Here is a 132,804-nt window from a genome sequence, read left to right as displayed (position 1 = left end):
ACCACGGAGCCCGGCAGGGGCCCGGGAGAAGGGGCCTGGCTGGGAGGGGCGGGCGCGGGCGGAGCCAGGGCCGCGGGCCCGGGGGGCAGCTGAGCGCTGGGGGGAGCCGGGCTGGGGCAGAAGGGCAGGGCCGGGGGGCCGCCCTGGGCAGGGGTCCTGGGGAAGGGCACGGCCCCAGGGTGCGCGGCCAGGCCCGCGGGGGGCAGCTGCTCCTGCCCGGGGAGCTGGTAGAGCTGGGGCGGCAGCGGAGCCTGCCCCGGGGCCCCCGGAGCGGGGAAGGGCTGCTGGGGAAACTGGGCCGGGGGCGCCAGGGGGACGCGGGGGGGCTGCTGGAAGGGCAGAGGGGCCTGGGCTCGGCCCGGGGGCAGGAAGGGACCCGGGGGGAACTGCTGGGGACCCTGGGCGAAGGCGGGCGGGGGCTGTGCCTGGGGGAAGGGGGCTTGTGCCGGTGTCCCGAAGGGCTGAACCCCTCCCGCAGCGTAGGGGAAGGGTCCCGGGGCCCCCCCCGGGCGCTGGGGGGGCAGGAAGGGGCCCGGGGGTCCCCGGGGGGGCACGGAGCAGCTGGAGATGGGGGCCTGGACGCTGTCCACCGTGGTGGTGGCCGGGCGCGTTCCCGGGGGCTCGTGGCCCCCCAGCCCCGGCTGAGCCCCCCCGGGCGCTGCCCCCGGTACGGGCGGCCGGAGAGGTCCAGGGGCCGCCCCGGGCCGGCCCAGGCCGTAGGCGGGGGTGGGCAGGGGTCCGTGCTGGGGGGACGAGCGCGGGGGCGGCACGTGGGGACCCCCCCCGAACCCCGGCTGGCGCATCAGGGGCGCGGCCGGGAAGAGCTGGGGGGCGGCGGAGCTGGGGACAGGCCCGGCCGGGGCCGAGGGCTGCAGGAGCTGCCCCGGGACCCCCCCGGGGGCAGGGAAGGGGACGGCGGCGGGCCCGGGCAGGCGGTAGTGCCCCGGGAAGGGGGGCGCGGGGGCCAGGGGGGGCAGCGGGGCGCTGGCCACCCCCCCTGGCAGCAGGTAGGGCTCGGGGGGTCGCAGCCCCCCGGGCAGGGCGGCCAGCGCGGGGGGGGGGCAGCTGGCCCAGGGGCCCGGGCAGCAGCTCTGGGGGGAGGCTCCGCAGCTCCTCGGGCAGCTCCGACAGCACCAGGGAGCCCAACTCGGCGGGCTCGGGACCCCCGGCCTCGTCCGGCGGCTTCTTCTGCAGGGGGGGCTTGGGGGCCGTGGGCCGGGGGGGCGGCTGCTTCTTCAGCTCCCTGGGGGCACAGGGGGTCAGTGCTGTCACCCCCCACTGCCCCACGGGCACCGGGAGCCCTGCCCCAGCTCCCAAAGGCCCTCCTCACCCCCGGGGGTCTCACCCACCTCTCGAGCAGCTGCTGCCGGTGAGCCTCGCTGGCCTGGCACGCTGCCCGCGCCCGCTCCAGCAGCTTGGCCGCCTTCCCCTCCAGGTCCGTGTAGAAATCCTTCCCCTCCTGAGACTTCTTCATCAGGTCCTCGTACGCCTCGTAGGAGGCCACCAGGGTCTGCACGGTCGTGTTCCACCTGGGCCGGGGACACGGAGGGGCTCGGTGGCTCCCAGCTCCAGGCACCCTCCCGTTCCCCATGGGATGGGCACAGAGCCCCAGCAGCCCCAGCAGCGGGGCAGGGCAGAGCCGGTGCCGGCCCCACGGCTGCCCCAGGGGGTGAGGGCTGTTCCCAGGCCCTCCTCACTCACTTGTGCTCCACCTCGGCCAGGGCCTTGCGCACGGCCGCGTATTTGACGTTGGCGTCGGTCAGGGCCTTGAGCACGTTCTCCTGGGCAGCCAAGTTCTGCTCCAGGTACACCTTGAGCTGGTCGTACTTCTTCAGCTGCTCCTCAAAGAGCTTCTGCAGGGACACGGGAGGGTCGGCGGGGCTCTGGGCCGGGGCGGCCCCAGCGGGGTCCCCACGCCCACCTTCATCTCAGAGCGGTCGGTGGTGACCAGCGAGGTGGTGATGTCGTCCTTCTGGATCATCTCCCGCAGCTGCTGCTCCAGGGACATCCGCTGGTCCCGCATCTCCTGCACCTTGGCCAGGATCCGCTTCAGGTTCTGCAGCACCTGTTTGTCGTCTGGGGCGGGGGGTCAGGGCTGAGGAACCCCGGGGAACCCACGGGGGGATCTGCAGAGCCAGGCCTTGCCTGGGACCCCCCTGTCCCCTCTGTCCCCAGCCAGGAGCCACTCTGCACATTCCCTTGGGGACAAACCCCCACCCCACCGACAGAGACACAGCCAGGGGACACACAGGGACCCCCAGGGGGGCACAGAGAGGGACAGCCCTGCCTCCCCCCAGCCCAGGGACACTGCCAGTCCCCCGGGGGGGGCACAGAGAGGGACAGCCCTGCCTCCCCCAGCCAGGGGGGGACACAAGGGGTACAGCCCTGCCTCCCCCAGCCCAGGGGGGGACACAAGGGGTACAGCCCTGCCTCCCCCAGCTGGGGGGGGACACAAGGGGTACAGCCCTGCCTCCCCCAGCCAGGGGGGGCACTGCCAGTCCCCTGTGGGGATACAAGGGGTACAGCCCTGCCTCCCCCGGCCCCCCGTGGCAGACTCACCTTCAGAGAGGCTGGGGGTGGGCAGCGCAGCCCGGACCTGCTCCAGGGGGCCGCCGAGCAGGCGCAGGTTGCCCAGGTGCAGGTTCATGGCGCGGTGCAGCTCGGTGTTGGTGAAGCTCGCCTTCTCGTGCAGCTCCAGGTACTTGGAGCACTCCTTGCTCACCTCAGCCAGCCCCGGGGGGGACCCTGGCGCCGGCGGGACCCTCCCCAGCAGCTCCTGCAGCTTCCGCTCCTGCGCCTCGTCCTCCTCCAGCAGGTCCCGGATCTCCTTCAGCGACGCCTCCACGTCGGTGAAGACCCCCGAGAGCACTGGGGGGACACGGGGGGGGCTGCTGGGGGTGGGTCCAGGCAGGGACACGGCGGCTCCAGGAGTCACCCCGGCTGTGACAGCCCCAGGCAGGTACAGGGTGGCTCCAGGCGTTGGGATGCTGAGCTCCTGGGCACCCTCGGGGTCATCCCCCCTCCCTCCCATCCAACAGGGAAAACGCTTTGGGATTCAGGACTTAGTGCCAGTACAGACCAGCCACATGAGAGAACATTCCCAACATCTCAGGCAGGGAACAATGCTGGCCCCCTGGTCCCCCAGCCCCGGGCAGGGAGCAGGCCCAGCCCCCCCAGGTCCCCCAACCCCCCCAGCCCTCACCCTGCATGGACTGGACGAGGTTGCGGACGGTGTCGGGGCGCACGCTGAGCGCGGCGCATTTCTCCATCAGCACGGGCGGGATGTGCTCGTACATGTCCAGGTTGTCCACGGTGTCGGGGTCCAGCTGCATGGAGTCCATGAACTGGCTGTGGGACACAGAGGGGCCCCTGAGGGGTGGCACTGTCCCCCCTCACAGAGGCTCGGGAGCACCAGGACCCCATGGGGCAGCAGGGCCGGGCCCCTCACGTACTCCAGCACTTCATTCTTGGCTTCGATCTTGGCCATCACGTCCCGCAGCAGCTTGGCCTTTTCCTCGCTGGGACAGGACAGAACAGAACACGGTGTGAGTGCAGAGAAATCCTCACCAGGAACCACATCCCCTGCTCCATCCATCCATCCATGGATCCCATCCATCCATCCATGGATCCCATCCATCCATCCATGGATTCCATCCATCATCCATCCATCATCCATCATCCATCCATCATCCATCATCCATCATCCATCCATCCATCATCCATCCATCATCCATCATCCATCCATCATCCATCTATCCATCATCCATCCATCAATCATCCATCCATCATCCATCCATCCATCATCCATCCATCATCCATCCATCATCCATCCATCCATCATCCATCCATCCATCCATCATCCATCCATCATCCATCATCCATCCATCCATCATCCATCATCCATCATCCATCCATCATCCATCATCCATCCATCCATCCATCATCCATCCATCATCCGTCCATCATCCATCATCCATCATCCATCATCCGTCCATCATCCGTCCATCATCCATCATCCATCCATTCATCATCCATTCATCATCCATCCATCATCCATCCATCATCCATCCATCATCCATCATCCATCCATCATCCATCATCCATCCATCATCCATCCATCATCCATCCTCCATCCATCCATCCATCCATCATCCATCCATCATCCATCATCCATCCATCATCCATCCATCATCCATCCATCATCCATCATCCATCCATCCATCCATCATCCATCCATCATCCGTCCATCATCCATCATCCATCATCCATCATCCATCCATCATCCGTCCATCATCCATCATCCATCCATCCATCCATCCATCCATCATCCATCCATCATCCATCCATCATCCATCCATCATCCATCCTCCATCCATCATCCATCCATCCATCCATCATCCATCATCCATCCATCATCCATCCATCATCCATCCATCCATCCATCATCCATCCATCATCCATCCATCATCCATCCATCATCCATCCATCCATCCATCCATCATCCATCATCCATCCATCATCCATCATCCATCCATCCATCATCCATCATCCATCCATCATCCATCATCCATGGATTCCATCCCATCCCATCCCACCCTGCTCTGGCTGTTTCTGGACACACCTGTAGAGGGACGATGCCTCGTGGGCAGCCATGGGCACCAGCTTGGCAAAGATGTCCGGGCCGGTGACCGCGGGGTCCGTGGGGTTGACGGGCAGAGCCTTCACCAAGGGGGCACCTGAGGGACACAGCCCAGGCTGGGATCACTCCTGAACATCTGCTCCTGCCAGTCCCAGTGGATCCCTGTCCCTGAACATCTGCTCCTGCCAATCCCAGTGGATCCCTGTCCCTGAACATCTGCTCCTGCCAATCCCAGTGGATCCCTGTCCCCAAACATCTGCTCCTGCCAGTCCCAGTGGATCCCTGTCCCCAAACAGCTGCTCCTGCCAGTCCCAGTGGATCCCTGTCCCCTGAACAGCCACTCCCACTCAGTCCCAGTGGATCCCTGTCCCCAAACATCTGCTCCTGCCAGTCCCAGTGGATCCCTGTCCCCGAATGGCTGCTCCTGCCAATCCCAGTGGATCCCTGTCCCCAAACAGCTGCTCCTGCCAATCCCAGTGGATCCCTGTCCCTGAACAGCCCCTCCCACTCAATCCCAGTGGATCCCTGTCCCCAGGGCCCAAAGCCCCCTGACCTTTGACAGACTGCAGCGTGTCCAGCGCGGGCACGGCCTCGTGGTAGATGAAGTCATTGTCCTTTTTGGCCGAGTTGTACCTGGGAACAGGAGGTGGTGCTGGCAGAGAAGGGGCAGGTGACATTCCCGGCTCCCTGAGCTCGCTCCCACCGGGCTCAGCCCCGCTGGGATTGCTCCAGCAATTCCCACAGCAGCCATCCACACCCAGGGCCCGGGGCAGCGCCGGGCTCTGCCCGTCAGGACCCCGGGAACGCTCCCCACGCTCCATGTCCATGTCCACCAACATTCCCAACCCCTGGAAAAGGACAGAGACACCCTGGGGCGCCCCACAGACTCACTTGCCACCGATGACATCCATGGTGAACCTCAGAGCCTCCTGCACGGCTTCGGGCTGGCCCTGTGGGATGGAGAGGGGAATCAATCCCTCCCTCCTCCCCTGCAGCCCCCAGCCCAGCTGGGAGGGGAAGCCCCCAGCCCCGGGGGGCAGGAACGCACCTTTGCCAGCTTGATGGCTTCGTTCAGCTTGTCCAGAGCGCTCTGGAAGTAGATGACCTGCGGGAGAGCGGGAATTGGGCTCGGGGAACACCAGCCCCCGAGGGCCAGAGCTCCCCACGGCTTTCCCACAGCACCCAGCCCCTGACACAGGACATGGCTGTGGATTCCCAACCTCTCCCAGGACCACAATCCTCAGGTTGGAGCGGATGAACTGGGATCACACAGCCCCACTTACCCTTTCCCCAAACTTCTGCTGCTCCTCAGCCTGTTTCCCCATGTGCAGCTGGAAGAAAACCGGGATCAGAGCTCTGTAACTCCAGGGAGAGCTTTGAGAGGGGCAGGAAAACCCCCGGGAGCGGCCAGAGCTGGCAGGAGCATCCCGAGGTGGGCTGGGGGCACAGGGAGAGCCCCCCAGCCCCAGTTCCCCCCACTCACGTGGGCCACAGCAGCGAAATAATAGATTTTCATTTGAACCAGTTTCTTCCAGTCCTTCTGGATCTTGCCCAGCAGCGAGGCCGTCTCCGAGTTCTCCAGCGCCCGGCAGGCCTCCTTGTAGTAATCCACCACCTATGGAGAGGGACAGGGGAGAAAGCTGGAATTCTGCATCCCAGGGGAGCCAGAGGAAGAGGAATGGCTGGGGGGAGCTCAGGGATGAGTTTGGGACCAGAGCCAAGGACTGTCACCAGCCCAGGCTGCTCCCAGCCCCGTCCAGCCCGGCCTTGGGCACTTCCAGGGATCCAGGGGCAGCCACAGCTGCTCTGGGAATTCCATCCCAGTCCCTCTCCCACCTCACAGCCAGGAATCCCTTCCAATACTCCCCCCATCTCCCCTGGCAGTGACAGCCATTCCCTGTGCCCTGTCACTCCAGCCCCTTGCCCAAAGTCCCTCTCCAGCTCCGGATGCCGGGGCAGGGGGAGCAGGGCCGTGCTGGGAGCAGCTCCTGGAGCTCACCTGGGCACTGATCCGGGCCACCAGGAAGCTCTTCCTGTTATCCAGCATGGACTTCTCCAGGAGACACTCCTGTGCCTGGCCCTGCCGGGGACAGAGCAATGTTCAGTGTCCCCAGCCCTTGGGACAGCCCAGACCCCACAAGGAACCCCTGGGGGACACTGGGGTCCCTGGATGCCCAGGGAACACCAGCCCCACGCTGTCCCCATCCCTACCAGCATGAGGTTGATGTTGAGGCTGAGGATCTGGTGGCTCATGTCCACGCTGTAGGAATGAGGGAAGTGATCCCGCAGGTAGGTGAAGGCACCGGCAGCACACTGGAAGTGGGTGCAGGAAACCTTCATGCCCTGAGGGGACGGAATCCTTGGGCTTGGAAAAGTTTCCCAAACCATGGGAATCCATTTCTGATGGTGCCACATCCACAGGGCTTTTAAATCCCTCCAGGTATGGGGACTCCACCCTGTCCTGGGCAGCTGGGCCAGGCCTGGAGAGGCTTTTTGGGGAAGGAATATTCACAATTTCCAACTGAGCCTCCCCTGGCCCAGCCTGAGGCCATTTCCTCTCCTCCTGTCCCTGTTTCCTGGCAGCAGAGCCCGACCCCCCCAGCTGTCCCCTCCTGTCCCCAAGGCTCCTCCTGGGTCCCCTCAGCCCCTCCTGGTGCTCCAGCCCCTCAATGTCCTGCACCTGGAGACCCCAAACCTGCTCCAGGTTCCCCACAGTGCCCAGCACAGCGACAGGGACAGGGACAGGCCCTGCCACACGCAGCTGGCACTGCCCAGGTGCCTCCTGTGCCCCGGGGACAGCGCTGGCACGGCGGGGCCGTTACCTCCTCGGACACTCGCTTGTCCATGGCTCCCAGCATGGAATGCAGAGCTCCTGTGGGGACAGGTGGGGGTCAGGACACCCTGAGAGCCCCTGGGAAAGGGGGCTGGGGCCAGGAGCCCCGGAGCTGAGGGAATGCAGAGCTCACCCAGGTTGTAGAGGACACAGGCCTGCTCGTACTTGATGTCCTCGTGTGTCACCGCCTTGCCCGAGAAGATCTCGGTCCTGGGGAAGGGGGCACGGGACAGGGAGCAAACAGGGATTCTCCCAGGAGGAATCACTGGGAGCCCCATTCCCTGAGGGTTCCCGGGACCCCATTCCCCAGAGATCCCCTGGGATCCCCCTGTGCCACCCTGGGCAGGACCCCATTCCCAGGGGGGTGCTGGAGCAGCTCCTCCACAGGGAATGGGGACGGCCACATCCTGGATCCCCATCCCAGATCCCATCCCAGATCCCATCCCAGGTCCCAGATGCCATCCCAGATCCCATCCAACACCCCAGGTCCCAGATCCCAATCGCTCACCAGGTGACGGGCACGGCCGCGTCCTGCCCATCCCAGATCCCACACCCCAGATCCCATCCCAGATCCCAGATCCCATCCCAGATCCCAGATGCCATCCCAGACCCCAGATCCCAGATCCCATCCCAGATCCCAGTTGCTCACCAGGTGACGGGCACGGCCGCGTCCTGCCCGTTTCCCATGGGGATGCGGCTCTGCAGGAAGTGCAGCTGCCCCAGGTACTTGCGCAAGGTGCTGCAGCCCTCGAAATCCCTGGGAACGCTGACGGCGCTCTGGGAACGGGACAGGAACGGGACAGGAGCAGGGGCAGGAAGGGGACAGGAACGGGACAGGAACAGGGACAGGAGCAGGGAGAGGAGCAGGGACAGGAGCAGGGACAGGAATGGGACAGGAATGGGACAGGAATGGGACAGGAGCAGGGACAGGAGCAGGGAGAGGCTCTGGGGACACGTCCTGGAGCTGTGCTGTGGGGGAGGCCGAGCCAGCAGCACCCCAGGCTCCCGCCAAGCCCCGGAGCAGCAGTGATCCCCCAAAAACGAGCCGGGGAAAGCGAGGCTCTGCAGCCCCAGCACAGCCCCCAGCACCAGGAGAACTGCGGGGATTGGGGGGTCCTGGGAACATTCCCTGCCCTCCTGCCTCTGGAGAAACCCCAGTGCTGGGCTGGGGTGTGTGAACCCCCTCTCTGGGCCTGCTGGGACCCCCCAGGCTTTGGGGTCCCTGGGGAGTTGTCCCTGCTCCCCCAGGCAGCAGCTCCCGGCTCCTGGATCACCGGGATCAGCCCAGGGCCGCTCCGTGGGGCACGGGACAGGGAGGGGAGCAGCTGAGGCACAGCCCCGGCCCGGGGGGGGGGGGGGCAGAGCCAGCCCAGAGCCCCCCAGGGCGGCCCCGAGGGTCCCCTCACCTGCCGGAGCAGCTCCAGCTTCCGCAGCTCCTCGTTGTAGCTCTCGGGGTTCTCGCCATAGTTCTTCAACACAAACTGGGGAGGCACAGGGTGAGCGGCCCCGAGAGCTGGGGGGATCCCACGGGGGAGAATCCCAATCCCACCCACGGGCAGCGGGGATCAGAGTGGGGTCACTGGGATTGGGGTGGGGTCAGTGGGGGCGGGGTGGGATCACAGTGGGATTGGTGAGATCAGGGTGGGATTGGTGAGATCAGGGTGGGGTCAGTGGGATCAGGGTGGGATCAGGGTGGGGTCAGTGGGATCAGGGTGGGGTCAGTAGGATCAGGGTGGGGTCAGTGGGATCAGGCTGGAATCCCGGTGGGATCAGGGTGGGATCAGTGGAATCACAGTGGGATCAGGGTGGGGTCAGTGGGGTCAGGCTGGAATCCCGGTGGGATCCCGGTGTGATCAGGGAACGGCTGAGTCGGGACAGGGAGCTGCGGGCAGGGAGAAGGGGCCAAGGGGCACCGCCTGAACCCCCAGAACCGCGGGGGGAGCCAGGCCGGCCCTGAGGAGCCCCCGAACCCTGGCCAGCCCTCAATCCCGGGGCACGGGCTGGAGCTTGTTTGGCGCTGCTAATTAAGCGACTAATTAACCAGGTCCCCGCGGGGCTGGCAGGGAGCCCTCGGGAAGGGGTCCCGTCCCCATCCAAACCCCCCAGCTCCGATTCCCGACCGCCGTTCCCCCTTCCCGGGATCCCCGAAGGCGCCCGGACCTCCCCGTGTCCCTCCCGGACCCCAAACCCCGCCCGGGCCCCGCCGGCCCTGCCCCGGCCCCGGCCGCACCTTCTTGACGGCGGCGTTGAAGGCGAACTCGCCGGCCTCCTTCAGGTCGAGCCAGATCATGGGCATGCGGGGCACGGCCTCCATCCCGGCCCGATCCCGGCCCGATCCCGGCCCGATCCCGGCCCGATCCCGGCCCGATCCCGGCCCGATCCCGGCCCGATCCCGGCCCGATCCCGGCCCGCCGGAACCGCGCGCGGGGGCTCACGGGACACCGAGTCCGCGCGACACTTCCTGCTCCGTTCCCATGGCAACGCCCCGCCCATAAAAGGGCTCGTGTGGCCACGCCCACTCGGAGCCGGACATGCGCAGTTGTCATGGGGCTCCTCGGCCGCTGATTGGAGGAGACGGCTGTTGTCATGGCTAAGCCCCGCCCCGGAAGTAGAGTGGTTGCTATGGCAACCGGCCATGCCCGGCCCCTCCCCAGCCCTCTCAAGGCCGCCCTATCGGGGTGCCGTTAATTAATTAACCCGTTAATTACCCATTTACCCAGCCCCCGCGGCCCCCTCAGTGTCCTGTTGTGTATTGAGGGCTCCAGGACGCCTCGGTGGTCTCAGGGACACCTCGCTCTCCCCACAGGGCTGCTCCAACAACGTGGATCAATCGGAGTAACAGGAATTTTATCCTACTAAATGCCATTAAAGTATTTAACCTGTTAATGTAATTATCTGCTCCATTAATTGATCCGTTAATCATTTGAGCCGGTAACAGAACTTTGATGGGTTCTGGTGTAGGAGCAGCTCCTCAGCCGCTTCCAAGATCCCGCAGGAGCACAGGAGATCCAGCTGGGAATCACATCCCTGCTCCCAGATCCAACTGGGAATCACATCCCTGCTCCCAGATCCAACTGGGAATCACATCCAACCCCCCAGATCCAGCTGGGAATCACATCCAACCCCCCCAGATCCAGCTGGGAATCACATCCAACCCCCCAGATCCAGCTGGGAATCACATCCCTGCTCCCAGATCCAGCTGGGAATCACATCCAACCCCCCAGATCCAGCTGGGAATCACATCCCTGCTCCCAGATCCAACTGGGAATCACATCCCTGCTCCCAGATCCAACTGGGAATCACATCCAACCCCCCAGATCCAGCTGGGAATCACATCCCTGCTCCCAGATCCAACTGGGAATCACATCCAACCCCCCCAGATCCAGCTGGGAATCACATCCAACCCCCCAGATCCAGCTGGGAATCACATCCAACCCCCCAGATCCAACTGGGAATCACATCCAACCCCCCAGATCCAGCTGGGAATCACATCCAACCTCCAGATCCAACTGGGAATCACATCCCTGCTCCCAGATCCAACTGGGAATCACATCCAACCCCCCAGATCCAGCTGGGAATCACATCCCTGCTCCCAGATCCAACTGGGAATCACATCCCTGCTCCCAGATCCAACTGGGAATCACATCCCTGCTCCCAGATCCAGCTGGGAATCACATCCCTGCTCCCAGATCCAACTGGGAATCACATCCAACCCCCCAGATCCAGCTGGGAATCACATCCCTGCTCCCAGATCCAACTGGGAATCACATCCCTGCTCCCAGATCCAACTGGGAATCACATCCCTGCTCCCAGATCCAACTGGGAATCACATCCCTGCTCCCAGATCCAACTGGGAATCACATCCCTGCTCCCAGATCCAACTGGGAATCACATCCCTGCTCCCAGATCCAGCTGGGAATCACATCCCTGCTCCCAGATCCAGCTGGGAATCACATCCAACCCCCCAGATCCAACTGGGAATCACATCCAACCCCCCAGATCCAGCTGGGAATCACATCCCTGCTCCCAGATCCAACTGGGAATCACATCCCTGCTCCCAGATCCAACTGGGAATCACATCCCTGCTCCCAGATCCAGCTGGGAATCACATCCCTGCTCCCAGATCCAACTGGGAATCACATCCCTGCTCCCAGATCCAGCTGGGAATCACATCCAACCCCCCAGATCCAACTGGGAATCACATCCAACCCCCCAGATCCAACTGGGAATCACATCCAACCTCCAGATCCAGCTGGGAATCACATCCCTGCTCCCAGATCCAGCTGGGAATCACATCCCTGCTCCCAGATCCAGCTGGGAATCACATCCCTGCTCCCAGATCCAACTGGGAATCACATCCAACCCCCCAGATCCAGCTGGGAATCACATCCCTGCTCCCAGATCCAACTGGGAATCACATCCCTGCTCCCAGATCCAGCTGGGAATCACATCCAACCCCCCAGATCCAACTGGGAATCACATCCCTGCTCCCAGATCCAACTGGGAATCACATCCCTGCTCCCAGATCCAGCTGGGAATCACATCCCTGCTCCCAGATCCAACTGGGAATCACATCCAACCTCCAGATCCAGCTGGGAATCACATCCCTGCTCCCAGATCCAGCTGGGAATCACATCCCTGCTCCCAGATCCAGCCGGGAATCACATCCCTGCTCCCAGATCCAGCTGGGAATCACATCCCTGCTCCCAGATCCAGCTGGGAATCACATCCCTGCTCCCAGATCCAACTGGGAATCACATCCCTGCTCCCAGAGCCGGATGTTTCCCACTGGGAATCTCATCCCTGCTCCCCCTGTCCCAGTTTATCAATCCCCAGACGGACACCGGGACACAGGACATGAGCACAGGGACACGGGGACACCAGGATTTGGGACATTGGGACACCAGGATTTGGGACATTGGGACACCAGGATTTGGGACATGGGGACACCAGGATTTGGGACATTGGGACACCAGGATTTGGGACATTGGGACACCAGGATTTGGGACATTGTGACCCTGCTCCAGCACCTGGAGCTTCTCCTTCCCCTCCCACCCAATCCCTGCTTTTATCCCTTTTACCAGAAAAAGATAAATCTCTGGAATCAAAGCGTGGAAAAACCACAGGTTCATGTTTAATTCAGACTTTGCTGTCTCTGAATCCTTGTTTTTCCACATGGAATCTGCTCCAGCTCCTCCTTCCATCCTGGATAAATCAATCCCTGTGGGATAACGGCCCAGGAAGGGTGGGACGGGCAGGTGACAGCAGCACACGCCCTGTGCTGGCATTAATTAACCAGAACCAGGTTAATTACGGTGACGAGAGCGCCGCAGCCACTTCCTCTGTCCTGCTGCTTCCCTGAATCGCTGTGGATCAGCAGGGAGGGAGCCTGGAATGGGAAGGGCAGGAATGTCACCCTGTGCCACTCAAGGGCAGCAATGTCACACTGTCCCCCTCCAGGGCAGGAATGCCACCCTGTCCTCCTCCAGGGCAGGAATGTCATCCTGTCCCCCTCCTCAAGGGCAGCAATGTCACCCTGTCCCCCTCCTCCAGGGCAGGAATGTCCCCCTGTCCCCCTCCAGGGCAGGAATGTCCCCCTGTCCCCCTCCAGGGCAGGAATGTCCCCCTGTCCCCCTCAAGGGCAGGAATGTCCCCCTGTCCCCCTCCTCAAGGGCAGCAATGTCACCCTGTCCCCCTCAAGGGCAGCAATGTCACCCTGTCCCCCTCCTCCAGGACAGGAATGTCCCCCTGTCCCCCTCCCCACACCCTCCCGGGCCCGGGGATGTGCGAGGGTTCCATAACCGCCCCTGGGGAATCACCGGGAGCGGCCTCAAACGGCCCTGGGGTGCTGTGGCAGCGCTGCAGGAATGGCAGGGGTCACGGCAGGCCCCGCCATGCTGGAGCCTGCGGGGGGACATGGGGACACAGGGGACAAGGGGACAGCTGGGGACACGGGGACACAGGGGACAAGGGGACAGCTGGGGACACGGGGATCCCGGGATCTGAGGGGACTCGGGATGTGCTGGCAGGGGGGTGGCACCCCAGGAATGGCAGGGGACAGCCCAGGAGTGACAGGGGACAGCCCAGGTGTGACAGGGGACAGCCCAGGTGTGACAGGGGACAGCCCAGGAATGGCAGGGGACAGCCCAGGAGTGACAGCCCAGGGTGACAGGGGACAGCCCAGGGTGACAAGGGACAGCCCAGGGTGACAGCCCATGGTGACAAGGGACAGACCAGGAATGGCAGGGGACAGCCCATGGTGACAAGGGACAGCCCAGGAATGGCAGGGGACAGCCCATGGTGACAAGGGACAGACCAGGAATGGCAGGGGACAGCCCAGGAATGGCAGGGGACAGCCCATGGTGACAGGGGACAGCCCATGGTGACAGGGGACAGCCCATGGTGACAGGGGACAGCCCAGGAATGGCAGGGGACAGCCCAGGGTGACAGGGGACAGCCCAGGAGTGACAGCCCAGGGTGACAGGGGACAGCCCAGGAATGACAGGGGACAGCCCAGGGTGACAGGGGACAGCCCAGGGTGACAGGGGACAGCCCAGGGTGACAGGGGACAGCCCAGGAACACCAGAGGACAGCCCAGGGGTGACAAGGAACAGCCCAGGAGTGACAGGGGACAGACCAGGAATGGCAGGGGACAGCCCATGGTGACAAGGGACAGCCCAGGAGTGACAGCCCAGGCTCCCCAGAGCAGATCCCGACACTCCCGGGCTCACCCCAGCCCTCACACCCTCACTGGGTCCCGAGGAGCCGCCGAGCCTCACCCGGTGCTGACAAACGAACCCTGCCGGGCCGGAGCTCCGCGTCTCACGGCATTTCCAGCACTAATTAACCAAAACTGGGTTAATTACGGCGGCAGCTCCCTTCAGTCCACTTCCTTCTCCCCGGCGGCTTCTGGAACCCGTCTGGATCCTCCTCTGGAGCGGAGCCTGGAACGGGAAGGGGCGGGAGAGTCACGGGCCGTGCCCGGAGCTCCGGGGGTCCCGCAGTGCCCCCCGTGTCCCCCCCAGCCCGGGATGTCCGGGGGGTCTATGACCGCCCCCGGGAAGCGCCGGGAGCGGCCTCAAACGGCCCCGGGGTGCTCTGGCAGCGCTGCAGGAATGGCAGGGGTCACGGCAGGCCCCGCCATGCTGGAGCCTGCGGCGGGAACGGCGCCCGAGGGAGCCTCCATCCGCCGGGACTGCCCGGGACAGCCCCGGCAGCTCTTCCCAGGACGCACCGCGCGGACCCGGGAGCCATCGGAGGTCCCGCGGGGGCGGCACCGGGCGCGGATGGCGGCGGATGCCCACGAGCCGCCATCCCGCCCTCACCGGCGGCCGCGGCGGCCATGGCGAAGAGAGCGGCGCCTCGCGGTGACGTCACAGAGCTGCGCGGCGGGGGGAGAGGGAGGGGTGGTCTGACGCTGCGGTCGCATTTATGACATCACAATAGGGGCGTGGCTACGGGGGCGTGTCTCCACTGTGATGGGCGTGGCTGTGGGGTGGGCGTGGCCTGCGGTGTGGCCGGTTTGGCGCAGGCGCACTGCGCTCCTCTCCCCCCGGCGGCGGGACCATGACGTCACGGGAAGGCGCCGCCCAAGATGGCGGCGGGGCCGAGCCGCGGGCGCTGAGGCGGCGCCGGGAGCGGGAGCGGGACCGGGACCGGGAGCGGGATCAGGACCGGGAGGCGGGGCTGGAGCGGGAACAGGGCGGGCCATGGCCGCCGCCGCCGCCGCCGCAGCGCGCTGAGGCCCCGCCGCTGCCCCGGGCCGGGATGCCCCGGGGGGGGCCCGGGCCGCCGCCGCAGCCATGGAGGAGGAGGGCAAGAAGGGCAAGAAGGTGAGAGCGGGGCCCGGGGACAGCGCTGCCGGTGCCCGGTGCCCCATCCCCGCCCGGGGCTGCTCCCGAGCCCCTTCCCGGGCGGTCCCGGTCTCCCCTCCCCCGGGACCGGCCCCGATCCCCCCAAACCCCGCGCGGTGCATGAGGGCTTGTGGAAGGGTATTAATTGATGGGGTTATTAATTACGGAGCGATTCATTGATGAGCTCGCTAACTTGTTTAAATTATTACTGCTGCACGTTAATTTAATTCACCCCCCTATTAATTTATGCGCTATTATATTATTATTGGTTAGGTTATTATTACGCGTTATATTAATTTATGTGTTTATCGTGTTTCCGGGGCACACAGCAGCGCTGATTCCCCTTCCAGCCCCTCGCTGTGTCCCTGGCCAGGCTCAGCCCGAGCTGCCCCGCACGCCTGGGGCAGGAGGATGGGATTGATCCCGGAATTCCGGGGGAAATCGGGGATTTCGGGAGTCCCTGGGCTCCCGGGGGGCCCGGAGCTGGCAGCAGGTTCCTGCTGGATGATTCCAGAATGGGGAAAAGCGAGGGGATGTTCTGGGATTGCCCTGCAGGTTTCCCAGGCAGTCAGATGTGGGAATTGCAGGGAATTGCAGGCGGTGCTGGCAGGAGGGAGTTCTGGATCATCCTGCTCTGGGGAGGAATCGGCTCCCGCTGCTCCAGGGGCTTCTGTCTCACCTGGGCCATCCTTTCCTGGAACATTCTGGATCCTTCCCTGCTCCCTGCCCCAGGGACACGCTGGGCTGGGCCCCTGAGCCTCTTCTCCCACCTGGATCAGCACACTTGGGATCCCTGTGAGCCCTGATCCCTGTGAGCTCTGACATCCCTGGGATCCCAGTGATCCCTCTGCAATCCCTGACATCCCTGTGATCCCTGCTATCCCTGCTATCCCAGTGATCCCTCCCATCCCAGTGATCCCAGGGATCCTGGCTGCTGCCCTTTCCCAGGGCTGATCCCGGTGTTCCAGTCCCCCCGTGGCCACTCCTGTCCTGCTCCCGATGGATCACGGGGCAGGGGCTCGGCTGTGGCCCCTCCTCAGCGGATCCATCACCTCCTGGAGCAGGTTTTCCATCCTTTGGGTGGCTCGTTATCCTTGGAGCTGCTGCCTGTGGATCACCTTGGTAATCCAATAATAAACTTGGATCATTTGGCTGTGCAGATGGGAAGATCCATCTTTGTCTTCCTCAGATGTTCCAGCTGCGGGGGAAACTCTTGTTCCTGCTTTTCCCCCTCTGTGGATCATTCCAGCAGCATTCTGAACCCAGTTCCCCCAGTCCTCATCCAAAGGGAGCTCAGGACAGCTTGGCTTGGGATAAGGAGGAAAATCCAGGCTCGGGGCCGAGTCCAGCTTGGGATAAAATCTGAACTGGTTTCAACTGGAGCCCCGGAATTCCTTGCAGGAGCTGATGTTCCCTGGATCTCCCTTGTGGCTATCCCAGTGGGAATGTGGAGCTGTGCTGGGGTGGAATCCCATTTCCCACAGGTTTTGTGAGGCAGGATGGATCCACCTGGAATTCCATTGGGCTCTTTATTCCCAGGAGGAAGTGTGGCTGGGGGGGAATTTTCTGGGAATGGTTTCCCTGCTGGTCTGGCTCCACCATCCATGTGATGAGTGCCAGTGCTCCAAAGCCTGCAGGGAAATTCCCTGAGGGAATTCTCGGTGTAACCAGCTGTTAGCATGGAATTCCCAGCTTTTCCGGTTCGGGCATGCCTTGGTGCCTCTTCCAGCAGCTGCTCCAGCATTTCCCTGCCGTGCTGAAGGGAATATCCATCACTGAGTATTGCTGAGCTGGGGGGAAACTCTCCTTGAAATTCCTTTGTTATCCTGAATATCCAGCCCCGTGCCCTGGGCTGATGCCAGCGTGGGCAGGAGGGGAGCAGGGAACGGGGAACGGGGATGGGAGCAGGGGAACGGGAGCAGGGAACAGGAGCACAGAATGGGAGCACAGAACAGGAATGGGAGCAGGGGATGGGAACAGGAGCAGGGGATGGGAGCAGGGGAACGGGAGCGGGGGAACGGGAGCGGGGATGGGAGCAGGGGAGGGGAACGGGAGTGGGGAACGGGAGCAGGGAATGGGGAACAGGGAACGGGAGCAGGGGAACGGGAGCGGGGGAATGGGAGCACGGAACGGGAGCAGGGGATGGGAACAGGGGAACGGGAGCACGGAACGGGAGCAGGGGAACGGGAGCAAGGGAACAGGAGCAGGGGAACGGGAGCAGGGAACGGGAGCGGGGAATGAACGGGAGCACGGAATGAACGGGAGCGCAGAATGAACGGGAGCGCAGAATGAACGGGAGCACGGAATGAACGGGAGCACGGAATGAACGGGCTGGTGCCGCCGTGGTTCCGTCCCCAGCTCGTTCTGTCACGTGGGACGGAGGAAGCCGTGGCCGTGGCACTTCCTGGCCCCGAGCAGCTCCATTCCAGCACCCCCAAAGCGCTCTGGGGGTTCCCTGCTCCCCCCAGAGCTCCCCTCGGCTCCCCCCGGAGCCCCTCTCCCGCTGGGAACCCCATGGAGGACGAGGTGGGTGCTGGGGTTTGGGGTGCCCCAAAAGCAGAAGCTGTTTTGGGGCTGCGTCACAGCCGGAGGCGCCTCCGGCCGGGGCTCAGAGCCCCCGGGAGCACGGAATCGTCCCAGCCCTGCGGATGCAGCCACATCCCTGAGGGAAAGGGGGTTCTGTGGACTGGGGTGGATCTGGATCCTGCCTGGTGGAGGGGGAATTGTGTGTGGGTATGAGCTGGGTCCCAGTGGCACATCCCTGCATTGCTCTGCTCCGCATTCCCGAGGGATTCCTGCGGAATTGCATCCTCAGGCATTGGCAGGGAAGGTTTTGGATGGGACATCCCAAAGTTGGAGAGCCCCCAAATCTCTGTTCTTGGGAAGCAGATCTGTTCAGGATTTCCTTCTCTCCAGAGCTCCCTTGGCAGAATTATGGAATATCTTGATCGAGGATGATGATCCTGGATGCTCCATGTAGGGATGCTTCCCAGAAATCCACACTGCTGCTCCTGGGGCAGGGCTGTGGAGCTGTTTCCTCTCTGTCCCGTCAGATCCCTTCATTCTGCTCTCCCTGATCCAAGGGATGTCCCCAACATCCTTGTGATTCCTCGTGAGCTGGCAATTCCCGTTGTCCCAGGAGCTTTTCCTTGCTTTATATTTCATTAATTCACCATTGGAAGGATGTTCTCTGTCCCTTTGGACCCCACATTCCTTTCCCTCGCCCCTGAGGATCAGGAAAGCCGGGATGTGGTTGTCCTGAGGGCTGGGGAGCTGAGGCCAGCAGGGACACATGGATTTGTCTGCTCCACTTCCTCTGGTAAAGCTGGAATTGGAGCAGTCTGGGGATGTTCCCAGTCATTCACGGAGCTCGGTGTGATCCATGTGCCATTCCCGTGCCAAAGGACAGCTGGGAGCCCCTGTGTTGGCTCCAGTGCCAAACCTGGCGCTTCAGGGCTGAAATTCCCCATTTGTCCCAGGGAAATCCATTTTCTGGGTCATTTTCTCACTGTTGGGGGTCTCCTTGGAACATTCCTGCCTGGTTTTTGGCATTCCTCCTTGAGTTTTCCCAGCAGATCCTCAGGGAGGTGCAAAACCATGGAGAACCCCTCTGGATCCGCCGTTCACTTGGAATATATTGTGGTACACAGGGGCTGTATTTCTCTTCCCTGGAAGGTTGAACGTGGTGACTTTGGGGAGAAAACCCCACATTTTATTAATGGGAGCACCCAGCCCTTGTGTTGTATCCCAGGAAAAGGGATTTGTTTGGAAAGCCGTGGATATGGAGCTCCAAACCCGGGGTGGGGCTGAGGCTGGAGGGGCTGCCAGACCCCCCGGTGCCGGTGCCAAGCCCCCTCCTCACCCCCATCCCCGCGCTCCTGTCGCCCTCCCCAGCCCGGAATCGTGTCCCCGTTCAAGCGAGTGTTCCTGAAGGGGGAGAAGGGCCGGGATAAGAAGGCTCAGGAGAAGGTGACGGAGCGGCGGCCGCTGCACACGGTGCTGGTGGCGCTTCCCGAGCGCGTGGAGCCCGACCTGCTGCTCCACGACTACATCGAGAAGGAAGTCAAGGTACCCACGAGGGCCCTGCTCATCGGGAATTCCTTCCTCACGTCCCAGTGGGAACCCATTCCCCTCCTCCAGAGCTCCTCTCCGGCTCTCCCAAAGCCCCTTAGGGGCTGGAAGGGGCTCTGAGGTTTCTGTGGAGCTTTTTCCCATTCCCATCTCTCACCCATCTCCAGTTTTCCTCGGGGCGTCTCCGTGACTCGTTCTGCCGTGTCCAGGGTGGTGTCTGTGCTGTGCTAACGCTTTGGCTCTTCTCTCCCAGTATTTAGGGCAGCTCACCTCCATCCCAGGGTACCTGAACCCCTCCAGCCGCACCGAGATCCTGCACTTGATCGACAACGCCAAGGTGAACGCACGGCTGTGCCAGGGCTCCCAGCAGGCAAAACCCGGGGCTCCCAGCAGGCAAAACCTGGGGCTCCCAGCAGGCAAAACCTGGGGCTCCCAGCAGGCAGAACCTGGGGCTCCCAGCAGGCAGAACCTGGGGCTCCCAGCAGGCAAAACCTGGGGCTCCCAGCAGGCAGAACCCGGGGCTCCCAGGAGGCAAAACCCGGGGCTCCCAGCAGGCAAAACCCGGGGCTCCCAGCAGGCAAAACCCGGGGCTCCCAGCAGGCAAAACCCGGGGCTCCCAGCAGGCAAAACCTGGGGCTCCCAGCAGGCAAAACCCGGGGCTCCCAGCAGGCAAAACCCGGGGCTCCCAGCAGGCAAAGCCTGGGGCTCCCAGCAGGCAAAGCCTGGGGCTCCCAGCAGGCAAAGCCTGGGGCTCCCAGAGCTTCCCCAGGGCTGGGGCCTCTGCTCCATCCTGCTGCTCTCCCTGGGTGGAGGGAAAGCGTTTCCCAAAGGGAAAACACCCCTGGCCAGGGCGGCGAGGGGCTGGAGTGGGATTCCCAGAGAAGGCCCAGGTTGGGTGGGTGGGGAGCAGCCCGGGGTGGTGGGAGGTGTCTCTGCCCACAGCATGGAGCTGGATGATCCTAAAGCTCCTTCCAACCACAACCATCCCATGACTGAATCCATGGGAACTCCGGTGTTCCAGAGAGCCCACCAGCTCCCGGGGCAGCTGACCCCGGAGCACGACGCCGTCATCAGCCTCTCCGCCTACAACGTCAAACTGGTGTGGAGGGACGGCGAGGACCTGATCCTCAGGGTGCCCATCCACGACATCGCCTCCGTGTCCTACATCCGCGACGACTCCGCGCACCTGGTGGTGCTCAAGACAGGTGAGCTGTGCCCAGCGAGTTGGGATTGTCCCCCTGGGACTGGGCATGGAGCCTCCTGGCACATGGAAGGTGTCCCTGGTCATGGCAGGGGATGGGGCTGGGTGCTGTTGGAGGTCTCTCCACCCCAAAGCATTCCATGAGGGTTCCATGACACCGCGCTCCCTGTCCTGTGCGAGTCACCCCTGTGTGGTTTGGGAACAGGGAGCTGGGAAGGGCTGAGCCAGGGATTCACCTGATTACAAACCCCATGGATAGCCTGTGGGATAAAGGGATAAATGCCTCGGGGGCTGGAAATCCGGCGGTGGAATTCTGAGCTGTGAAAAGAGCCGGACAGCCGTCCAAACCAGCTCCAAACTGGAGGCTTTCCATCTTCCTCACCTGCAGGACTCCTTCCCCTCACCTCTCCTCTCCCCTCAGCTCAGGATCCCGGCATCTCGCCGAGCCAGAGCCTGTGTGCCGAGGGCTCCAAGGCGCTGACGTCGGGCTCGCTGTCGGAGAGCGCGGGGGGACCCCTGGAGTCCTGCTGCCTGGTGGTGCTGGCCACGGAGAACAAGGTACAGGGAAACCCTGGGAAACCCTGGCACCCCCTGGGCCCGGGCTCAGAGCCACGGGCATTGCTGGGAGCTGTTTGCCTCTCGGATCATGGTGGTGGTGGAGTCACAAACTCCACAGCGGCCGAGTCCTGGGGTGTGTCTGCATCCATCCCTGCTCTCACACCTCGTGGGATGCAGATTTAAGGCTGCCAGGTGTGGCTGGAGCACCTGGAGAAGGAATCCTGGTCCCTGTCCCAACCCTGGGACACAGGAGGGTGTCTAGGAAGTGTTTCCCTTGGTCCCTGTCACCCAGAGCCTTCTGCAGCAGCAGCACACGATCCACGAGGACAATCCCACAATGAGCTTTTGCTGATCGGGGTGTTTTCTGTGCTGACCTGGGAATTTGTTTCATCCAGTGTCTGCATCCAGGGATTCCAGTCTCAGCCTCTCTGATCTCCACTGAGGGTGGAGTTTCACTCCCCTCATTCCCAGCTCTGACATTACCTGGGGCCCTGCACCCTGTGGGATGGGCCAGAATCCTCATCCTCACGGAGGAGCCTCGGCACAGAACGTGGGGGGCTCCGGGGTCACTGCTGGATCGTCCCAGCTCCAGCTGTGTGGGGATGGTGGGGGGCTGAGGGAGCCAGCAGCTCTCCTGCTGGGATCTGCCCCAGCTCCCTGCTCCTTCCCAGGTGGGTGCCGAGGAGCTGTGCTCCCTGCTCAGCCAAGTCTTCCAGATCGTTTACACCGAGTCCACCATCGACTTCCTGGACCGCGCCATCTTCGACGGCGCCTCGACGCCCACGCGGCACCTGTCCCTGCACAGCGGTGCGTGTGTCCTGCTGCCCCTCACAGGCAATGTCCCCAGCCCAGCCAGCCCCCAGCACCGCCACGGCCACCCCTGGCCGTGTCCCCAGTGCCACATCCACAGGGACAGGCACTCCACCCCTCCCTGGGCATCCAGTGTCCTTTCCATGAGGGAATCTGTCTGAGATCCAGCCTGAGCCTCCCCCGCGCAGCCTGAGGCCGCTCCCTCTCACCTGGTCCCTCATTCCTGGCCTCTTCCCTTCCAGCCCACTCAGGAATCACTCTGTGTCTCTCTCTCCTGGCTTGGGAAGACACCGAGTTTGTGCCTCTCACGTTCCAGCTCCCAAATCTTTTCCTTCCAGATGACTCTTCCACCAAAGTGGACGTGAAGGAGCCCTTCGAGGCGGACGCCAGCACTTTGTGAGTGATCCCCAGCCCCCGGAGCCGGGATTAACCCGGATCTGCTGCCATCAGCACATCGGGGAGCTCAGCTGAGCCCTGGGGGGTTGGCACAGATCCTGGATCCTGGATTGCTCTGCCCTCAGCATTCCAGGGAATCACATCCACAGCGAGCAGTCCCCGCGCCAGCACGGTGCTGGCTCAGCAGCTGGAGCCCAGCTGGAGCTGGGAGAGGGGTTTTCCCCCAGAACTGGTTATTTGTGAAACTCCCCCCTCCTGGGGCGCTGGGAGCACGGACAGCGTTTGTGGGGTGAAACCCTAACACACAAACCACTGGCTAATGTGGGGGAATTGGGAGCCTTGTGGGAAATTTCACATCTAATCCCAGAGTGTGGGGGTTTTTCCCTGCATTGTTCCCAAGGAGGAAGGAGCCAGAGGGATAATTCCCCACACTTCATTGTCACCGTAACCAAAGCAGTGCTCGGTTCCCGGGGAGTCTTGGGGTGCCCTCAGGAGCTGGGGGCTTCCAGAACCTTGGGAGGCACCCTGAGGGTCAGAGTGCAGCCCCCCAGAGCCCAGCAGAGCCCCCAGGGGCGCGGGGGGCTCAGGGTGTGCGCTGTCAGTTCCTTTGCAGACACGCTGGAGGCGGGGGACGCGTCCCCGTCCTCCTCGGCGCGCCCGTCCCCGCACGTGACCACGGCCAGCGAGAGCGAGCTCAGCACCACGGCCACCGAGCTGCTCCAGGACTACATGATGACAGTGAGCTTTGGGATCAGCTGAGGGCTGGGAGGGAGCAGCTCCTCCTTCCCAGCCACACTGGGCTCGGGGGCCCTGACCCTGGGCTCGTGTCACGGAATCGTGGCATGGTTGGGGTGGGAAGGGGCTGTAAGGATGATCCAGGCCCAACCCCTGCCATGCCAGGGACACCTTCTGCTACCCCAGGCTGCTCTGAGCCCCCTCCAGCCTGGCCTGGGGCACTTCCAGGGATCCAGGGACAGCCAAAGCCTCTCTGGGAAATCCATTCCAGTCACTCACTACCCTCCCAGCCAGGAATTTCTTCCCTGTATCCCATCTAAATCGCCATTTTTCCACTGGGAGCCATTCCCTGTGTCCTGTCCCTCCATCCCTTGTCCCCAGTCCCTCTCCAGCTCTCCTGGAGCCCCTTCAGGCCCTGCAAGGGGCTCTGAGCTCTCCCTGGAGCTTCTCCTCTCCAGGGGAACATTCCCAGCTCTCCCAGCCTGGCTCCAGCCCTGGAGCAGCTCCAGAGCCTCCTCTGGGCTCTGCTTCTCCCGCAGGACCATCCCTCCCTTTTCCCTTTCCCGGAGTCCGAGTCCCCTCGTGCCCCAGGCCTCCACAAATCACAGTCCCAGCGCCCCCCACAGCTCACCCCTGATTTCCCATGGGCTTCCTGCCCATTCCAGCCCCATTCCCAAGCTCCCAGCCCCGTTCCCGAGCAGTCACAGTTCCCATTACCAAGCCCATTCCAGCCCCATTCCCAAGCTCCCCTGGCCATTCCAGCCCCACTCCCCAGCTCCCCGGGCCCTTCCAGCCCCATTCCCAAGCTCCCCTGCCCCTTCCAGCCCCATTCCCCAGCTCCCCTGGCCATTCCAGCCCCGTTCCCCAGCTCCCCTGGCCATTCCAGCCCCGTTCCCCAGCAGTCACGGTTCCCGTGTGTCCCCGCAGCTCCGCACCAAGCTGTCCTCGCAGGAGATCCAGCAGTTTGCCATGCTGCTGCACGAGTACCGCAACGGGGCCTCCATCCACGAGTTCTGCATCAACCTCAAGCAGCTCTATGGGGACAGCAGGAAATTCCTGCTGCTGGGTGAGTGCTGGGGCGGCTCTGCAGCTCCCAGAGCCGAGGGGTGAAGGGCTGGGGGCACAACAGGGAGCTTGGGGTGCCACCACCAGAGGGGAAACGTCCCAATCCATCGCTCCTCTGGAGATTCCTCCTTCCTGAGGGCAGCTGGTGCATCCAGCCCAGCTCAGCCCACAGCTCCAGGCTCTCCTCGGAGCTGTTCCCTGCCTGTGAAGCACCTGGCAACTTCCTGCAGATCCGGGCAACCTAATCCAGACCTGAGACTGTCCCAAAGCTGGGAACCTCCTCCAGAGCCAGGGAATTTAATCCAGACCTGGAAATCTCCAGGCCAGGGATATTCAAACAACCTGGCCTGTAACACTCTAGGAAACACAAACTCCTCCCAGGACAGGAGCAGTGTCTGAGTGCACCTGGGAGCTCTCACCTGGCTTCTGCTGCCCAGGAAACAGGAGTTTAAACCCCCCCAGGACAGGAGCAGTGTCTGAATTCACCTGGGGGCTCTCACCTGGCCTCTGCTGCCCAGGAAACGGGAGTTTAAAGCCCCCCAGGACAGGAGCAGTGTCTGAATTCACCTGGGGGCTCTCACCTGGCCTCTGCTGCCCAGGAAACGGGAGTTTAAACCCCCCAGGACAGGAACAGCGTGTCCCACGTGGGGCCCTGGGGACACTGAGAGGACAGGACAGATGTCCCCGATGGGACAAATGATTGGGATAAGCTCAGCAAAGCCCAGCGAGATCCTGGGTGAGGAATGAGATTGTTTGGAGCTCAGCAGATCCCTCTCGAGCCACGTTTTGCCCCCAGCCCCGGTGGCTGCCGGTCCCAGGTGTGACCGGTCCCAGGTGTGACCAGGCGGGACCCCGGTGTCCCCACCCCTCAGGGGGGCTCCCAGGCGCTCACCGTGCCGTGTCCCTGCTCCAGGCCTGCGTCCCTTCATCCCCGAGAAGGACAGCCAGCACTTCGAGAACTTCCTGGAGACCATCGGGGTGAAGGACGGCCGCGGCATCATCACCGACAGCTTCGGCCGCTACCGGCGCTCGCTGGGCGCCGCCTCCGCCTCCAACGGCACCGGCGCCGCCGGCAGCTCCGACGAGCAGTCGGTGCCCTCGGAGGAGGACGAGTGGGACCGCATGATCTCCCACATCAGCAGCGACATCGAGGCCCTGGGCTGCAGCCTGGACCGGGACTCGTCCTGAGGGAGCCCCGGAATCGCGGCCGCTCCCGCCCGGAGCTCGGGGGGACCCCGGGACACGGCGTCACCCCGGGGGGAGCGTGGGGCTGCCCCCCGTGGGGACACGGAGCGTGGAGCTGATCCCAGGGTGATGCCCTGGGATGTGGAGCTGCCCCAGAGGGAGCCCAGAACAGGGAGCTGCCCTCGGGGGGATGGCAGGACACGGAGCTGCTGCCCCTGGAGCTGCCCTCGGAGAGGACACGGAACACGGAGCCACCCCTGGAGCTGCCCAGGAACACCGAGCTGTGCCCTCACAGAGATCCTGGGACATGGAACCACCCCTGGAGCTGCCTGAGAACACCGAGCTGTGCCCTCACAGAGATCCTGGGACACAGAGCCACCCCTGGAGCTGCCTGAGAACAGCGAGCCGTGCCCTCACAGAGATCCTGGGACATGGAACCACCCCTGGAGCTGCCCAGGAGCACCGAGCTGTGCCCCCATGGAGATCCTGGGACATGGAGCCACCCCTGGAGCTGCCCAGGAGCCCAGAGCTGTGCCCCCATGGAGATCCTGGGACATGGAGCCACCCCTGGAGCTGCCCAGGAGCCCAGAGCTGTGCCCCCATGGAGATCCTGGGACATGGAGCCACCCCTGGAGCTGCCCAGGAACACCGAGCTGTGCCCTCACGGAGATCCTGGGACATGGAGCCACCCCTGGGAGCGATCCCAGCCCCGTGCTCTGGGATCTGGGGGCTCCAGCAGGATGTCTGCACTGCCCCAGCCTCACCCACAGCTCCAGGGGCTCCAGCTGGGACCTGGGGGACACACACCTGGATTTTGGGGACAGATCTGCTCCTGAGGGCTGTCCTGAGTGTTGGGATCTATTCCCAAGGGGCTGGATCTGCTCTCCCCACCCCCAGTTTACAGTTTGCACAGCGGGTCCCCCAGAACTGCCCCCCACTCCCCAAATGAAGTTTTGCCACAATGTGAATTTTCTCACCTGAACATTCCTGAACATTCCAGCTCCCACAGTCTGGGATTCCCCACAGTCACTGCTCCCCAGGTGGGCCTGGGAGGGCCCTGGTTACCCCACAGCCACACCTGGGGGGGCTCTGTGTCCTCCCCCCAGCCACAGCCAGGTGCTGACTCAGCACTTTGTGGTTCCAGCACATTCCAGAGGCCCCAAATCCCTCCCCCCAGTGCCTGTAACCCCTCTGCAGCCATGGGGTGTCCCCCCCTTCTCCCAGGGCTGTCCCAGCCCCTCCTCCCTCTGGAATTGGGGTGTCCTGGGAGCTGAGGCACCTCTGGGGACTCACCTGGGGGGACACAGCACCAGAGACCCCTGAGTCACACCCGGCATTTGGGGAGTCCCTCCCTCCCCTTGGAGCTCAGGGGCTTCATCCCCATCCCAGGTCTCTGCCACCCCCCAAATCTGATGGGGAGGGGGTTCCCCTGGCCCCCAGTGCTGCTGGGGGCACCTTGGGGCGCTGCTGCTCCCCCAAATCCTGCCCTTCCTCCGCTGCCCCCACCCCCCCAAAACCAGGCCTGGGAGGCGAGCTGCGATCCAAGGGGTGCAGGAGGCCTTTATTGAGCAGTCCAGGGGGCCAGGAGGAGGATTTGGGGGGCAGGAGGGAGGATCTGGGGGGGCTCTGTGCATCTATACAGGGGGCCAGGGCTCCCCTGGCCGCTACATGGTCAGTTCCTGCGGGAGAGAGCAGAGAGTCAGGGATTGTGGGGTCACCCCAATTCCTGGGGGGAAACTGGGGGGGTCAGAGCCCCAATTCCTGGGGGGAAATGGGGGGGGTCAGAGCCCAAATTCCTGGGGGAAACTGGGGGGGTCAGAGCCCAAATTCCCCCTGGAAAAGAGGGGAGACAGCCCCAATTCCCCCTGGGAAAGGGGGGTCACAGCCCCAATTCCCCTGGAAAAGGGGGATCACAGCCCCAATTCCCCTGGAAAAGGGGGCTCACAGCCCCAATTCCCCTGGAAAAGGGGGATCACAGCCCCAATTCCCCTGGAAAAGGGGGAGCACAGCCCCAATTCCCCTGGAAAAGGGGGGGTCACAGCCCCAATTCCTTCTGAGAAAGGGGGATCACAGCCCCAATTCCCCCTGGAAAAGGGGGATCACAGCCCCAATTCCCCTGGAAAAGGGAGGCTCACAGCCCCAATTCCCCCTGGAAAAGGGGGATCACAGCCCCAATTCCCCTGGAAAAGGGAGGCTCACAGCCCCAATTCCCCTGGAAAAGGGGGGGTCACAGCCCCAATTCCTTCTGAGAAAGGGGGATCACAGCCCCAATTCCCCTGGAAAAGGGGGATCACAGCCCCAATTCCCCTGGAAAAGGGGGATCACAGCCCCAATTCCCCTGGAAAAGGGGGATCACAGCCCCAATTCCCCCTGGAAAAGGGGGATCACAGCCCCAATTCCCCTGGAAAAGGGGGATCACAGCCCCAATTCCCCCTGGAAAAGGGGGAGCATAGCCCCAATTCCCCTGGAAAAGGGGGAGCACAGCCCCAATTCCCCTGGAAAAGGGGGGTCACAGCCCCCCACTCACCATGATGGCGTTGACGATGTCGTTGTTGTTGTGCCGCAGGGCGCGCACGGCTTTGGGACGGGACACGTTGGCCTGGGCCATGACCAGCTCGATGTCCCTCACCTCCAGCCCCGTCTCGTCCACCTGGGTGGGGGGCACAGCGCTGTGGGACCCCCCCGGGGCGCGCACCCAGCCCCGAACCACGCCAGAGATTCCCCCCTGCCCCAAGCTCCGGCCATCCCCAGCTCAGCATCCCCCCCGGGGGTCCCCAGAGCCCCCCAGCCCTCACCTCCTCCTCCTCCTCGCTCTCCTCCTTGATGGCCAGGGCGGGCGCGGCGTCGCTCACCAGCGCCGAGTGCTCCAGGGGCACCTTGAACTTCTCGGCCGCCGCTTTGTGCACTTGCTGGGACAGGTCCTCGATCTGCAGAGAACTCGGGGGTCACCGTGGGGCCCCCCGGGCCAGGAGCCGCCCCCCACAGCCCCCCGAGCCCACCTTGGCCTCCCCGAAGACGATGTAGATGTCGGAGGCGGGGCTCTTGAAGACGTCGGGTTTGGAGATGACGAAGAGGATGTTCTTGGATTTGCGGATGGTGATGCGGGTGACGCCGTGGATCTGCCGCAGCCCCAGCTTGGACATGGCCTGGGGGGGCACAGACTGGGGGTCACACAGCCCCCCACAGCCCCCCAGAGCCCGCAGAGACGGGGGTGCCGTCCTCAGCCCAGCCCCATCCCAGAGCGAGCACCCGCCCCTCCCCAAACCCTGGGACAGGGACCCCAACCCTGAGGGGCTCCCCCAGGGACCCCCCTCACCTTCCGGGCCTTCTTCTCGCTGCGGCTCTGCTTGGCTTTGCTGAGCGGTTCCTCTCCGGGGCCCAGGCCGTGGGGCACCTGCCGAGAGCCGGGGTCAGCGGGGTCCCCACAGCCGGGGGGTCCCCGCCATCCCCGACCCCCCAAAACCCCACCTGGGGCTGGGCGGGGGGCAGCTCTGAGCCCTCGGGCTCCTCCAGCTCCGGGATGGACTCGTCGTTGCTCTCGGACTCGTTCCCGGACCCTGCGCAAAGGGGGGGAGGTGAGAGGGGCTCCCCGGACCCCCCAAAGGCGGGGGCACCCCACGGGACCCCCCCTCACCTCGGTGGTTGGGCTGGCAGCGCTGGGGGGCCGGGGGAGGCTGGGGGGTCTCAGCCTCGCTGGACGAGCTCGACTCCGACTGCAGAGACCCCCGGGGGGGGGCGCGGCCGCCCCCAGCCCCCGGAGCCCCCGCCCGGCCCCGCGGCTCCGGCTCCTTCTGCGGGCAGGGCTGGGGGGCTGGCAGAGCAGGGGGGCTGAGCTGGGGGGTCCCCAAAGCTCCTCTGGGGGCTCAACCCCCCCTGCTCACCCCCATCGCCCACCCTGGGACCCCCCAAAGCTCCCCCGGGTGCCCACCCTGGTCCCTACACCCCACGGCAAAGGGGGGGGGGGCTGAGCTGCTGGTGCCCCCCCAAACCCCCCCCCCCGCGTGGCTGCACCCACCCAGGGACCCCCCAAAGTGCCCCCACGGGCGGTGCCCACCCCAGCCCCACAGCCGGGGGGGTCTGGGGGCTCTCTTACCTTCCAGGTGCTTCCTGGAGAGGGGCAGCCCCGGGGGGGGCTCCTGGCTGGGGGGGCGCCGGGGGGGGCTGGGAGGAGGCACTTGGCTGAGTTTGGGGGGTGCAGGGCAGGGGGGCTCAGGGGGAGACCCCGGCTGAGCCCCCGCAGCCTCCTCTTCCTCCTGCTGCTCGGGGGGGCCCGCGGGGGGGCTCGGGGGGACTTTGGCATCGGTGCCCGCCGCAGCGTGGCCGGGGGGCTCGGGGCCCGGCCGGGGGGCGGGGGGCTCCCGCAGGGCGGGGGGAGGGTCCCCCGGAGCCCCCCGGAGCGGGGCGGCGGCGCCCGGCCCCGAAAAGGCACCGGGTGGTGGGAGCAGCTCGGGGGGGGGCCGGGGGGGTCCCCACAAACACCTCCCGCTCCGAGGCCGTGAAGCGCGGCGAGGGGGGCGCGGGGGCCGCATCCTCATCCTCCTCCTCTTCATCCTCTCCTTCCTCCTCCTCGGGCTCTCCGGCGCTGCCCTCGGGGGCGGCCACCGGCGGCTCCGGGGACAAAGCCTCGGGCGGGGCGGTGGCCGCGTCCCCCCCGCGCTCAGGGATGTCCCCAGGGGGCTGCGGCAGGGGACACGGCGGGACAGCCGGGGACTCGCGGGGTGAGGCCACCAGCGCCACGGGGGACACGGCCCGGGGAGGGGGACACGGGGCTGGGACAGCGGCCGGGGGGCCGGGGGTCACCGGGGGGGTGGCCACGGTGTCCATCGGGCCGGGGGTCGCCGCGTCAGTGGTCACGGTGGCGGTCTCATCCCGCGGGGGTGGTGTCACCGATGTCACCGCTTCGGGGTCCGTGGGGTCCGGCACGCTCGGGGTCACTGGGGCAGCGGCCGTGGTGTCCAGCGGGGCAGGGGTCACCGATGTCACCGTGTCCGTGGCCACAGGGGTCCTCTCATCCGGGGGGGGCGGTGTCACTGATGGCACCGGGCTGGTGGCCATGGTGGCCATCAGGGTGGGCATCACTGATGTCACCAAGTCAACGGCCGCAGCTTCCTTCAGGGTGGACGTCACCGGTGTCACCAGGACAGCGTCCACAGCTTCCATCTTGGCCATCAGGCTGGGTGTCACCAGGTCAGTGGCTGTCACAGCCAGCTCATCTGGGGGGCTGGGTGTCACCAGGCTGGTGGCCATGGTGTCCTGCTCATCTGGGGAGCTCGGTGTCACTGGTGTCACCAGGCTGGTGGCCACGGTGTCCTGCTCATCTGGTGGGCTGGGTGTCACCAGTGGGGTTGGTGTCACCAGGCTGGTGGCCACGGTGTCCTGCTCTTCTGACAGGCTGGGTGTCACCGGTGTCACCACCTCAGTGGCTGCAGCATCTGAAGGGCTGGGTGTCACCAGTGCCACCAGGCTGGTGGCTGCGCTGTCCATCACGCTGGGTGTCACCAGATCGGCATCTGCAGTGTCCGGCCCATCCGGAGGGGTTGGTGTCCCTGCTGTCCCCAGGCTGGTGGCCACAGTGTCCGGCTCAGCAGGAGGGCTGGCTGTCCCCAGGCTGGCTGTCCCCGGGCTGGCTGTCCCCAGGCTGGTGGCCGCAGTGTCCGGCTCAGCAGGAGGGCTGGCTGTCCCCGGGCTGGCTGTCCCCGGGCTGGTGGCCACAGTGTCCATCTCGTCCGGTGGCGTTGGTATCACTGGTGTCACCAGGTCAGTGTCCACGGGCTCCATCAGGCTGGGTGTCACCGGTGTCACCCCATCGCTGGCCACAGTGTCCATCCCATCCAGGGGGGTCGGTGTCACCGATGTCCCCAGGTCGGTGGCTGCAGGGTCCAGCTCTCCGTGGCCATCGGCGCTCGCCGCTGTCCCGGTGCTGAGCTCAAGGTCATTGTCCCCATCGCTGTCACCCCCGGGGCCGTTCTGGGGGTCCCCACTGGCCCCCCCCAGCTGGTGGCTCTGGGGGTCCCCGGCACAGAGCGCGGGGGGCCGGGGGACAGGGCCGGTCGCTGCCAGTTCTGGGCAAGGTCCCTGTCCCAGCGCCGCTCCAGAACTTTCTGTCGCTGCCGCCTCCTCGGGGGGCTCCGGCGGTGGCCACGTCCCCGCGGTGGTGACAAAGGCGTCCCCATCCAGCTCCGCGTCCCCTGCAGGGGGGGCCGGGGGTGTCCCCGGGGAGCCGGGAGCCCCGTGGTGACCGGCGGGGTGACACGGGGACCCGGCCCGGAGGTGGAGCTCCACACCCGCAGGGCCGGGGGGCGCCGGGGGGGTCCCCGGGGGTGTCCCCGGGGGGGTCCCCGTGTCCCCCGCGTGCCGCTCGGTGCCGTACAGCCGCTCGTCCTCGTCCCCGTCGTAGGCGGCCGAGTCCGAGGAGGCGTCGGTGTCGTCGCGGAAGGCGAAGGCCTCGTCCCCCCCCTCGGGGATGGAGCTCTCGGACAGCGAGCGCAGGAAGGACGCCGAGGTGCTGCCTTCCTCCTCCTCCTCCTCCTCCTCGGCGGGGGCCCGGGGCGAGATCTCCACGGCCTCGGCCTGGAAGAGGAGGCTGCCGCGGAACGGGAGCAGCGCCGCCGGGATCAGCCCCGAGCCTTCATCCTCATCCTCCTCCTCTGGCGTCTGCCCGTCCTCATCATCCTCATCCTCCTCATCATCCGCGCAGCCCGGCGGGGCGAAGGCACCGTCCTCATCCTCCTCCTCCTCCTCCTCGGGGGACAGCGGCGGGAATGCCGGCGGCTCCCCCAGCCCGGGGGGCAGCGCCAGGGGCCCCCCCAGACCTTCGGCCTCAGCCTCGCCCAGAGCCTCGGCCTCGGCGGGCAGGTTGGGGGAGCAGGACGGGGAGGTGCTGGCGGTGCCCGAGGAGCCCCAGCTGCCGCCCTCCGCCGTCATGTAGGAGCCCGAGGGGGACGTGGGGGGCGAGCACAGCCCCTCGCTGTCCCCGTCCGTCGGGTCCTCGGGGGGCGGCCGCGCCCCCCCCGCCCGCACCGGCGTGGAGGGGGCGGTGAAGAAGAGCTCGGGGTCGAGCGCGGGGGGGCGGCCCGGGGGCGGCTCCTTGGGGGGCGCGGGGAAGGGACAAGGCACCGGGGGTCCCCCCCGCGGCTCGGGGGGCGGGCAGCGCGTCTCCTCCCCCATCACGATGCGGGTGTCCAGCGGCTCCGCGGCCGGGGGCGGCCGGCACGGGGAACCGGGGGGGGCGGCGGCGGCGGGGCCGGGCTCACAGCTCGCCCCCTCGGGCGGGGGACGAGCCTCATCCTTGGCCGGCATCGGCGGGGGGGCTGCGGAGAGAGGGGACAGCCCTGAGTGTCCCCACCGGGGAGAGGGGACAGCCCCGAGTGTCCCCACCGGGGAGAGGGGACAGCCCCGAGGGTCCCCACCGGGGAGAGGGGACAGCCCCGAGGGTCCCCACCGGGGAGAGGGGACAGCCCCGAGGGTCCCCACCGGGGAGAGGGGACAGCCCCGAGGGTCCCCACCGGGGAGAGGGGACAGCCCCGAGTGTCCCCACCGGGGAGAGGGGACAGCCCCGAGTGTCCCCACCGGGGAGAGGGGACAGCCCCGAGTGGCACAGCCCCCCCGGGGCACCGTGGGGAGAGGGGACACCGCGAGTGGCACCCCGTCCTGCAGGGTCACCCTGTGGGGGTGGGAGGGGGGACACCCCGGGCACTGCCGGGGGGGAGGGGGGCTGGTGCCACCCCCGCCCATCCAGGGCTGCGAGAACAGGGTGACCCCCCCACTCCGAGCACCCACAGGTTTGGGGACACTGTGGGGACAGCAGCAGCCCCCCCACCCCAAACCCCTCTCTGAGGGGAGCACCAGGCTGCAGCCGCATCAAGGCGGGACCCCCACCCAGAGCCCCCCTCCATGGGCTGGGGGCCGGGGGACGCGCCCCCCTCCCCGTGCTGGCTTTGGGGGTGCTCAGCCCCGCGCTGCCCCCCCCACCCCAAAACCCCCCCCGGCCCCCCATCACCTGCGCCCCCCCCCCCCTCACCTGCGGTCCCCGGGTTCGGCTCCATGGGACCCGCGGTCGCCCCCGGCCCCTCCTGCACCGACCCCCCCCTCCCCCCCCCCGGTGTTATAAAGGGGTGGGGGCGGGGCCGGCGCGGGGGGAGCCGGGAGGGGGCGGGGCCTCGCGGGGGTATTTGCGGGGCAGGTACCGCTCCCCCCCCCCCCCCCCCCCGTCTGAAATGGTTCAGTCCAGCACAGCCCCCCCGCCACGTGCTGGGGACCCCTGAAAGGCTCATTGGGGGGGGGGGGTCCTGTTCCCCTCCCCCCCCCGGTGCCGTTTGGGGGGGGGGGGGGGGTCACTGCTCCATAATGGGGGAGGGGCTGCAGGGACCCCCTTAATTCAGCGCGTCCCTGCCCGGCCGTGCCCCCCCCACAGCTCGGGGGCTGTTCTGGGGTCCCCTCGGTGCACCCCGGAGGGAACGGCCTGACCCCCCCCGCACAAACCTCACCCCCCTTCCGGGGGACCCCGGGCTCAGCCCTGGAGGGACACTGAGGCACGGGGGGGGGGGGGGGTGGCACTGCGGTGTGTCCCTCTCCCCGTCCCCGCTGTCGCCAGCCCCGCGGGAAGGTGCGGATGACCCCGGGGAGCTCTCCCGGTTGTCCCCAGCCCCCCCCGGCACGTGACAGTGCCTCCCCGGGGACACCGGAGTGGGGTGACCTTGGGCTGTGCCTCAGTTTCCCCCCCCGGAATGGCGGGACGGTGCTGGGGGGGCGCGAGGCTGAGCCCCCCAGTCCCACCGGCCCCTCCCAGTCCGGGGGGCACAGCCCGGTGCCGGCCCCCGCTGGGGTCCTGCGGCTCAGGGTGGTGACCCCGCAGCGAGGTCCCCAAAGCCCCCCGCGCCCCGCCGGGGGGGCCGGCCCGGAGCCCCCCGCTTGTGCAGGCCCGGCCGGGCCGCGTCCTCCCGCTCCATCCTCATCCTCCGGGCCCGTCATTCCCACTCTGTCCCTCGTTTCCATCCTCATCCTCACCCCCCGGCTCTGTCCCTCAGCCCCGGCTCCCTCCTCACCCCTCCTGCCCTGTCGTCCATCCTCATCCTCGGGCTGCATCACCGCGCCTCTGTCCTTCATCCCCCACCTCGATCCACCTTCCCTCCGCTCCATCCTCATCCTCCCGTCCTGCACCCTCCCCGCTCCGTCCTTCATCCCCCTGCTCCATCCTCATCCCTCCATCGCTCCCCTTTCATCTCTCCGTCTCCCTCCTGACGGCTCCAGCTCCGTCCTTCATCCCTCCGGCCCCATCCTCCCGCTCCATCCTCATCCTCCCGCTCCGTCCTTTCCGCTCCGTCCTTCATCCTTCCGGCTCCGTCCTTCATCCCCCCGCTCCATCCTCATCCCCCCGCTCCATCCTCATCCCCCCGCTCCATCCTCACCGCTCCCGTTCTGCGGCTCCATCCCCCCATCCCTGCGCTTCCATTCTTCGCGCTCCCTCCTCATCCTCGCTGTCCCCGCGGCCTCACCTGCCTCCGCTCCCTCCGGCATCCCGTTCTCCTTCTCCGCTCCGCCCCCCCCGGCGGATTTCAGGGATTCTCCGTGCTGGGCGCTGCCCGCGGCCCCCCCCGGCCCCGCGGTGCCCCCCGGTCCCGCTGGGCTCGGCTGCGGCGGCGGCTCCGGAGCATCCGCGGGGCTGGGGCGGGGGCGGGGGGGCCCGGCTGATGTCAGCGGGAATCGCGTCCCGCCCGGCCCCGGCTCTGTCGCGATAGAGGGATCGTGCCGGGGGGCGGGGGGGGGCCCGGGCCCACCCAGCGCTTGCATCAGCTCCGGGGGGGGGCGCGAGGGCGGGGCCCGGCCTCAGTTTCCCCCCACTTTGTCTCTTCAGAAAGGGGGACGAGCGTCCCGCGGTGTCCTGGGGGGGGAATTGGGGAGGGGGGCACAGGGCGGAGCCCCCCCCCCCCAAAATCGCCTGGGCGGGTGTGGTGACAGCGGTGGGGGAGGGGAGGAGCCGCGTGTCCCCCCCGTGTCCCCCCGGGGTGCGGATGAGGGCGGGCATTGTCCCCCCCGGGCTGGCGGTGCCAGGCGCGGCCCCGAGCGGTGACTCAGCAGCTCCCGGGCCACCGTGTCCCCCCCGCCACCGCCGTGTCCCCCCCGGCACCGCCGTGTCCCCCCACCCGGCACCGCCGTGTCCCCCCCCCGGCACCGCCGTGTCCCCCCCGCCACCGCCGTGTCCCCTGCCCGGAGGGTCCCGGGGCCACCGACCCGTCCCCAGAGCCCTTCCCGGCCCCACCGCGTCACCCCAGGGCTGTCCCCAGCCCCCCCTGTCCCCCCCGGCCGGGAGGTGACACCCCCAAAGCGCGGGGTCCCCGGTGCCCCCTCCCCCCCCGGCGCTGTCCCCTGTCCCCGCCCTGCCCGGGGACAATCCCGGGATAATCGGGAATAAACGGGCTCCTGATCCCGATCCCGGCTCAGACCGGCGGGCACGGCCTGGGGGACACGGGGGGCGCGGGCACAGCCACGTGCCACCAACGCGGATGGCACTGACCCCACTGCCACCCACCCACGGCACTGCCCGGCCCCGATGTCACCTGGCCCCCATGTCACCCAGCCCAGATGTCACCCATTCCCGATGTCACCTGGCCCCGATGTCACCTGGCCCCCATGTCACCCAGCCCAGATGTCCCCCATTCCCAATGTCACCCAGCCCTGATGTCACCCATTCTTTATGTCACCCATTCCTAATGTCACCTGGCCCCAATGTCACCCATCCTTGATGTCACCCATTCCCAATATCACCCAGTGCCGATGTCACCCAGCCCCGATGTCACCAAACCCCAATGCCAACCGCCACTGATGCCACTTGGCTGCCATGTCTCCTGGCACCAGTGTCACTGAGCCACCCACTCCCAACGGCACCTGGCCATGATGCCCCTATGTCACCTGGATGTCACCTGGTGCCGATGACACCAGGCACTGATGTCCCCCATTCCCAATGTCCCCCATTCCCGATGTCACCCAGCCCTGATGTCACCCAGCTCCAAATGCACCTGGCACTGATGGCAACTGTCCCCAATGTCACGTGTCTCCAATGCCAGCCATCCCCATTGTCCCCAAAGTCCCCTGTGGCACCCATCCCCAATGTCATGTCCCAAAGGACATCTGTCCCCAGTGTCACCCATCCCCGATGCCACCTGTCCCCAGTGCCACCAGGCCCAGCCACTGTCCCTGTACAGCTTTGGGTTTATTTGAGCCGTTTGTGCCACGGAGCAGCAAGGCTGGAGCCACGTGGGGACATCGGGGACCTCACTGCGGTGACAGGGCCACCCGGGCACGGTGACCCCGTGATGTGACCACCTCGCTGCGGTGACGTGGCCACCTGGGCACGGTGACCTGGTGATGTGACCACCTCGCCACGGTGACATGGCCACCCAGGCACGGTGACATGGCCACCCAGGCACGGTGACAGGGTGATGTGACCACCTCACTGTGGTGACACGGCCACCTGAGCATGGTGACATGGCCACCCAGGCACAGTGACAGGGCCACCCGGGCACGGTGACCCGTTCACATTGGCACAGGGACGTGGCACCTGCCTGAGGCGAGGCCACGCGGGCGGCTCAGGCGGCCGTGTCGGTGGCCGTGTCACCTGCAGTGTCACTGGCCAGGGCCTTGGCCACCTTGTCCTTGAGGTAGGCCACGCGCTGCCGCTCCAGCTTCAGCTCCAGGAACTCGTAGTGGGGCACCTGCAGGGACACGGGGACGTGGCAGCACCCCGGGGTCCCAGCTGTGTCCCCTCCTGTCCCCACGGCACCAGTCCGGGGTCCCAGTGCCCGGCCGGGCGTGCCGGTGACACCGCCAGGGGCTGGCAGTGACACCAGGGGCTGGCGGTGACACCAGGGGCTGGCAGTGACACCAGGGGCTGGTGGTGACACCAGGGGCTGGCGGTGACACCAGGGGCTGGTGGTGACCAGGGGGTGACACGTGGCTGTCACACTCCCCCCGGGCTATAATTACCCGCAGGGGTTAATCCTGGCTGACCCCACGGGATCAGCTCGTCTGTGTCACCTCCCTGTCACCCCTGTCCCCCCCCTGTCCCCCCCTGGCACCTGGCAGGTGGCCCCGGGGGGATCACGGTGGCAAATCCCTGCTGAGCCCCGGGGTGGGGGGAGCTGGCAGCCCCCAGGAGGTGCCGGAGCCTCCATCCCACGGGAGCCAGGGGAGCCCAGGGGAGCCCAGGTGTGCCCAGGTGTGCCCAGGGGACAATGGCACCCAGCTGCTGTCCCCACAGGCACAGGGCCATCCCCTGGGCTGGGCACAGGTGAGGCCACACCTGAGTCCCGGGGACACCTCACAGGATGGGGCTGGGCTCTGATCCCGAGAGGTTCAGGTGGCACTTTGGGAACATTGGGGGAATATGTTTGGGAACATTTTTGGGAACATTTGGGGAATATTTCTCCAGGAAAGGGCTGGGAGGGTTCAAGTGCCACCTGGGGCCAGGGTGAGTGGTGGCCCTGGGGACAGCCAGGGGGGTCTCAGGGGTCCCCAGGAGGTTTCCCAGCCCCAGCCCCACGCTCACCTCGGCCAGCAGGAATCCGGCCGCTCGCAGGTGCCTGCGGGCCATGGAGCCCCGGCCCAGCAGCTCCCGGCCCCGAGAGCTGAACTGCGGCAGCTCCCAGCGCAGCACGGCCACCCTGGGGACAGGGACAGGGACAGGGCACTGGGCACAGCCACCCTGGGGACAGGGACAGGGCACGGCCACCCTGGGGACAGGGCACTGGGCACGGCCCCCCTGGGGACAGGGACAGGGACAGGGCATGGCCACCCTGGGGACAGGGACAGGGCACAGCCACCCTGGGGACAGGGACAGGGACAGGGCACTGGGCACGGCCACCCTGGGGACAGGGACAGGGCACGGCCCCCCTGGGGACAGGGACAGGGCACGGCCACCCTGGGGACAGGGACAGGGCACGGCCACCCTGGGGACAGGGACAGGGCACTGGGCACGGCCCCCCTGGGGACAGGGCATGGCCACCCTGGGGACAGGGACAGGGCACTGGGCACCCCGAGCTCCTCCCATTGCCTCCTGTCCCCTCCTCTTCCTCTCCCTGGCCCTCTCCTCCTCCTCTCCCACAGTGACCTTTTCTATCCCCCCTCCTCATCCCCCCTCGTCCCCCCGATTCCCCTCCTGTCCCCCCAGCCCCACCTCAGGGTCCCCTCCTGTCCCCAGCCCTCCCCCCGGGGTCCCCTCCTGTCCCCACCTCCTGGCCCCTGGTGGCAGTGGCTTTGTCCCCTCGCTGTGGGGCAGATGTGGGGCACTGAAGTCCCTCGGGGGCAGCGCTCTGTGCTCGCTGTCCAGCAGCACCTCGGCGTCTGCGGGGACAGAGGGGACCGAGGGCTCAGAGCCACCCGGGGGCTCCCGGGGACACGAGGGACACGTGTCCGTGTGTCCCTGGGGCCCAGAGCCACCCAGGGCCCCCCTGGGGACACGTGTCCGTGTGTCCCTGGGGCCCAGAGCCACCCAGGGCCCCCCTGGGGACACGTGTCCGTGTGTCCCTGGGGCCCAGAGCCACCCAGGGCCCCCCCTGGGGACACGTGTCCGTGGGGATCTGGCCCCCGGGTCCCACGGGAGGGGACACGGGACACGCCGAGCACGGGGTCACTGTGGCAGCCGGTGGCCGGTCCCCGACACTGAGGGACAGGGACCGAATTTGACTGGGCTGCAAGGGGGTGGCAGGGGGTGACAGGGTGGGTGACAGGGTGGGTGACAGGGTGGGTGACAGGGTGGATGACAGGGAAAGGTGACAGGGTGGGTGACAGGGCTGAGGGGTGACACAGGAAGGTAACGGGGTGGGGGTGCCAGGGCCACCCAGGGTGATGCCAGGGCCAGGGGTAACACTGCAGGTGCCAGGGCCGGGGTGGCACTGCAGGTGACACTCACCGATGTCCCAGCCGTACACCGTGCTCACATCGTACCGGACGAGGTCGTGGCCCCCCAGCGCCCCCGGCAGCGCCTCCCGCAGCCCCCTCTGCAGGGGGGTGGCCTTGTCCCTGTCCCTGTCCCTGTCCCCGTGTCCCCCCAGCGCCTCGGGGGGCAGGAAGGGCCCCTGGTAGCCGGGGGTCTCCAGCCTGGCCGTGGCGTTGATGTGCAGCAGCTTCAGCCGGGAGCTCTGTGCCCGCGGGGAGCTGTCACCTGCAGGATGGGCGGGGCCACACTCAGGGGACACCCAGGGGACACCCAGGGACACCCAGGGGACACCCAGGGGACACCCAGGGGACATTCAGGGACACCCAGGGGACACCCAGGGGACACCCAGGGGACATCCAGGGACACCCAGGGGACACCCAGGGGACACCCAGGGGAACACCCAGGGACACCCAGGGACACCCAGGGGACACCCAGGGGAACACCCAGGGACACCCAGGGGACACCCACGGGACACCCAGGGACACCCAGGGGACACCCACGGGACACCCAGGGACACCCAGGGGACACCCACGGGACATCCAGGGACACCCAGGGGACACCCACGGGACACCCAGGGACACCCAGGGGAACACCCAGGGACACCCAGGTGACACCCAGGAGGGATTTGGGGAATGTTCCCCCTGGAAAGGGCTGTCCAGCCCCGCTGGGTGTGACAGGGATGTGACAGGGATGTGACAGGGATGTGACACCCGGCTCATGCCCTGTCCCCAGGTGAGCTCCCACACCTGAGACCCCCCAGCCCCAGCAGGAATTCCCGGATCCCGTGTCTCCAGTGGGATTGACCCCCCGGGCCCCACGGCAGGGGACACGGGGCTCGTGGCACGGAGGTCACTGTGGCAGCCGCTGGCCGGTCCCCGCCATGGAGGGGCAGGGACCGAATTTGACTGGGCTGCACCTGCCAGCAGCACCTGGGACAGGTAACCCCACCCCACCTCCCCTGGGCTGCACTCCTGCCCAATCCCTGAATCCCTGAAACCCCAAAACCCTGAAACCCTGAATTCCTGAATCCCCAAATCCCTGAATTCCTGAATCCCTGAAACCCTGCAATCCTGAATCCCAGCCCTGAGGCCACAGCTCCTGCCCAGTCCTGGAATCCCTGAATCCCCAAATCCCTGAAACCCTGAATTCCTGAATCCCCAAATTCCTGAATTCCTGAAACCCTTAATCCCCAAATTCCTGAATTCCCAAATCCCTGAATTCCTGAATCCCCAAATCCCTGAATTCCTGAATTCCCAAATCCCCAAATCCCAGCCTCGGGGCCGCACTCCTGCCCAATCCCTGAATCCCTAAATCCCTGAAACCCTGAATTCCCGAAACCCTGAATTCCTGAATCCCTGAATTCATGAAACCCTTAATCCCTGAAACCCTGAATCCCTGAATTCCCAAATTCCTGAAACCCTGAATTCCTGATTCCCCAAATCCCTGAATCCCTGAATTCCCAAATCCCTGAAACCCTGAATTCCTAAAACCCCAAATTCCCAAATCCCTGAATCCCCAAATCCCTGAATCCCAGTCCCGGGGCCACACTCCTGCCCAATCCCTGAATTCCTGAATCCCTGAATCCCCGAGTTCCTGAATCCCCAAATCCCAGTCCCGGGGCCGCGCTCCTGCCCAATCCCTGAATCCCTGAATCCCCAGATCCCCAAATCCCAGTCCCGGGGCCGCGCCCCTGCCCAGTCCCGGCTCCCGGTGCGGGCTGGGCGGTTCCCGCAGTGCGGGCTCACCCTGGAGGCGGCTGTGGAAGTCGGGGGCCAGCACCTGGCGCAGGTGAGTGGCCCGAGGCTGCTGCAGGACACACAGGGACCACACCACGTCCGTCAGCAGGTGCACGTCCAGCTCCTGCTCCCGCCCCTGCAGCCGCTCCCGGACCTGCGCGGGGACAGCGGGGCTGGAGCGGCCACCGAGCGTCCCCCGAGGGTCCCAGGGACCCCCCTGCCCCTGGGAATGTGCCCAGGGGACAGGTGACACCTGCAGGAGGCTCCGGGGCCTCTCCCGGGGCTGAGAGCAGGAGCTGGGAGGGGTTTGGGACACGGGAAATGGGGGATTCGGGGGCATTTGGGGATGGAATCTGCAGCTGTGAGGGGTCTCTGAGGCCCCTCCCCACCCGGAGCACTCGGGAATTCCGCAATTCCAGGGACCTCACCATGGAGAAGAACTCCTGGCTGGAGCTGGGCTGGAAGTCGAGGCGGGCGAAGGACACGAGGATCCCGCAGAGCTGGGTGAGGGACAGGTCCTGCGTGTTCTCCAGGCAGTACTGCGGGAAAAACGGGAATGTGGGGCTGGCCGGAGCAGGGACGGCAGCCAGAGCATGGAAACATCAGCCAGAGGCACCTCCCGGGGGGAAATGGGACAGGGAACCCTGGGGACCCACCCAGGTACCAGGGGAAGCTCTGGGATAACCCAGAGTGGAGGGAAAGAGCAGGGGAGGGACTGGGATGGAACTGGGACAGAACTGGGACAGAACTGGGACAGAACCAGGATAGAACCGGGACAGAACCGGGACAGAACTGGGACAGAACCGGGACAGAACCAGGACAGAACTGGGACAGAACTGGGACAGAACTGGGACAGGACTGGGACAGAAACGGGACAGAACCGGGACAGGACTGGGACAGAACTGGGACAGAACCGGGACAGGACTGGGACAGAACCGGGACAGAACCAGGATAGAACCGGGACAGAACCGGGACAGGACCGGGACAGGACTGGGACAGAACTGGGACAGAACCGGGACAGGACTGGGACAGAACCGGGACAGAACCGGGACAGAACCGGGACAGAACCAGGACAGAACCGGGACAGAACCAGCCCTGGTGGCTGAGGGTCGGCATCGAGCCCAATCCAGCGGAAATGATCCCAAATTCCCACTGGGAATCGGTGCCAGAGCTTGGGCAGGGGAGGGGCCCCAGTGCCACCTGCCCCAGGTGACACCAGCTGGGTGTGACAGGGACCCGTCCTGCCCTGCCCTGCCCTGCTGGGAACGGTGACAACTCCCCCTGCACAGGTGAGCGAACCCTGCCTCCCCCAGGACCAGGTGAGGTTCCCCCATGCCCAGGTGAGGTTTCCCATGCCCAGGTGAGGTTCCCCCATGCCCAGGTGAGGTTCCCCCATGCCCAGGTGAGGTTTCCCATGCCCAGGTGAGATTCCCCCATGCCCAGGTGAGGTTTCCCATGCCCAGGTGAGGTTTCCCATGCCCAGGTGAGGCTCCCCCATGCCCAGGTGAGGTTCCCCATGCCCAGGTGAGGTTCCCCATGCCCAGGTGAGGTTCCCCCATGCCCAGGTGAGGTTCCCCTTGTCCCCAGGGCTCACCTGGGCGATGGCCTCGGCGAGGGGCCGGCTGAGCCAGCGCAGGCTGGCGAAGGAGCGGGCACAGCGCGACACCTGCGCGGGGCTGAGGCTGCCCAGGTGAGGCTGCAGCTCCTGTGCCAGGCGGTGCAGCACCTGCGGCTGCTGGAAGCTCAGTTTACCTGCGCCAAGGGGGGCGGCTCAGAGCTGTGCCGTGTCCCCAGCACAGGTGTGCATGTCCCCTGTCCCCAGCACAGGTGTGCCATGTCCCCTGTCCCCAGCACAGGTGTGCCATGTCCCCAGCACAGGTGTGCCGTGTCCCCAGCACAGGTGACAGCTGTGCCATGTCCCCAGCACAGGTGTGCCATGTCCCCTGTCCCCAGCACCGCTGTGCCGTGTCCCCAGCACAGGTGACAGCTGTGCCGTGTCCCCAGTGCAGGTGACAGCTGTGCTGTGTCCTCAGCACAGGTGACAGCTGTGCCGTGTCCCCAGCACAGGTGACAGCTGTGCCGTGTCCCCAGCGCAGGTGACAGCTGGGGACGGTCACCTGGGCAGGGAAAGGCTCCAGGGACACCTCAGAGCCCTCCCAGTGGCCAAAGGGGCTCCAGGTGAGCCGGGGAGGGACTGGGGACACCCAGAGCCGTGGAATGTTCTGGGTTTGGGTTTTGGATTTGGGACACCTGCAATGGCCTCCTCCATCACCTGGGGCACAGGTGAGCTGCAGAACCCCCCTGCTCCCACCCCAGGACTGGGGGAACTGGGATAACTGGGGGAACTGGGATAACTGGGGTAACTGGGGGAACTGAGATAACGGGGAGAACTGAGATAACTGGGATTACTGGGGTAACTAGGAGAGCTAGGGTAACTGGGATAACGGGGGAACTGGGAGAAGTGGGATAACTGGGGGGATAACTGGGGGGATAACTGGGGGGATAACTGGGATAACTGGGGTTATTGGGGGAACTGGGATAACTGGGAGAACTGGGATAACTGGGGGAACTGGGATAACTGGGGAGAGCTGCTCGGGCTCACCTGGATTCCCTCACCCCACCTGGCTGGAAGAGGAGAGCTTTGGGACCCCAAAGCTCACCTGGCCCCCTGCTGCCTGCCCAGGTGGCCCTCAGGAGCCCCTGGCCAGTCCCCAGCCCCACAGGTGGCCCTCAGGACCCCGTGGCCAGTCCCCAGCCCCACAGGTGGCCCTCAGGAGCCCCTGGCCAGTCCCCAGCCCCACAGGTGGCCCTCAGGACCCCGTGGCCAGCCCCCAGCCCCACAGGTGGCTCCCAGGACCCCATGGCCAGTCCCCAGCCCCACAGGTGGCCCTCAGGAGCCCCTGGCCAGTCCCCAGCCCCACAGGTGGCCCTGGCACTCACTGAAGGCGAAGAGCAGGTCGGTGAGCACGGGCAGGGGCAGCTGGGCGGGTTTCTGCAGCAGGTGGTACGACACCGCCCGCAGCAGCGGCACGCTGCGACGCTGCTGCAGCGCCAGCGCCAGCGCCACGCGGCACAGCTCCTCCGCATCAAACTGCTCCGCCAGCTCCAGCGCCTGGGGACACGGGAGACAGGTGGGGCAGGTGAGACAGGTGACAGGGACAGGTACAGAACTGCTCTGCCAGCTCCAGCGCCTGGGGACAGGGGACAGGGGACACACAGGTGAGACTGGCGAGACTGGGATAGGGACACGTGAGACTGGTGAGACTGGGATAGGGACAGGTGAGACAGGGACAGGGGAGAGACAAGTGAGACAGGTGAGACAAGGACAGGGACAGGGCAGAGACAGGTGAGACAAGTGAGACAGGGACAGGGACAGGAAAGAGACAGGTGAGACAGGTGAGACTGGTGAGACTGGGATAGGGGAGACAGGTGGGACTGGGACAGGGACAGGGGAGACACGGACAGAACAGCTCCACCAGCCCCAGGGCCTGTGACACAGGGGACAGGGGAGACAGGTGGGGCGGGTGAGACAGGGACAGGTGAGACAGGTAAGACAGGGACAGGGACAGCTGAGACAGGGGACAGGTGAGACAAGTGAGACAAGAACAGGTGGGACAGGGACAGGGACAGAACTGCTCTGCCAACTCCAGGGCCTGGGACAGGTGAGACAAGGACAGGCACAGGTGGGACAGGTGAGACAAAGACAGGTGAGACAGAGGACAGGTGAGACAGGGACAGGTAAAACAGGTCAGACAAGTGAGACAGAGCACAGGTGAGACAGGTGACAGAGACAGGTACAGAACTGCTCTGCCAGCTCCAGGGCCTGGGGACAGGGACAGGTGAGACAGGGGACAGGTGAAACAGACATGGGACGGGTGGCAGAGGACAGGCACAGGACAGCTAAGATGGGACAGGCGAGAGAGGGACAGGTGAGACAGGGACAGGTGAGACAGGAACAGGTGAGACAAGGACAGATGAGAGACAGAGAACAGGTGAGACAGGAACAGGTGAGACAAGGACAAGTGAGACAGGAACAGGTGAGACAAGGACAGATGAGACACAGGGGACAGGTGGCAGAGGGCAGACAGAGGACAGGTGGTGCAGGTGACCCCAGGTGGGAGTGCTGAGCCCAGGTGACCCCACCCAGCCCGGGCAGCCCCGGTGTCCCAGGCAGGTGTGAGGTCCCACCTTGTCCTCCAGGCGCTCCATCAGGGCGGGGGACAGGTGTCCCACCTTGGCCATGAGCGTCACCACGCTGCGGGCGCCGTCCAGCTCGGTCCAGCGCAGCTCCAGCTTGCGCAGCACCTCGGGCAGCAGGGGGCTGTCCCCGCCCTGCCCCGCCAGGTGCTCGGCCAGGTGTGCCAGCTGCCGCAGGGGCAGGCGCCGCAGCCGCCACAGCACCTCCTGCTCCACCGAGCGCACCTGCTGCCCGTCTGCAGCCAGCCCCAGCGCATGCAGGCTCCGCAGCAGCTGCACCAGCGCCGTGTTCCACACCTGCGAGATCTGCGGGGACACGTGGGGACAGCTGTGACACAGGTGTGACATGGGACAGGTGAGACACAGGTGTGACACAGGTGTGACACAGCCACCAACGCCGTGTTCCACACCTGAGAGATCTGCGGGGACACGTGGGGACAGGTGTGACACAGCCACCAGCGCCGTGTTCCACACCTGAGAGATCTGAATGGGACAGGTGTGACACAGGTGTGACATGGGACAGGTGAGACACAGGTGTGACACAGCCACCAGCGCCGTGTTCCACACCTGCGAGATCTGCAGGGACAGGTGTGACATGGGACAGGTGTGACACAGGACAGGTGTGACACAGCCACCAGCGCCGTGTTCCACACCTGAGAGATCTGAATGGGACAGGTGGGGACAGGTGTGACACAGGTGTGACACAGCCACCAGCGCCGTGTTCCACACCTGAGAGATCTGCAGGGACAGGTGTGACACAGGTGTGACACAGGTGTGACACAGGTGTGACACAGGTGTGACACAGGTGTGACACAGCCACCAGCGCCGTGTTCCACACCTGAGAGATCTGAATGGGACAGGTGTGACACAGGTGTGACATGGGACAGGTGTGACACAGCCACCAGCGCCGTGTTCCACACCTGAGAGATCTGCAGGGACACGTGGGGACAGGTGTGACACAGGTGTGACACAGGACAGGTGTGACAGAGCCACCAGTGGTGTGTTTCACACCTGAGAGATCTGTGATGGGACAGGTGTGACACAGGACACACTGCAGGGACCCAGCAGTGCCAGCCTGTCACACAGGTGTGACACAGGGGACAGAGCAGTGCCAGCCTGTCACACAGGTGTGACACAGGGGACAGAGCAGTGCCAGCCTGTCACACAGGTGTCACACAGGGGACACAGCAGTGCCAGCCTGTCACACAGGTGTGACACAGGGGACCCAGCAGTGCCAGCCTGTCACACAGGTGTCACACAGGGGACCCAGCAGTGCCAGCCTGTCACACAGGTGTCACACGGGGGACAGAGCAGCGCCAGCCTGTCACACAGGTGTGACACAGGGGACACAGCAGTGCCAGCCTGTCACACAGGTGTCACACAGGGGACCCAGCAGTGCCAGCCTGTCACACAGGTGTGACACAGGGGACCCAGCAGTGCCAGCCTGTCACACAGGTGTGACACAGGGGACCCAGCAGTGCCAGCCTGTCACACAGGTGTCACACGGGGGACAGAGCAGCGCCAGCCTGTCACACAGGTGTGACACAGGGGACACAGCAGTGCCAGCCTGTCACACAGGTGTGACAAAGGACACACCAGGGGACACAGCAGCACCAGCCTGTCACACAGGTGTCACACAGGACAGTGAGCAGAGCACAGCCGGTCTCTGCAGCCCTGTCCCGCGCTCCCTGTGGCACAGCAGGGCCCTGTGGTACCCAGGGTGTCACTGGCCCCACGGTTCCTGTCCCCTCCCCGGTGGCTCCTGTCCCCTCCTGTGCCGTTCCCGTCCCCTCCCCGGTGGCTGCTGTACCCTCCCCTGTTGTACCTGTACCCTCACCTGCCATTCCTGTCCCATCCCTGGTGGTTCCTGTCCCCTCCCTGCTGTTCCTGTCCCCTCCCTGGTGGCTGCTGTCCCCTCCCTGGTGGCTGCTGTCCCCTCACCTGCCATTCCTGTCCCATCCCCTGTGGTTCCCATCCCCTCCCTGGTGGCTCCTGTCCCCTCCTGTGCCGTTCCTGTCCCCTCACCTGTGGCTGCTGTACCCTCCCCAGTGGCTCCTGTCCCCTCACCTGTCATTCCTGTCCCCTCCCCGCCGTTCCCGTGCCATTCCCGGTGTCCCCGTCCCCTCCCCGCCGTTCCCGGTGTCCCCATCCCCTCCCCGCCGTTCCCGGTGTCCCCATCCCCTCCCCGCCGTTCCTGTCCCGTTCCCGTTGGTCCCCGTGCCCTGACCTGTGCATCCACAGCACGCAGCAGCTGCTGGAACCGCGGGTCCCCGCGGATGGTGGCAGTGTCCAGGCGCTGCCGGGAGCTGATCCGTGCCAGCCGGCCGATGGCCAGCGCCGCCAGGTTCCCACCGAGCGCGGGCCCGAGCCGCAGCAGCTCCTGGGGGCTGCCCGCGCCCCGGATCAGCTCCCGCAGCTCCCGCTCGGTAGCGGCCGGGCCCCGGATCAGCTCCCGGGGGCCCTCGGAGCGCGGCGCCGGTGCCGGTAGCGGGGCGGGCCCGGCCGGGGATCGCAGCGGCAGCAGCCGCCGGCAGCAGCGGCCGAACAGGTGAGCGGCCATGGGAGAGTCAGCGCCGCATCCCGGGACACTGCGGGGAACGGGCTGGGATGGACCCAACCGGGACGGGACCGGCATGGACCCAACCGGGACTGACCCAACCGGGACCCAACCGGGACCGACCCAACCGGGACCGACCCAACCGGGACCCAACCGGGACCGACCCAAACCGGCATGGACCCAACCGGGATGGGACCCAACCGGGATGGACCCAGGAGCACCAAGCCCAGAACTCCCCAGACCGAGCCCAGAACCAAGCCCCAAACTCCCCCGGATCGAGCCCCGAGCCCCCGGATCAAGCCCCAAACCGGGATAGACCCGGGAGCACCGAGCCCAGAACCCCCCGGACCGAACCCCAAACCCCCCTGGACCAAACCCCGAACTCCCCCGGACTGAGCCCCTGAACCCCCCCGGACCGAATCTCGAGTCCCCCGGGCCGAGCCCCGGCCCCGCTGTTCCCCCCCCTCCCCGGTACCGGAGCCCCCATCCCCGCCCCGCTCCAGCCCCGCGCTCCGGTTCCCCCCGGGCCCCGCTCACCCCCCGCGTCACAACAGCCCGGCCCCGGTTCCAAACCCGGTCCCGGCCCCGGTCCCAACCCTGCTCCAGGTCCCAGTCCCGATCACAAACCCGTTCCCGTTCCCTCTCCCATTCCCATTCCCGTTCCCTCTCCCGTTCCCGATCCCGGTCCCTCTCCCGTTCCCGTTCCCGGTTCCCTCTCCCGTTCCCGATCCCGTTCCCGTTCCCGGTTCCCAGTCCCGTTCCCGTTCCCGGTTCCCTCTCCCGTTCCCGATCCCGTTCCCGTTCTCGTTCCCGGTCCCTCTCCCGTTCCCGGTCCCTCTCCCGTTCCCGTTCCCGTTCCCGGTCCCATTCCCATTCCCGGTTCCCGTTCCCGATCCTCTCTGACCTCTCCCGCCCCGGCCCCACGCTCGGGCCTCCACCGAGGCGCGCGGTTATGACGTCACTGCTCTGCGCCTGCTGTGTAATGGCCGCTCGCTTGCGTCATCACGCGGCGGCGGCGGCGCCTCCGTGAAGTGGCGGGAACGGGGCCGCCATGATGGGCGGGGCCTCGGCGGGGTGTCACAGAGTGTCCCCAGAGTGTCCCCAGGGTGTCCCCAAAGTGTGCCCAGAGTGTCCCCAAAATGTCACAGAGTGTCCCCCGAGTGTCCCCAGGGTGTCCCCAAGGTGTCCCCGAGGTGTCCCCAGGTGTCCGGTCCCTCCCGTCTCTCTGTGTGGCGCCCTCGAGTGGTGCCGGGGGAAACTGCAGCCACCGCCCCCCGTACCCCCAGTACCCCCCCAGTATCCCCCCTGAGCCCCCCAGTTCATCCCAGTTTATCCCAGTATCCCCCAGTACCCCCAGTACCCCCCCCGAGCCCCCCGGTTCCCGCAGTGCCCCCCGGTGCAGCTCTCGGTTAATTATTGATTAATTATCGGTTATTGTTTATTGGGCTCGATCAGCGGCTCCCCGGTGCCGCCCCGGGCGGGGGGCGCGGGGCTGAGCCCGGGGGGCTCCTCAGCGCCGGGTGAAGTCCCCGCCTGCGGGACGGGAGGGTCGCGGTGTCACCCCGGGACCCCTCCCGCATCCCCGACACCGCACCCGGGACCCCCCCGCACCCCAACCCCACCCCGGGGCACCCAGCCCGCACCCCGCACCGCACCCCCGGCGGGACCCCCGCTCACCGGTTCCGCTCCCCCGCTCCCGTTCCCCGCTCCCGTTCCCGTTCCCCGCTCCCGCTCCCGTTCCCGTTCCCCGTTCATGTTCCCGTTCCCCGTTCATGTTCCCGCTCCCGTTCCCATTCCCCATTCCCATTCCCGGTTCCCATCCCCGGTTCCCGGCTCCCATTCCCGGTTCCCGTTCCCGGTCCCGTACCCCGGCAGGGCTCGCAGCGGCAGTGCGCGATGCGGTGCCCGTTCCCATCCCCCGTTCCCATTCCCCATTCCCATTCCCGGTTCCCGGTCCCGGTTCCGGTACCCCGGCAGGGCTCGCAGCGGCAGTGCGCGATGCAGTCCCCATTCCCATTCCCTATTCCCATTCCCGGTTCCCGTTCCCGGTCCCGTACCCCGGCAGGGCTCGCAGCGGCAGTGCGCGATGCGATCCCGGTTCCCATTCCCCATTCCCATTCCCGGTTCCCATTCCCGGTTCCCGGTTCCGGTACCCCGGCAGGGCTCGCAGCGGCAGTGCGCGATGCAGTCCCCGTTCCCATTCCCCATTCCCATTCCCGGTTCCCGTTCCCGGTTCCGGTACCCCGGCAGGGCTCGCAGCGGCAGTGCGCGATGCGGTCCCCGTTCCCATTCCCCATTCCCCATTCCCGGTTCCCGTTCCCGTTCCCGGTCCCGTACCCCGGCAGGGCTCGCAGCGGCAGTGCGCGATGCAGTCCCCGTTCCCATTCCCCATTCCCATCCCCGGTTCCCGGTTCCCGTTCCCGGTCCCGTACCCCGGCAGGGCTCGCAGCGGCAGTGCGCGATGCGGGGCAGCAGCGCGGGCCGGGGGCGGCCGCGGGGACACGGCAGCAGCAGAGCCCGCACGGGCCGGGCCGGGTCCAGCCGGTAACTGCAGCACTCGCACAGCGCCCGCACGAACGGCTCCTGCGGGGCACGGCGCTCACCGGGGGACACCGACACCCCCCGCGCCCCCAGCCCCCGCCGCAGCGGGGCTCCCACCCGCCCCCGGCCCGTACCTGCGCGCTGACGGCGGTGCGGGAGCGACACGTCCCCGCGCAGTAGGTGACACGGACGCCCCGCAGGACACACGCGCCCTTGGAGATGCTCCGGAGCGCCGTGAGGAGCCGGCACGGCCCGGGGGGCTCCTCTGAACGGCGGGGGGGGGGGTCCCGGGGTGAGCGGGGGGCGGTTCCGGGGCCGCCCCTCCCCGGGGTCCCCGGGAACGGGGTCTCACCTGGCCACTCGTCCCGGCACACGGGGCAGCAGCTCCCGGGCTCCCGCACCGGCTCCGTGCCCTGCGGGGACCCCCAGGCTCAGCCCCTGCCCGCGGGGACCCCCCGCGCCCCCCGGAGCCCCCTCACCTCCGGGCAGGTGAGCGCGGGGCAGGAGGTGGCGCAGGTGACGCGTCCCTCGGAGCAGCGACAGGTCCCGCACCGCTCCTGCCACTCGCTGCCGGCCTGGAGGGGCGCACGGACCCCAAACGCTGCTCAGGGACCCCCACTCACGGCACCGGGGACCCCCACCCCGCTCCCCTGCTCACCGCTCGCAGCTCCCCGCGGTAGCGGCACCCGCAGCCCCCCGCGCTCACGCACTGCCCGGAGCCGTTCCGGTACCGGCCCGGGGCGCAGGCACAGCGCGCCGGGGTCCGGGCGGTACCGAGAGCCGCGGGAGGGCCGAGGGTCCCGAGGGTCCCGGGGGTCCCGGGGGTCCCGGGGGTCGCGGGGGTGCTGGAGGTGTCCGGAGTCACGGGGGTCCCGGGGGTCGCGGGGGTCTCGGAGGATCCGGAGGGTCCGAGGGTCATGGGGGTCCCCCCGCAAGTCCCGGGGGGCTCCGCCAGGTCCTGGCAGCTGCGCTCACAGGCGGGGCCGGGGTCCAGCCACACCTCGCCTGGGGGGCAGCCTGGGGCCACTGGGAATGGCACGGGAACACACCGGGAATGGCACCGGGAACGGCACCGGGAATGGCACCGGCTCCACCCCTACCCCCGGCCCTCCAGCCATCAGCCTCCATCCCTCCCTCCTTTCCTCGCTCCCTCCCCCCGCTTCCATCTCCCATCCCTGCATCCCTCCGTCCCCTTCTCCCGCTCTCCCATCCCTCCATCCGTCCATCCATCCATCCATCCATCCATCCATCATCCATCCATCCATCCATCCATCATCCATCCATCCATCCATCATCCATCCATCATCCATCCATCATCCATCATCCATCCATCATCCATCCATCATCCATCATCCATCCATCATCCATCCATCATCCATCATCCATCATCCATCCATCCATCCATCCATCCATCATCCATCCATCATCCATCCATCCATCCATCCATCATCCATCCATCATCCATCCATCCATCCATCCATCCATCCATCCATCCATCCATCATCCATCCATCATCCATCCATCCATCCATCATCCATCCATCATCCATCCATCCATCCATCCATCATCCATCCATCATCCATCCATCCATCCATCCATCATCCATCATCCATCCATCCATCCATCATCCATCCATCATCCATCCATCATCCATCCATCATCCATCCATCATCCATCATCCATCCATCATCCATCCATCATCCATCATCCATCATCCATCCATCCATCATCCATCCATCCATCCATCCATCATCCATCCATCATCCATCCATCCATCCATCCATCATCCATCCATCCATCCATCCATCATCCATCATCCATCCATCATCATCCATCATCCATCCATCATCCATCATCCATCCATCATCATCCATCATCCATCCATCATCCATCCATCCATCCATCCATCCATCCATCATCCATCATCCATCCATCCATCATCCATCATCCATCCATCATCCATCCATCCATCATCCATCCATCCATCATCCATCCATCATCCATCCATCCATCCATCATCCATCCATCCATCCATCCATCATCCATCCATCATCCATCCATCCATCATCCATCCATCCATCCATCATCCATCCATCCATCCATCCATCCATCCATCCATCATCCATCATCCATCCATCCATCATCCATCATCCATCCATCATCCATCCATCATCCATCCATCATCCATCATCCATCATCCATCCATCATCCATCATCCATCCATCATCATCCATCATCCATCCATCATCCATCCATCCATCATCCATCATCCATCCATCATCCATCCATCATCCATCCATCCATCCATCATCCATCATCCATCCATCATCATCCATCATCCATCCATCATCCATCCATCCATCCATCCATCCATCCATCCATCCATCATCCATCATCCATCCATCCATCATCCATCATCCATCATCCATCCATCCATCATCCATCCATCCATCATCCATCCATCCATCCATCATCCATCCATCATCCATCCATCCATCCATCCACCCATCCCATCCATCCATCCCATCCCTCCCTCCCTCCCTTTCTCCCGTTCCCCGTGTCCAGTTCCCTGTCCCATTCCCCCTGTCCCGCTCCCCGTGTCCCGTGTCCCGTGTCCCGTTCCCCATGTCCCGTTCCTGGTGTCCGCTCCCCCGCGCTGTGCCGCCCCTCACCGGGACACTCCTGGCCGTTACACGCCGACGTCTCCTCCGCGGGGCTCCCCTCGCACCGCGGCCCCGCCCCGGGGCCCTCCCGGCACTGCCGGTGCCGCCTCCGGGTCCCTCCGCCGCAACTGCGGGAGCAGCGGGACCAGGGGGACCAGGGGGACACGGGGGGGGACACGGGGGGGGACACGGGGGGCTCGGGAGAGAGGGGGAACAGAGGGGGCTCGGAGGACAGAGGGGACAGAGGGGACACAGGGGACAGGGGGGACAGGGGGGACAGGGGGGACCAGGGGGACACGGGGACCGCGGGGGTCGCAGGCCCCGGGGAGGGACACGCCAGCACCGGGCAGGTCAAGGTTCCGTTCTCGCAGGTGCTGCAGTGGGGGTGACACGCGTGTCACCGTCACCGCACGCGGGGCTCTGCTGGGTGGCATCGCCACTGTCCCCGTCCCTCCCTGTCCCCGTCCCCATTGTCCCCGTGCCCGTCCCCATTGTCCCCATGCCCGTCCCCATTGTCCCCGTACCCGTCCCCATTGTCCCCGTGCCTGTCCCCCCGCCACCCCCGTGTGGCCATGCCCTGTCCCCTTGTCGCCCCCCGTGTCCCCCAGCGCCGCGTCTGTCCCGGTGTGACGGAGCCCCCCGGCCGTGTCCCCTGGGCGGTGTCACCCACCAGTTGTGACAGCCGATCTGTGTCACGGCCCCCGGGGACACCTCGCGGCTCCCGTTGTCCCCGCCGGGGGTCCCGCAGCGACAGCGGCTCAGGGGGACACAGAGACCGTCCTGGAGCAGCTGCCCGGGGGGACAGCGGCACCCTGGGGACACCGGGGGACACCCGTGGGTGTGGGGGACACGGGGGACACCCGTGGGTGTGGGGGACACCGGGGACACCCGTGGGTGTGGGGGACACCGGGGACACCCGTGGGTGTGGGGGGACACCCCGCGGGTGTTGGGGACACCGCGGACACCCAGCAGTTGTTGGGGACACCGAGGACACCCACCCCGCGGGTGTTGGGGGACACAGGGGACACCGGTGGGTGTTGGGGACACAGGGGACACCGGTGGGTGTTGGGGACACAGGGGACAGTGATGAGTGTTGGGGACACCGGGGACACCCAGCGGGTGTTGGGGACACCGGGGACACCCCGCGGCTGTTGGGGACACCCCGCAGGGACGGGCCAGTACCTGGCTCGCAGGGTCCCTGCAGACACAGCACCTGGCCCCAGGTGTCACCGCAGGTCCGGGGACAGCGCCCGGCGCAGGGACTGCGGGTCCGGCCCCCCCCGCCGCACCGGGGGTCTGGGGGGCACGGGGAGCCCTCAGCACCCCCGGGCGGGAGTCGCGGGGCTCGGGGGGGGTCCCGGGGGGGCGCTCGGGGTTACCGGGACACGCGCTGGAGCTGCAGCTCTCGCTCTGGGTCCGGACCCCTGTGCACGCCCGCCCGGGGGTCTCGGGGTTCAGGGGGTGCCGGTGGCGCAGGCGGGACCCCCCCGCGCAGGGGTCTCCGCAGGGTCCCCAGGACCCCCAGGGGCTCCAGTCACACGGCTCTGGGGGGGCACGGGGGGGGCACCAGGGTCACCGGGACCCTCAGGACCCCCCCTCACCTCCCCGAACTCTCCAGACCACCAGGACCCCCCAATCCCCCCCCGGCCCCCCCATACCGGCCGCACACGGGGTGTCCCAGCACTCGGGTCCCTCGGGGGTGCAGGTGCTGCGGGGGGACACGCTCGCCGTGGGTGGGGGGTCCTCGGACCGCCCCCCCCCGGCCCCCCTGGCCCCCCACTCACCACTGTCGGCACGGCCCGGGGCTCCAGCGCTCGCCCAGCCCCCGCTCGCCCCCCGCCCAGGGGCACACGGGGGGGCACGGGCTCGGCTCGCACCCCCGAACCTGCTCCTGGGGGGGCCCGCAGGCTCCCCCCGAGCCCTCGGGGGGGATGGGGGTCCTGGGGGGGGGGGTCACACGGGACAGCGGGGTGAGCGGCGGGGACCCCGCAGCCCCCCCGTGTCACCTCCCCCCCCGTGGGTTTCGTGTCCCCCCCAGTGCCAGGTGCGTCCCCAGATGTGACCTGTGCCCCCCCAGATGTGACCTGTGCCCTCCCAGATGTGACCTGTGCCCCCCAGATGTGACCTGTGTCCCCCAGATGTGACCTGTGTCCCCCAGATGTGACCTGTGCCCCCCCAGTGCCCCCCCAGCGGGTACCGTGTCCCCTCCCGAGCTCTGTGTCCCCCCCAGTTCGGTGTCCCTCCCCCCCGGGTGTCCCCAAGCTGCCGGGTCCCCCCCGAGTCCCCCCCCCGTGTCCCCCCGTGTGTCCCCCCCTCACCGGTAGCGCTCCTGCCGCCCCCCCCCGCAGGTGACACTGCAGGGTCCCCAGCGGCTCCAGCGGCTCCAGGCGCACGGGGGGGTCCCGGGGGGGGTCCCGGGGGGGGTCCCGGGGGTGGCGGTCGGGGGGGGACAGCCCCCCGGGACACAGCGCAGCCGCCCCCCCGCGCAGGTGCAGTTGTGGCAGCCCCGGGGGTGGGCGCTGCCCCCCGGCACCCAGAGCTGCCCCCCCGAGTCCAGACAGGCGCACAGGGCGGGGGGGACACAGCCCCCGTCCTGCTCCAGGGTCCCTGGGGGTGACAGGGGACATGGGGGACATGGAGGGGACATGGGGACATGGGGACATGGGGGGGACATGGGGACATGGGGACATGGGGGGGACATGGGGACACAGCCCCCGTCCTGCTCCAGGTCCCTGGGGGTGACAGGGGACATGGGGGGACATGGGGACATGGGGACACAGCCCCCGTCCTGCTCCAGGGTCCCTGGGGGTGACAGGGGACATGGGGACATGGGGACATGGAGGGGACATGGGGACACAGCCCCCGTCCTGCTTCAGGGTCCCTGGGGGTGACATGGGAACATGGGGGACATCGGGGGGACATGGGGGGGACATGGGGACATGGGGACACAGCCCCCGTCCTGCTCCAGGGCCGCTGGGGGGGACAAGGGACATGGGGACATGGGGGGACATGGGGACACAGCCCCCGTCCTGCTCCAGGGTCCCTTGGGGGTGACAGGGGTCAGGGGGACATGGGGACATGGGGACATGGGGGGGACAGGGGGAACAGGGGGGGACAAGGGGTGGACAGGGGACAGGGGCACAGGGGGGACACGGGGGACAGGGGACAGAGGGACGGTGGGGGTCAGGGGAACAGGAGGGGACAGGAGGGGACACAGGGTCCCGGCAGTCCCGGGGGTGTCCCCGCGCTGCCCCGGGGTGTCGCGGGCGGTGCCGGGGGCTCACCGGGGGGACAGCGGCAGCCGGGCTCGCAGGGGACCCCCCCCTGACAGGACACCCCCTCCTGCAGGTCCCGGCAGCTCCGCGGGCACCGCGACCCGCAGGGGGACAGGCTCTGCCCGGGGGGGCACCGCGGGCCTGGGGGGCACCGTCAGCACCCCCGCACCCCCGGGACCCCACCCAGCCCCCCCGGGCACCCCCGGGACCCCACCCAGCCCCCCCAGGCACCCCCAGCCTCCCGCAGCTCCCCCAGTGCCCCCCAGTGCCCCCCCCGGCTCCCCCAGTGCTCCCCCAGTGCCCCCCCCCCCAGCTCCCCCAGTTCCCCCCAGTGCCCCCCCCGGCTCCCCCAGTGCTCCCCCAGTTTCCCCAGTTCCCCCCAGTGCCCCCCCCGGCTCCCCCAGTGCTCCCCCAGTTTCCCCAGTTCCCCCCAGTGCCCCCCCCGGCTCCCCCAGTGCTCCCCCAGTTTCCCCAGTTCCCCCCAGTGCCCCCCCCGGCTCCTCCAGTGCTCCCCCAGTTTCCCCAGTTCCCCCCAGTGCCCCCCCCGGCTCCCCCAGTGCTCCCCCAGTTTCCCCAGTTCCCCCCAGTGCCCCCCCCGGCTCCCCCAGTGCTCCCCCAGTTTCCCCAGTTCCCCCCAGTGCCCCCCCCCGGCTCCCCCAGTTTCCCCAGTTTCCCCAGTGCCCCCCGTACCGCAGGGCCGGGGGTTGCAGACCCTCAGCTCGTGCCCCCCCCCGGGGCAGGGGCTGCCCCCGTTTTTGGGGGGGGGTCGGGAGCACGAGCGGCTGCGCACGGAGCGGCCCCCCCCGCACGTGACGTCACAGCGCGACCAGGGACCCCACGGGGACCACGCGCCGTTCACTGGGGGGGGACACGGGGTGACCCCCGGAACCCCTCGGGGTCGCTCTGAGACCCCCAGCGCCCCCCAGCCCCCCTGAGCCCCCCAACCCCCCCTGTTCCCCACAGCCCCCCCCGAGCCCCCAACCCCCCCTGTTCCCCACAGCCCCCCCAAAGCCCCCAACCCCCCTGTTCCCCGCGCCCCCCGCTCACCCCTCCCCACACCGTACCCCCAATCCCCTCTGAGCCCCCCAAAACTCCCCCGGGGCCCGGCTCCACCTCCCTCCCCACCCCCGGTGTCCCCCTGTGCCTCCCCGAACCCCCCGTGCCCCCCGGGATCGCCCCCCGGGATCGCCCCCCGGAGCCCCCCGCACCCCGACACGCCTCCACCCCGCACGGCCGCCGCTGCTCGTGGCCCCCCCGGATTTGGGGGCACCAGGGCTCCCCGGGGCCGGGGGGGGCGAAGGCCCGGAGCCGCCGCTGCTGCCCCCCCCCGCAGGGCCGCGAGCACGACCCCCAGGACCCCCAGGGGCTCCACCGGCACGGGCAGGGGGGCGTCAGGCAGGGGGGTGCTGCGGGGGAACCTCAGCGTTAGGGGCACCCCACAGCCCCCCGCAGTGGGGCAGGGACCCCCCAAATCCCCCCGCAGTGGGGCAGAAACCCCCAAATCCCCCCGCAGTGGGGCAGGGACCCCCCAAATCCCCCCGCAGTGGGGCAGAGACCCCCCAGATCCCCCCGCAGTGGGACAGGGACCCCCAGAGCCCCCCAAACCTCCGTGACTTCCCAGCGGGGCAGCTTGCAGGGACCCCAAAGCCCCCCCAGACCCCCCGGACCTCCCGACCCCCACTGCCCATCCCAGACCCCCCAGACCCCCATACCCTGGCAGTGGGGCAGGCTGCAGGACCCCCATAGCCCCCCATACCCCGGCAATGGGGCAGGCTGCAGGACCCCCATAGCCCCCCATACCGTGGCAGTGGGGCAGGCTGCAGGACCCCAGACCCATAGCCCCCCATACCGTGGCAGTGGGGCAGGTTTCAGGACCCCCATAGCCCCCCATACCCCGGCAATGGGGCAGGCTGCAGGACCCCCATAGCCCCCCATACCGTGGCAGTGGGGCGGGTTTCAGGACCCCCATAGCCCCCCATACCCCGGCAGTGGGGCAGGTTTCAGGACCCCAGACCCATAGCCCCCCATACCGTGGCAGTGGGGCAGGTTGCAGGGTCGGCTCTGGCTGTCGCCCCCCGCCCCACAGTTTCCCCCCGGGCAGTCCCGGCGGCGGCTCCGGCTCGCGGGGGTCTCGGGCCGGGTGCAGGAGCGGCTGCAGGGCCCCCACGGCCCCCACGGGCCCCACGGGACCCCCGGGGACCCCCCAGCATCCTCCTCGTCCCCTGCGGGAAGGGTCCGTCAGTGGGGCAGGGCGGGGAGACCCCCGGGGTGGGCGGCACGGGGGGTGGGGACCCTCACCTGGGGATGTGGGGCTGAGATCGAGTGTGGGGCTGAGATCCGGTGTGGGGCTGAGATCCGGTGTGGGGCTGAGATCCCGTGTGGGGCTGAGATCCGGTGTGGGGCTGAGATCGAGTGTGGGGCCGAGATCGGGCGTGGGGCTGAGATCCCGTGTGGGGCCGGGCTCCGCTGTGGGGGGAGAAACAAGCGGTGAGACCCCCGGGCCCGCCGGGACCCCCACGCGTGGGGCCGGGGGCTGTGGGGCAGGGGGGCTGTGGGGCAGGGGCTGTGGGGCTGTGGGGCCGGGACCCACCGGCGCAGGGGGGGCTCGGGCAGGTCGGGGTCTCCGTGGGGGTCTCCGTGGGGGTCTCCGTGGGGGTCTCCGTGGGGGTCTCGGCGCAGGGGGGGCAGCGCAGGCGGCCCCACAGGCAGGAGCTGGGGGGGAGAGGGGAGTCAGGGGGGGCGCAGGGTGGGGAAGGGTCGCCCCCGGGAGCGCCCCCTCCTCACCAGCGGGCGCAGCCCACGCGGAGGGTCCCGCCCGGCGGCAGCTCCAGGATCGGGGGGTCCCCGGGGGGGGTCCCGGGGGGGTCCCTGGGGGGGGTCCCGGCCGTGCCCCCCCGCAGCAGCGCGGCCGGCACCGAGCACGGGCACTGCTGGGGCTGAGCCGGGGGTGGGGGGCGCCCGGGGGGCACCCCCAGACCCTGAGACCCCAAAACACCCCAACCACAGACCCAGGGACCCCGAAACACCCCAACCACAGACCCAAGGACCCCAAAACACCCCAACCACAGACCCAGGGACCCCCATGAAGCCCCAGCACCCTGGGGGACACCCGTGGGGCACCCACCACCCCATAGCAGCACCCTGGGGACCCCCCGCTGCCCCAGGGGTCGCTCACACACCAGGGGACCCCTCCCCGGGACCCCTCCCACAATCAGGGACCCCCCGACCCAGGGAACCCCCCCTCCCACCCCCGAGACACCCCCACAAACCGGGAACCCCCACCCCGGGACCCCCAACCTCTCTCGGGGCCCCCGCGGATTTGCGGACCCCAAACCCCGAGATTTCCCTGGCCCCCAGCCCCCAGCCCGGGATTTGGGGGGCAGCACCCCGGTTCCGGGGGGTCTCCCGGGGGTCTCACCTGCAGGCAGGAGTGGCGGTGCAGGAGGGTCCCGGGGGGGCAGTGACAGCCCTCCTGGCACCCCCCCGCGCACCCCACGGCCCCCCCAAGGTGGGCGCAGCTCCGGGGACACCCGGAGCCCCCCCCGCACTCGCGGAAGGTCCGGCCGGGGGGGCACCCGGCCTCTGCAGCCCCCCGAGAAAACGCTCAGGACCTGGGGGCACCCGGCCGGCCTGCGCCCCCCAACACCCCTGAACACCCCTGAGCGCCCCCCAACACCCCTGAACACCCCGGGGTACCCAGGGGTACCCGGCCTGTGCCCCCCGACACCCCTGAGCGCCCCCCAACACCCCTGAACACCCGGACTGCACCCCCCAACACCCGGCTCAGTGTCCCGTGGGGCGTGGGGCGGGGATGAGGGGCAGCGCAGTGGGGCACTGTGGGGGTCTGTGGGGCACTGTGGGGGTCTATGGGGCACTGTGGGGGTGGGTCCGTGGGGGTCCGTGGGGGTCTGTGGGGCAGGGCTGTGCTCGGGGGCTCTCAGTGACAGCTCTGGCTCGGGGTCCTTGGGCTCTGTACTGGGGTCTCTGGGTCACATCTCTGGGGAGGGATCTTTGGGCCCGGTGGCTTGGTGAGGGTCCCCCATGTCGCGGTCCCTGTCGTGGTCCCCATGTCACCGTCCCCGTGTCACCGTCCCCGTGTCGCACTCACCGCGACACACGTGGCTGTGGCAGCTCTGGCTCTGCAGGGCCGGGCCCGGGCACGGGGGGGTCCCGCAGCCCCGGCGGCGCCAGCGCTCGCCCCCCCCGCACGGAGCGCTGCAGCCCCCCCAGGGCCCCCACGGCGACCACCGGCCACGGGCGGGGACGGGCGGCTCGGGGGGCTCCGGGACCCACAGCGGCTCCAGGGACCCCGGGACCCGCGGCGATTCTGGGGTCCCCGTGTCCCACGGTGACTCCGGGGTCTCTGTGTCCCACGGTGTCTCGGGGGTCTCTGTGCCCCACAGCGATTCTGGGGTCCCCGAGCCCCACAGCGATTCTGGGGTCTCTGTGCCCCACGGTGACTCCGGGGTCCCCGTGCCCCACGGTGTCTCCGGTGTCTCTGTGCCCCACAACGATTCTGGGGTCTCTGTGCCCCACGGTGGCTCCGGGGTCCCCGTGCCCCATGGTGTCTCTGGGGTCTCTGTGCCCCACGGTGTCTCCGGTGTCCCCATGCCCCACGGTGTCTCCGGTGTCCCTGTCCCCCACGGTGACTCCGGTGTCCCCGTGCCCCACGGTGACTCTGGGGTCTCTGTGCCCCACGGTGACTCTGGGGTCCCCGAGCCCCACAGCGATTCTGGGGTCCCCGAGCCCCACGGTGTCTCCGGGGTCCCCGTGCCCCACGGTGTCTCCGGTGTCTCTGTGCCCCACGGTGACTCTGGGGTCTCTGTGCCCCACAGCGATTCTGGGGTCCCTGTGCCCCACGGTGTCTCCGGTGTCCCCGTGCCCCACGGTGTCTCTGGGGTCCCCATGCCCCACGGTGTCTCTGGGGTCCCCGTGCCCCACGGTGACTCTGGGGTCTCTGTGCCCCACAACGATTCTGGGGTCCCCGTGCCCCACGGTGTCTCTGGTGTCCCTGTCCCCCGCGGTGTCTCGGTGGCTCCCGGTGGCCCCGCGCTCCCGGGCTCTGCGGACAGACGGACACGGAGGCGCTCGGGGGCCGCGGTGGCGCTCGGGGGTCCCAGCCCCGGGGGGCTCGGGGGGCTCCTGGCACCTACCGGGTCCGCAGAGCTCGGGACAGCCCCGAACCTCTCGGGGGGTCCCGGGGCAGGGGGCACCGCCCGCCGCGGCCGAGGGGTTGGTGGGAGACCTGTGGAGAGTGGGATGTGGGGCAGGACCCCCGCTATGGGGCAGATCCCCCCCCGCTATGGGGCAGGACCCCCGCTATGGGGCAGATCCCCCCCCGCTATGGGGCAGCCCCTCACCTGAAGCGCTGCCGGGTCCCGGTGCCGCAGTCACAGCGGGTCCAGGGGGTCCAGCGCGACCACCCGCAGGACTCGGGGGGGCCCCGATTTCCGGGGACCCCAGAGACCCCTGCAGGGACCCCACAGGCGCTGGAGGGAACAGATGCGTCACCCCAAATCCTGGGGAGCCCCTGGGGGACCCCCAATGTTCAGGGGGTCCCATTGCCTGGGGACCCCCAGCGGCGGGGTTGGGGTGTCGCCGGTTTCACGGTGGGATTTGGGGTACAGGGGGGTTTGGGGTACAGGGATGGGTTTTGGGATGCACGGGGATTTGGGGTACAGGGAGATTTGGGGTACAGGGGGGTTTGGGGTGCAGGGGGGATTTGGGATACAGGGGGTTTGGGGTACAGGGATGGGTTTTGGGATGCACGGGGATTTGGGGTACAGGGGGATTTGGGGTACAGGGATGGGGTTTGGGGTGCAGGGGGGATTTGGTGTATAGGGGGGTTTGGGGTACAGGGATGGGTTTTGGGATGCACGGGGATTTGGGGTGCAGGGGGATTTGGGGTGCAGGGGTTTTGGGATGCACGGGGATTTGGGGTACAGGGGGATTTGGGGTACAGGGGGGTTTGGGGTGCAGGGGTTTTGGGGCGCAGGGGGATTTGGGGTACGGGGGTTTTGGGGTACCCGGGTTCCACGCAGCCGCTCCCCTGCAGGACCAGCCCGGGCCGGCACCGGCAGCCTGGGGGCGGGGCAGGTTCAGGGGGGCTTCAGCCCCTCCCAACGCCCCCTAAATCCTCCCCGCCCCCCAGACTGCTCCCCCCCAAGTTCCCCAGCCCACCCTAAATTCCCTCCCACTCCCCAAGACCCCCAAATCCCCCCTAAACCCCCCCAAGCCCCCTCCATGTCCCTCCAGGCTCCCAAACGCCCCCCAAATCCCCCCGTGTCCCCCCCTAACCCTCCCCAATTCACCCCCGAGATCCCCCCGGGACCCTCCCAAGACCCCCCCGTGTCCCCCAAACCCTCCCCACCCCCCCGGACCTTCCTCGCAGCCCCCCGGGCACGAGCTGTTCCCACTCGGGTCCGCACAGGTGGGGGGGCAGGGGGGGACCCCCAGATCCTCGCACCCCCCCGGCGGCACCAGCAGCATCTGGGGGGCGCAGGCTGGGGGAGACACGGGGGGCTCAGGGGGGGGATCGGGGGAGGTTTGGGGGGCTGGGGGAGACACGGGGGGCTCAGGGGGGGATCGGGGGAGTTTGGGGGGCTGGGGGAGACACGGGGGGCTCAGGGGGGATCGGGGGAGTTTGGGGGGCTGGGGGAGACACGGGGGGCTCAGGGGGGATCGGGGGAGGTTTGGGGGCTGGGGGGGATTTGGGATGGCGGGGGGGGGGTCAGGGATGGGGGGGTCGGGGGGACTTAGGGGATTTTAGGGGGTTTGGGGGCTGGGGGGGTCCAGGGACGGAGGAGAAAGGTGGGAGGGGGGTCCCCAGCCCCCCGTGCCCCCCGTACCTGGGGGGTCCCCGCAGGGCCGCAGGTTGCAGGGCCGGCTCTGCACGGCCCCTCCCTCGCACGGCCGGCCCCCGTTTTTTGGGGGGGGGTCGCTGCAGCTGCGGCGGCGGCTCTGCTGCCCCCCCCCGCACGGGGCTCCGCAGGGGCTCCAGGACCCCCAGGGCGCCCACCCGCCCGCGACTGGGGGGGCACGGGGCGGTCAGGGGGGTCGGCACCGCCCCAGGACCCCCCCCTGCACCCCCTAAGGCCGAGCGCCCCCCCCGGGGACCCCCGAGCCCCCCCCCCCCCCGCTCGGGGAGTCCAAACCCCCGCGACCCCCATCCCCGCCCCCCCTCAGCCTGGGGATGGGGGGGTCCCACTCCCTGGGCAGCTCCCCAGACTTTGGGGGGTCCCAGGCCGGAAATGGGGAGCCCTGGGGACCCGCCCCATACCGGGGGTCCCGCCCCCCCGGGGGTCCCCCCGGTGCCGGGGGTCGCAGCCCGTTCGGGGTCGGGGGTACCTGGGCAGGCTCGCTCGAAGCAGACGCGGCTGTCGATGTTGGGGGGGTGGGCGCAGCCCCCCTCGGGCGGGGTCTCCCCCCGGCGCCGCAGAGCGACCCCCACCCCGCAGGAGCGGCTGCAGGACCCCCACCCCCCCCAGGGCGGGGGGGGACAGCCTGGGGGACACGGGGGGGGGGGACAGGGTGACCCCGAGTGTTGGGGGGCGAGCCCCGCCCCCCCCAACCTCGGTGTGCCCAATTTGGGACCCCCGCTGCTCCCCCAGCCCCCCGGGCACTGCCCCACCCAGGAGCCCCCGGGCCCGCGGGGCTGTCTCGGGGTCCGTGCCCCCCTTCCACCCCCATCCCGGGGGGGCCGTTCTGGGGGGGGTCTTTTCTCCCCACCTCCCGGGGACCCCTCACCTGGGGGGGTCGCGGGGGTGACCCCCGTGGGAGCCAGCGAGGGCAGCACGCGGAGCCGGGGGGGTTCGTGGGGGGTGGCGGAGCCTCCGGGGGGGCTCGGGGTGTCCTCGGGCGGGGTCTCCGTTCTGGGGGTGCCCCCGGCCGCGCTGGGGGGCTCCGGGGGGGGCTCGGTGCTCCCGGGCCACCCTGACGGGGGCGGCCCCTCGGGCCCGGCCGTGGGGCTGGAGGGGCAGGGTGAGGGCGAGGGGCCAGCGGGGGACACCCCCAGTGCCCCCCCCCCAGCTTCGGGGACCCCCAAACCCACCCTGCCCCCCCCGTACCCGGGACCCTCGGCCGGCGCGGGGGGGGACAGCGCTGTCGTCATCCCGGGCGGGGTGGCCGTGCCGTTGTCACCTGCAGCGGGGACGGGCACGGCGCGGGTGGGCACGAGGGGACGGGGGGGTGACCCCCACCTGCCCCGGGACCCCCCGGGACCCCCCGGAACCCCGCGCTCACCCGCGGGGCCGCAGGAGCAGCAGGACCCGCCGTCACCTTCCCGCAGCACCTGGCCCTGGGGACACCGGCAGCGTCACCGCCACCGCCACCGCCACCTGCGGCCCGCGCCGCCCCCCGCGCCCCCCGCTCACCTGGGGACAGCCGGACAGGCGGAGGGGACAGTAGGGGACACAGCGCACGGCCCCGCCCGCCAGGCACTGGCACACCCGGCAGGGACCCCCGCGCCAGCGCTCACCGGGGACGCGCCCCCGGCCCCGCTCCCGGCACCGCCCGCACGGCGCCGTGCGACACCTGCGGGAGGGACCGTCACACACCGGGGGGACCCCCAAACCCCCCGGGGGACCCCCCAAAGCCCCCCGCGCCCCGCTCACCGCCGGGCCTTGCGGTAGATGCCGCGGCAGTGCCGCCCCCCGCCGCGGCGGGCGGGGTTGGAGGGGCTGCGGAAGGACCACTGCACACCGGGGGTCCCGCACGGGCCCGCGCACGACCCCCACGGCGACCACGACGACCACCCGCAGTCCACTGTGGGGAGGGGGACACCGGGTCACCGCGGCGGGGACAGCCGGGGGTCCCGCTGGCCACACGGGGGTACCGGGCACGGGAACCGGGGGCGCCGGGACCCACCTGAGCAGCCGGGCTGGGGGCGGCAGTGGCGCAGGCGACCCTCGAGGCAGGCGCAGAGGCGACATCCGAGCGGCACCGGGGCTCCCGGGGGGTACCGGAGCCCCCCGGCCCAGCACGGGCACTCCCGGGGCCGCACGCACCCCCCGGGCCCCGCGCCCGGCTCGGGGGCGTCCAGCACCCGCCCCGCCGGGCACCAGCACCCTGCGGGTGGGCGGGGGGCTCAGGGGGTGCCCTCGCAGCGGGGACCCCCCCCAGTGACCCCCCCTCACCTGGGCGGCAGGGCGGGGGCCGCGGGCAGGTGACGGCGGCGGCCAGGTCGGCGCAGGAGGCGGGGCAGGGGGCGCAGGGGAGGGGGCGCAGCCCCTCCGCGCACTCCGAGGCGTTGGGGCACCCCCCCGGGGCACAGGGGGCTGGGGGCAGGGGTCAGACACGGAGACCACCCGCCCCATCAGCGCCCCTTCCCCCTGAACCCCCCCACCCCCAGCCGTGACCCCCCCTGTCCCACCAGGACCCCCCCGTCCCACAAAGCCCCCTCACCCTGAGAAGACCCCGCACCCCACCGAGCGCCCCCCACCCTGTGGAGCTCATCTGTCCCACCGTGAGCCCCCACCCCATCGGGCCCCCTGCCCTCCGAGCCCCCCCGCCCCACGGGGGGACCCCAGACCCCCAGACCCCGTCCCGCGCCCCCGGCTTCCCCCCCGCACCCACCCATCTCCAGGGCTCCGGGGCTCCCCCCGGGCAGCTCCTCGCAGGCGCGGCCGCCGTTCTGGGGGGGCTGGCAGCTCCTCCTGCGCAGCCGGACCCCCCCGCAGCCCCCCGGGCAGTCGGACCAGGGTCCCCACGGGCCCCACGCGCCGTCCACTGAGGGAGGGGGGAGAGTTAAGGGGGGCCTCAGAACCCCCAAACCCCTCGGACCGCGGGGTCCCCGAAAGCCCCCCGGGCAGCCTGAACCGTGGGGACCCCCAAATCGCTCAGAGACCCCCAACTCCCCCGACCCCCCCACCACGCCCCGGGGTCCCTCCAGGCACCCCCTGACCCGCCTGGGCAGACTCGGCGGTGTCAGGGTTCCGCCCGCGCCTCCCCCCCAACACCCCCCGGTCCCCTCCACCCTCCGGGGGTCCCCCGCTCCCCCCCCACCCTCCGGGGGTCCCCCACGCCCCCCGCGCTCACCCGGGCAGGCCCGGTGGAAGCAGGGTCTCTCCTGCTCGCGTTGGCCCCGGCACGCTCGCAGCAGCCCCGGGTGGCTCTGGTGACATCCCCGCGTGCGGCGCTGTCCCCCGGGCCCGCAGGGGCGGCTGCACGACCCCCAGGGCCCCCAGGACCCCCAGCGGCCGCACCCCCGCTCGTCCCCACCCGAGCCGCAGTCCCGCACCCCGTCACACACCTGCGGGGACAGCGGGGACACAGCGGGGACACGGCGGCAGGGAGCCCGGGGACAATAAAGTGGCACTGAAAGGGGCTCCTGGGACGCCGGGGTGACACCGGGAGGGGGTTAGGGGAGTCAGGGACACCGGGAACGGGGGGCGAGAGGGGGTCGGGAGGGGCCACCGGGGGTGACACTGGCTCGGGGACACCGCGGGAATGATGGAGGGAACATCGGGGTGACACCGGGAGGGGGCAGGGGACACCCGGGTGTCACTGGAAGGGAGTGGGGGACACGCTGGGACAGGGGGTGGCAGCAGGAGGGACCGGGCGCTGCGGGGAGGGCGGGGGGTCCCCGCTGTCCCCCGGTACCTGCTGGAAGGTGACACATTCCCCGTCCCCGCAGTCGAACTCTGTGCAGGGACCCCCCGGGCTGCTCCCGGGGCCGGGGGGCTCTGGGGGGACAGGAGGGCTCTGAGGGGTCCCCAGGGGACACAGGGGGGGTCCCCGGTGGTCTCTGGGCCGAACCCGCTCCGGTGGGACCCCCTCCCCGCCGAGTTTCCCTCCCCAAGCGACCCTGAGGTCCCCAGGAGGCGACACGGGGGTGACCCCCAGGCCTCCCCCCCTCCAGATGTCCCCAGAGCCGGGTGCCGGGGGTCTCACCGCACAGCTGGGGGGTCTCGTCGGCGCTGTCGCGACATTGGGGGACGCCGTCGCAGAGGCGGAGAGGGGGGACGCAGGCGGGGGCGCAGGGGGCGAGTCCGGGGGCGCAGGGGGGGTCGCAGGGCAGGTGGCCGGGGGCGCACGGGGGGTCGCAGCCTCTCTCGTCGCTGCCATCGGGACAGTCGCTGTCGCCATCGCAGCGCCACCCCCGCGGGACGCAGCCGCCGCTGTCGCAGCGCAGGGACCGGCCGGGACAGGGCCCGGCCGAGGGACCGGCGGGGACGGGGACAGCGACAGTGTCGGCGACAGCGGCGGTGCCGGGGGCGGTGTCGGCGACAGTGTCAGTGTCACTGACAGTGACAGCGTTGGCGACAGTGCCGATGGCGCCGGTGACCGCGATGACAGTGTCGGCGGTGCCGGCGGTGCCAGTGGCGGTGCCAGCGGTGACAATGTCGGCGACAGTGGCGGTGCCAGTGGCGGTGCCAGCGGTGCCAGTGGCGGTGCCAATGGTGCCAGTGGCGGTGACAATGCCGGTGCCAGGTGCCAGCGGCGCGGGGGGCAGCGCCACCGCGCACCCCGCCGGACTCTCGTCCCAGCCGTCGCGACAGTCGCGGGAGCCGTCGCACACGGCGACCTCCGGCACGCAGGAGCCGTCGGGGCACGGGACGGTGCCGGGGGCGCAGGTGGCCCGCGCTGGGGACACGGGGACAGCGGTGACCAAAGGGGGTCCCGGATGTGGGGGTGCCGGGGTCGAAAGTCCCCAAAGGGAGGCGGAGCCAGGGTGGGAGGGGGACCGAGGGTGGGAGGGGGTCCCAGGGTGGGAGGGGGTCCCAGAGGGGGAGGGAGTCCCAGAGGGGGCCCTGGGTGAGGAGGTCACGGGTCGGGGTCCCCCAAGGGGGCGATGCCGGGTAGGGGGTCCCAGGCGGGGGGGGGGCAGTCCCTCGGTCGGGGGGCTCTCGGGGCGCACGGGGGTGGTCCCAGGTCCCAGCTCGGGGGTCCCCGGGCAGAGGGGCCCGGGTGGGGTTCCCAGAGCGGGTGTCCCCCCCGCGCCCCTCACCGGGACAATCGGCCTCGTCCGCGCCGTCGGGGCAGTGGCGGTGGCCGTCGCAGAGAGCGGCGGGGGGCTGGCAGCCCCCCCCGGGACACGGCAGGTGCCCCTCGGGGCAGGGACAGCCGCTCTCGTCGCTCCCGTCCCCGCAGTCGTCGCGGCCGTCGCAGCGCTGGGGGTACGGGACACACCGGCCCCCCCCGCACCTGAACTGCCCCGGCCCGCACCGGGGGGCGCAGCCTGAGGGAAAGGGACCCCCCGGGTGGGCACCGGCACCCCACGGGGCACGGACAGATCTCTGCCCACCCCCGGGACCTCCGGGTGCCGCTGTGGGGCACAGACCGCAGGGTTGGGGGGCTCAGGGACCCCCACTGCGGGGCACAGACCCCGAACACTGCAGGGCTCTCCAGCTCCCCAGGACCCCAAAACTCCCCGCAGACCCCCTCTCCCACCCCCCGAGCCCCCTGTGCTCACTCACCCGCCTCGTCCGAGTCATCCCCGGGGGGACAATCGAGCCGCCCGTCGCAGACCCGGGCGGGGGGGAGGCAGCGACCCCCGGCACAGGCGAACTCGGGGGGGGCGCAGGGCAGGGGAGGACACCCCGCCTCGTCCCAGCCGTCGGGACACTGGGTGACACCGTCACACAGAGCCCCCCAGGGCAGGCAGCGCCCGCCGGGGCAGCGGGGCTGCTGGGGGGCGCAGGGAGGGTCGCACAGCTCGTCAGAGCCGTCCCCGCAGTCGTCCTCGTTGTCGCAGAGCCAGGCCCCCGGCACGCAGAGACCCCCGCCCCGGCACTGGAACTCCCAGGGGGCGCAGCCGGGGGCGGCGGGACACGGGGACGGGGTCGGGGGGCACTGCCAGCGCCCCTCGAGACACGTGCTGAAGGCACAGAGGGGACTCACACGGGGCCGGGGGGCTCGTTATCCCAGTGTCCCTCTATCCCAGTGTCCCCCCATCCCAGTGTCCCGTTATCCCAGTGTCCCTCTATGCCAGTGTCCCTCCATCCCAGTGTCCCTCCATCCCAGTGTCCTGCAGTCCCGGTGTTCTGGTGTCCACAGGTCCCAGTGTCCCAGTACTCCCAAATCCCAATGTCCTGGAACCCCAGTATCCCAATATCCCATTTTCCCGGTGTCCCAGTGTCCCAGTGTGTGTCCCAGTGTCCCCCATCCCAGTGTCCTGCTCTCCCAGTGTCCCACTGTCCCCCATCCCGGTGTCCCAGTGTCCCCCATCCCGGTGTCCCGGGACCCCAGCACGTGGCACCCCGGGATCCCAGTATAAACCAGTGCCTCACCAGTTGCTGCAGCCCTGGCTCACGGTGGCCCCGGCCGGGAAGGCGAACCCGTCCCAGAAGCAGGGGCAGGCGGGGGGCTCCAGGCACAGCCCCTCTGCCGGGGGGCACAAGGGTGGCACCGCGACCCCCAGCCCCTCCCCGCGGCCCCCCAAACCTCCCCTGCCCCCCCGAGCCCCCTCCTCACCGTGCAGGACCCTCCCGGGGGGGCAGAAACAGCCCTCGAGGCAGCCCAGGGCCCCGCAGAGCTCGGGGGGCTCCCGGCCGAGGTCGCGGCAGGTGGGGGGGCAGGGGGGGCCGCAGGGGTTGTACTCCTGCCCCCCCTCGCACTGCAGGGCTGCAGAGATTGGGGGGGTTAGAGGGGGCTGGACCCCCCCCGCTCCACAGCCTGGGACCCCCGAAACGCCACGCGGGGCTCTTGCCCCCCCTCAGTCCCACAGCCCCATGGAGGGCACAGCCCGGACCCTTCCTCCCGCCCCATAGCCCCCCGACCCCACAGCCTGGGACCCCCGCCCCATAGCCCCTAGGGGGGCTCCTGCGCCCCCAGACCCATTGCCCGGCCTCCAACCCCGGCACATTGCACCGGGGAGGGCTCAGCCCGAGCCCCCCAGTGTCCCCGAGCCCCCCAGTGTCCCCGAGCCCCCCACGGGCCCCCCCGTGCTCTCCTGAGCCCCCCAGACCCACGGCACAGCCCCCGCTCCTCCAGCACAGGGGCAGGAGGGGACCCCCGTGTCCCCCAGTTCCCTGGACCCCCCCCTTACCCCCGGCACCCCAGGCACGCCCGGAAGCCCCCCAGACCCCCGGTACCCCCCCAGCCCCCGGTACCCGTCAGCCCCCGGCACCCCCGGTAGCCCCCAGCCCCCGGTACCCCCGGTACCCCCTCAGCCCCCGGGACCCCCGGTAGCCCCCAGCCCCCGGTACCCCCTCAGCCCCCGGGACCCCCGGTCCCCCAGCCGGACTCACGGCACAGTCCCCGCTCCTCCAGCACAGGGGCAGGAGGGGACCCCCCCCTTACCCCCCGGGGCCCCAGTACCCCCGGCACCCCCTCAGCCCCCGAGACCCCCGGTACCCCCTCAGCCCCCGAGACCCCCGGTACCCCCCCAGCCCCCGGTCCCCCGGTCCCCCGGGCGGACTCACGGCACAGCCCCTGGCTCCGCCAGCGCAGGGCTCTCCCCCGCCGGCCGCACTCCTCGGCGTAGGCGGCCAGGGCCGTGCACAGGCACTCGCAGTCCCCGCCGCTGTCACAGCTGGGGCACGAACCGTGGGACGGGACCCGGGACCCGAGACCCGCCCCGGGGCTGGGGGCGCCCCCGAGCCCCCCAAACTCACCCGCAGGCGTCGAACAGGCACCACTCGTAGAAGCGCTGGGGGGGCACCAGCTCGTGGCAGGGGGCGAAGAGCTGGTGCTGCAGGACCCCGCAGCGACCCCGCGCCCAGGCCGAGCGCTGGGGGCTGTCCTGGAGGGGACACCCCGTCAGACCCCCCCGTGTGCCCCACGCGAGACCCCCACCTCCCCCGTGGCCACCCCCAGCCTCCCGTGTCCTCCTGCGTCCCCTCGGCATGGTCTGGACAGCTCGGGGCGGGCGCTGGGGCTGATCTGGGAGGGGTCTCCCCATCACTGTCCCCAGCCGGGCCCCCGGACGCCATCACTGTCCCCATCACTGTCCCCATCACTGTCCCCATCACTGTCCCCAGCCGGACCTCCCGGTCCCCCACTGTCCGGAGTCTCGGGGGTCAGCACACCCCAAGTGCAAGGGACGAGACGAGAGAAATTCAGCCCAGGACTGAGGCACCTCCATCCTCCTCCTCCTCCCCCTGGGATCTGACTCCTCCTTCAGTGACCTCGGCTGTCACAGCCCCGTGTTCTTTTGTAACCCTCAGTGTCCCCCCGCCGGCTCCTGTGTCCCCCTGTGTCCCCTTGCCAGCCCTCCGTGTCCCCGTGTCCCCCTTTGTCTCTCCGTGTCCCTCCCGTGTCCCCCTGTCCCCCTATCCCCGTGTCCCTCCGTGTCCCTCCTGTCCCCGTGTCCCTCCGTGTCCCCGTGTCCCCGTACATCGCAGGGGTGCGGGCGGTGCCCGTCGGCCTCCGGGCAGAGGGGGCTGAGGCGCCAGGAGTCCCCGAAGATCTCGGGGGTCGCCTCCAGGGCCCCGTCCCGGCTCCCGAAATCGTTCTCGGCGTCGCCGTCGAAGTTCCCGCAGAGCCCGGCCAGGCGGCCCCGCAGCCGCGGGGACACGCGCACGTACACGCGGGTCCCTGCGGCCACCGCGGCTGCCAGGGGAGCCCCCCACGGCCCCCGGGACCCGCAGGGACCCCCCCGCGGTGCCACCAGCGCTGCGGACCCCGTGTGCCACCAGGGACCCCGCATGTGACCCCCCCATGGTGGCACCTCGGGCCCTGCCGTGGTGACACCGCCACGGCACCGCCAGCACCAGGGACCCCCCCACAGCCCCCCAGTACTGAGAACCCCCACCTGTACCTCCCCCGGGGGTCTCACCTCCGTCCCACAGCACGGCCAGCCCCAGGGACCCCCAGAGACCCCCACCAGGGACCCCGCCAGGGACCCCCTGGGATCCCCCCAGCCCCCCCGGGGGTCTCACCTCCGTCCCACAGCACGACCAGCCCCAGGGACCCCCAGAGACCCCCCCAGGGGCCCCCAGAGACCCCCCCAGGGACCGCCCCCCGCCCTCCGGGGGTCTCACCTCCGTCCCACAGCACGACCAGCCCCAGGGACCCCCCCAGGGACCCCCCCAGCCCCCCCGGGGGTCTCACCTCCGTCCCACAGCACGGCCAGCCCCAGGCGGGTGAGGAGCAGCAGGAAGAGCCCCGCTCGCTGCAGCGCCAGCCCCGAGCCCCCGAACACCTTTGGGGGTCGCACGGCCACCCCGTTCACTGTCACCTCCCGTCCTGCCGGGGCGGCACCGAGCGTCACCCCCCCGTGTCCCCCCCTCCGCTCCCCCCGTGCCCCACCAGCCCGCGGGGCTGCGATGTCCCCCGGGGTCCCCCCACGGCCGTGACCCCCCGTGAACCCCCCGCCACCGAGCCGGGATGTCCCCGCGGCTCCTGCCCACGCGCCCCGTGTCCCCCTCACCCCGCAGCATGTGCACCACGGTGTTCCCCATGGCCACCACCACCGACTTGGTGCAGGTGACACCGGTGGCACCGCACGGGACGTTCTCGGCGGTGACAGCGAAGAGCCCGGAGGCCTCGCGTGCCAGCAGGTACTCGCAGTCCCCCGCGAAGGTGAAGGCGCGGCCATCGAAGGTGACATAGTGCGGGTCCCCCGTGGCCACGCAGGTCCCCGCGCACTCCTCGCGCCCGCAGCGCCACCGCTGTCCCCGGCACACGCTGCGGGGACAGGCTCGGTGCCACCGCGGGGTCCGCCAGGGGTACAGGGGGGTCCGGGGGTGTCCGGGGGTCCCACCAGGTGTTGCAGTCGCGGGCGATGGTGGCGTTGGGCGGGTACAGCCGCCCGCCGTGGTGACAGGGACACTCGTCCGGGGACACGCAGCGCCCGCCCTGCGACCAGACCTTGCTCAGGGGGGCTCGGGGGGACCCCCGCACCCCCCCGGGGCTGTCACCCACCAGGAAGAGGGTCCCGGGGGGGCACACGCAGCCGTCGGCGGGGCCGCCGCAGGTGCCGGAGGGCTCGGCGGGGTCGCAGCGGCGCAGGCAGGAGCCCGGGGAGTGCAGCAGCCCCGGGGGACAGCGCGGGGCGGGGGGACACGGGGCGGGGGCGCAGCGCCACGACCCCCCCGCGCACACACTGCGGGAAGGACCCCCGTCCGTCTGAGACCCCCACGGTGGGGTCTCCCCCCCATCTCCCAAATTCCACCCGACCTCCGGCACCCCCCGACCCTCCGAGCCCCCCTCATCGGGGTCCCCCGAGCCCCAGCCCCCACATTCTGTCCCAAATCCGCGGTCCCCGTGTCCTCAACCCCACCCCCCCAAATCCCTCTGAGCCCCCCACAACGGGGTCCCTGCACCCCCATCCTCATCTCCCCGCACCCCACCGACCCCCCCGCACCCCGTTCCGCAGGACCCCCCATCCCCCGGACCGGGCTCCCCCCGCTCCCCCGGGGTCCCTCGCTGTCCCCACGGTGGGACACGGGACAAAAGCCCCCCCGTCCCGCGGGGTGTCACACCGGGCCGGAGGGGATTTCATCGCGCGTCACCGCCACCGCCACATCCTGCCTGCGTGACCTCCGTCCTGCGGGTGACCCTGCAGCCCCCCAAACCTCCCCGCGACCCCCAGATTGCCCCGGGACCCACCAGGCCTGGCAGCCGCGGCGGATGCGGGCGCCGGGGGGGTACAGGCGGGCGCCGCGGGGACACGGGCAGGCGGCGGGGGGGACACACTGACCCCCCTGGGCCAGCAGCAGCCCCGGGGGGCAGCGGCAGCCGGGGACACAGAGGGTGTCCGGAGGGGGACAGTCGCTGGCTCCGGGGGGCTCTGAGCAGGAACGGCCGCAGGGACCCCCGCAGTCCCGGTACTGCTGCCCCCCGGGACACGGCTCGTCTGGGGGGGCACGGGGGGGTCACTGGGGGGGAGACGTCACCCCATCCCATCCCATCCCATCCCATCCCATCCCATCCCATCCCATCCCATCCCATCCCATCCCATCCCATTCCCAATCCCATCCCATTCCCCATCCCATCCCATCCCATCCCACCCCATCCCATCCCATCCCATCCCATCCCATCCCATCCCATCCCATCCCACCCCACCCCATCCCATCCCACCCCATCCCATCCCATCCCATCCCATCCCATCCCATTCCCCATCCCATCCCATTCCCAATCCCATCCAATCCCCAACCCCACTGCCCCACTGATCCCATCCCACTGATCCCATTCCCAATCCCACCCCATCCCACTGATCCCATTCCCAATCCCACCCATCCCATTCCCATTCCCATTCCCCATTCCCCATTCCCAATCCCATCCCACTGATCCCATTCCCAATCCAATTCCCAATCCCATCCCACTGATCCCATTCCCAATCCCATTCCCAATCCCATCCCACTGATCCCATTCCCAATCCCACCCATCCCATTCCCAATCCCACCCATCCCATTCCCATTCCCATTCCCATTCCCATTCCCAATCCCATCCCACCGCAGAGGCTCCGGTTCCTCCACTCCAGCTCGGTTCCCTCCCGGGCGCATTCCCGGCCGTAGGCTCCCAGCGCGGGGCACCGGCAGCGCTCCCGGTCCCGCTCCCGTTCCCGGCAGGAGCACACATCCCACCGGCACAGCTCCAGGAACGGCTCCGGATCCACGGCGCGGTGACACGGCTGTGCCGGAGGGGACATTGTCACACGCTGTCACCCGTCCCCGCTGTCCCCCGCGCCGGGGCCCTCACCTGGAAGGCCGGTCCCATGAGCACGGCGCAGGCGGCCTCGGCGCGCTCCCGGCTCCCGGGGAAGGCGGCGCAGGGGTCGGGAAGGTCGGGGCCCAGCGCCGGGCAGGCTCCGGCCGCACGGAAGGCGTTGGCGAAGGCGGCCGCTCCCGGCTCCACGTCCCCCGCCGGCGTCGTGAAGTCGTCGCGCTGGTCCCCGTTGAAGGTCCCGCAGAGCCCCCGCACCTGTCCCGAGCAGGGCAGAGCCCGGCAGAGCCTCATCCCACCGGGTTCCCGAAGCGCCGGGGGTCCCGCCTGTCCCGGGGGTCCATCCCACCGGGATCCCGCCCGTCCCGGGGGTCCCGCTCACCGCGCCGGCCATGGCGGGCTGCAGGGTCACGAAGGTGTCGGGGGTCCCCAGGCCCCAGAGGATGTGGCCGTCGGGCAGCTGCAGGTGCAGGAAGGCGGAGGACGCGCGGCGGATGCTCAGCCCGGAGCCGGAGAAGGGCAGCGTCACCTCCCGCCCGGCCACTGTCACCTCCCCTGAAGGCGACAGCAGCGGCACCGTGGGGCGGCCACCGGGGTGGGGCCCGTGGCCGTGGGAACATCCGGGACAGGCCCTGGAGTGGCTCCCCAGGTGCCACGGGGACACTGGGGACAGGCGCTGGGATGTCACCCATGGCCGTGGGGACACTGGGGATGGGCAGGGGGACACTGGGGACAGGCACTGGGATGTCACCCACCGCCGTGGGGACACTGGGAATGGGCAGGGAGACACTGGGGACAGGCACGGCTGCCATAACGGCATCAGGGGATGGTGCCAGTCCCGGTGCCGGTGTCGGTCCCGGTCCTGTCCACGTGTGTCACCTGTGCCGTGCAGCCGGGCCGTGGTGCGGTTGGTGGTGACAGTGAGGCTGCGGGGACAGCCGAGGTGGCTGTCGCAGGGCTCGTGCTCGGCTGTGATCAGCAGCCGCCCCGCCACGAAGTCCTGGGGACAGAGACGCGGTGACACCCCCGGGCACGGCCCTGCCACCGCGGCCACCGCCAGAGCAGCGCCCCGTCACCGCTGCGGCCACCCCGCTGTCCCCGTGTCCCCTCACCTCCAGCAGCGTGTGGGCACAGGGGGCGGGCAGGGAGAAGCGGCGGCGGTCGAAGGTGACAAAGTGACGTCCCCCCAGCACCGCGCACTCGGCCGGGCACCGCCGCTGCTCACAGCGCCAGCGGCCACCCTCGCACGTGCTGGGGACACCGCGACACCGGGACACCCGTCACCCCCGCTGCGGTCCGCTGGGGGCAACGGGGACCCCGCTGGGGACAGCACAGGGGACAACACGGGGGACAGCGCAGGGGACACTGCAGGGGACATCGCAGGGGACATCGCAGGGGACAGCACAGGGGACACCGCAGGACGGGGGACACCGCAGGGGACCCCGCAGGGGACACGGGGGTAGCAGGGGACATGTCCCAGGGAACCTGGGATAAAGGGGGACACGCCACAGAGACCCCGGGGTGAGGGGACATCACGGAGGACCCGGGATGGGGTGGGACACCCCAAAGGGGACCCTGGGGCTGCCCACCCGCGGCTCCCCCTCCCCCCCGAGGGTGCCAGCCCGGTGTCACCGCTGTCACCGCGGTGCCACCCACCAGCGGTTGCAGCGCTGGCGGATGCTCTGGCCGGGCTCGTAGCGCTGTCGCCGGTGGTGGCAGGGGCAGGCGGCGGCGGGGACACAGCTCGGGCCGTCCCGGGCCAGCCCCGGGCCGCACTGGCAGCCGCCGTGGCAGTGCCGGTGGCACGGGCCCTGCTCGCCCGCCGTGCCGCAGGTGACCGGGCACAGCGACACGCAGTCGGTGAAGCGCTGGCCCGGGGGACAGCGGCGCTCTGCGGGGCGGGGACACTGCCATGGCACCGGCGGCACCGCGGGGACGGGAAGGGGAGGGGACCCCCCGGTTCCTACCGCAGACACCGGGCTGGCGCCAGGGGACGTGGAGCTGGCGGCGGGAGCACTCCCGGGAGTAGGCGGCGAAGGTTTCACAGGCGGCGGGCGGCGGGGGACCGGGGGGGGACAGGGGACCGGGAGGGGACAGGGGATCGGGGCGTGACAGGGGATCGGGGAGCGACAGGGGACCGGACAGGGGACCGGGGGGTGACAGGGGACCGGGGGGTGACAGGGGATCGGGGGGGGACAGGGGACCGGGGAGGGACAGGGGACCGGGGAGGGACAGGGGACCGGGGGCGGACAAGGGATCGGGGGGTGACAGGGGACCGGACAGGGGATCGGGGGGTGGCAGGGGACCGGGGGGGGACAGGGGACCGGGGGGGGACAGGGGATCGGGGGGCGACAGGGGACCGGACAGGGGATCGGGGGGTGGCAGGGGACCGGGAGGGGACACAGGGTCCCCGTCCCCGCACAGCAGTGCCACACACGCTGCGTAGAAGCCGCTGGGGTCCACCTGCGGGTGGGGAGTAGCGGTGAGGATCCTCCCAGGCTCCCCAGAACGTTCCAGGACCCCCAGGACCCCCCTCCGGATGCCCAAGAACCCCCCGGAATTTGCCAGACCTGCCAGGACCTCCCAGAGTCCCCTGGGACCCTCAGGACGCCCCAGGACTCCCGACCCCCCTTGACCCCCGGGGATCTTACAGAACCCCACAGGAAGCTCCAGGACTCCCCGGAACTCTCCAGAACCCCCCGGGACGCCCCCAAAACCCCCCAGAAACCCCTGGGAGCCCCCAGGACATCCCGGAACGACTCTGGGATCCCCTGGAACTCCCAGGAGCCCCCCCAGTACTTCCCAGGACAGCCCTGGGACCACACAGATCCCCCAGAACCCTTCAGAACCCCTCCCCAGCACCCGCTGAGCCCCCCGGGACCCCTCGAGCCCCCCGGGTCCCCCCGGTGCCGCTGACCTCGCCGTGGCACTGCCGGAAGGGCTGGGCCAGCAGCCGCCCGCACGTGGCCACCGCCGGTGCCAGCTCAGCCGGGCCACACGCGGTGTCCCCCTCTGGCACGTCCCTGCACGGGGGCTGAGCCGGGGGTCCCTCAGCGCGGGGGAGACCCCCGGGGACCCCCGAACGGGCGCGGGGGCGTCACCCCGGCCCCTCCGGTACCTCCGTGGCAGCCACCGGCACCTTCCAGGAGTTGCCAAAGGCGGCGGGGAAGGCAGCGATGGCCCCGTCGGGGCGCACGAAATCGTCTGGGGGGACACGGGGGACAGAGGGGACATGTGGGCTGTCCCCTCGGCCCCAGGTGGGGCGGGGGCGGCACTGGGAGAGTGGCACTCACCTGCAGGGTCGTCGGTGTAGGTGCCACACAGCCCCCAGGTGGCACCGCGCAGTTCAGGCTCCGCTGTCACCGTCACTGCCAGGTGACCGTCCCAGGCCACCCGCACGCCCAGGCTGCTGGCCACGGCCACCCAGTCACCCGGCCAGGTGACACCGAGCCCTGCGCCGGGGACTCCGATCGATCACCGTGTCCTGGTGTCACCCGGGGCTCCGGTGACACCCTGCCGGCCTCGGGGACCTCACCTTTGTGCAGGTACGGGCGTCCCTCCGGCACCGCCGCCCCGTTCACCGACACGTTCCGTCCCTCGGCCACCACCGCGGCCGTCCCGAACGTCATCAGCAGCACCTGCGGCCCGGGGGTGGCACCGGGACACTCAGGGGGGGCAGGGACAGCGGGCTGGGGCACTCACGTGTGTCACGGTCACCAGGCATGGAGCCGTGGCTGTGCCAGCCCAGCTCCCACCCCAAACCCATCCCAGGTCCCATCCTGGCTCCCAAACCCATCCCAGCCCCCAAAACCCATCCCAGATACCCCCAAAACCCATCCCAGCCCCCAAAACCCATTCCAGATACCCCCAAAACCCATCCCAGCTGCCAGATCCCACCCCAAACCCATCCCAGATCCCATCCCAGATCCCATCCCAGGTCCCACCCCAGTTCCCACCCCAATTCCCACCCCAATTCCCACCCCAATTCCCACCCCAGTTCCCACCCCAGCTCCCAACCCCCCCTCCAGCTCTGGGAACAGGACCAGTGGCCCCAAGTGACCCATCCTGTCCCCCCCAGGTGTCCCAGGCCGATGGTGACATCCCGGTGTTGTTGTCACCCGTCCCCGTTATCCCGCCCAGCCCGGTTCGGGGCCGGTGCTGGGTTTTGGGGTGTCCCCCGCGCCCCCCGCCGGTGTCCGGTACCCGGGGGTGTCCGAGCCCCACGGTGATGTCCCAGGTGCCGTCGGTGGCGGTGGCCAGGCTGTACCGGCAGGAGCCGGCGAAGCCGAAGTGCCGCCCGTCGAAGGTGCGGAAGCGCGTCCCGGCCCAGGCCTGGCACGTGGCCGGGGGGCTGCGGTGGCCCCGGGACCCCCCGTCCCCACCCAGGGGCAGGCGGGTGCAGGGCAGGCAGGGCCCCCCGCTGTCCCCGCCGCGCCAGCTGTGTCCCCAGGGGTGCTGGCAGCACTCGGCGCGGCTCATGGCGCTGCCATTGCCTCCACCGGCGCCGTCCTGGCACTGCCATGCGCTGAAACAGCGGCCCAGGGAGCCGGGACCTGCGGGGACGGGACAGCGGGTGACACCACGGGGGACAGCGGGATGGCACAGTGGGGGACAGCAGGGTGGCACAGAGGGGTGACACAGCGGGGTGACAGAGCAGGATGCTGACCCCAGCACCCATCCCAGCAGCCTTTCTGGCACCCAGCAGGAATGGCACAGCGAGGGTTTCACTCCAGGAACGGTGGGAGTGACATCCCAAATCCCATCCCAACTCCCAAATCCCATCCCGGCTCTCAGAACGCATCCCAGATCCCATCCCGGATCCCAGATCCCATCCCAGTTCCCAGTCCCCACCCCAGTTCCCATCCCAGATCCCAGTTCCCATTCCAGATCCCATCCCAGTTCCCATTCCCGTTCCCAGTTCCCAGTTCCCAGTTCCCATCCCAACTCCCAGTTCCCATCCCAATTCCCAGTTCCCATCCCAATTCCCACTTCCCATCCCAGTTCCCAGTTCCCAGTTCCCATCCCAACTCCCAGTTCCCATCCCAGTTCCCATCCCAATTCCCAGTTCCCATCCCAATTCCCAGTTCCCATCCCAGTTCCCAGTTCCCAGTTCCCAGTTCCCAGTTCCCAGTTCCCATCCCAACTCCCAGTTCCCATCCCAGATCCCAGCTGCCATCCCCGGGTGTCCCCCCGTGTCCCCCCCGTGTCCCCCTCACCCTCAGTGCAGCGGGCTCCGCTCCAGCCGGGACAGCAGCCGCGTTCCGTGTGGTTCCGGATCACCGGCTGCAGCTCCGGGGGGCTGCGGGGACCCCCCGGTGTCACCCAGGGTCCCCCAGGGTCCCCCAGGGTCCCCCAGCGCCCCCCGCGCCGCTGCCCCGGGCTCACCGGTAGATGTGGCAGAGGGGGGGGTCGCCGCCGGTGTCCCCGGGGGGATTCCCGCGTTCCCGGCGCGTGCGGTCCCGGTCCAGCCGCCACCCGGCCAGGCTGTACTGGTACAAACTGGGACACGGCACGGTGGCCTCGCGCCGCGGCGTCACCTCCTCCTGCTCCGTCACCTGCACCGTGCGCTCGCACCAGCGCCTGCGGGAACCCGGCACATCCGCCGGGATCCAGCGGGATCTGTCCGGGATCCACCCAGGATCCACCCACACCCACCCGGGATCCACCCGGGATCCACCCGGCATCCACCCGGGATCCACCCGGCATCCACCCGGCATCCATTCCTGCTCCTACCACCCATTCCCAGCTCCCAACCTCCATTCCCAGTTCCAATCCCTGATCTCCACTGCACATCCCAATCCAATTCCCAGTTCTCCTTCCCAGTTCCCACCCCTCATTCCCAGTTCCCATTCCCAGATCCCATTCCCAGTTCTCAGTTCCCATTCCCAGTTCCCACACCCATTCTCAGTTCCCATTCCCAGTTCCCACACCCATTCCCAGTCCCCATTCCCCATTCCCTATTCCCATTCCCATTCCCAGTTCCCAGTCCCCGCTCCCAGTTCCCGTTCCCAGTTCCTATTCCCCATTCCCAGTTCCCAGTTCCCACACCCATTCCCAGTCCCCATTCCCAGTTCCCAGTCCCCATTCCCAGTTCCCACCCCTCATTCCCAGTTCCCATTCCCAGTTCCCATTCCCAGTTCTCAGTCCCCATTCCCAGTTCCCACACCCATTCCCAGTCCCCATTCCCAGTTCCCAGTTCCCAGTCCCCATTCCCAGTTCCCACCCCTCATTCCCAGTTCCTCACCCTGTGGCTGCCCTCACGGCTGTCACCCACAGCACGGCGGTGGCCACGAGCCCCACGGGGACCCCCGGCCCCGTCACTCGGGCCATGCCTGTCCTGGACAGCGGGGTCCAGGTGACACCACTGTCACAGTTCCTGGGGTGTCCTCGTGGCCACCAGCAGTGTCACCCACCCTGGTGCCACTCACGGGCCCGGCTCCGGCACTGCCAAGCGGCTCCGGGATTTATGGAAGTGCCCAGAAGTGCCACCAGCTGCGGTGACACCGATTGGGCACAGCTGGCAGCTGGGGGGGGCACGGTGACATCAGGGTGACATCCCCCCGTTTCCTGGGAGAAGGAGATGGCATGGGACATCCGGGATCCGGCACGGGGACACGGATGTGCCAGGACAGCGGCTGCTGGTCACGCTGACCCCCTGAGTCCCCACGTCCCTGTCTGTGTCCCCTGTGTCCTCCCTGTCCCCACGTCCCTGTCTGTGTCCCCTCATGTCTCCTGTGTCCCTGTCTGTATCCCCTCATGTCCCCTGTGTCCCTGTCCTGTGTCCCCTCATGTCCCCTGTGTCCCCTCATGTCCCCTGTGTCCCTGTCTGTGTCCCCTCATGTCCCCTGTGTCCCTGTCCTGTGTCCCCTCATGTCTCCTGTGTCCTCCCTGTCCCCACGTCCCTGTCTGTGTCCCCACGTCCCTCTGTGTCCCCTCATGTCCCCTGTGTCCTCCCTGTCCCCATGTCCCTGTCTGTGTCCCCTCATGTCCCTGTCTGTGTCCCCTCATGTCCCCTGTGTCTCCTCATGTCTCCTGTGTCCTCCCAGCCCCGTGTCCCCACGTCCTGTCCCGTGTCCCCATGTCCCTGAGCCAGCCGTGCCCGTGTCCCCTCTGAGGGGGACCCCCGCTGGGCACTGGGCTGGAGGACACGGGGGGACACGGGGGAAATGGGGGGGACACGGGGGGACATGGGGGGGACACGGGAGGACACGGGGAGGACATGGGGGGGACACGGGGGGACACGGGGGGCGGGGGGACACGGGGAGGACACGGGGGCGGTCCCGGTGGGACACGGTGGGGGAGGACACGGGGGAGGACACGGGGGCGGTCCCGGTGGGACACGGTGGGGGAGGACACGGGGGAGGACACGGGGGCGGTCCCGGTGGGACACGGTGGGGGAGGACACGGGGGCGGTCCCGGTGGGGCGGTCCCGGTGGGGCGGGGGGACCGGCGGCCACCGCGGGGGGCGGGGCACGGTGGCGGCGGCGGCGGCGGAGCCGGAGGGGCCGGGGGAGCCCCGAGGCCGCGGGTACGGGCGGGACCGAGACCGGACCGAGACCGGGATCGGCACCGGGATCGGGATCGGGATCGGGAGGGGCAGGAAGGGCGGGGGGAGCGGGGGGGAGGGGCAGGATGGGAGGGCGGGGACGGGAAGGGGGCACGGAGGGGACAGAGGGGGGACAAAAACGGCTTGGGGGGGACTGAGGGGGGGGCTGAGGGGGCTGGGGCACAGCGGGGGAGGGGCCCAGAGGGGGCTGGGGGTGCGGGAAGGGTTTGGGGAGAGGTACAGGGGGGACCCAGGGAGGACGGAGAGCGGGGGTGGGGTGGCCACGAGCTGCTGGGGGACCAGGACGGGGACACCACGGGAACCCCGGAGCCCCACGGAACCCCTCGAGACCCCCCCGGATCCCTGCGAACCCTGTCCGACCCCCCTGAATCCCCCCTGGGTTCCCCCCGAGCCCCTCCCGGCCCCACCGGGCAGGAGAGCGTTCACCCACCCCCCCCGTGCCCTGGGCACGACCCCGGCCCCCCCCGGGTGTGCAGGGGGTCCCCAGTCCGGGTCTGGGGGGGCTCACCCCGTGCCCCCCCCGGGTGTGCAGAGGGTCCCCAGTCCGGGTCTGGGGGGGCTCACCCAGTGCCCCCCCCCCACCGCAGGTCCCCCCGTGGCCGAGACGGAGCCGGAGGAGATGGAAGCACCGGGATGCACCGGCCCAGGTGGGGACTGGGGGGTTCAGGGTGGGTCTCGCTTGGGGGCTGCGGGGTCCCCGGGGTGCTCGGGGTCACCCCTGAGCCGGGGAGGGACCTGCCCGTGCCTCTTTGTCCCCGCAGCGTGGCTGGTGGTCCCCAAGGTGGAGATGAGCCCCGAGGGTGACGGGGATGATGCAGGGGACCCGGAGCTCGATGACTCAGGTGAGGTCACTGCCGGGCGTCTGCACACGGTCACTGTCACCCTGTCCTGGGGCTGGTGGCAGCGCTGGGTCCTCGGGGATGGTCACCACGTCCCCGGGGCCAGCGGCCGTGCTGGGTCCTCGAAGGGACGGTCCCCGTGTCCTGGTGCCGGTGGCCGTGGCAGGACACCCTGGCATTGGCACGTCCCCTGCCGTGTCCCCGCAGGGCAGTGGCTGGTGCGGAAGGTGAAGGTGGAGGACGAAGATGAGGCCGAGGCCTGGGCAGCTGCGGTCGGAACCGAGGCCCCGTTGTCTCCGCGGCCGCCGCCCGGCTCGGTGCCCCCCGACCCCGCCGGGACACCGGACCACACCGGCGGCTGCAAGGTGGAGGAGCCGTGCCCGGAGGAGCTGGGGTACGGGCTGCTGCCGGCCTGGGGGCCGGGGCCGCACCCGGACGGCGTCGGGACGGCCTTGGGCGCGGGGGCGAGCCCCGGCGGCGGCGGCGGCTGCGGGCGCTGCTCCCGGCCCGGCCCGCGGCCGTTCTGCTGCCCGCAGTGCGGGAAGGCGTTCGGGAAGAAGGCGCACCTGACGCGGCACCTGCGGGTGCACACCGGGGAGCGGCCCTTCCCCTGCCCGCACTGCGGCCGCCGCTTCCGCCAGCGCATCCACCTGCGCTCCCACCTGCGCACCCACACCGGGGAGCGGCCCTACCCCTGCCCGCGCTGCGCCCGCCGCTTCCGCAAGAAAACGCACCTGGACCGGCACCTGCGCACCCACACCGGGGAGCGCCCGCACCCCTGCCCGCGCTGCGCCCGCCGCTTCGCGCACCGCCAGCACCTCCTGCGCCACCTGCGCCTGCACGGGGACCCCGCGCCGGGACACGGCCACCGCCGAGGGGACGGGCACGGCCCGGGCCCCGCCGAGGAGAAGCCGCTGCCCTGCCCGGGCTGCGAGATGAGCCTCAGCTGGAAGCGGAGCCCGGCGGAAGCGATGCCGGGGGCCGGGAATGGACACCTGGATGGGCACCGGGATGAGGACGGGGACGCTGAGGAGAAGCTGCTGATTTGCCCCCAGTGTGGGATGAGCATCATCTGGAAGCAGAACTCGTCGTCGCACCCGTGGCAGCACCCGGAGAACCAAGCCCTCGGCTGTGCCCTGCAGCCCCCGCAGGAGCCCGGAGCCCAGGACCCCCAGCCCCCCTCACAGGCGGCCCCGGCCGAGCGTCCCCTCGTGCAGGACCCCCAGCTCCCGTCACAGGTGCCCGGTGCCGACCGCAGCCAGGACCCACAGCCCCTCCCGCAGCCCCCGCAAGCGCCCGGTGCCCAGGACCACCGGCCACGGGAGCCGAGTGCCACGGGCGGCCCCGGCTGCGCCCAGGACCCCCCGCAGGCGACCCCCGCCCAGCGCCCCTTCACCTGCCCACAGTGCGGGCGCGGCTTCGGGCGCAAGGCGCACCTGGCGCGGCACCTGCTGGTGCACTCGGGCACCCGGCCCCACGCCTGCGCCCGCTGCGGCCGCCGCTTCAGCTCCAAGACAAACCTGGGTCGGCACCAGGCCGTGCACACCGGGCTGCGGCCCCACCACTGCGCCCGCTGCGGCCGCGGCTTCACCCGCAAAACTCACCTGGAGCGCCACGAGCGCACCCACGGCACCGGCACCAGGACGGGCACGGGCATGGGCACAGCCAGCGCTGGCACAGGGACGGGCACAGCCAGCACTGGCACGGGGACGGGTACAGGCAGTGCTGGCATGGGGACAGGCATGGCCAGCGCTGGCACGGGGATGGGCACGGCCACTGCTGGCACGGGGATGGGTACAGGTAGCGCTGGCATGGGGACAGGCATGGCCAGCGCTGGCACAGGGATGGGCACGGGCAGCGCTGGCATGGGGACGGGCACGGCCACTGCTGGCACTGGCATCGCTGGGTCCCAGCTGAGCTGGCCAGAGCCCCCCACCCTCTGTCCCTGAACACCAGGAGGTGCCAGGGGCTCCAGTGGATGCCAGCGGTGAATCCCTGGCACTGCGGTGTTGGGATGTGCCGGGAGGTGCCGCGGGCCCTGACGGCTGCCGGTGGTGAGTCCTGGCACTGGGGTGTGCCGGGGGCACTGGTGACCGGCAGTGGCACACCCTGACCCCGGAGGTGTGCCCTGTTCCCCGGTGACCCTGAGCCCCGGGATGTCCGGGGTGTGCCGGTGCCACATCCTGAGGGCCGGGATGTGCCGGGGGCCCCGGCAGGGGGATCCCACGGGATCCCGGGGGATCCCGGCCCGTTGTGCCACCGGCAGCGCTGTGGCCGGTGGCGCTGGCAGCCCCCCGGTGGGCAGGAGGCACCGGAGCGAAGCCGAGATGCCAATAAAGCCGTTTTTATGGAACTTCTCGGGGAGCCGGGGGGAATCTCGGGCCCGGGGGGCGGACCGGGGGTCGCGGGGGGCGTGGCCCGGGGAGAGGGCGTGGTCAAAGCAGGGGCGGGAACGGACACTCGGCTCGGATGGGGGCGGGGCATCGCTCCCATGGCAACGGGGGCGGGGCTTGGGATGGGGCGGAGCATCGCTCCCATGGCAACGGGGGCTCGGATGGGGGCGGGGCCTCGCTCCCATGGCAACGGGGGATCGGATGGGGGCGGGGCATCGCTCCCATGGCAACGGGGGATCAGATGGGGGCGGGGCATCGCTCCCATGGCAACGGGGGCGGGGCTTGGGTTGGGGGCGGGGCATCGCTCCCATGGCAGCGGGGGCGGGGCTCCGGTGGGGGCGGGGCCTCGGGGCCGGCGGGAGCCGCCGCTCGGTGAGAGCGGGGGGGGGGGAGGGGAGGGGGGAGGGGAGGGGAGCGGGGTTTGGGGAATTTGGGGGGACCTGGGGGGCGGAGAGGGGCGGGTGGAATGGAGGGGCTGGGAGAGGAGTCACGGGGGTAAAGGGGGGGGAACAGAAGGTTCTGGAAGCAGCGGCGGAGGGAACGGGGGGGGTCTGTGAGGTCGGGGGCGATGGGCGGCTCTGGGGGCGTAACGGGGGCACCGGGGATGGAACACGCTGGGGCTGGGGGTGTTGGGGTGAGGCCCGGTTGGGGTGTGGGGGCTCCCCATAGGCTCCGGACCTGTCCTGTGCCCCAGGTTCCCCCCAGCTACACCCCACGCGTGTCCCCTGACCACACCCATGGCGTTTGGGTCCTACGCGTGTCCCCACAGCCCCGAGACTCCCCCAGATGTGTCCCACACGTGTCCCCACAGCCACCGTGTCCTTCCAGAGCCGTTCCCCAGTGTCTCCCGGAACCCCTTTCCCTGCTCGGGACCACCCCCGGGGATGGAGGGGCGTGGGGAGGAGGAGGTGACACCCCCACATGTGCCCCACGACACGTCTCCCGTGCCCCCCCAGGTGTGCCCCACGCGTGTCCCTGTGCCCCACGCGTGTCCCTGTGCCCCACACGTGTCCCCGCGCCTCAGGGCACCCCCACAGCCGCCCCGGGGGGCTCCCCGGTGCCACCGCAGCCCCTCCGTGTCCCCAGGACCCCCCCGCAGGGATGGAGGGGCGCGGGGAGGAGGCGCCGGAGCCGGAGGCGTCGGAGCCGTCGGAGGATGAGGAGGAGGAGGAGGAGGAGGACGAAGGCTCCGGGGTGCGGGTGACGCCGGCGCTGCTCAAGGCGGCCACGGGCGAGTTCTCGCTGGAGTCCATCCTGCTGCTGCGGCTGCGGGGCCGCGGCATCGCCCACCTGGGCTGCCTGGCCGACTGCTCCAACCTCGAGTGGCTGGACCTGTCCGGCAACGCCATCGCGGGGCTGGCGCCGCTGGCCACGCTGCGCGCCCTGGCCGTGCTCAACCTGGCCGGGAACCGCGTGGCGAGCGTGGAGCCGCTGCGGGGCTGCCGCAGCCTCCGCCAGCTCAACCTGGCCGGGAACCGCCTGCGCAGCCTCCGCCAGCTGCGCTGCCTGCAGGGGCTGCGGCACCTGGAGAGCCTGAGGCTGCGGGACCCGCTGGGCAACCTGGGCAACCCCCTGTGCGCCTCGCCCGCCTACCGCGCCGCGCTGGCCGCGATGCTGCCCGGCCTCAAGGCCATCGACGGGCAGCGTGTGGCCGGCAGGGGCAGCGAGCTGTTCCGCCTGTGCCGGGAGCTGGACGCCGCGCTGGACACCGAGAGCGCGCCCGCCGCGCCCGCAGAGCCGCCGCAGCCCTGGGTGCGGGCCGGCTTCTGGGAGCCGCGGCCACCGGCCCGGAGCGCGGTGCTGGAGGAGGCCACCAGGCAGCTGGGCCAGGCCCTGAGAGAGTGCCGGGAGCTCGGCCGCCGCGCCGATGACTCCATCGCACAGGCCCGGCGGGCGCTCGGCCGCCGCCACCACGGCAACTTCGGCTTCTGAGAGCGGCCATGGGGCCGGGGATGGAGCCCGGAGCCGCCAGGGACCGCGGCACGGCCGGGAGAACCCCCGGAGGAGCCGCGGCCCCGGAGCCCGCGTGCTCTGAGCTGTGCGGCCCCAAAAATGGGACTGGAGAACCCCCAAAGCCATTGCAACCCAAAGCCGCCGTCATCTGAGCCACCGGAGCCCAAAAACGGGGCCGGGAGAGCCCCCAGAGCCACAACAGCCTGAGCTGGGGGACCCCCAGAGCCGTCACGAGTCCAGCTGCTTCACCTGAACCGTGACACCCCAAAAACTCTGCCAGCCCTGCCCAACCTCATCTTCTTAGCCACGGGACCCCAAAACTGGATCCAGGACAGCCCCCAGAGCCAAACTGTCACCGTGAGACCCCCAGAGCCACCACAAGCCTGTCTTCATCTTCAGAGCTGCGGGACCCCCGCACTGGAGCTGGGGTACCCCAGAGCCCCCCCGGCAGGACCACGGCACCCCCCCAGTGCCAGCACGGGATGCCCAGGGAGCGCCCGAGGAGCCGTGGGGAGCCCGGCCTCAGCCCTGGCACGGCTCAGGGACACTGTGCATTAAACCTGTCCCACCCTGCAGTGTCCCTCTGTCCTGCGGCCTCGGGGGTCTCTGCGCTGCTCAGCACCCATCACAGCCCTGTCCTTCACCCCTGGGGACAGCGGGGGACACGGGCAGTGGTGACATGGGGCACCCAGCAGGGCCCTGTCTGATCCCCGGGGGCGGCAGGCGGGCGATGGCGCGGGAATGAGAGCCCTGAGAGCGGAGCCAGGGCTGCGTTTACTGCGGAGCGGGGACAGCCGGGGGCGGGGGACACGTCCGGGACCCTCCTTGGTCACACGGTGCCGGGGGGTGACGAGCGGGGGGGGCCGTGGCAGCGTCCATCGGTGCCGTGGTGCCTGGGAAGGGGACACGGAGCGGGGGCTGTGATGGGATCCCCCTGTCCCCATCCCGGGCTGTCCCCAGGGCTGTCCCCAGGGGTGTCCCTGTACCCACCTAGGCTGGCAGCCCCCGGGAGAAGGCGAACATTCCGGGCAGGTACGGCGTGTCCCCGCCTTTCCCGGCCTCCTCCACCGCCCGGCACTCGGCTTCGTCCCGCTGCCGGATCTCCTGCGGGCACAGCAGGGGCTGGCACCGGCTGGGGACACCGGGGGGACACCGGGGGACACTGGGACACCGGGGGGACACCGGGGGACACTGGGGGCACCTCACCTTGACCGCCAGGTGGTGGCTGGGGCCGCAGTTGTGGTACTTGTCCAGCACCTTGGGGACGTCACCGGTGTCGAACTTGTAGCAGGCCAGGCAGGTCGGCTTCCGCTGGGGACACGGTGGCATGTCACCTCTGGGACCCCTGGGGACCCTCTGGCACCAACCAGCGTCCCCTGTGCCCCACGCCAGCACCGCAGCAGCATGGGGGGGGGCAGGGGTCTGCGGAGACTGAGGGGCTGTGTGACCCCTGGGATGGGCCCAGGGGAGAGGGGACACCCCAGGATATGCCCCAAGGGAGAGGGGACACCCAGGGATGGGCCCCAGGGGAGAGGGGACACCCCAGGGATGGGCCCAGGGGAGAGGGGACACCCAGGGATGGCCCCAAGGGAGAGGGGACACCCCAGGGATGGACCCCAGGGGAGAGGGGACACCCAGGGATGGCCCCAAGGGAGAGGGAACACCCAGGGATGGCCCCAGGGGAGAGGGGACACCCAGGGATGGCCCCAGGAGAGAGGGGACACCGAGGGGTGGACCCCAGGGGAGAGGGGACACCCAGGGATATGTCCCAAGGGAGAGGGACAGCTTGGCATGTGTCCTGAGGGAGGGGGCAAGGCTCCAGGATGTGCCCAAGGGAGATGGGAGCAGCCTGGGATGTGTCCCGGGGGAGGAGGGACGCCCCCAGGGCTCGGGCCGAGGGTCCCCCCTCACCCGGCTCTCCAGCACCCGGCAGTGCCGCTGCGGCGCTCGCTTCCGACACGCCGTCTGTGCCAGCCCCACGCGCAGCTGCACGAACGTCCCCGAAGGGTCCTCCTGTGGGAACGGGGGTGACGGGCCCTGGACTCCCCCGGAGGGATCCCCACCTCCGGAGGGACTCCCAAACCCCACAGATTGCCAGGGAAATACAGCCCCTGCGACACCCCAAACCCCAGGAGTGACCCCAAATCCTGGGGGAGACCCTGAACCCCACAGACACCAACCCCTGAGAGGGACCCCAAAGCTCCCACAGGAGCCCCAGGTGCCAGGAGGGACCCTGAACCCCGGGAGGGACCCTGAACCCCGGGAGAGACCCTGAACCCCGGGAGGAATCCTGAACCCCGAGAGGGATCCTGAACCCCGAGAGGGATCCTGAACCCCGGGAGAGACCCTGAACATTGGAGAGCCTCAGGTAAATCCATCCCGGGAATGCCCCCGGGGTGGCTCCGAGATGGGCAAGTGGCCCAGGGTGGGGGTCCCTGAAGCCCTGGCTCTTCCCAGACACGGGACAGTGTCCAGGGGCACCCCGGGATGGACCCGGGGCACCGGGATCAGCTCGGATCCGTTAATGAATAACCGAGCTCAGCCCGGCCAGCAGCGCCGATCCCGGGGCACCCCCGGACACCCCGGCACCCAGCGCCCGCCCGTTCCCTCTGGGACACCCCAACCCCCTCCTCAACCCTCTCTCTGTTCCTTCTGGGACCCCCCAATTCCCGTGGTGGTCCCAGATCCTGAACCCCGAATCCCGAACCCTGTTGCTCCCGTGCTCGATGGCCCCGTTCACCACCCGCCCCCCGCGGGACACCCCCCGTGACCCCCTCGCTGCTCTGGTGGCCACCCCAAAGCCCAAATCCCTGCGCCGGTGTCCGGGGCTGCTCAGCCCCTCGGGGACCCCTCCCACCGCCGCCCCCTCCCCATTCCCTCCGGGACACCGCCGCCCCCTCCCCGAGCCCCTCCCCATTCCCGTGGCCGAGCCGGATCCCGGTGCGGGATTCCGGTGTCGGATCCCCGTGCCCGTTCCCGGTGCCGGATCCCGGTGTCCGTTCCCGGTGCCGGATCCCGGTGCCGGATCCCGTTACTCACCCTCTCGATGACCCCGTCCACCTCCCGCTCCTTGAAGAGGAAGTGCACGTTGCTGCGCCCGTGGAAATATTCCAGCACATCCCGGACCACGCGCCGCTGCAGCGGGGACTGGCCCGCGGCCACCGCGGCCACCGCCAGGGCCAGCGGCAGCCACAGGGACACCGGGAGCCTCATCCCGCCGGGAACGGCCTCAGGGAGCCGCGGGCCGCTGGCGTCGGGCTGGCATGAGCCGATTTCCTGGGATCTGCCCCCAAATCCGCCCCCGGGACGGCCCCGCGGGTGACCCCCCCCACCCCGCGGGGCCGGGAGGAGGGGCTGGGATAATGGGATAGTGGGATAGTGGGATAATGGGATGGGATAATGGGATGGGATAATGGGATAATGGGATAATGGATGGGATTAGGGAGAGACCCTGGGAATGACGTCGGGGGCTCCAGGGAGCCACATCGTGCCTCGGGAGCAGCTCCCAGGGACCGCTCCTGACCCCCGGGAACGGGCTCCGGTCCTCTGGGAACAAACTGCAGCCCCCGGGAACGGCTCCTGAGTACCGGGAACGGGCTCCTGAGTACCGGCAATGGGCTCCTGCCCCCGGGAACGGGCTCCTGCCCCCGGGAACGGGCTCCTGCTCCCGGCAATGGCTCCTGAGTACCGGGAATGGGCTCCTGCCCCCGGGAACGGGCTCCTGAGTACCGGGAACGGGTTCCTGCCCCCGGCAATGGCTCCTGACCCCGAGAACGGTTCCTGAGTACCGGGAATGGGCTCCTGCTCCCGGGAACAACCTCCTGTCCCCCAGGGATGGCTTCGTGTCCCGCTGGGAATGGCATCCTATCCCCGGGAACGGCTCCTGTCCCCCGGGAACGGCTCCGGGCCCCGGGAAGCAGATCCTGCCCCGGGAACGGGCTCCGGAGCCTGGAACAGCCTCCTGCTCGTCCCGGCTCCGCTCGCCCCGGGTGTCCCCTCCCGGGAGCACGGGGAGGAGGAGGAGGGGGTGATGAAGGACGGGGGATGGGGGGGGGGGGCGACATCCGGAGGTGTGGGGGACACTGGGGGGACACGGGGGGCGCGGGTGGCACGGGGATGCACTGGGAGGTTACTGGGAGGCACTGGGGCTGTACTGGGGGACATTGGGGGACACTGGGGGACACGGGGAGGACACGGGGGGACACTGGGGTGGCACTAGGGGACACTGGGTGACACTGGGGTGACACTGGGGTGACACTGGGGTGACACTGGGTGACACTGGGTGGCACGGGGTGACACTGGGGTGACACTGGGTGACACTGGGTGACGCTCGGGTGACACTGGATGACACTGGGGTGACACTGGGGTGACACTGGGTGACACTGGGTGGCACGGGGTGACACTGGGGTGACACTGGGTGACACTGGGTGACGCTCGGGTGACACTGGGTGACACTGGGGTGACACTGGGTGGCACTGGGGTGACACTGGGGTGACACTGGGTGGCACTGGGGTAACACTGGGTGGCACTGGGTGACACTGGGGTGACACTGGGTGGCACTGGGGTGACACTGGGGTGACACTGGGTGGCACTGGGGTAACACTGGGTGGCACTGGGTGACACTGGGGTGACACTGGGTGGCACTGGGGTAACACTGGCTGGCACTGGGTGGCACTGGGTGACACTGGGGTGACACTGGGTGACACTGGGTGACACTGGGGTGACACAGGGGTGACACTGGGTGACACTGGGGTGACACTGGGTGACACTGGGTGGCACTGGGGTGACACTGGGTGACACTGGGGTGACACTGGGTGACACTGGGTGGCACTGGGTGACACTGGGGTGACACTGGGGTGACACTGGGTGACACTGGGAGGCACTGGGGTAACACTGGGTGGCACTGGGTGGCACTGGGTGACATTGGCAGGCTGGGGTCTCTCCGGCCCCGCCCATCCCCTCGCGCATGCGCTGTTTCGGCCCCGCCCCCCGACCCGGAACGGGGCGCGGCGGCCGCTGACACCATTGCGTCACCGGCGCGCTGACGTCACCGTGCGCGTGACGTCATCGCGTCGCGGGGCCGCGGCCGCCCGTGAGTTTCCCGGGGAGGGTCCTCGGGGGTCGCGGTCACGTGACCGGGGCACCGGGGGGTCCGGGGGCACCGGGAGCGGGGGCTCGGCGGGGCTGGCGGTGCCGGCGGCGGTCAGGGGGTGTTTGGGGGTTCCCGGTGTGTGTGGGGGTGTCAGGAGCTGTTGGAGTCTCCGGGGGGCGCCGGTGGCAGCGGCGGGGCCGGGGCCTCCCCTGGAGAGCGGGGGCGCACGGGGGTCCCTGCGAACCCCCCCGAGGTGCGGCCGGGCCCGAGGAGAGCCGGGATCCCCCCCGAGCCCCCCGGGATGCGGCCCCCTGGCTCCGGGGCTGCTCCCGGCTATCGGGGCTGTTCCCGGTCCCCGGGGCTGTTCCCGGGGCTATTCCCGGGGCTATTCCCGGTCCCCGGGACTGTTCCCGGGGCTATTCCCGGGGCTGTTCCCGGTCCCCAGGGCTATTCCCGGGGCTGTTCCCGGTCCCCGGGGCTATTCCCGGGGCTATTCCCGGTCCCCGGGGCTGTTCCCGGGGCTATTCCCGGTCCCCGGGGCTATTCCCGGGGCTATTCCCGGGGCTATTCCCGGTCCCCGGGGCTGTTCCCGGGGCTATTCCCGGGGCTATTCCCGGTCCCTGGGGCTGTTCCCGGGGCTATTCCCGGGGCTGTTCCCGGGGCTATTCCCGGGGCTGTTCCCGGTCCCCAGGGCTATTCCCGGGGCTATTCCCGGGGCTATTCCCGGTCCCCAGGGCTATTCCCGGGGCTGTTCCCGGGGCTATTCCCGGGGCTATTCCCGGTCCCCGGGGCTATTCCCGGGGCTATTCCCGGTCCCCGGGGCTGTTCCCGGGGCTATTCCCGGGGCTGTTCCCGGGGCTATTCCCGGGGCTATCCCCAGGGCTGTTCCCGGTCCCCAGGGCTGTTCCCGGGGCTTTTCCTGGGGCTATTCCCGGGGCTGTTCCCGGGGCTGTCCCCGGGGCTGTTCCCGGTCCCCAGGGCTGTTCCCGGGGCTGTTCCCGGGGCTGTCCCCGGGGCTGTTCCCGGTCCCCGGGGCTGTTCCCGGGGCTGTTCCCGGTTCCCGGGGCTGTTCCCGGGGCTATTCCCGGTCCCCAGGGCTGTTCCCGGTTCCCGGGGCTGTTCCCGGGGCTGTTCCCGGTTCCCGGGGCTGTTCCCGGGGCTATTCCCGGCTGATGCGGTGATTCCATGCCGCGGCTCCTCCCGAGCCCCAGGGCTATTCCCGACTGTCAAGGCGAGGCTGTGCCGGGGCTGTTCCCTGTTCCCGGGGCTACTCCCGGCTATCGGGGCTGTTCCCGGGGCTGTTCCCGGTTCCCGGTGCTGTTCCCGGGGCTGTTCCCGGCTCCCGGTGCTGTTCCCGGTTCCCGGTTCCGTTCCCGGCAGGACAAGCCGCTGCCGTCCCGGGGCCATTCCCGGCTCGCTGCCGCCGCTCCCGGTCTCTCCCATCCGCTCCAATCCCGTCCCGAACTACAGCTCCCAGCGCTCCCCGGTTCTCGCCGTTCCCGGCCGGATCCGGCCCCGCTCGGCGCCTTCCGCACCCCAAATTCCGGGGGGAGGAGGAGGAGGCCGGGGGGGCCGAGGCCGCCGGAGCCGCTCCGGGACTGCCGCGCTTCTCCGGCCCGCTTCCCGTTCCCGTTCCCGTTCCCTCTCCCGTTCCCTCTCCCGCTCCCGCTCCCGTTCCCGCTCTCATCCCGCCTCTCCCGCTCTCCCAGGACCCCGCCGCGGCCATTTGAGGGACTCGGTGGCGGAAGAAGACCGGGAAAAGGCCGGGGAAGAGCCGGGGAGCGGCTGGAGAAGAGCCCTCGCAGAGACCGGGAAGGGCCGGGAGGGGCCCGGGGGGAGCGATGTCCGCGGGGGGCGCGCCGCAGGTACGGGGGGGATCCCGGGGGGGATCCCCGCTCCTCCGCCACTCCCGCACATCTGGGGGGACTCCTGGGGGGATTCCGGGGCTGGGGGCTTTGCCGATGGTTTTTCCCGTAATCCCGGGAGCCCCCCAAGAGTTTTTCCGGGAATTCGGAGCGTTGGGAAGTCCCGGAGCGCGGGGGGGGCCCCACTCCGGGCCCCACCCCCGGTTCTGCCTCCACCGGGCTCCGGGGCTTTGGGGTCACGGGAGGAATCCGGGAGGGCTCGGGGGACTTGTGGGGTGCAGAGTCCCCGGAAAAGCGGGACCAGCTCCTCAGGAGCGGCTTTGGGGCGTGGGCAGCAGGACCGGGGGTACAGGGACCTCTTTGGGGGTCAGGGATCGGGTTTGGGGAGCAGGGATCCTGTTTGGGGATCTGCTGGGGATTTTGTTTGGGGGGGTGGGGATGTGGTTTGGGGTCAGGGATCTGGTTTGGGGGAACAAGGATAAATGGATCCTGTTTGGGGATCTGCTGGGGATTTTGTTTGGAGGGGTGGGGGTGTGCTTTGGGGTCAGGGATCTGGTTTAGGGAACAAGGATCCTGTTTGGGGATCTGCTGGGGATTTTGTTTGGAGGGGTGGGGGTGTGCTTTGGGGGTCAGGGATCTGGTTTGGGGAGCAGGGATGTGGGCTCCGTCCTGGAGCAAAGAACCCAGACCTCATATTTGGGATGCAGGAACAGGGGCACGATCCCTGTCCTTGGCCCGTGGCCAAACCCAGGGAAAGGTCCCCAAACGTCCCAAAATGGCCCCAAAATGCCGCTGAGCCGCTGCCCCCTCCCCAGCCCGCCCACGCCCTGGATCTGCTCCCGTATTCCCGGCTGAGCCCGGCGCCGCGGGCCGGATCCCAGCTGGATGCCGTCGGCGCCGAGATCCCGTCGGATCCCTGCACAGGTGAGCGGGGCCGGCGGGGAATTTTCCACACAGCTCGGTGCATTTTTGTGGGAACTTTGAAGCAGGATGATGAAAGTGTCCTGGGGATTCCCGGGGATGGGAGAGGCTGCGGGAGGAACCCAGAGCCCAGCGGTGGCTCCGTCCCCCCTCGCCCGCAGCCTGGATTCTGGGGAGCGGCTCCATCCCAGCTGTGCCGGTGGCAGAGTGTCCCTGACCCCGCTCTGCCGTGTCCCCGGTCCCCAGGGTACCGCTTCTTTAAGCCGGGGGGTTTGTTCGGGATGAAGCCGCCGGAGGAGCCGTTCGGAGCCGCGCGGACGGGCCCGGAGGATTCCAAGGCTCTGGGCAGCCCCTGCGCCGGTGAGTGTGGATCTGTGGGAATGGGGGAGCAGTGGGATCGGGGCTCAGGGGGAAACACAGCCTGGGATGGTTTGGGGGCATTCTGGGCCACTTTAGGACTTTGGGGCCGGTTGGGGGCTGTTCTGAGCCAGTTTGGAGCAGTTTGAAGACCTTTTCCAGCCATTTTGGGCCAGTTTCAGCCATTTTGGAGCCGTTCTGGGCCAGTTCCCAGCCGTTTATGACCAATACATGGTAACCCTGGGCCAGTTGGTGGCCATTGCGGGCCAGTTTTGCGAGCCAGTTTTGGCCATTTCAGACCGGTTTTTGCCATTCTGAGCCAGTTGGGACCATTTTGGACCCGAGTGTCACAAACTGAGGGGTTGGGGGCCCTTCGGGGTGTCCCAGGTCCCCACGGTTCGGTGGTGAGGGGCCCACAAGGAAGGAGGGGGCCGGGCCCGGGTCCCCTCCGCTCGGGACAGGCCGGAATTCCCCGGGAGCCGGGATAACACCGGGATCTCTCCGGTGCAGTGGAGCCTGGGCGGGTGAGCAAGGTGGAACCCGAGGAGAAGCCCGGGATCGGCGCCGGCTCCCTGGAGCTGTTTCCGGCCGCGGGCGGCAGCTCCGGCCGCTGGTTCCCCGGCGGGCAGCGCGGCCCCGAGCCCCCCCGGGACCCCCCGGCTCCCCGCGCCGGCTGCTGGGGGGCCCAGGGGGGCGTCCCCGGCCCCTTCCGCTGCGCCCAGTGCGGGAAGGGCTTCCGGCAGAAGCAGAGCCTGGTGACGCACGAGCGCATCCACACCGGGGAGAAGCCGTTCCGCTGCGGGGACTGCGGGAAGAGCTTCAGCCAGCGGCCCAACCTGCTGACGCACCGGCGCGTGCACACGGGCGAGCGGCCCTTCCCCTGCGCCCAGTGCGGCAAGAGCTTCTCGCAGAAGGCCAACCTGCTGGCGCACCAGCGCATCCACGGCGCCCACCCCGACGAGGGCAAGGCGCGGGCGCGGGCGCCGGCGCGGGGCTGCCCCGAGGACGCGCCCTTCGTGTGCCCCGAGTGCGGGAAGAGCTTCCGGCAGAAGCCCAACCTCATCACGCACCGGCGCATCCACACGGGCGAGCGGCCCTTCTCCTGCTTCCTGTGCGGCCGCAGCTTCAACCAGAAAACCAACCTGGTGACGCACTACCGGGTGCACACAGGTGAGCGGCCCTTCGCCTGCGCCCAGTGCGGCAAGCGCTTCACCCAGAAAACCAACCTGGTCACGCACCAGAGCACCCACACCGACCTGCGCCCCTTCCCCTGCGCCCAGTGCCACAAGTGCTTCAAGGACAAGGTGTCCCTCAAGGCCCACCAGAAGACGCACATCCCCCGCCAGCGCCGCTGCCCCGCGCGCGGCCCGGCCCCCGCCGCGCCCTTCGGGGCCGCGCCCGCCCTGCTGCCCCCCGCGCCCGCCCCGCAGGACCCCGCTCCCTTCGCCCCGCTCCCGCCCGCCCCGAAGCTCCCCGAGGGCGCCGAGCTGTTCCCCAGCCCCGAGAAGGGCTTCCCGCCCCCGCCCCCGGGCGAGCCCCCCTTCCCCTGCGCCCACTGCGGCGACGGCTTCTGCCCCAAGGTGCCCCTGCTGCGGCCCCCCGAGGCGCCCTCCGCGCCCTTCGCCCCCGCCCCGCCCCTCCTGGGGCCCCTGGGGGCGCAGCCGGGGCCGGGGGATGCCGCGGCCCCCCCGGAGAAGCCCTTCATCTGCAACCAGTGCGGGAACAGCTTCGGGCTCTGGCTCGCCCTCGTCGCCCACCAGAAGAGCCACGCGGGGCACAAGCCGTGCCCCGGCGCCCCCCCCCCCGGAGCCGGGCGCCGAGCAGCCCCCCGGGTCCCCCCCGGCGCGGGCGGGCGAGGGCCGGCCCTGGCCGTGCCCCGAGTGCGGCCGGGGCCTGGCGCAGTGCGAGCGGCCGCCGCGGCACGGGCACGGCGCCGGCGGGCGCGGCCCCTTCCGCTGCGACACCTGCGGCAAGCGCTTCAGCCTCAAAACCAACCTGGCCACCCACCAGCGCATCCACACAGGTGAGCGGCCCTTCACCTGCGGCGTCTGTGGCCGCCGCTTCAACCAGAAGGGCAACCTGGTGACGCACTACCGGGTGCACACGGGCGAGCGCCCCTTCGCCTGCGCCCAGTGCGGGAAGCGCTTCGCGCAGAAGCCCAACCTGCTGGCACACCAGAAGACGCACCTGGGCCGCCAGCCCTTCACCTGCCTCGAGTGCCCCAAGCGCTTCAAGAGCAAACTGTCCCTGCGGGTGCACCAGCGCGTGCACACCGGGACCCCCGGCCCGGCCCCCGGCGCCCTGGACCCCGCCGGGAGCCCCTTCCCCTGCGCGCTCTGCGGGGAGGCCTGCGCCGAGCACGGGGGGCTCCGGCCGGGCCACGGCGGCGGCGAGCGGCCACACGGCTGCGGAGAGCAGCTGCACGGCTGTGCCAAGTGTCCCCACGGCTGCGCCGAGCGGCCCCACGCTTGTGCCGAGCGGCCCCACGGCTGCGCCGAGCGGCTCCACACCTGCGCCGAGCAGCGCCGCAGCTGCGCCGAGCATCCGCACCCCTGTGGCGAGCATCCGCACCCCTGCGGCGAGCATCCGCACCCGTGCACCGAGCATCCGCACCCCTGCACCGAGCATCCTCACCCCTGCACCGAGCATCCTCACGCCTGCGGGGAGAGACCCCATGCCTGCGGGCAGCCGCCCCCCTGCGCTGAATGTCCCAACCCCTGCGAGCAGCCCCACGCCTGCAGCAAGCGGCCCCACGCGTGCGCCGAGCATCCTCACACCTGTGCCGAGCATCCTCACCCCTGCGAGCGGCCCCACCCCTGCGAGCGGCCCCACGGCTGCGCCGAGCAGCCCCACGCGTGCCCCGAGTGTCCCCACGCGTGCCCCGAGTGTCCCCACGCGTGTGCCGAGTGTCCCCACGGCTGCGCCGAGCGGCCCCACGCGTGCGCCGAGTGCGGGAAGCGCTTTCGGCAGAAGGTGAACCTGGCCGTGCACCTGCGGACGCACACCGGGGAGCGGCCGTTCCGCTGCGCCGACTGCGGCAAGGGCTTCAGCCAGAAGGCTCACCTGCTGCGGCACCGCCGCACCCACGGCGCCGGCCTGGCCCCGGCCTGCGCCGCCGGGGACCCGCTGCCCAAGGGCCCCGAGCCCCCCGCGCTGCTGCTGCCGCCCTGTTCCCGCGGGGCGCCCCCGGCGCGCCCCGACAGCCCCTCGGGCGCCGCCGACATCCTCCTGCAGCTGATGCAGGACGAGCCCCCGCCCGGCCCCGCCGCCGCCCCGGCCCCGGTGCCACCCTGCAAGTGCCCCGGGGCGGGCCCGAGCCCCCGGGCACCGGGGCTGCCCCCGCCGTGCTGCTGCGCCGCCTGCCTGGCCCCCCGCCCCCCCGAGCCCCCCCGAGGGCAGCTCTGGGCCAAGGCCGGGGGCTGCGCTCGAGCCTTTGAGGAGAAGCGAGTGCCGGGAGCGCCGGAGCGGGAGTGCGGCGAGGAGAAACCCGCCCCGTGTCCTGGCTGTCTGTGAGACCCCCGCTCCGGGACCCCCGCTCCGGGACCCCCGCTCCGAGACCCCCGCCCTGCCTGCCCCGGCTGCCCGTGACCCCCACACTGAAAACCCCACCGGGACCCCCGGCAGGGGCCGGGCCTCGGCTCCTGCGCCCACCCACAGTGAACCTGGAGGAGGACGGAGGTGAGGGGACAGAGCCCAGGGGACAGAGCCCAGGGGACACCGCCAGCCAGATTCAGCACTGGGACTCGGAGGAGCCTCCAGCAGGGAGTGGGGACAGCAGAGCCAGGACACGTTCCTGGCCTGGGAAGACACCAAAGGGCCGGCGGAGACAGCGCTGGAGCCGGATCTGCCGCCTTGGCTCCAGCCACACACACCAGGAGAGCTGGACACGGTGGAGTTGCATTCACTGCAGCCAGACTTGGGACGAGAGGGGCCCTCAGGGGCTCCCTCTGCTTCCAGAAGCTTCCACGCTGTTCCGGACTGGGTGGCATTCCTTAAGGACACGGTTGGGATGGGGGCTGCGGGCTGACCTGGGGTGCCCAGTGCGGCTCCGTGGGGAGGAGCGGGGAGCGCACTGGGGAAACAGCCGGGAAAAGGGCCTGGAAAAGGGCCTGGAAAAGGGCCTGGGAGGGCTCAGCTCCGCTCCAGAAAGGCCCCGGAGACGCCTCCGGTGCCGGGGGGATGGGGGGGCCGCTTGTGCTTCTGCTTGCTCTGGATAACTGCGCGCTTTGGGACTCAATACTCTGGATTTGGGATGGGTGGTGCCGGGGTGGCCGCTGGAGCCGGCGTTGGAGCCGCGCTGCCGGGGGCTGTGGGAGGTTCCGGCGGCACGGAGGGCACGGGGGGCTTTGCTGGGCTTTGCGTGGCGGCTCCGGGTCCCCCCGGTGTGCCAGAGCCGGGGAGCCGTGCTCTCGGACCGAGCTTCGGCCGCAGACACCGCCGGGAGCTGCCATCACTTCATCCCCGAGCGAATGGGATCCTCTGACGGGAGCGACACCGGGACAGCCACCCCTGGAGCCCTGGCTGGGCAGGGGTCCCGCCCCAGCTCCCCTCCCGCAGCTCTGCTCTCTGCAATTCTATTTTTTGAGGTTATTTAAATAAAAGCTTCTGATGGCTCTGGGGCTCCCGCTGCTGTCTGGGATGGGGCGGGGGGGGCCCAGGGGTCTCTCCGGAGCCTCAATCCTGGCCTGAACCCCGGGAAGGGCTCTGACCCCTGGGCTGTGGCCAAGGGGCCGCCAGGACAGTGCCAGTGCCAGGACAGTGCCAGTGCCAGGACAGTGCCAGTGCCAGGACAGTACCAGGACAATACCAGGACAGTGCCAGTGCCAGGACAGTGTCAGGACAGTGCTGGTGCCAGGACAGTGCCAGTGCCAGTGCCGGTGGCAGTGCCAGGACAGTGCCGGTGCTGGTGCCGGTGCCGGTGCATTCCATCTGGGCTCTGTGACCACCAGACCACAGCTGGACACCAGGTGAGAGCTCAGGATTGGGGTGGCCACCAGGCCGACCCCGTGGTCACTGTCACACCCACGAGGGTGGCACCAAGGCCCCCGGTGCTCCCTGGGGACAGACTGGGGGGGGTCTCACACTGGGGGCACCGGCTGAGACACGGACACCCCCTGCCCTGGCTGGGGACAGCCGGTGCCACCCCGGGCGGGTTCTGGGAGGTTTGGGCACAGGGGCTGCAGGACAGGCCCGGGGGGCTCCGGGGGTCCCTGGCCTGGGGTGGGCACGCGGTGCGGGACCCTGTGGTGTGAAACCCACCGGTGTGGGACCCTCCGGTGTGAGAGAGACCCTCCGGTCTGAGACCCACCGGTGTGGGACCCTCCGGTGTGAGAGAGACCCTCCGGTGTGAGACCCACCGGTGTGGGACCCTCCGGTGTGAGAGAGACCTTCCGGTGTGAGACCCTCCGGTGTGAGAGAGACCCTCCGGTGCGGGACCCTCCGGTGCGGGGCTCCCAGAGCCCCGGAGCCACCAGGCCGGTTCCTGGGGCTGGGGGGAGCCTTGGGCGGGGGCCGTGTCCCCGAGGAGCCCCGTTCGGGGGGCGGGTGGCGCTGCCGGGGTGGCGGAGCGGGGCCGGATCCCGGTGTCCCCAGCAGCCGGTTCCGGTTCGTTCCGGTGCTCTGCCCCCCCGGCGGTGCCCCCCCATTGCCCGGTATCCCCAGCAGCCGGTTCCGGTTCGTTCCGGTGCTCTGCCCCCCCGGCGGTGCCGCCCCCCAGTCCGGCCCCTTCCGCCGCCGCCATCGGGCCCCGCCCGGCCATGCAGCGGGTGAGGCCGGGCCGGGCCCGGGGCTCGGGGGGCGGCGGAGGGGCGGAGGGGCCGGGCCCTGCCCGGGGGTCCCTGCGGAGGGGAGGGGGCGTTGGGCGGGATGAGCCCGGGGGTCCCGTCCTGGGGAGCCCAGCGAGGGCCGGGGGGGCCGCCCCCCCTGAGCCCCGCGCTGTCCCTGCCGGGGGCCGCCCCCCGAGGTGACATTCCAGGAGGTGACATTCCAGGAGGTGACATTCCAGGAGGTGACATTCGAGGACGTGGCCGTGTATTTCTCCCCCGAGGAGTGGGCGCAGCTGGCGCCCTGGCAGCGGGCTCTGCACCGACAGGTCATGTGCGACAACTACGACCTGGTGGCCAGCCTGAGGGGTGAGGGTCGGGGGCGTGGGGCTGGGGTGACATGGGCAGGGGTGACATGAGCAGGGTGTGACATGGGCAGGGTGTGACATGGACAGGGGTGACATGAGCAGGGTGTGACATGGACAAGGTGTGACATGGGCAGGGTGTGACATGGACAGGGTGTGACATGGGCAGGGGTGACATGGGCAGGGTGTGACATGGACAGGGTGTGACATGGACAGGGTGTGACATGGGGCTGGGGTGCCATGGGCTGGGGTGACATGAACAGGGTGTGACATGGGCAGGGTGTGACATGGGGCAGGGGTGCCATGGGGCTGGGGTGACATGGGCAGGGTGTGACATGGGCAGGGGTGACATGAGCAGGGTGTGACATGGGCAGGGTGTGACATGGGCAGGGTGTGACATGGGCAGGGTGTGACATGGACAGGGGTGACATGGGCAGGGTGTATGTATTTGACATGAGCAAGGTGTGACATGGGCAGGGTGTGACATGGACAGGGTGTGACATGGGCAGGGTGTGACATGGGGCTGGGGTGCCATGGGCAGGGTGTGACATGGACAGGGTGTGACATGGCAGGGTGTGACATGGGGCTGGGGTGCCATGGGCAGGGTGTGACATGGACAGGGTGTGACATGGACAAGGGTGACATGGGCAGGGTGTGACATGGACAGGGTGTGACATGGACAGGGTGTGACATGGGGCTGGGGTGCCATGGGGCTGGGGTGACATGAACAGGGTGTGACATGGGCAGGGTGTGACATGGGGCAGGGGTGCCATGGGCTGGGGTGACATGGGCAGGGTGTGACATGGGCAGGGGTGACATGAGCAGGGTGTGACATGGGCAGGGTGTGACATGGGCAGGGTGTGACATGGACAGGGTGTGACATGGACAGGGTGTGACATGGGCAGGGTGTGACATGGGCAGGGTGTGACATGGACAGGGTGTGACATGGACAGGGGTGACATGGGCAGGGTGTGACATGGGCAGGGTGTGACATGGACAGGGGTGACATGGACAGGGGTGCCATGGGCAGGGTGTGACATGGGCAGGGTGTGACATGGGGCAGGGTGCCATGGGCAGGGTGTGACATGGGCAGGGTGTGACATGGGCAGGGGTGACATGGACAGGGGTGCCATGGGCAGGGGTGACATGAACAGGGTGTGACATGGGGCTGGGGTGACATGGGCAGGGTGTGACATGGGCAGGGTGTGACATGAGCAGGGTGTGACATGGGCAGGGTGTGACATGGGGCTGGGGTGCCATGGGGCTGGGGTGACATGGGCAGGGTGTGACATGGGCAGGGTGTGACATGAGCAGGGTGTGACATGGGCAGGGTGTGACATGGGCAGGGTGTGACATGGACAGGGTGTGACATGGGGCAGGGTGCCATGGGCAGGGGTGACATGGGCAGGGGTGCCATGGGGCTGGGGTGACATGGGCAGGGTGTGACATGGGGCTGGGGGTACCATGGGGCTGAAGTTGAAGGCTGAGCCGGGGGTCCGTAGGCCGAGCCGGGGGTCTGCAGCCCGATTGCCCCACGGAGCTCACCCCCATCTCTCTGTGTGTCCCGGGGTGAGGAAGTGGCTCCGGTTGCCCCGGGCCGCTGTCCCCAGCTCAGCCCCCGGCCTGGTGACGATTCCCTGGGAGCCGTGATGCTCCCCAGGCGTTGTGGGGGACACTGAGGGTCCTCTCTCCCACACAGACCCCAACTCCAAGTTCAGCCACGTGAAGGAGGAGTCACACGGGGGGGTTCCCTGCGCTGGGGGGCACAGCGGAGCTCCCGACACCATTGACAGGGGTGAGTGACCGGGGACACCCCGTGGGGACACCCCGTGGGGCTGGGGGCTCGCTGTGGGACGAGGGGCTGGCCCTGGCCAGAGTCCCTGTCCTGCACCCCTGGCCGGGGCTGGGGGTCCCCCCGCGGTGTCACGGGGGCGGTCGCGGCACCGGCGGTGGCTCCGGGACCGTGGCCCGGTGACGCTCCGTTCCCAGCAGGTGCCTGGAGCGGGCGTGACAGCAAGGATGACACCGGGGGACGCTGGGACCCGCGGGCCGATGTCCCCCGCTCCTGCCGGCGTGCCACCGAGCCGGGGGGCTGTGCCAGGGCCCGGCCCCGGCGGCCGCCGGCGGTGTCGGGGCTCCTCATGTGCGGGCCGAGCTGCGGGGCCGGTGCCGCGCTCCGGGCGCCCCCGGGCCGGCCGTACCTGTGCGGTACCTGCGGCAAAACCTTCCGGCACCGCCGCAGCCTCCTGGCTCACAAGAAGCTGCGGGGAGGGGCCCGGGCCCGGCACGACTGTCCCGACTGCGGCCGCTCCTTCTGCCTGCGCGGGGACCTCCTGCGGCACCGGGACGTGCACCGGGCGCGGCCCCCGCTCCGCCGCCACCGGCGCTTCCCGGGCGCGGCGGGGCCGAGCGAGGAGCGGCCGTTCGAGTGCGGGCGCTGCGGGCGCCGCTTCAGCTGGAGGGAGAGCCTGGAGCTTCACCTGCGGGGCCACGGCCGCCCCCAGCGCGCCCACCCGTGCCCCGAGTGCGGGCGAGTGTTCCCGCACCGCGGGCACCTGTGGCTGCACCGCCGGGCGCACTCGGCACTGCGGCCCTTCCCCTGCCCCCGCTGCGGCCGCGCCTTCGCCTCCCGGGCCAACCTCAGCAGCCACCGCAGAACGCGCCGGCACTGCCGGGCCCGCGGGCAGGGACCCCCGGGGGACAGGGGCAGGGACAAGGACAGGGACCCCCCAGGGGACAGGGACCCTCCAGGGGACAGGGACCCCCCAGGAGACAGGGACCCCCGAGGGGACAGGGACCCCCCAGGGGACAGGGACAGGGACAAGGACAGGGACCCCCGAGGGGACAGGGACAAGGACAGGGACCCCCGAGGGGACAGGGACCCCCCAGGGGACAGGGATAGGGACCCCCCAGTGGACAGGGATCCCCACAGGGACAGAGACCCCCGAGGGGACGGGGACAGAGACCCCCCAGGGGACAGGCACCTCAGCAGGGATAGGGCCGTGCTTGGGGACAGGGACCCCCGAGGGGACAGGGACCTCCCGGCGGGTGACCAGCAGTAGCCGAGGTACCGTCCCGGTGCTCCGGTGGATGTGACCTCGCTCCTGGGACCCCGGGACTCCTCCGTGTCCCTTCAGAGCTGGGGACCCCCCGGGATGTGTCTCCGTGTTCCCTTTGGCTCTTAAAGCGTCTGCGATGTTCCCCCGGGTCCCTCCGGAGCGTGCGAAATCCCTCCGGGACGCTCCTCCATGTGCCTTTCCCACCTCGGAAAACCTCTCCAGGACAATTCTCCGTGTCCCTTTGGACCTTGGAATGTCCCCCAGCGCTCCCAGACCCAGGGAAATCCCTCTGGGACGGTTCTCCGTGATTTTCTCCGTGAGAAAATCCCCCAGGGATGTTTCCCTGTGTCCACTGTGACCCCGAGGTATCTTCGGACCTTGGAAAATCCCCCAGGGATGTTTCTCCGTGTTCTCTTCAGACACTGAAGTGCCTTTGGATCCTGGAATGTCCCTCCAGGCGTTTCCCAGTCCCTGCCAGTCCCACCGGGGCCCTGCCCCGTGCTCGTGTTTAAACTCAGACCTTTATTTATTTATTTTTTTTCTATGTAATTTATCATTCTTTTTTATTATTTCTGTTTTGTTTTGTTCAAGTTATTCCAGTTGTTCGCTTCTGCTTCCTGCTCCATTCTGTTCTCCCTATTCCATTCAATTCTATTTATTTCTATCCTATTTAATCTCTTTAATTAGGAGGGGGGGCTGTGAGGGTTCGATTTTCTCGGAGCCTGAGGGAGTTGCAGCCTGTCAGCGGCTGATCTGTTCCCGAGGAGGAGTTTGTGGGAGTTCTCTCGCTCAGGGACGATCTTTGTAAACAATTTTGCACTCTGAAAACAGCCCCGGAACTGCCGGCAGTGTGGTTCTCTCCGGTCCCACCGGTGGGGCCGGGGGTGCCGATCCCTTCCTGTGGAACCCGGAACGTAAAACCCCAGAAAAACCCCAGAAAAACCCCAAAGGTCACAAAATAAAACCCCTGTTCCTAAGAGCGCGTTCCGGTGAGGGGAGGGAGGGAGGGAGGGAGGGAGGGAGGGAGGGAGGGAGGGAGGGAGGGAGGGAGGGAGGGAGGGAGGGAGGGAGGGAGGGAGGGAGGGAGGGAGGGAGGGAGGGAGGGAGGGAGGGAGGGAGGGAGGGAGGGAGGGAGGGAGGGAGGAGACTCCTCTGGGCTCTTTGTGGTGGTTGAAGCACGGCAGGGCTCTTGTGACAGCAGGAGCCACCACGTGGCCCCTCAGTGTCCCCTCAGTGTCCCCAATGTCCCCTCAGTGTCCCCTCAGTGTCCCCTCAGTGTCCCCTCAGTGTCCCATCAATGTCCCCCTCCCCAAACAAACAAACAGCAAAATCGGAGTTAATGAAGAACTGATTAAAAATGCAAATGAGTCTGGGCGGGGCCCGGGGGGTTCCGCACAGCTGGGGGGCCCCCGAGCCACTCCCAGTTTATCCCAGTTCATCCCAGTTTGTCCCAGTGCTCGTGGCCCAGCCCCAGACGGGAGTTTGGAGCTCTGGGAATGTCCCGCGGGCGGGCGGTGGCGCGGGGCAGGGGACAGATGGTGACATTCCCTGGGGAATGGGGACACTGTCCCCACTCGCGCTCAGCTGCCGGGGGGCCGGGACGTGCTGGGGACACCGGGACACGGCGGAACCCGGGAATCGCCGAGCTGGGAAAAGCCCCCGATGTCCCCGGGTCACCCCGAGGCCACCGCCGACTGTCCCCAGGCGCCACATCCACATCCACGCGGGTTTTAAATCCCCACGGGCGGCTCTTCCCGGGCGGAGCGTTCCCCAAACCTTCCCCGACCGCTCCCGAATGTCCCGCCGGTGCCACCCGGGGCTGTGTCACCGTGTCACCCCGTGCCCCCCCGGCGGTGCCACCCCCGCGGTGCCGGTGCCGTGTTTGGGATGTCCCGGTTCCGCGTGGACGGGACAGGGCGGGGGACCCTCGGTGTCCCTCTGGGGGCGGCCCCGGCCCTTGGCGCTCCCCACTCCAATAACCCGGAAAATTCCCCAGTTTCCCTTTCCTCTCTCTTTTTTTGTTTTCCAGATAAAACCACGATGCCGGGAGACATTCCCCGGTTAAATTCCTGCGGTGAGACCGGAGCCGGGAGTGCGCGGCGGGGCTGAGATGTCTCCAAGGACTCGGATTTGTGATCTCCGGGAGTTCCACCCTGGAGCTCCGGAGGGAGGGAGGGAGGGGATGGATGGGGCTCATCCCGGGATCCTCCAGCGGGGCTCCAAGGACATTTCCCCCCTTTCCCCACATCCTCCTGCCCCCAGGGCAGCGTTCCCAAGGGAAACCCAGCTGTGAGGACACAGCGGGAATAAAGCTCCGGAACAGCCGGGAGGCCTCAGGAAAAGGGAATTCCGCTCCCTTGGAGCTCAGGGGTTTGACTCTTCCCCATTTCTGGTGACACTTCTGGCGCCTGGGTGGGACCTGCTCCTGGATTTCCATGGATCCCAGGGATCGCGGGACCTCGAGGGGATTTTGGGGGAAGCTGCGATCCCAGGGCTGCAGGAAACGGGAGCAGGGCCCTGGGAAGAGCAGGGTCCTTCCCCGGAGGGGCTGAAGGGGCAGCAAAAACCTCCCGGGTTTAGAGATCCCAAAGGCTCCGGGTCCCTCTGGGAGCTCCTGCAGGGGAGAGGGTTTGGAATGTCCCACAAGGGAGAGGGTTTGGAATGTCCCACATGGAAATGGGTCTGGAATGTCACACTTGGGAGAGGGTTTGGAATGTCAAATTTGGGAATGGGTTTGGAATGTCAAATTTGGGAATGGGTTTGGAATGTCCCACATGGGAGAGGGATTGGAATGTCCCATTTGGGAGCAGGTTTGGAATGTCCCATTTTGGGGTCCCACATGGGAGCAGGTCTGGAATGCCACATTTGGGAATGGGTTTGGAATGTCACATTTGGGAGCAGGTTTGGAATGTCCCATTTGGGAATGGGTTCGGAATGTCCCATTTGGGAACGGGTTTAGAATGTCACGTTTGGGAATGGGTTGGGAATGTCACATCTGGGAATGGGTTTGGAATGTCACATTTGGGAGCAGGTTTGGAATGTCCCATTTGGGAATGGGTTTGGAATGTCCCATTTGGGAATGGGTTTGGAATGTCACATTTGGGAACAGGTTTGGAATGTCCCATTTGGGAATGGGTTTGGAATGTCCCATTTGGGAATGGGTTTGGAATGTCCCATTTGGGAATGGGTTTAGAATGTCACGTTTGGGAATGGGTTGGGAATGTCACATTTGGGAATGGGTTTGGAATGTCCCATTTGGGAGGAGGTTTGGAATGTCCCATTTGGGAATGGGTTTGGAATGTCCCATTTTGGGGTCCCACGTGGGAGCAGGTCTGGAATGCCACATTTGGGAATGGGTTTGGAATGTCCCATTTGGGAATGGGTTTGGAATGTCACATTTGGGAATGGGTTTGGAATGTCACGTTTGGGAATGGGTTTGGAATGTCCCATTTGGGAATGGGTTGGGAATGTCACATTTGGGAATGGGTTGGGAATGTCACATTTGGGAATGGGTTTGGAATGTCCCATTTGGGAATGGGTTTGGAATGTCACATTTGGGAATGGGTTTGGAATGTCCCATTTGGGAATGGGTTGGGAATGTCACATTTGGGAATGGGTTGGGAATGTCACATTTGGGAATCCCACATGGGAGAGGGTCTGGGATGCCACACGGTTTAAATGGGAAGGGGGTCATGGAGTGAAAAGGGGGATTCTGGGGAGAATCCCCCTGGAAGCTTTGGGGGACGCTGGGGCAGGATCCTCTCCCGGGAACAGCGGGAGGAGCTCTGGAATAATCGGTGCCTGAATTTGGGAAAGGGGACGTTGGAAAAGGGGGGGTCCCAGGCCAGGAGCCCCCGAACCCCTCTGGGAACCCTCGGGGCTCTGGGGGGGAGGGGAAGAGTCCCCAGGTGGGGGCTCAGCTCAGCTCAGCCCCCCTGGAATGGCCGGGGAAGGAAAAGGTGAATTTGTGCCGGACACAGGAGGAACTGGGAATTCCTGCAGAGCCAAACTGGGCTGTGGGTGCGGCAGGGAGGTGTCCCGATTGAACAGGAATTGGGACAGACATTGCCTTTGAAATGGGAACACCCCGGGGGACACGGGAAATTCGGGGTCTGCCTCAAACCCCCCGGCTGGGGAGAGAGACCTTCGGAAAATTGGGTGCTCAAGGACCTTTCTGGGATGGGGAAATACAAATCCCAATACCTGAATCAGAAGTCACCCAGGAAAAGATTTTTATGTTTAAATGAAATTAAACATACGGATAAAAAACAAAACAAAACAAAACAAAACAAAACAAAACAAAACAAAACAAAACAAAACAAAACAAAACAGAACAGAACAGAATAGAATAGAATAAAATAAAATAAAATAAAATAAAATAAAATAAAATAAAATAAAATAAAATAAAATAAAATAAAATAAAATAAAATAAAATAAAATACCAAGATAAATTAATAAAAACCCCATAAAATTATAAAATTAATATTATAAAAATAAAAAAACAAGATAAATGAAATTAAACAAACAGGGGATGGAGGCCAAACCCCCCTGGCGAGGTCCTGGCTGATCAAAGGAGCCCAAACTGGCGAGGATTCCTCCCAGACCCCAATCCAGCCAGGGAAGGCAAACACAATCTCCGGCCGAGGGGGAGGCGAGGGAAGCTTTGGGAAAGCTGAAATCTCCTTGGGAAGGAGGCTTTTGGAAGGGGGGTGGTGTCACCCTGAACACTCAGCTTCTGAGCTGCCTGCCATGGTTTGCTCAGCCTTTCCCAGGACAGGAACTGTAAACAGAGATATGTGGACATTCCTTCTGTTCCACGTCTTGTGATGGGCATCTCTCATGGCCAGTGCAGTGGGAAGTGTTATCCTGACCATCCAATCCCTGGCCGTGGGCAGAAACCGATAAATCCTGCAGGAAAAATAAACTCTCTCTTCCTTTCAGCACACCTCGAGCCGTGAGATTTGTTTTGTGTCCGACAGCCACAGGGTGGGACAGGAGACAGAGCAGCAGCTCCCAGCAGCATTTTGGGGTGATTTACAGAACAGTCCCAGGCACTGATCCAGCCCAGAACCCTGGAGGTGCTGAGGGGACAGAGACGCTCCTGAGGCTGCCTTGGGAACCTCAGACACCTCTGGAGCTGGGACTGGTTTGTTCTGGAGCTGGGACTGGTTTGTTCTGGAGCTGGGACTGGTTTGTTCTGGAGCTGGGACTGGTTTGTTCTGGAGCTGGGCTTGGTTTGTTCTGGAGCTGGGACTGGTTTGTTCTGGAGCTGGGACTGGTTTGTTCTGCAGCTGGGATTTGCTCTGGAGCTGGGATTGGTTCTGGAGCTGGGATTGGTTCTGCAGCTGGGATTGGTTTGTTCTGGAGCTGGGACTGGTTTGTTCTGCAGCTGGGATTTACTCTGGAGCTGGGATTGGTTCTGGAGCTGGGATTTACTCTGGAGCTGGGATTGGTTCTGGAGCTGGGATTTACTCTGGAGCTGGGATTGGTTTGCTCTGGAGCTGGGACTGGCTTGTTCTGGAGCTGGGACTGGTTTGCTCTGGAGCTGGGATTGGTTTGTTCTGGAGCTGGGATTGGTTTGTTCTGGAGCTGGGATTGGTTTGCTCTGGAGCTGGGACTGGTTTGCTCTGGAGCTGGGATTGGTTTGCTCTGGAGCTGGGATTGGTTCTGGAGCTGGGATTGGTTCTGGAGCTGGGATTGGTTTGCTCTGGAGCTGGGATTGGTTCTGGAGCTGGGATTGGTTTGCTCTGGAGCTGGGATTGGTTCTGGAGCTGGGATTTGCTCTGGAGAACCCAGAGGATGCCGAGGGCTGGGCTGAGGCCGGGGCAGGGGGGGCCGGACCCTGCAGAGCCCCGGGAGCTGGAGCCGAGATTCCCCACGGGGCAAAGGAGGAGGCTGAGCTGGGTTAAAGGAGGAGGCTGAGCTGGGTTAAAGGAGGAGGAGGCTGAGCTGGGTTAAAGGAGGAGGCTGAGCTGGGTTAAAGGAGGAGGAGGCTGAGCTGGGTTAAAGGAGGAGGCTGAGCTGGGTTAAAGGAGGAGGAGGCTGAGCTGGGTTAAAGGAGGAGGCTGAGCTGGGTTAAAGGAAGAGGCTGAGCTGGGTTAAAGGAGGAGGCTGAGCTGGGTTGAAGGAAGAGGCTGAGCTGGGTTAAAGGAAGAGGCTGAGCTGGGTTGGAGGAGGAGGCTGAGCTGGGTTAAAGGAAGAGGCTGAGCTGGGTTGGAGGAGGAGGCTGAGCTGGGTTGGAGGAGGAGGCTGAGCTGGGTTAAAGGAGGAGGCTGAGCTGGGTTGGAGGAGGAGGCTGAGCTGGGTTGGAGGAGGAGGCTGAGCTGGGTTAAAGGAGGAGGCTGAGCTGGGTTAAAGGAGGAGGATGAGCTGGGTTAAAGGAAAAGGCTGAGCTGGGTTAAAGGAGGAGGCTGAGCTGGGTTAAAGGAGGAGGCTGAGCTGGGTTAAAGGAGGAGGCTGAGCTGGGTTTGGGGTCACCCCTGGGAATCCCAGCGGGTTTGGGGGTCCCCGCTCACCCCAGGGAAGCCCTGAGCCCACAGCAGCTGCTGAGGAGGGCGGCAGTGTCCCCTCGGTGTCCCTGGGGACGTCCTGGGACAGCCCAAAAATCGGTGACAGCACAGACAGATCCACAGCCCAGAAGAGCCCAGCAGGTGCCTGGAGAGCTCGTGTGGGCAGGAGAGCGCGGAGTTAATGGATAACAGAGGGAAAACAGCAGGAAACGCGTTGGGAAATAGAGAATCCCCTTTGCAGGGGGATAGAGAGAGCCCAAACACCGCAGAAATCAATAGGTCAGCCCTGGAATCTGGGATTTGTTTGTAAAATAATCCCCAGGAGGGCCGGTGGAACGGGGTCAGGGGGTTCCAGGAACACGAGAGCCCCGGCAGGAGGGGAGCGGAACCTTCGGGGGCTGGGAAATGTCGCTGGCAGGGCAAGGAAAGGCTCGGGAGCTCTGCTGGGAATATTTAATGGCACCGACCCTTCCACCATCCCCGGGCACCAGCAGCTCCTCGCTCTGCTCCTGGCACGGTTTATTCTGGGAACAGCCGTGAACGTGTGTGGGAAACTCGGGATCCAAACCGGAGCTGCTGCGCTCGGCAGAATCCGGGAGGAGAAATCCCCCGGCTGTGGCATCCAGAAACGGAGACACCTTTCTCTCTTCTCCAAAATAGGATCAATCCTGTTTGTCACTGACAGAAAAGCTTCCAAATATCCCTGGGTAATGCAGGATTTATAAAAAGTTATAGAAGTTTCTATTTTTTATTTATAAAATTTATAAAAAAGTTATAAAATTTATAAAAAATTAATATAATTTTAAATATAAAAAAGGATAAATTTATAAAAAAAGTAGAAGGTAGTAGAATGTTTAGTTTGCCACTGAGGTGAAAAATCGAGATTTTAGAGGGGTTTAATAGATGGAGGAGAACAGGGGTGGTTTTTAGCTCTTCCTTCTCCTCCCTGAATCTGCAGTTTTTGGGTCACAAAGACGGATTGGGTTAGAGTCAGTCACAGTTTCAGTTACGTAAGTAGATATAGAAAACTTGTTTGTTAAAATAAGCTTCTGGATGAAGAGTTCCTGATGGTTCAAGTTGCACTGCTGGGAAGGAGTTTATTTTATTTTATTTTATTTTATTTTATTTTATTTTATTTTATTTTATTTTATTTTATTTTATTTTATTTTATTTTATTTTATTTTATTTTATTTTATTTTATTTTTTATTTTATATTTTATTTTATTTTGTTTTGTTTTGTTTTATTTTATTTTATTTTATTTTATTTTATTTTATTTTATTTTATTTTATTTTATTTTATTTTATTTTATTTTATTTTATTTTATTTTATTTTATTTTATTTTATTTTATTTTAATTGTATTGTATTCTATTTATTTTTTAAATTTAATTTAATTTAATTTAATTTAATTTAATTTAATTTTATTTTATTTTATTTTATTTTATTTTATTTTATTTTAATAACGAGGTGATGCCACGGGGGCGATAAAATCTGCCAGAGAATGGGGAGAACCGAAACCCAGCGGGATTTTGTGCAGGGCGGAGCTGGGCGGGCAGCAAAGAGTTAAAAATCCCTGGAGCAAACCTGGGCACTGGCAAAGGTCACAGCACGGGGGGATCAGAACCGGGGGGATCAGAACCGGGGATCAGAACCGGGGATCAGTCCCGGGGGGATCAGAACCGGGGATCAGAACCGGGGGGATCAGAACCGGGGATCAGAACCGGGGGGATCAGAACCGGGGATCAGAACCGGGGATCAGAACCGGGGATCAGACCCGGGGATCAGAACCGGGGATTAATCCCGGGGATCAGAACCGGGGATCAGAACCGGGGATCAGAACCGGGGATCAGAACCGGGGATCAGAACCGGGGATGAGTCCCAGGATCAATCCCAGGATCAATCCCAGGGATCAATCCCAGGATCAGTCCCAGGATCAATCCCAGGGATCAATCCCAGGATCAGTCCCAGGATCAATCCCAGGGATCAGTCCCAGGATCCATCCCAGGATCAATCCCAGGATCAATCCCAGGATCAATCCCAGGATCAATCCCAGGATCAGTCCCAGGATCCATCCCAGGATCAGTCCCAGGATCAATCCCAGGGATCAATCCCAGGATCAGTCCCAGGATCAATCCCAGGATCAGTCCCGGGATCAATCCCAGGATCAGTCCCAGGATCAATCCCAGGATCAATCCCAGGATCAGTCCCAGGATCAATCCCAGGATCAATCCCAGGATCAGTCCCAGGATCAATCCCAGGATCAGTCCCAGGATCAGTCCCGGGGATCAGTCCCAGGATCAATCCCAGGATCAATCCCAGGATCAGTCCCAGGGTTCAATCCCAGGATCAGTCCCAGGATCAATCCCAGGATCAGTCCCAGGATCCATCCCAGGATCAATCCCAGGATCAGTCCCAGGATCAATCCCAGGATCAATCCCAGGATCAATCCCAGGATCAGTCCCAGGATCAATCCCAGGATCAGTCCCAGGATCAGTCCCAGGATCAATCCCAGGGATCAATCCCAGGATCAGTCCCAGGATCAATCCCAGGATCAATCCCAGGATCAATCCCAGGATCAGTCCCAGGATCAATCCCAGGATCAATCCCAGGATCAGTCCCAGGATCAATCCCAGGATCAGTCCCAGGATCAGTCCCAGGATCAGTCCCAGGATCAATCCCAGGATCAGTCCCAGGATCAATCCCAGGATCAGGCCCAGGATCAATCCCAGGATCAGGCCCAGGATTAATCCCAGGATCAGTCCCAGGATCAATCCCAGGATCAGTCCCAGGATCAGTCCCAGGATCAGTCCCAGGATCAATCCCAGGATCAGTCCCAGGATCAGTCCCAGGATCAATCCCAGGATCAGTCCCAGGATCAGTCCCAGGATCAGTCCCAGGATCAGTCCCAGGGATCAGTCCCAGGGATCAATCCCAGGATTAATCCCAGGATCAATCCCAGGATCAATCCCAGGATTAATCCCAGGATCAGTCCCAGGATCAATCCCAGGATCAGTCCCAGGATCAGTCCCAGGATCAATCCCAGGATTAATCCCAGGATCAGTCCCAGGATCAGTCCCAGGATCAATCCCAGGATTAATCCCAGGATCAGTCCCAGGATCAATCCCTGCCCAGTGCGGGTGCAGCAGGGCTGGGATGGAATTGGATCAGGAATCAGCCAGGACAGAGCAGATGGGAGCTCTGGAGCACAATCAATCCACAATATTAAATCAAATCTATATAAATATTGAATAAAATAAATATAAAACCACTCAGGAACCCCCAGCAGATGTCCAGGCACCTGTGCCAAAGCTGCCAAGAGAATCAGCATTGCTCGGGAGACAGACGGACAGACAGACACACAGACAATCAGCGATGTGTTTATTTAGAGACTGGATATTTGTATATTGACATATTGATATAGTGATATGCTGATATGTTGATATAAATAGATATCTATATATGTAATTTATATTATATATAATCTAATAAATATAGACATTTTATATTTATTATTATATTGTATTATATTGTATTGTATTGTATTACATTATATTACATTAAATTATATTATATCATATTATATTATATCATATCATATATCAAATATCATATCACATTACATTACATTATATTGTATTATATTACATTACATTATATTACATTACATTGTATTATATTGTATTGTATTGTATTATATTATATTATATTGTATTATATTATATTGTATTCTATTCTATTCTATTCTATTCTATTCTATTCTATTCTATTCTATTCTATTCTATTATATTATATTACATTATATTACATTACATTATATTACATTACATTACATTATATTACATTACGTTATATTACATTATGTTATATTATATATTGTATTGTATTATATTATATAATATTACATTACATTACATTATATTTCATTATATTACATTCCATTGTATTACATTATATTACATGATATGATATGATATTATATCACATTACATTACATCATAATGTATTGCGTTATATCATGTTATTAATATATCTATTCTATATTTCCAGTTATAAATGTATATTTCTATTTAGAAATATTTGCAATGCAGATAATGATAATTGCTGATACTCTCCTGTTGTTATTCCCGTGCTGTGTCTGAGCTCTCAGTGCCGATCTATAAATGATATTTCTATAAATGATATTTCTGTAAATGATATTTCTATAAATGATATTTCTATAAGTGATATTTCTATAAATGATATTTCTATAAATGATATTTCTGTAAATGATATTTCTATAAATGATATTTCTATAAGTGATATTTCTATAAATGATATTTCTATAATTGATATTTCTATAAGTGATATTTCTATAAATGATATTTCTATAAATGATATTTCTATAAGTGATATTTCTATAAATGATATTTCTATAAATGATATTTCTGTAAATGATATTTCTATAAATGATATTTCTATAAGTGATATTTCTATAAATGATATTTCTGTAATTGATATTTCTATAAGTGATATTTCTATAAATGATATTTCTATAATTGATATTTCTATATCGATAGATTCTATTTGACATTTATTTATTTATTTATCGGTGTCTGTCAGGGGCTCCGGTGCCGCGCTCGGCCCTGGGACACTCCCGGTACGGGAACAGCGACAGCTCCCGCTGCGGGAACCGGGAACCGGGAATCGGGAACCGGGAACGGGGAACGGGGAACCGGGAACCGGGGGGGGCTGCGGGACCGGGACCGCCCGGACACCGGAACTGACGGGACACCGGGACACCGGGACACCGGAACTACCGGGACTGCCGGAACTACCGGGACACCGGAACTACCGGAACTGCCGGAACTACCGGGACACCGGAACTACCGGGACTGCCGGAACTACCGGGACACCGGAACTACCGGAACTACCGGAACTACCGGGACACCGGAACTACCGGGACTACCGGGACTGCCGGGACACCGGGACACCGGAACTGCCGGAACTACCGGGACACCGGAACTACCGGAACTGCCGGAACTGCCGTGAATGCCGGAACTACCGGAACTGCCGGAATTACCGGGACACCGGAACTACCGGGACACCGGAACCGCCGGCTCGGGCTCTGTCCCCGGGACCGGAACCGGGGGAACACAAACAGCAGAGAGGGGCCGGGCAGGAAATGGTTAATGAATTTATTAATGAATGGAATTGTTAATGAAATCATTAATGAAATGAACGGTTAATGAAGTCATTAATGAAATAAACGGTTAATGAACTCATTAATGAAATAAACGGTTAATGAAATCATTAATGAAATAAATGGTTAATGAACTCATTAATGAAATAAACGGTTAATGAAATCATTAATGAAATAAATGGTTAATGAATTCATTAATGAAATAAATGGTTAATGAACTCATTAATGAAGGAAACTGATGATTACACATCCAAACTTCCCAATCACTCCAAGCTGCAGAGAGGATCAATATCCGTTATTGGATATCTATTGATCAGTGTGTGATCGATATCCGTTATTGGATATCTATTGATCAGTGTGTGATCGATATCCGTTATTGGATATCTATTGATCAGTGTGTGATCGATATCTGTGATTGGATATCTATTGATCAGTGTGTGATCGATATCTGTGATTGGATATCTATTGATCAGTGTGTGATCGATATCCGTTATTGGATATCTATTGATCAGTGTGTGATCGATATCCGTTATTGGATATCTATTGATCAGTGTGTGATCGATATCCGTTATTGGATATCTATTGATCAGTGTGTGATCGATATCCGTTATTGGATATCTATTGATCAGTGTGTGATCGATATCTGTGATTGGATATCTATTGATCAGTGTGTGATCGATATCTGTGATTGGAGCAGTTATTGATCAGTGTGTGATCGATATCTGTGATTGGATATCTATTGATCAGTGTGTGATCGATATCCGTTATTGGATATCTATTGATCAGTGTGTGATCGATATCTGTGATTGGATATCTATTGATCAGTGTGTGATCGATATCCGTTATTGGATATCTATTGATCAGTGTGTGATCGATATCTGTGATTGGATATCTATTGATCAGTGTGTGATCGATATCCGTTATTGGATATCTATTGATCAGTGTGTGATCGATATCCGTTATTGGATATCTATTGATCAGTGTGTGATCGATATCTGTGATTGGAGCAGTTATTGATCAGTGTGTGATCGATATCCGTTATTGGATATCTATTGATCAGTGTGTGATCGATATCCGTTATTGGATATCTATTGATCAGTGTGTGATCGATATCTGTGATTGGAGCAGTTATTGATCAGTGTGTGATCGATATCCGTTATTGGATATCTATTGATCAGTGTGTGATCGATATCCGTTATTGGATATCTATTGATCAGTGTGTGATCGATATCTGTGATTGGATATCTATTGATCAGTGTGTGATCGATATCTGTGATTGGAGCAGTTATTGATCAGTGTGTGATCGATATCTGTGATTGGATATCTATTGATCAGTGTGTGATCGATATCCGTTATTGGATATCTATTGATCAGTGTGTGATCGATATCTGTGATTGGATATCTATTGATCAGTGTGTGATCGATATCCGTTATTGGATATCTATTGATCAGTGTGTGATCGATATCTGTGATTGGATATCTATTGATCAGTGTGTGATCGATATCCGTTATTGGATATCTATTGATCAGTGTGTGATCGATATCCGTTATTGGATATCTATTGATCAGTGTGTGATCGATATCTGTGATTGGAGCAGTTATTGATCAGTGTGTGATCGATATCCGTTATTGGATATCTATTGATCAGTGTGTGATCGATATCCGTTATTGGATATCTATTGATCAGTGTGTGATCGATATCTGTGATTGGAGCAGTTATTGATCAGTGTGTGATCGATATCCGTTATTGGATATCTATTGATCAGTGTGTGATCGATATCCGTTATTGGATATCTATTGATCAGTGTGTGATCGATATCCGTTATTGGATATCTATTGATCAGTGTGTGATCGATATCCGTTATTGGATATCTATTGATCAGTGTGTGATCGATATCCGTTATTGGATATCTATTGATCAGTGTGTGATCGATATCCGTTATTGGATATCTATTGATCAGTGTGTGATCGATATCTGTGATTGGAGCAGTTATTGATCAGTGTGTGATCGATATCCGTTATTGGATATCTATTGATCAGTGTGTGATCGATATCCGTGATTGGATATCTATTGATCAGTGTGTGATCGATATCCGTTATTGGATATCTATTGATCAGTGTGTGATCGATATCCGTTATTGGATATCTATTGATCAGTGTGTGATCGATATCCGTTATTGGATATCTATTGATCAGTGTGTGATCGATATCTGTGATTGGATATCTATTGATCAGTGTGTGATCGATATCCGTTATTGGATATCTATTGATCAGTGTGTGATCGATATCCGTTATTGGATATCTATTGATCAGTGTGTGATCGATATCTGTGATTGGATATCTATTGATCAGTGTGTGATCGATATCTGTTAATTATTATTTAATTTAATAATAATTAAAATGTAATTAAAATATTTTTAGTATTTGAATTTATTTTATTTTTATTAATTAATTGTATATTTTATTAATTATACTAAATATTATAACTTTTATTCCACATAAATTATATAAATGTATTACTATAAATTATTTATTATTATAATGATATTAATTATAAATAATTAATTATTATTGCTCCTGGGTTTGGGGCTGTTAATTCCACTTGTCCGTTTAATTTTTATTTATTTATTTTTAATCAATTTTCCCATTTTTGTGGCTTGAAATCCTCATTTCCCTTTTCACATTTTTTTTTATTTTATTTTTTTTTATTTTATTTTATTTTATTTTATTTTATTTTATTTTATTTTATTTTATTTTATTTTATTTTATTTTATTTTATTTTTTATCTTTCCATTTTTGACCCTTTATCCCCTTTTTTTTTTAACTTTTAATTTTCTCCCTTTTGCCATTTCCCCTCGGCTTTTCCCTTTAAATGAAATCATTTCCCAACCCCCTTTCATTTTGTAGATATTAAATATATATATATATATAAAATATAATATTTTATAAATATTTTAATAAATTATATATTATTATATATATTTATATTATAATTATATAATAAATTTTATATATTATAAATAAATATAATAATATATAATATTTTATAATTAGCATAAAAATTATATATTATTATATTTTTATATCATAATTATAAAATAAATTATATATATTATAAAGAAATATAATAATATATATTTTATAAATATCATAAGAAATTATATATTGTTATATATATTTATATTTTAATTAAATAATAAATTCCATATATTATAAATAAATATAATAATTTATAATATTTTGTAAATATCTCAATATATTATAAATTATTATATATATTTATATTACAATTATATAATAAATTATATATATTATAAATAAATATAATAATATATAATACTCTATAAATATAATAATAAAAATTATATATAATATATATTTATATTATAATTATATAATAAATTATTTATATTATAAAGAAATATAATAATATAGAATATTTTATAAATATAATAATATATTATACATTATTATTATATATATTTATATTATAATTATAAAAAGAATTATATATTATAAAGAAATACAATAATATAGAATATTTTATAAATATCGAAATAAAATATATATTATTACATATATTTGTATTATAATTATAAAATAAATTCGATATATTATAAATAATATAATAACATAGAATATTTTGTAAATATATCATATTATATATTATTTATATTTCTATTTATATTTATATTATTATTATTTATATTATTATTATTTAATGAATTATTTCTATAATAAATAAATAGAATAATCTCTAATATTTGATTTCATTTGCTCTTTAACCCCGCTCATCTCTCTTTGCTGAGTTTAAATCTGAATTTTTCTGCGTTTCTCAACCCCCAAATCCCATTTTTCACCTTTAAAAATCAACTTTTGTTTTTTTTAATAAATGATTCATCCCACTTTGGCTTTTTTCCTCCAAATCTTCTTCTCTCAATTTTTTGTTGGTTTTTTTCCTCTTTTCCCATTTTCCTCAGGAATATTTTCCTGTTTATTTTCCTGTTTATTTTCCTGTTTATTTCTGCTGTTGGTTTTTATAACTCCCCCTTTATTTTAACCCTTTTAAACTCATTTTTCCTCTTGATTTTGCTTTAAGAACGACTCATCCTGAGCACTTTTGGATTTTTTTGATGGGGTTGGTTCTTTTTTTTTGCTTTTAAATTCATTTTTTTTTTGCTTTTAAAATCTTTTTTTTGCTTTTAAATATTTTTTTTTCTTTAAAAAATTTTTTTTTTGCTTTTAAAATTTTTTTTTTTGCTTTTAAATCCATTTTTTTTCTTTTAAATGGTTTTTTTTTTTGCTTTCAAAATCTTTTTCTTTTTGCTTTTAAAATCTTTTTTTGCTTTTAAAATATTTTTTTTTGCTTTTCAAATCTTTTTTTTATCATTTTTTTCCTTTCAAAATATTTTTTTTTTTGCTTTAAAATCATATTTTTGCTCTTAAAATCTTTTTTTTTTTGCTTTTGAAATATTTTCTTTTTTTGCTTTTAAATTAATACTTTTTTGCTTTTAGAATTTTTTTTTTTGGCATTAAATTCATTTTTTTGCTTTTAATTTTTTTTTCTTTTAAAATAATTTTTTTTTTGCTTTTAAATTCATTTTTTCCTAATTTCCTTTTCATTTCCATCCCAATTTTGGGGATTTGTGCTTTAAAAAGATTGAAAATGTTTAATGTAAAACATTTAAAACATTGAAAATATTTAACATTTAAAACATTTAAAACATTGAAAACATTGAAAATATTTCACATTTAAAACATTTAAAACATTTCACATTTAAAGTTTAACATTTAAAACATTGAAAACCTTTAACATTTAACATTTAATATTTAAAATGTTTAAAACATTAAAAATATTTCACATTAATGTTTAACATTTAAAACATTGAAAACATTTAAAATATTTAAGATTTAAAACATTGAAAACGCTTAACATTTAATATTTAAAACATTCAAAACATTTAACATTTAATGTTTAGCATTTCAAACATTGAAAATATTTAACATTTAAAACATTTAAAATATTTAGCATTTAAAACGTTTAACATTTAACGTTTAACATTTAAAATATTTAAAATATTTAACATTTAACCTTTAGCATTTATAACATTTAAAATATTTAGCATTTAAAACATTTAAAACGTTTAACATTTAAAACATTTAAAATATATAAAATATTTAACATTCAACGTTTAGCATTTAAAACACTGAAAATATTTAACGTTTAAAAAATTTAAAACATTTAAAATATTTAACATCTAAAACATTAAAATATTTAAAATATTTAAAATATTTAACCTTTAACGTTTAGCATTTAAAACATTGAAAATATTTAACATTTAACGTTTAAAACATTGAAAACGTTCAACATTTAAAACATTGAAAATATTTAACGTTTAACATTTAAAATATTTTGAATATATTTTAAATATTTAAAATATTTAACATTTAACCTTTAGCATTTAAAACATTGAATATATGTTACATTTAAAACATTTAAAACGTTTAACATTCAACGTTTAACATTTAAAATATTTAAAATATTTTAAATACTTAAAATAGTCAACATTTAACGTTTAGCATTTAAAACATTTCAAACGTTTAACACTTAAAACATTGACAATATTTAACATTTAAAACGTTTAAAATATTTAACATTTAACGTTTAGCATTTAAAACATTGAAAATATTTTACATTTAAAACATTTAAAACCTTTAACATTTAAAATATTTGAAATATTTAACATTTAACCTTTAGCATTTAAAATATTTAAAATATTTAGCATTGAATGTTTCACATTTAAAACATTTAAAACGTTTAACATTAAATGTTTAGCATTTAAAGCATTTTAAATATTTAACATTTCACGTTTAACATTTAAAACTTTTAAAACATTTAAAATATTTAAAATATTTAACATTTAACGTTTAGCATTTAAAATATTTAAAATATTTAACATTTAACGTTTAGCATTTATAACATTTAAAATATTTAGCATTTCAAACATTTCAAACGTTTAACATTTAAAACATTGAAAATATTTAACGTTTAACATTTAAAATATTTAAAATATTTAAAATATTTAAAATATTTAACGTTTAACATTTAAAATATTTAAAATATTTAAAACATTTAAAACATTTAAAATATTTAAAATATTTAAAATATTTAAAACATTTAAAACATTTAAAATATTTAAAATATTTAAACCATTTAAAATATTTAAAACATTTAAAACATTTAAAATATTTAAAATATTTTAAACATTTAAAATATTTAAAATATTTAACGTTTAACATTTAAAATATTTAAAATATTTAAAATATTTAAAATATTTAAAATATTTAACGTTTAACATTTAAAATATTTAAAATATTTAAAATATTTAACGTTTACCATTTAAAATATTGAAACTATTTAACATTTAAGGTTTATCACTGAACCCATTGACAATATTTAACATTTCCAGAGACTCCTCCCATTCTCTCGGCCTTTTTCACCCATTTTTCCCTTTCCAAGCCGCTTTTTTCTGTTTTTTCCCCTTTCCAAGCCGCTTTTTTCTGGTTTTTCCCTTTCCAAGCCGCTTTTTTCTGGTTTTTCCCCTTTCCAAGCCGCTTTTTTCTGTTTTTCCCTTTCCAAGCCGCTTTTTTCTGGCTTTTTGGAGCCTTTTCAATCTGCTCGTGCCCTTTGTTATTTTGATTTGGTTTTTTTAAAGAAATGATTCCATTTTTGGGGAATTCTGAGAAACTTCTCCTGAGTTTTCGGGGCTCTCTCCCAATTTTGGGTTGGTTTAAATCCGCCCATCGTCCTTTTGTGCCTCTCAATTCGCTTTTCCCATTTTACTTTTTGAATTTTAAATTATTTATTCTTTTTTTGGGTGGGTGTTAAAGCACTTTTCCTGCTTTGTGGGGCCTTCATTTATTTTATTTTATTTTATTTTATTTTATTTTATTTTATTTTATTTTATTTTATTTTATTTTATTTTATTTTATTTTATTTTATTTTATTTTATTTTATTTTATTTTATTTTATTTTTTATTTTATTTTATTTTATTTTTAATTTATTTTATTATTTTATTTTATTTTATATTATTCTATTTTCTTTTATTTATTTTACATTTTATTTTATTTTATTTTTATTATTCTATTCTATTTTATTTTTTATTTAATTTTATTTAATTTTATTTAATTATTTTATTTTTTATTTAAGTTATTTATTTTATTTTATTTTATTTTATTTTATTTTATTTTATTTTATTTTTTATTATTTATTTTTTTATTTTCTATTTTTTACTTTATGTTATTTATTTATTTTATTTTATCTTATTTTATTTTATTTATTTTATTCTATTTTATTCTATTTTATTTTATTTATTTTATATTTTATTTTATTTTATTTTATTATTTTATTATTTATTTTATTTTATTTTTATTATTCTATTCTATTTTTTATTTTATTTTATTTTATTTTATTTTATTTTATTTTATTTTATTTTATTTTATTTTATTTTATTTTATTATTTTATTTTTATTTTATTTTATTTTATTTTATTTTATTTTATTTTATTTTATTTCATTTCATTTCATTTCATTTCATTTCATCTTTCTTTTCCTCCCCATTTCTCCCCTGAATTTTGGGCCCTTTTTGAAGCCTTTTACATTTCTTGCCTTTTAAAATTACTTTTCCCTTCGGTTTCTTTTGCTTTTTAAATAATTTATCTTTTTTATTATTCACTTTTAAAATAACTTTTCCCATTTGGGGGATTTTCAAAGCCAATTCTCATTTTCTTTATTTTATAACAAAAACATCCCAGGGTTTTTTGGGTTTATCTCCATTTTTTGGGTTTATTAAACCACTTTCCTCTTTTTCTTTTCCTGTTATTTTTTAATCTCTTGTCACTTTTTCCTTTTGGATTTAAAAAACATTTATCTTTTATTTCTTTTCTTCCCCCCACGCTTTTAAAACCACTCACCCCATTCATTTCAGGCTTTAAAACCTTTTATCCCCCTATTTTTTGCATTAAAAATGACATTTCCTGCTGGTTTTTTTTTTATTTTTAATGTTTTTTCCAACCACTTGTCCTATTTTTTGAGATTTTAAAATCCACTTTCCCTGAGCTTTGGGGTTTTTAAAACCACTCGTGCCATTTTTTGTGCTCTTTCAAAACCTCTTACCCCACTTTTATCTTTTTTCTTTCTTTTTATATATTTTTTTTTCCTTTTAAAACCACTCATCACAATTTTGAAACCTTATTCCTTTCCCGGGGGGGCGTTTTAGGGTTAAAAAATTCACTTTTTTAGGGTTTAAAATCACTTTCCTCTTCTTTATTTTTTGCTTTCACTTTAAAATAACTTACCTTAGGACTTTTTTTTTTGGCGATTTAAAACCACTCATCCCAATTTGGGTTTTTTAACAACCGCTTCTCCATTTCCAGGGTATTTTAAAATCACTTTTTTTCCCTAAAAATGATTTTTCCTGGTTTTTTTTTGGCTGTTGGAACCCCCGGGGGGATTGAAACCCATTTCTGGGGCTTTTCACAGCTTTTTAAACGCAATTATCCCCTTTCATCCCGGTTTTTAAAGCCGCCCATCCCGGATTTTTTGGAAGCGCTTCCCCGGAGTTTTGGGGTTTTTTTAACCCCTTCGTGCCCGGCTGGGGGCTGCGTTGCCATGGCAACGGGATGGAGGCTCCGAGCCCCCTCCCGGTTACCATGGGGACGGGAGGGCCGGGACGCGTTGCCATGGGAACGGGATGCGGCCCTGGGGATGGAGGGGATTTGGGGGTCCCGGGGGAGGGGTCCCGGGGGCGGCCGCGCTCTCCCGTGGGATTCTCCCGGTTCCCGTCTCCTCCCCCCGGAATTCCATCGCTCGGATCTCCCACAGCCCGGGGGGAGGGGGGGGGACACCGAGCGGGGTCTCGGAGCCCCCCCGGGTGATTTTTAACCCGCGGGGGGGCGGGGGTCGCGCCCGGGGGTCCCTCCCCCCTCCCCCCGGCCCCGCCTGGGCGCGATGCGGCCGAGACAGACACGGTGAGGATTTGGGGGGCGCGGCCGGGGGGGCCCGGTCCTGCCGGTGGCCTTGACCCCGGAGCGGCTCGGGAGGGGCGGGAGGGGGCGGGGAGGGGCAGTGCCCCGGGGGGGGGCGGGGATGGGGGGGGTCAGTGCCCCGGGGGGGCGGGGATGGGGGGGGTCAGTGCCCCGGGGGGGGGCGGGGATGGGGGGGGTCAGTGCCCCGGGGGGGGCGGGGATGGGGGGGGTCAGTGCCCCGGGGGGGGCGGGGAGGGGGGGTCAGTGCCCCGGGACCGGCCAGACACCGGCAGCGCTGCTCGATGGGGCGGCAGAGCCGGGCCGGGTGAGTGGGGGGCTCGGGGGGGTCCCTGCGGCGGGGGGGGGGGTGTGGGGGCGGGACTCGGGGGCTCCCACACCGGGGGTCTCCCCAGGCCCACCCGGGGGGCTCAGCGGCGGGCTGGGGTCCAAGAGCCGCCCTGAGAGGGGGTTTGGGGGTGCTGTGGGGCTCCGGGCGGGGGGGGGAGGTTTTTGGGGGTCACCCCGCGGTGTCCCCGATTTTCCCGGGGTCATCCCTGGGGGTCGCCCCCCGCTCCGCCTGTTTGCTCCTGCCCGTGCTGGTTCCAGGCTTGCCGGGGGTGCCCCCTCGCTCCCCCCGCTGTTCCTGGGGGTCACCCCGCGGTCTCCCCGCTTTCTCCGGGATGGCGGCGCTGCCGGAGCGGGGATGCTCCGCGTGCCCCGTTCCCTGCCCCGCGCTGACCCCGCTGTCCCCGCGTCCCCCAGGATGTGGCTGCTGGGGCTCCCCTGGGCGCTGGCCCTGCTGGCCACCGCGGGCTCCTCCGGCCCCTCCGCCGAGCCCCCGGACCCCGCGTCCATCTTCGCCGACCTGAGCCCGGAGGAGCTCCGGGCCGTGCGGACCTTCCTGATGGAGCGGCCGGAGCTGGGGCTGTCCCCGAGCCGGGGGGGGCCCCTGGCCAAGAACTCGCTGTTCCTGGTGGAGCTGCTGCCGCCCAAGAAGCGCTCGGCGCTGCGGTTCCTGGAGCACGGCGGGGCCCGGCCGCGGCGGGAGGCTCGGGCCGTCGTGTTCTTCGGGGCTCAGGCGGAGCCCAACGTGACCGAGCTGGCCGTGGGGCCGCTGCCCCGGCCCAGCTCCTACCGCCCGCTGCCCTTCAAGGGCGGCCGGGCCGTGCCGTTCTCGGCGCGGCCGATGACCAGGTTGGAGTACGCGCTGCTGCACGAGGCTCTGGTGGCCGCGCTGGCCCCGCTGGAGCCGCTGCTGCTCGAGGCCACCGGCTTCGGCTTCCAGAACTGCTCCGAGCGCTGCCTCACCTACTCCGACATCGCGCCCCGCGGGCTGGCCCCCGGCGAGCGCCGCACGTGGCTGGTGATCCAGCGCTTCGTGGAGGGTTTCTTCCTGCACCCCGCGGGGCTGGAGGTGCTGCTGGACCACCGGGACCCCGACCCGCGGCGCTGGGCCGTGCGGCGCCTCTGGTACAACGGGCGCTACTTCGGCAGCGTGCGGGAGCTGGCCGAGAGCCACGCGCGGGGGACGCTGCCCCTGGCCCGCCTGCCCGAGCCCCCCGCCCGCCACCTCTTCTCCAGCTACGAGCCGCGGGGCCGCTTCTCCAGCGGGACCCCCACCGAGGTGCACGGGGCCAAGGTGTGCGAGCCGCAGGGCCGGCGCTACCGCCTGCTCGGGAACCGGCTGCAGTACGGCGGCTGGAGCCTGGCGTTCCGCCTGCGCTCCTCCGCCGGCCTGCAGCTCTTCGACGTGCGCTTCGACGGCGAGCGGGTGGCCTACGAGCTGAGCGTGCAGGAGGCCATCGCCTTCTACGGCGGCCACTCGCCGGCCGCCATGCAGACCAAGTACATGGACGCCGGCTGGGCCATGGGCGCCTCCAGCTATGAGCTGGCCCGCGGCGTGGACTGCCCCGAGACCGCCGCTTTCCTGGACGCCCATCACCTCCTGGACGCCGACGGCCCCGTGCGCTTCCCCAACGCCCTGTGCGTCTTCGAGCTGCCCACGGGCGTTCCCCTGCGCCGCCACTTCGACAGCGACTTCCAGGGCGGCTTCCACTTCTACGCGGGGCTGGAGGGCCGGGCGCTGGTGCTCAGGACCACCTCCACCGTCTACAACTACGATTACATCTGGGACTTCCTGCTCTACCCCAACGGCGTCCTGGAAGCCAAGGTCCACGCCACCGGCTACATCCACGCCACCTTCTACACGCCGCAGGGCCGGCGCTACGGCAGCCGCGTGCACAGCCACCTCCTGGGCAACATCCACACCCACCTGGTGCACTACAAGGTGGACCTGGATGTCGCAGGTGAAGGGCCCCGACGGCTCCCGACACCCCCGGGCCGTGGGGAGGGTGCTGGGAGAGAGGCTGAGCCCGCGGGGGGTTCCGGGGGGTGCCGGAAGGGCGGGATCAGCCGGGCGTCACCCGCACCCTCGGGTGGGGATGCTCCTCCTCGGTGGGGTCACATCCCTCCGTGAGGGTGGAATTGCCCGGCCCCGGCGACATCTGGGGCTCCAGCCCTCGGTGGCATCTCTGCAGGGCCCCAGCCCCCCGTGGGGGGTGGCATCTGCCGGGGGTCCCAGCCCCTCACGGTGGAGTCCCAGCCCCCCAGGGTGATATTTCCCAGGCCACATCCACGGTAGCATCTCCAAGGTGTCCCAGCCCTCCGTGGTGGCACCTCCTCTCCATGCTGGTGTATCAAACCGGATCCCAGCCCTCCGTGGGCTCGCAGCCTTCCACGGCGGTGGCATCTCAGCCCTCCGTGTTGGCATCTCCATGAGGTGCCGGTCCACATCCGCGGTGGCATCCCCGCCCCTCCGCGGTGTGCCAGCCCCGCACCGGGGCCCCTCCGCCGACACACGCCGTCCCCGCAGGCTCCGGGAACAGCTTCGAGACGATGGACATTCGCTTCGAGAACATCTCCAACCCCTGGAGCGCGGGGGCGCGCGTGGTGCAGCCGTGGCTGCACCGGGAGCCGCGGCGCCGGGAGCGCGAGGCGGCGCTGCCGCTGGCCCGGCCCGCTCCCCGGTACCTGCTCTTCTCCAACCCGCGCCGGCGGAACCGCTGGGGTCACCGCCGCACCTTCCGCCTGCAGCTCAGCTCGCACGCCGGGCCCGTGCTGCCCCGCGGGTGGCGGGAGGAGCGCGGAGTCACCTGGGCCAGGTGGGGCACGGGGACCGCGGGGGACGGGACCGGGCGGGGGCTCCGGCAGCAGCCGATGTCACCCGCGGGGACACGGGCTCCTTCCCCCGGCCCTGGGGTGACGCCTCTGCCCGCTGGCACCTCCCCATCCTGCCCTGGAGCTGGAGTAGGTCCTTGGGAGCCTCCAGAAGAGGGAAGTGCCCTGGAGCTGGGAAAAGCCTTTGGGAGCTGGAGCAGCCCACGGGGCTGTGGGACCCCGCGGGGGGACAGCGGGGGGACACCGCGGGGGGACACCGCGGGGGGACAGCGGGGGGACAGCGGGGGGACACCGCGGGGGGACAGCGGGGGGACAGCGGGGGGACACCGCGGGGGGACAGCGGGAGGACACCGCGGGGGGACAGCGGGGGGACACCGCGGGGGGACACCGCGGGGCTCCCGGAGCTGGGGAAGCCCCGGAAGCTGAAGGGTTTGGAGCTGTGAAACACCTTGGGAGATGAGGAAGCTCTGGAAATGGGGACCCCCTCAAGATGTGGGAAACCCCTCGGGAGCCGGGGAGTCCCTCAGGGGACCTGGGGAATCTCCCTCAGGAGCTGAGGAGCGAACAGAGCTGGGGACCCCCGTGTCCCCCTGACAGGAGCGGGCCGTGGCTGGCACAATCGGGGGACCAGGGCAGGGGTGGGACAGGGACCCCCAGGCTGACCCCACCCCTCACGTGTCCCAGGTACCACCTGGCCGTGACACGGCGCCACGAGAACGAGCCGAGCAGCAGCACCATGTACACCCAGAACGACCCCTGGGACCCCCCGGTCACCTTCGAGAGCTTCATCCACGACAACGAGACCATCGAGGACCAGGTGACACCGGGGGGACACCGGGCGCACGGGGCCGGTGGCTGCTGAGGGGGCCCGGGGAGTTTCCATCCCCAGAGGGGTCCCCACCTCCCGCGGGGTCAGTGCCACTGACACCGTGCTGTGTCCCCCGCAGGACCTGGTGGCCTGGGTGACCGTGGGCTTCCTGCACGTGCCCCACGCCGAGGACATCCCCAACACGGCCACCCCCGGCAACGCCGTCGGCTTCTTCCTGCGCCCCTTCAACTTCTTCAACGAGGACCCGTCGGTGGCGTCCCGAGCCCCGGTGATCGTGCGGCCCCTGGACCCCCCGAGCTGCACCCGCCTGGAGATCCGGCGCTGGACCCCCGCCAGCCCCGGGCCCTGCGTCCACCCCGAGCCCTTCACCTACAACGGCACCGCCCGCCCGGTGTGACCCGGGACACGGGGACACGGGGACACCGAGCCGGGATGGGCCCCGTGCTGCGGGGGTGCCACCTCCCCCGGCCCCGCGGGGACACCGCTGCCACCGGGACACCGTGGCACGGCTCAGCGCCGCCTGCGGGGCTCAGTAAAGGCGATGCCACCTCCCCTGTCCCCGTGTCGGTCAATCCGTGGCCAGCAGGATGTCCCAGCCGGTCCCCGGCTGTCACGACATTTAATGACGGTGACACCCGAGGGGGCTTTCCCTGCGCACACCGCCCGGGTGGTGACACAGAGCCGGGGGTCTCTGTCGGCTTTATTGGGGCACCTACGCGGGGGGGACATGCAGGGTGACATGGGACAAACACAGCACGCGCTACGGGGCAGCGGCAGCCCCGCCACCCCCGCGTCCCCTCCCTGTGCGAGGGGTGACACTGCCGTGTGACACCGGCTGTGCGGGGGGACGCGGGGGCTCGGGGGTCGCACGGGAAGGGACACACGGAGGGACCCCTCCCTCGGCCGGGACACCGAGGGACAACACGGAGCCACCAGGCCCCAGCGGGGCTCACACCGGGGCTGGCCTGGACAGCGGGAGGACACGGCGGGGACATGGTGGGGACACGGGAGGGACAGCGGGGGGACACGGGAGGGACAGCGGGGGGACAGCGGGGGGACACGGGGAGGACACGGGGGGGGACACGGGGGGACACGGGGGGGACACAGGGGGACAGTGGAGGGACACGGAGGGACAGTGGGGGGACACAAACACGGGGGGGGGGGCAACACGTGTGTCCCAGCACAGCGGGACCCCCCGACACACACGTGACATCCTGGGGACAGGAGCCGGGGACACACCTGTGCACACCTGTAACACACACACACACACACACACAGTGCACACACACACCTGTGCACACCTGTAACAGTACACACAGAGTGTACACCTGTACACACACACACACCTGTACAACACACACACACCCCTGTGCACACACACACACCTGTGCACACCTGTGAACACACACATACCTGTACAACACACACAGTGCACACCTGTACACACACACCTGTGCATGCATACACACACACACACGCGTGCACACACACAGTGCACACACATCTGTGCACACACACCTGTACACACACAGTGCACACACACCTGTACACACACACCTGTACACACACACCTGTGCACACACACCTGTACACACACACCTGTGCACACACACACAGTGCACACACACACACACCTGTCACACACACACACCTGTACACACACACACCTGTGCACACACCTGTCACACACACACACCTGTACGCACACACCTGTCACACACACTCACCTGTACACACACACCTGTACACACACACACCTGTGCACACACAGACACACACACACACCTGTACACACACCTGTCACACACACACACCTGTACACACACACACAGTGCACACACACACAGTGCACACACACACACACCTGTACACACACACCTGTGCACACCTGTACACACACACACAGTGCACACACACACCTGTACACACACCTGTGCACACACACACACACCTGTACACACACACCTGTGCACCCCCCGCCGCCCCGGGGCTCGGCGAGCAGCAGCAGCAGCAGCAGCAGGAGGAGGAGGAGGAGGAGGAGGAGGAGGAGGAGGAGGAGGAGGAGGAGGAGGAAGAGCAGCACAGTCAGTCCAGGGCAGGGTGCCCCAGGATGAGGGGGGATCCCGGGGGGTCCCAAGGACCCCAAGTTCCCCCGCTGGCACCGGGGGCAGTGTCCGTGGGGGCGGGCCAGGGCCGGGGGAGGGCTCTGGGGGTCCCCGGGGCTGGCAGTGCTGTGTCCCCACATTCCGGCCTCGGGGGTCCCAGGGCTCCGGGTGTCCCATGGCCTGGCTTTGGGGGTCCCACATGCTGGGGACAGGGGTCCTGCGGCTCCAGGGCTCCCACGTGCCAGGCTCCGGGGGTCCCAGGGCTCCAGGACTTCCAGGGCTCCAGGGGTCCCACGGCCCAGAGCCAGGGGTGCTGTGACTCCGGGGGTCCCGGCTCGTGGCGTCCAGGGCTGCCGAGCCCAGGGGTCCGGGGGTCCCGCACTCCGGGCTCAGGGGTCCCAAGTCCTGGGTTTCGGGGACCCCACGTCCTGGGCTCTGAGGGCTGCGGGGGTCCCGCATTCCGGGGTCGGGGGTCCCGGGGCTCCGGGGGTCCCGCCGCGCCCCGGCGCTCCCATTAGCTGCCGGGGTCGGAGCAGTGTCTCTGGAGCGGGGGGGTCCCCGGGGGGGTCCCCGCGGGGGGGGGCAGCGCCCCGGGCAGGGAGCGGCGCCGCGGGGGGGGCGGCTCCAGCAGCAGCACCACGTCCGGGGGGTCCGGGGCGCGCGGGGGGCGCGGGACCTGCGGAACAGGGGGGGGGCAGTGTCGGGGGGGGGCACCGCTCCCAGCGCCAGGGGCTCGGGGTGAGCCCCCCCGGCACCCCCAGGGGGGGACCCCCGCGCACAGAGGGGCTGGAGGACACCGTGACGGGCACGGGAGGACGGTACCCCGAACCTGGGGGGCTCAGGGGTGACCCCAAGCCAGAGCCTGTTTGACGGTGGAGCACCCCCAAAGCAGGGGTCCCCCCGGGTCCCTCACCTGAGCGAGCGGCCGGATGGGGGTGATGGGCAGGGTGGGGGGCAGCGGCCCCGGGGGCGGCTGGTGCGGGGAGCTCACGGTGCTGTAGGCGGGGGG

At 64.7% G+C, this 132,804-nt stretch overlaps 12 protein-coding genes, 1 long non-coding RNA gene, 2 other non-coding genes and 1 pseudogene across 28 annotated transcripts in view; 7 read left to right on the top strand and 9 right to left on the bottom strand.

Annotated features, from left to right (window-relative positions):
• The window catches only part of PTPN23 (protein tyrosine phosphatase non-receptor type 23), a 12,186-nt gene extending 2,282 nt beyond the window's left edge, over nucleotides 1-9,904 (bottom strand). Inside the window, 21 exon segments of the mRNA XM_058831477.1 lie at nucleotides 1-1,056; nucleotides 1,058-1,243; nucleotides 1,350-1,529; nucleotides 1,702-1,853; nucleotides 1,922-2,076; nucleotides 2,560-2,868; nucleotides 3,203-3,348; nucleotides 3,453-3,518; nucleotides 4,622-4,736; nucleotides 5,193-5,272; nucleotides 5,531-5,589; nucleotides 5,688-5,744; nucleotides 5,923-5,970; nucleotides 6,123-6,254; nucleotides 6,639-6,719; nucleotides 6,851-6,982; nucleotides 7,462-7,511; nucleotides 7,606-7,682; nucleotides 8,122-8,249; nucleotides 8,879-8,953; nucleotides 9,703-9,904. The exon segment at nucleotides 1-1,056 is cut by the window's left edge and continues 697 nt beyond it. Coding sequence (XP_058687460.1) covers nucleotides 1-1,056; nucleotides 1,058-1,243; nucleotides 1,350-1,529; nucleotides 1,702-1,853; nucleotides 1,922-2,076; nucleotides 2,560-2,868; nucleotides 3,203-3,348; nucleotides 3,453-3,518; nucleotides 4,622-4,736; nucleotides 5,193-5,272; nucleotides 5,531-5,589; nucleotides 5,688-5,744; nucleotides 5,923-5,970; nucleotides 6,123-6,254; nucleotides 6,639-6,719; nucleotides 6,851-6,982; nucleotides 7,462-7,511; nucleotides 7,606-7,682; nucleotides 8,122-8,249; nucleotides 8,879-8,953; nucleotides 9,703-9,786 — 3,368 coding nt within the window. The 5' untranslated portion in view covers nucleotides 9,787-9,904.
• Nucleotides 9,905-15,135: 5,231 nt separating this feature from the next.
• On the top strand, nucleotides 15,136-26,328 carry CCM2 (CCM2 scaffold protein). 2 transcript variants are annotated; one of them, XM_058831522.1, is made up of 10 exons: nucleotides 15,136-15,304; nucleotides 19,220-19,393; nucleotides 19,650-19,733; nucleotides 20,418-20,601; nucleotides 21,019-21,155; nucleotides 21,827-21,962; nucleotides 22,304-22,361; nucleotides 22,964-23,099; nucleotides 24,024-24,162; nucleotides 25,075-26,328. In XM_058831522.1, exons 1-10 carry the CDS (start codon nucleotides 15,275-15,277, stop codon nucleotides 25,347-25,349), a joined length of 1,353 nt encoding a protein of 450 aa, XP_058687505.1. In that variant the 5' UTR covers nucleotides 15,136-15,274; the 3' UTR covers nucleotides 25,350-26,328. The 2 variants fall into 2 exon arrangements, with proteins under 2 accessions (XP_058687505.1, XP_058687504.1); XM_058831521.1 differs by having other exon boundaries at nucleotides 22,208-22,361.
• Nucleotides 26,329-26,888: 560 nt separating this feature from the next.
• LOC131576744 (NAC-alpha domain-containing protein 1-like) lies at nucleotides 26,889-35,044 on the bottom strand. Its single transcript, XM_058833735.1, has 10 exons — nucleotides 34,841-35,044; nucleotides 29,653-32,656; nucleotides 29,440-29,525; nucleotides 28,981-29,157; nucleotides 28,815-28,903; nucleotides 28,663-28,740; nucleotides 28,346-28,492; nucleotides 28,142-28,273; nucleotides 27,874-27,996; nucleotides 26,889-27,025 (listed from the first exon to the last, which is right to left on the bottom strand). Exons 1-10 carry the CDS (start codon nucleotides 34,860-34,862, stop codon nucleotides 27,011-27,013), a joined length of 3,873 nt encoding a protein of 1,290 aa, XP_058689718.1. The 5' UTR covers nucleotides 34,863-35,044; the 3' UTR covers nucleotides 26,889-27,010.
• A 1,492-nt stretch (nucleotides 35,045-36,536) lies between these two features.
• On the bottom strand, nucleotides 36,537-48,813 carry TBRG4 (transforming growth factor beta regulator 4). 10 transcript variants are annotated; one of them, XR_009276837.1, is made up of 13 exons: nucleotides 48,674-48,813; nucleotides 47,440-47,800; nucleotides 45,204-45,518; nucleotides 43,956-44,127; nucleotides 42,610-42,767; nucleotides 41,444-41,554; nucleotides 41,025-41,169; nucleotides 39,253-39,504; nucleotides 38,573-38,684; nucleotides 38,130-38,290; nucleotides 37,891-38,031; nucleotides 36,861-37,057; nucleotides 36,537-36,816 (listed from the first exon to the last, which is right to left on the bottom strand). XR_009276837.1 is itself a non-coding variant. In XM_058831489.1 (12 exons), the coding sequence occupies exons 2-12, from the start codon at nucleotides 47,770-47,772 to the stop codon at nucleotides 36,932-36,934; spliced, it is 2,124 nt and encodes a 707-aa protein (XP_058687472.1). In that variant the 5' UTR covers nucleotides 47,773-47,800; nucleotides 48,674-48,813; the 3' UTR covers nucleotides 36,537-36,931. The 10 variants fall into 10 exon arrangements, 8 of the variants coding, with proteins under 8 accessions (XP_058687472.1, XP_058687475.1, XP_058687473.1 ...); XR_009276836.1 differs by having other exon boundaries at nucleotides 37,891-38,290; XM_058831489.1 differs by adding an exon at nucleotides 46,224-46,232 and having other exon boundaries at nucleotides 36,537-37,057; nucleotides 37,891-38,290; nucleotides 45,204-45,509.
• LOC131576794 (small nucleolar RNA SNORA5) lies at nucleotides 38,905-39,036 on the bottom strand. Its single transcript, XR_009277072.1, has one exon. It is a non-coding gene; the product is annotated as a small nucleolar RNA SNORA5 (small nucleolar RNA).
• LOC131576793 (small nucleolar RNA SNORA5) lies at nucleotides 40,062-40,194 on the bottom strand. The gene has a single exon (XR_009277071.1). It is a non-coding gene; the product is annotated as a small nucleolar RNA SNORA5 (small nucleolar RNA).
• Nucleotides 42,702-43,214, top strand: LOC131575705 (uncharacterized). The gene is made up of 3 exons (XR_009276839.1): nucleotides 42,702-42,816; nucleotides 42,867-42,995; nucleotides 43,112-43,214. It is a non-coding gene; the product is annotated as an uncharacterized LOC131575705 (long non-coding RNA).
• Nucleotides 48,814-49,195: 382 nt separating the features above from the next.
• Nucleotides 49,196-81,958, bottom strand: LOC131576743 (SCO-spondin-like). Its single transcript, XM_058833734.1, has 67 exons — nucleotides 81,042-81,958; nucleotides 80,183-80,377; nucleotides 80,014-80,096; nucleotides 79,001-79,350; nucleotides 78,333-78,435; nucleotides 78,091-78,249; nucleotides 77,916-78,001; nucleotides 77,715-77,831; nucleotides 77,079-77,260; nucleotides 76,454-76,813; nucleotides 75,910-76,048; nucleotides 75,677-75,797; nucleotides 75,180-75,352; nucleotides 74,834-75,055; nucleotides 74,588-74,765; nucleotides 73,742-73,988; nucleotides 72,894-73,235; nucleotides 72,561-72,817; nucleotides 72,242-72,376; nucleotides 71,526-71,725; nucleotides 70,804-70,931; nucleotides 70,612-70,721; nucleotides 69,662-69,811; nucleotides 69,478-69,571; nucleotides 68,665-69,065; nucleotides 68,196-68,426; nucleotides 67,139-67,831; nucleotides 66,848-66,930; nucleotides 66,284-66,497; nucleotides 65,822-66,058; nucleotides 65,383-65,523; nucleotides 65,114-65,314; nucleotides 64,861-65,011; nucleotides 64,621-64,780; nucleotides 64,490-64,544; nucleotides 64,315-64,387; nucleotides 63,995-64,215; nucleotides 63,596-63,751; nucleotides 63,097-63,276; nucleotides 62,629-62,751; nucleotides 62,275-62,329; nucleotides 61,609-61,737; nucleotides 61,402-61,493; nucleotides 61,217-61,310; nucleotides 60,839-61,070; nucleotides 60,357-60,744; nucleotides 59,546-59,830; nucleotides 59,033-59,105; nucleotides 58,839-58,960; nucleotides 58,547-58,714; nucleotides 58,279-58,470; nucleotides 57,457-57,654; nucleotides 56,939-57,106; nucleotides 56,258-56,389; nucleotides 55,292-55,580; nucleotides 54,758-54,913; nucleotides 54,632-54,681; nucleotides 54,353-54,517; nucleotides 54,156-54,269; nucleotides 53,644-53,785; nucleotides 52,983-53,347; nucleotides 50,969-51,336; nucleotides 50,790-50,885; nucleotides 50,663-50,723; nucleotides 50,445-50,575; nucleotides 50,202-50,352; nucleotides 49,196-49,302 (listed from the first exon to the last, which is right to left on the bottom strand). The coding sequence occupies exons 1-67, from the start codon at nucleotides 81,125-81,127 to the stop codon at nucleotides 49,280-49,282; spliced, it is 11,976 nt and encodes a 3,991-aa protein (XP_058689717.1). The 5' UTR covers nucleotides 81,128-81,958; the 3' UTR covers nucleotides 49,196-49,279.
• Nucleotides 81,959-82,244: 286 nt separating this feature from the next.
• ZNF467 (zinc finger protein 467) lies at nucleotides 82,245-85,556 on the top strand. The gene is made up of 4 exons (XM_058831503.1): nucleotides 82,245-82,325; nucleotides 82,952-83,011; nucleotides 83,126-83,206; nucleotides 83,411-85,556. The coding sequence occupies exons 2-4, from the start codon at nucleotides 82,984-82,986 to the stop codon at nucleotides 85,150-85,152; spliced, it is 1,851 nt and encodes a 616-aa protein (XP_058687486.1). The 5' UTR covers nucleotides 82,245-82,325; nucleotides 82,952-82,983; the 3' UTR covers nucleotides 85,153-85,556.
• Nucleotides 85,557-85,924: 368 nt separating this feature from the next.
• LRRC61 (leucine rich repeat containing 61) lies at nucleotides 85,925-88,264 on the top strand. Its single transcript, XM_058831526.1, has 2 exons — nucleotides 85,925-85,968; nucleotides 86,553-88,264. Exon 2 carries the CDS (start codon nucleotides 86,698-86,700, stop codon nucleotides 87,526-87,528), a length of 831 nt encoding a protein of 276 aa, XP_058687509.1. The 5' UTR covers nucleotides 85,925-85,968; nucleotides 86,553-86,697; the 3' UTR covers nucleotides 87,529-88,264.
• A 41-nt stretch (nucleotides 88,265-88,305) lies between these two features.
• RARRES2 (retinoic acid receptor responder 2) lies at nucleotides 88,306-90,833 on the bottom strand. Its single transcript, XM_058831528.1, has 5 exons — nucleotides 90,589-90,833; nucleotides 89,461-89,562; nucleotides 88,756-88,860; nucleotides 88,540-88,653; nucleotides 88,306-88,442 (listed from the first exon to the last, which is right to left on the bottom strand). Exons 1-4 carry the CDS (start codon nucleotides 90,760-90,762, stop codon nucleotides 88,540-88,542), a joined length of 495 nt encoding a protein of 164 aa, XP_058687511.1. The 5' UTR covers nucleotides 90,763-90,833; the 3' UTR covers nucleotides 88,306-88,442.
• A 3,182-nt stretch (nucleotides 90,834-94,015) lies between these two features.
• Nucleotides 94,016-99,446, top strand: LOC131575703 (zinc finger protein 135-like; annotated as a pseudogene).
• A 2,062-nt stretch (nucleotides 99,447-101,508) lies between these two features.
• LOC131576585 (zinc finger protein 316-like) lies at nucleotides 101,509-105,964 on the top strand. Of its 4 annotated transcripts, XM_058833464.1 has the most exons (5): nucleotides 101,517-101,549; nucleotides 101,759-101,915; nucleotides 103,611-103,706; nucleotides 103,901-104,617; nucleotides 104,876-105,964. In XM_058833464.1, exons 1-5 carry the CDS (start codon nucleotides 101,541-101,543, stop codon nucleotides 104,971-104,973), a joined length of 1,077 nt encoding a protein of 358 aa, XP_058689447.1. In that variant the 5' UTR covers nucleotides 101,517-101,540; the 3' UTR covers nucleotides 104,974-105,964. The 4 variants fall into 4 exon arrangements, with proteins under 4 accessions (XP_058689446.1, XP_058689447.1, XP_058689445.1 ...); XM_058833463.1 differs by having other exon boundaries at nucleotides 101,509-101,549; nucleotides 101,774-101,915; nucleotides 103,901-105,964; XM_058833462.1 differs by having other exon boundaries at nucleotides 103,904-105,964.
• Nucleotides 105,965-125,931: 19,967 nt separating this feature from the next.
• On the top strand, nucleotides 125,932-130,241 carry AOC1 (amine oxidase copper containing 1). The gene is made up of 5 exons (XM_058830591.1): nucleotides 125,932-126,009; nucleotides 126,447-127,990; nucleotides 128,557-128,845; nucleotides 129,546-129,678; nucleotides 129,809-130,241. The coding sequence occupies exons 1-5, from the start codon at nucleotides 125,987-125,989 to the stop codon at nucleotides 130,085-130,087; spliced, it is 2,268 nt and encodes a 755-aa protein (XP_058686574.1). The 5' UTR covers nucleotides 125,932-125,986; the 3' UTR covers nucleotides 130,088-130,241.
• LOC131576740 (uncharacterized) lies at nucleotides 130,201-132,301 on the bottom strand. Its single transcript, XM_058833723.1, has 3 exons — nucleotides 131,640-132,301; nucleotides 130,825-131,141; nucleotides 130,201-130,402 (listed from the first exon to the last, which is right to left on the bottom strand). Exons 1-3 carry the CDS (start codon nucleotides 132,252-132,254, stop codon nucleotides 130,201-130,203), a joined length of 1,134 nt encoding a protein of 377 aa, XP_058689706.1. The 5' UTR covers nucleotides 132,255-132,301.
• Nucleotides 132,302-132,557: 256 nt separating this feature from the next.
• Nucleotides 132,558-132,804, bottom strand: part of LOC131575322 (potassium voltage-gated channel subfamily H member 2-like) — a 22,193-nt gene continuing 21,946 nt past the window's right edge. The window contains exon 13 of the mRNA XM_058830587.1: nucleotides 132,558-132,804. This exon is cut by the window's right edge and continues 67 nt beyond it. Coding sequence (XP_058686570.1) covers nucleotides 132,634-132,804 — 171 coding nt within the window. The 3' untranslated portion in view covers nucleotides 132,558-132,633.

This window comes from Poecile atricapillus, chromosome 2, assembly GCF_030490865.1.
Source record: "Poecile atricapillus isolate bPoeAtr1 chromosome 2, bPoeAtr1.hap1, whole genome shotgun sequence".
NCBI lineage: Eukaryota > Metazoa > Chordata > Aves > Passeriformes > Paridae > Poecile > Poecile atricapillus.
Note: the sequence above shows the minus strand (reverse complement) of the source record. Positions and strands in the feature narration are given on the sequence as shown.

Coding starts and splice junctions, on each gene's coding strand:
- CCM2 (XM_058831521.1), top strand. CDS start 15,275: ATGGAGGAGGAGGGCAAGAAGGGCAAGAAG. Junction 21,156..21,826: donor TGCTGGCCACGGAGAACAAG/GTACAGGGAAAC, acceptor GCTCCTTCCCAG/GTGGGTGCCGAGGAGCTGTG. Junction 21,963..22,207: donor GCACCTGTCCCTGCACAGCG/GTGCGTGTGTCC, acceptor CTTCCCTTCCAG/CCCACTCAGGAATCACTCTG.
- LOC131576744 (XM_058833735.1), bottom strand. CDS start 34,862: ATGCCGGAGGGAGCGGAGGCAG. Junction 32,657..34,840: donor GCCGGAGGGAGCGGAGGCAG/GTGAGGCCGCGG, acceptor CTCTCTCCGCAG/CCCCCCCGCCGATGCCGGCC. Junction 27,997..28,141: donor AGAGCGAGGAGGAGGAGGAG/GTGAGGGCTGGG, acceptor CCCCCCACCCAG/GTGGACGAGACGGGGCTGGA.
- TBRG4 (XM_058831489.1), bottom strand. CDS start 47,772: ATGGCCGCTCACCTGTTCGGCCGCTGCTGCCGGCGGCTGCTGCCGCTG. Junction 44,128..45,203: donor TGGAGCGCCTGGAGGACAAG/GTGGGACCTCAC, acceptor CCGTGTCCCCAG/GCGCTGGAGCTGGCGGAGCA. Junction 37,058..37,890: donor CCGGATTCCTGCTGGCCGAG/GTGAGCGTGGGG, acceptor GTGTCCCTGCAG/GTGCCCCACTACGAGTTCCT.
- LOC131576743 (XM_058833734.1), bottom strand. CDS start 81,127: ATGGCCCGAGTGACGGGGCCGGGGGTCCCCGTGGGGCTCGTGGCCACC. Junction 76,049..76,453: donor CGCCAGCGCTGCAACCGCTG/GTGGGTGGCACC, acceptor CGGTGTCCCCAG/CACGTGCGAGGGTGGCCGCT. Junction 70,722..70,803: donor TGCCTGTTCGACGCCTGCGG/GTGAGTTTGGGG, acceptor TTCGTGCCCCAG/CTGTGACAGCGGCGGGGACT.
- ZNF467 (XM_058831503.1), top strand. CDS start 82,984: ATGGAAGCACCGGGATGCACCGGCCCAG. Junction 83,012..83,125: donor ACCGGGATGCACCGGCCCAG/GTGGGGACTGGG, acceptor TTGTCCCCGCAG/CGTGGCTGGTGGTCCCCAAG. Junction 83,207..83,410: donor CCCGGAGCTCGATGACTCAG/GTGAGGTCACTG, acceptor GTGTCCCCGCAG/GGCAGTGGCTGGTGCGGAAG.
- LRRC61 (XM_058831526.1), top strand. CDS start 86,698: ATGGAGGGGCGCGGGGAGGAGGCGCCGGAGCCGGAGGCGTCGGAGCCG.
- RARRES2 (XM_058831528.1), bottom strand. CDS start 90,762: ATGAGGCTCCCGGTGTCCCTGTGGCTGCCGCTGGCCCTGGCGGTGGCC. Junction 89,563..90,588: donor TGGACGGGGTCATCGAGAGG/GTGAGTAACGGG, acceptor CCGTTCCCACAG/GAGGACCCTTCGGGGACGTT. Junction 88,861..89,460: donor GCCGGGTGCTGGAGAGCCGG/GTGAGGGGGGAC, acceptor CCGTGTCCCCAG/CGGAAGCCGACCTGCCTGGC.
- LOC131576585 (XM_058833461.1), top strand. Junction 101,916..103,610: donor CCTGGTGGCCAGCCTGAGGG/GTGAGGGTCGGG, acceptor TCTCCCACACAG/ACCCCAACTCCAAGTTCAGC. Junction 103,707..103,900: donor TCCCGACACCATTGACAGGG/GTGAGTGACCGG, acceptor CTCCGTTCCCAG/CAGGTGCCTGGAGCGGGCGT.
- AOC1 (XM_058830591.1), top strand. CDS start 125,987: ATGGGGCGGCAGAGCCGGGCCGG. Junction 126,010..126,446: donor GGGCGGCAGAGCCGGGCCGG/GTGAGTGGGGGG, acceptor CGCGTCCCCCAG/GATGTGGCTGCTGGGGCTCC. Junction 128,846..129,545: donor CGCGGAGTCACCTGGGCCAG/GTGGGGCACGGG, acceptor CACGTGTCCCAG/GTACCACCTGGCCGTGACAC.
- LOC131576740 (XM_058833723.1), bottom strand. CDS start 132,254: ATGCGGGACCCCCGCAGCCCTCAGAGCCCAGGACGTGGGGTCCCCGAA. Junction 131,142..131,639: donor ACAGGTGTGTGTGTACAGGT/GTGTGTGTGTGT, acceptor ATGCATGCACAG/GTGTGTGTGTACAGGTGTGC. Junction 130,403..130,824: donor CGTGTTTGTGTCCCCCCACT/GTCCCTCCGTGT, acceptor CCCCCCGCGTAG/GTGCCCCAATAAAGCCGACA.